The sequence below is a fragment of the Lonchura striata genome, chromosome 7 (assembly GCF_050655825.1).
Source record: "Lonchura striata isolate lonStrDom1 chromosome 7, ASM5065582v1, whole genome shotgun sequence".
NCBI lineage: Eukaryota > Metazoa > Chordata > Aves > Passeriformes > Estrildidae > Lonchura > Lonchura striata.
Window position 1 is genome coordinate 39,219,297 of NC_140709.1, and position 144,179 is coordinate 39,363,475.

The window sequence follows — 144,179 nt, forward strand, 5'->3', positions numbered from 1 at the left end:
TCGGCATTTTTTCCTTTTGCATAATTTCTTTCTTAATTTGATTTTTATTGATTTTTCAAATTTCATTATGTAATTAGTCATATGCCACAGAAGAACAAATTTCATGCCTAGAACAGCTGCACTGATTTCCACAGCCTTCTAATGGAGATATTAATGGTATTTGTTGAATTTATGAGATATATCTCTACTCTGACTTATAATGCTTCTTTTTTTCTATAAGCAACATAAAAATTTTCTCAAAATATGAAAATAAACTGTAATTTCTAAAATATATCAGCATTAGTATGACTCAGCCTTTGAAGATGAAGAGTTTTCTTTGAAGCACATGCAGATGTCTACATGAAAAATAAACTTTAAAGAAGTTGCTTAATGATTCAAATCAGCTACTAGATGACCTGTACTAACATAACTCTTAAACTTTTACTTTTCATAGTACAAATACCTAACAGTTCCATTTTAAGCAGCTCTTTGGCTTTCTCCAAGTTGTCTTGGAAAGTGACCTTCACAAAATAGTGAAGAGATTTTAAACGTATGAAGTCTGTCGGATTAAGTCATAGGGCTTTATCATGTGACCCAAAGTTGCATATCAATGCAATGAAAGACAGAGCAATAGCTCCACCTGTAAAAGAGAAAAAAAAACTTTGAACTTTAATTAAATGTGTTATTAATTAAATTTATTAAGTTAATGTTAAAAAATAGGACACTAAAGGAACTGAAAATCTTATTTTTTTTCAAGAAAATTATAGGCAGAGCTAAAATAGTATGAAATGAAGAAGACCAGAGTTTTTAAAAGAGTACAATAAACACATGAAAGGAGCTAAAAATGGTCTCAAGATTTATGTAAAGGATTACAAAAATTTATTATGTATATAAAAAATGTAAGGATGTGTTCTATTTAATCCCTTTGTTGAGTGCTTTTCTTCAACAGCATTAGTTTTAGTGTCCTCATTTGACTTGATGTTGTTTTACAGTGGTATTCCATGCAGATTTAAGTAGATTTATTCTGTTTCATACCATAGTAAATTAAGTCAAAATCTATCTCATTAAGGTTCTTCATTGCAAGTAAGGCTACTAAAGAAGCAATGCCCTTTTGCAAGTTATTTTAAAACTTTATCTAGCTTCTATTATGTATGTCAGTAACTTTTTTTCTGTAAAAATAAATTAGGCATGTTGTGTACATTATTTTCTCATAGAATTATTGAACTGGTTGCATAAGATCAATATTGGCATCTGTATCATGTTGCAGCTTAGATTTTAGCTAAATATTTTTTCTTCATGTTTCCCTAAAGGATCTTTCTGTACTAAGGAAATAAATAGTTTTATTAAGCATTTGTTTGGTAGATACCAAGAGGAAAACCCAAATTATTTATTTGATTCGAGTCCTATTAATTACATGTTTTTCTTTTCTGACTATGTTATGTACCATTGCCACTTTTGATTTTAGATCCAGTAGTAATAGTGAAAGAAGTAAATATTTGCATCTTCTAGTAACAACCATAAATTACATTCTAATTATATTCTGCATTTATAAAACTTGAGAAGAATGCTAATGCATGCAGTTACATCAGACCTGTTTCAACAGAAAGTTTTCACTACACAAATAAATCATAAAATTTTGTTTATTTTGCTTTGTAGGATTTATCTTTTTCTAATTATGATGAAACTGAAATAAATGAAAAATCCAGTTGGGGGTGCATAGAATGATTCCACAACAATAGAAAATAATATTAAGAGACAAATCTTCACAGAAAAGGTGGTTAAGCGTTGGAACAAGCTTCCCTGGGAAGTGGTAAAATCACTATCCCTGGAAGTGTTCAAAAAACCTGTGGATGTGGCACTCAGGGTTGTGGTTCAGTAGTGAATATGGTGGCTAATGGTTGGACTCAGCAATCTCAGGGGTCTTTTCCAACTTTAATTATTCTATGATTTTATGAAATGTACATCCAAAAGACCTGGCAAATATCTAAAATTTGTATCATTTTGTCTGTAGACAGAATGATTTGAGATTGGTTTAGACTAGAGTTTGGCAGTTAATAAACACAAAAAACTTTGCTATCTGCCTTCATTTAAGAGGCCTATCATGAGGTGTTCCCTCTGATTCTTTGATTCAAAATTAATCTTAAATTACTAGTGAAACAAAGCTCACAGTATTCATAACAGAACAACTGAACCTATTGCAGCTTATTTGGGTTTTTAACTAGCTTTTTGCTTGTTTACTTGGTTGACTTTTGACTACATTTAGAGATTAGAGCATATAATTTTTTTTTCATTTTCTCTTTATAGTCTTTGTAACATTATCCTTTGAAGCATAGTTGTAAGTAGCTTTCATGTAAGCCTCTTAGAAATGGTGCCACAGTCATAATGGCCTGAATTAATATGAAGGTAATCCTTATTAAACTGGAAAGAAATCCCGAGTCCTTGATGTAAAATGATTTGAAATAGAAGGAATGAACAAGATTTCCAAGGGCTTCTTCCAGTTAATTGTTGTGTCATATTAAATGTATAATTTTGTTTTCCATTTCAAACAAAATGTTGGGTTTTGAGTTTTTAATAGTTACTAAAGAAGTATTATTTTTTTCGCCATGTGTTGCCTTCATGGGAAGGCAAGGCGACCTGGTTTCAAGGAACAGCACGGCAGCTCAGTCTCCCCTGGGCCACTTGGGCTAACAACACACGCTGGACACCAATGTGGTGGATGGTCGAAAGCGTTTATTATCTTATCTCATGGGTTTAAATAGTCTTGGGGGACTCTGCTACGTCAGGGGGGGTTGGTAGGGTCTCTAGGGTTAGTCAGGAGTGGAAAACTACTGGGTTAGGTGTGGTTACATTCTTTGGGGTAATGGATAACATGTTGCAGGGTGAGAGGGGGATGGGGGTCTTTCTTTCCGTCACATCCCGAAATCTTCCGTTCGCCTGTCCCTATCTACTACATCTCCCCCCTCCTTTTCATAAATAAAATGAGGTAGTCGTAGATATAGGCACTGGAGTGAGGCACAAACTTGTAACTTGGTAAGGAAAAAAGGGTTTTGGTAAACCTGAGTAATTCTCGCAAGGTGAGTTTTGAAGGCTTTTGCAGCTGACTGTGTTCGCAGTTTTTGGTTTACAGCATTTGTTGCTGGCCCACGAACAGAATGTTCGCCCGTTCTAGACGGGCTTGAACAAACGAGACTAGCTTGTTCAGCAGGCATGGTCCTATGTTAACAGCTAAAAGCAGTATTGCCAGTGGACCTACCAGGGCGGAAATTAAAGTGGTGAGCCAAGGTGATTGATTGAACCAGGATTCGAACCAGCTCTGCTGGGTTTCCCTGTCTCTCTTTCTCTGAGCCAGTCTATCTCGGAGTTCTGCCATGGAGTCTTTAACGACTCCTGTATGATCTGCATAAAAGCAGCATTCCTCTTTCAAAGCTGCACACAGTCCTCCTTGTTGCATGAACAAGAGGTCCAGTCCTCGCCTATTCTGTAAAACTACTTCTGAAAGCGAAGAGACTGATTTTTCTAGATAGGAGATGGATTTCTCGATCCTCTGCAGGTCTTCATCGATGGTCATTTGCAGCTGAGAGAGTCCGTGCTGTTGGGTTGCGATGGCTGAGACACCCGTGTCTGTGCCAGCTGCTCCTAGGCCGAGCAGCATTGCGATAGTTATACCTGTGATTATTTCTCTTTTGTGGAGTCTGTCAGGTTCTTTGAAAAGGTGGTACACTTCTTCATCTGAGTGGTACAGGACCCTAGGAACAATCAGAACTTGGACACAGAAGTCAATAGAGTCATTAAATTTGGCAAGGAACACACAAGGACTCACTCCGGATCGCTGGCAAACCCACATCCCAGATGCGGATGGGACCACTCAGTTATTGGTCTTTCTGTTGGGCTTGACAACTTTAGTGCAGAAGTTGCCTTTCTGCTTTGCTAAAGTTGCATTGCCAAAACATTTGCCTTGTCCTGTGATTTGACTCAGGGTGATTCCTCTGCGGGGAGTGTCCCATCTGTACTGGTGGGGGGCACTGGCTGTGGAGTAACTGAAGGGGGTGTCTAAAGCAATGCCTTCGTAGAAAGGGGGTTTAACATCATAACAAAGCCAACAGGAGTTAGTCAGGTTTGGTTTGGTTTCGTTTAGGGTTAGAAAGGTAGCTTCTAGCATATAAACACAGGGGTGTTCCACAGGCTGGTGGAGGGTTCTATGTGACCCTTTTGCAGCTCGCGGTTGACTAGTTCTAGCAAGGCTGCCGTTCGAGGCTTTGACAGGGGCCACTGCTCGATCCATACGGGGTCTGGTGATTTCCAAGTCAGTTTGATTGGCAGCAGTGGGTGTACGGCAGTGGCCCTTATTATAAATTTGTAATCCTGACTCCTAACATAGCAAGGATGTCCCTTCCTCCCGCAGCCCCAAACAGGCTCCTCTCGGGCGTGTTTGGGGTGGAGGCGCCGCGGCGGGCTGCCGTGCCGGCTGGGGACAGCTCACCGCGATGTGACCTGCCTCACCACACTTGAAACACGCCATGGCACTGGTCAGGGTGTGGACGGCTGCCTGAATGGGTGTCAGGTGTTCTTCCCTCACTACATGTCTGATCATGTCAGCCAGGCTGGCTCCGGCTGGCAGGGAACATAAGATATCTTTGGTGACAGAGTTGCACTGCTGGCGCAAGCAGTCAGATACCACGGGGTCCTTTGCCTCTGCCGGCAGGGTAGAGGAGTCTATTGCTGCCTGCAGGCGATCTACGAACTGCGTGAAGCTTTCGCTCTCTGCCTGCCTCACAGTGGACCACGGCGACGGCTTGGCTACGACCCGGGAGGCTGCACGAATAGCCTCCCTAGCAGCCCGAGTGGTCGCCCTGACCTCCTCAGCCCGCATCTGTGTGGCTTGTTGCTGAGGCGTGATCATATCATCGTGCTTTCCCATAAGCCTGGATAAAGTCGATCTGTTTAGTGGCTGCCTCGCGCCAGATGCTTGGGCTAATAGCTTTGTACAATTATCCTCCCATTCCTGTCTAAACACAATCATTCCGGCACCATCAAGTATCATGCGACCTATTCGCTCGATATCAAAGGGAAGCAGGTCGTCATTACTAAAAAGACCATAAATTAATGTGGAGACCATGGCCAAATTGATTCCTTTTTCTGCAATGGCTTTGACAATTGACTGTACATCTTTTGGGTTTACCGGGGCATATACCCTCTGCTGGTTCCCTTCCGGGCCGGTGATCCTCACCGGGAAGGCTTGTACGGCAGCCGCTGAGGACCATTCGGCACAGGCTATTTTTATTTCTCCCGAGTCGGTAAACTGGGCTGGTTCGTATTGTGGCTGCTTTTCGGTGCAGCTTAAAGCTTCGTTTTTGATTTAAATTGCGTTGGCTCCGTTCCCTTCGTCTTAGAGTCCCAGCCGGCCCCCGGCAGCTCTTCCGAGCTGCCGGAGCTGCTGCTGGATTCAGAGTCGGAAGTCGAATGCCAGCGAACTTCCGGGCCTCGGTGCCGTTTTGTGTGGCTCCGACCCCGCTCCTCCCCCCGGGGGTGGCGCCGCTGCCGACCCCAGGCTCGCCCTGCCTCCTGCAGGGGGGGGTTTCTCCCTTACATGGTAGCGGCGTCAGGCGCGGCTGCCGATTGGCTCCGAGCCCTCTGCCGCTGTCCTCCTCTTTCTCCCGCACACGCGCATTAGCAAAACTCCGCGCCTCTGGGCTCTTCGCGCCGAGACTGCCCACGCCCCGCCCCTCCCCTTGGCTGCCGGCGCCATTTTCAAAGGGATACGGGGGCGGCATGGGTAGGATCTCCTCTCGAGCCGCGGCTCCCGCGCCTCTGGCTTCCCCCGCCAGTCCCCGACGACAGAGCTCTGCGCGCCGCTGCACCTCCGGTAGCGGGTCACCGATCGGCGGTGGTGGGGCGGATGGGGAAGCCGTGGATTTTTGGGAGGTTTCCGCGGGGGGTCCCGGGCCCCGGCCCGGGGAGGGGGGCGACGCGCCGAGCCCCCCCGGATCCCCGCTCCCGGGCGGATTGCCCTCAGGGGCAGTTTGCGTTGCCGCTCCTACGCCTAGCTTGGGTGTAACTAATAAACACGTACGCGCTGCGCTCCATGTCTCCTGCTCTTCTATTGCTTTGCGTAGGGCTTTCTCTACTTTTCCCCACACCTTAAGGCATTTGCCGCTTCCTGAGGATTTCGTGTCCTCGGCCAGCACGGCTGTGCATTTTTCCCATATCTCCGGATGCAAAACATCCACAGGGCGTTCAATTGCCCCAAGCTCAAGCAGCCTTGCTATAGCAAGATAAAAGTCTTTGAGCTTACACTCAATTCCCCATTGCTTATGAACCTCACTTACGACCCTGGCGATGGCGTCCATGACGACTGTGGGTCCTGGGACGTCTCCCTCACCGAGAACACGGTTTCACCGGTCTGGCCGCTGCCCTTGTCCAGGCGACACCCGCTGCCCGAGCTAATTATTCCCCGGCTTCGGCACCAGTTATGTTGCCTTCATGGGAAGGCAAGGCGACCTGGTTTCAAGGAACAGCACGGCAGCCCAGTCTCCCCTGGGCCACTCGGGCTAACGACACACGCTGGACACCAATGTGGTGGATGGTCAAAAGCGTTTATTATCTTATCTCATGGGTTTAAATAGTCTTGGGGGACTCTGCTACGTCAGGGGGGGTTGGTAGGGTCTCTAGGGTTAGTCAGGAGTGGAAAACTACTGGGTTAGGTGTGGTTACATTCTTTGGGGTAATGGATAACATGTTGCAGGGTGAGAGGGGGATGGGGGTCTTTCTTTCCGTCACATCCCGAAATTTTCCGTTCGCCTGTCCCTGTCTACTACAGCCATGCACAAATGAGTAGTTAGGCTTTGATTCTCCCCCAGAAAAATATTCCGTGGCTTCTAACTTTTTTTTTTTTTTCATTTGGAAGCACTGGTTTTTGGAGACGCCTAGAGAAGCAAACAAAATAGATCTAGGTTCAGATATAAGGCAAGTTAAAACTCACATGGACTTTTGCTATTTTTGTTGTCCAGAGATGTTAGTAACACAAAACCTACATACTTTTTATGCTTTTCTTGATTTTTTTTTCTGGCCATCTGAACCAGCAACAGCTCATTGGACTTCATGTTTAATCCGACTAGGTGTCTGACCCTTTCTTGTGGCTTAACCCCAGCCAGCTGCCAAGCCTCAAGTCGCTCGCTCACTCTCCCACCAGTGGGATCAGGGAGAGAACTGGAAGGGTAGAAAATGTAAAATGTAGAAAACTTGTGGATTGAGATAAAAAACAGTTTAATAAGGAAAGCAAACAGTGCACAAAAGCAAAGTAAAACAAGGAATTAATTCACTGATTCCCATGTTCAGCCATCTCCAGAAGAGCAGGGCACCATCAGGTGTAACTGTGACTTGGGAAGAAAAATACCAGCAATCTTGATATTCCCCCCTTCCTCCTTCCCTCCAATTTATATATTTAGCATGATGTTGCATGGTCTGGAATATACCTGTGGTCAGTTTGGGTCACCTGTCCCAACTGTGTTTCCTCCCAACCTCCCAAGCACCCACAATTTCCTTGACAATGTGGCAGTATGGAAAGCAAAAAAGACCTTGGCTCTATGTAAGCCCTGCTCAGCAATAACACAAACATCTCTGCTTCTATTCTGATCCCTGTTCAAATCAAAAGCACAGCCCCATACCAGCCACTGTGAAAAAAATTAACTCTACCCCAGCCAGAATTAAAACACCTGTACAATATACTTAGAGGTAACTTCAGTATTTGAGGATTTACTTAGACATATGGTACATGCAATAATCCATTTTACAGTATATTTAGATGAAATTTGTATGTACAGTAAAATTCTATGGAAAAACAGATCTGTGGGTAACTGTCATATGTAGAGAGAATAATGAGAGTACCAAGGTAGTGCTAGACACCTTGGTTCTATCTAGGAAGAATCTTAGTCTGGATTTTCTCAACTGATCTGATAGAGTCAGAGGACTTGTGACCTCTCTATAACATGGGATTGAGAAGACAGTCTTATAGTATAAATACCCTTTGACTCAGATTTATTAAATGTATGAAGTTGTGTAAGTTTTGTTTGATAAAATAATTGAAAAAGAACAAATCCATGCTTAACAAATACCTTCAGACTACATTTTCTCCCATTTATGATAATGAAAAAAGTGACAACTTCGTTCTTTTCATCTCAAACCTGAAGTATTAATAAGCAAAAGGATTACAGCTTTGTAATTTTTATGATGCTAAAATAGCTTTATAAATATTGAAAAATAATGAGGAAAAATCCCTATGATTATATAAAATTCCTGATCTATTGAAAAAAGTATGAGCATTTCCTGATATGCTTGATGTCAGCATTTTGTGAAAACAAACAAATGTGTACATATGCAAGAGCTAAGTCTGAAAAGTAGGTGACATTTCTGAATTTACCAAAAACAGCAAGTACTAGTAGTTTGAAATTTTTTTTCTTTATTTTCATTGGCATTACAGACAGTTTAGCTGTTTTCAATAAATAATTATGGTGCTTGACTCATAAAACATAGAGAAATTGAAATATTTTTAAAAATCTTCGGCAAAATATTTGTATGCCAGACAGTAACACAATTACTTATATTAAAAATAACAGCACTTCTACTGCATAGTGGAGAGAAGTGGATCACTTCGATAATGTAGACATAAGATAAGCATTGTTTATTGAAGGAAACTACCTGCTGAGAAATTTGTTTTCACTCTAGTATTTGTGTACAGATTTAAGCTCACTGTAATGATAGTGCCATTGAGAGATCTTCATATGGCAAAAATAATTAGATTTGTGTGGCCTTGAGATCATCAAATAATAGTAAGATTCTCTAATTTTCAGTGTCAATTTTCAGGTTGTTGACTTTTCCAAGATCAACTGCAACATTATCAAATTATAATAGAAGTACAGAAAGAATAGTAAAATACCCAAAATTTAATATACATTACATTGTAGAGCATAAGTAAAAATACCTTCTTTTGTGAGAACCCTGGGCTTGCTCTGGGGTCTCATGTGGTGGTGAAATTTCTCCTCCAACCCATGCTTCCAAAGAAAAACTGCGCAGGCTCTTGCTGTTCAGTCTCAAGGCAGTTTATTGTGAGTTATCTAAAAGATTGTCTTCTTGGGCTGTGGCTGCTTGGTCAGCAGCTCTGACAGAGACACACACACACCCTGACATCCTCTCTATCTGCTGTCTTCTTCTTCTCTCCCCCCACCCAGGGCTGCTGCTATCTTTTATATGATATATTACTTATTACATGTTTATAGTTTTCTCCAATACCCACTACCTATATTACAAAGTGCTTTTCCACTCTAAACCAATCTGTGAGTGCCAACATCACCAAGAACATGGAGGCAAGGAAGAAGAAGGAGGAAGAACAGGATCAGCCCACTTTCCTCCATCTTAGAATTTCTGACCCCCATGTACAAAGTAAAACCCTCCCTGTACATGTGCTAAAACCCCCTTGTACAATAATAATTTTTTTTTTCTCTACTTTGTAACTACTTTTACTATACTATCTAACCCTTTGTGACTGCTTGTTCCACCTCCAAAGTTGGTAACTCATTCCATGGCTCAAATTCAAAATCACAGCTGTTTCCAGCTGCCTGCCAGGGTCTAAAATGCTTCTGACCAAGGCCTGGAACCTCTAAAAATGTCTGAGAGACATTTTGAGTTTTAACATTCTTTTACCCATGCAAACTTGAAATACTGGCTGGATGAAGTACTTAGATGTAGAGTGTAATTACGGACTATGTATATAATATAGAAAAAAATCTAACTTCTCCACAAGAATTTCCAAGTGAAGATTTTTTTTGAACATAAATACAATTTAGTAGATTTAATTGCAACTCAACTCATTTCTTATGAATCATACTTTCAGGTGCTCAGTTGGTCTCCCACCTTTGCCACTACCTTTATGAGCTAGAAGCGAATGCAGTCTCTTGGATCTTTCCATCATGACAATTGGATATATCTGATTTAACTCGTGATGTTAATCACATGACCTCTTCCTAAGTTTTTGCATGATTATGTAGACTGCAACACAAAATAGTAGATTAATTTTCAAAAATTGGAAATTACCACCTGCTTTGCACTCTGTAAACATGTAGAATGAATATTAATTTTGCATACATGACTTTGTTTATCTATTTTTTCTTGATCCTTCTGTTCTCTTTTTAATCCATTTAATGATCATATGAATTCAGCTCTATGAATTGGGAAATCCTACTGAATTCTTTCAAAAGGAGAAAATAAATACAAACGGATTGCTGCTGCATTCAGACAATGTTTTTTTCTTTTTTAATTTATCCAGTCTTAGAGGAAAATGAGTTGTTTGAATGAATTGCTGAGTATTTCAGGTGACGATTTTATATTTTCCCACTTTTATTCTGTGGTCTGTTTTTTATAGACTTGCAGCACTAGCAGTTCTCTTGGTGGTGTTATCAAATTTACACTGTGTGTTACATTAATAAATATTTTACTTATTTTCCTTAATTGCTGATTAGGTGTTAAAATAACAATACCTCACTTAAGATTTGGTACAACCACTAAACAGAATATTGAAGCATCATATCTAATTTAAACAAATAAAATCAAGCATCTATATGTTGGGACAATCACAGCTTGAACAAACACATGTCCTATCTAAATCAGACAACCTGAAACATATGCCTTGAAACTGATTATGGAGCACTTCTTTATTCCCCATTAATTTGCAAAATTTCTTCATAGAGTAACATTAGAATAAAAAACATGGAAGATTTCTCTACAAATTTCTGTTTACTTCCAAATGAGGTTCAGTGAAGTCAGTGCTTTTCTGTTTTGTTTACATCTTATTTGTGAATAAATCATGCTGTGATCCAGCAGTTACTGCCACCGGTGCTGATCTCCAGTAGCCTATGACAGTTACCAGATAACCATCATTAATTTTTTGTTGTCCTTCTTGTGGAAAATGAACTTTTCTATAAGATGCTTAGTTCTTTTCTTCCCAAGCTATAATGCTACCATTCTGAAACACAATCAGTCACATCAGTGCAATTATGTAGTTCATACTTAATTTAGATTTTAAGTGCTGCATAACAAAATGTGATACATGCTTAATCTCTGTTGTATCTATTTGTTCCATAAAGTGATTTGTACAATGTTTGTAATGCACTTGGTCTCTTGTTCCTACATATGTCACAGGAATGAAAGAAAGAATATTTGAATGTCACATGAAAAAAAGCAGCACCAACCAACCAACCCACTCCTCAAACTCTCCTCCTTTGCCCTGCTATTATAGCTAGTGAGAGTGAAAACTTTTTTTCAGCATCAGAAGGATCAAAAAGAGTGAATATCCCTTACTGCAGAGGGAATTATAGGAATTGCACGGCTTTGTGGCTATCTTGTGCATGGGGAAGAATAGAAAAGTGCAGAATCAAGGTATTGTATTGATGTATAATAATGTATATGCTTTATAGTGTATTGACGTTGGAGGTTTTTTGATCTTAGCATTAACTTTCAAGATTTTTTTTCTAACAGTTTTCTCATTGAAAGTCCCAAGAGCAAAGTCTTCCTATCCTCTTGCCTCCTTCAAAACTACTACACTATGCTTGTATTATTTTAAAGTATGTAACAGAACTGCATAGCATAACCGAAACTATTTTAGAAAAGATCCTACCATTGGGGATCAAATTCAGCAGTGTTTTTCTGTTAGTAATTTATACATTTTGCAACAGGCCATTGTTTGTGAAGTTCATTTGCATACCAGAAAGACCAACATTCCTTAAAGCTATTCCATTTTTGATGTCTTTCATTTTTGTATTGCTACTATTTCACCTTGAGCGCAACTGGTAATCTGTCATGATTATAATGACTAGGTAAAAAATATAGCTATTTTTAAATAATATAGGTATTTTTTATTAAACAAAGGGGAAAGAATGAAGGAATATAAAATAATAACTTGAAATTAACAAACTTATTTTTTACTCTGAAAAGAGTAAGCTCAAGGTGCACATTTTTGATGTATGGAATTCGTTGAGGCAGGAAAGACATACAACATGATTTCTCTCCTGACACCACATAATTTTCAGGCTCTATATCTCTTCAAACTACAGCTGCAAGGTTACCAGTGTTCATATGCCCCAGGCTTGGAAATATCTCAGTAAGTTGGGCATACTCTAGAGATGAGCTTGCACATCAACTGTGAGGTTTCATTATTTGTGCCTGACTTGTCTTTGCTCAACTGCTTCCCATGCCTGCAGCCTTTGCTTCAGAAGCTGACATACTTATCTATGGCTTTTTAAAATACACATATTTTAACCAGAAGCAGGGAAAAGTAATTTAGGAATCCATCCCTGATTTCTAATATTCTTAAAAAGCAAGTGTATGAAAAGTTGTAGAGATGCTATAGTGTGTTTTTTCTGCCTTCAAGTAGGGAGGAGAAGGATAAGAATAGTGTCCCATCCCACAACATTCTCTCTTCTGTGTTTGATGTACAGAAAGATTTGATCTGTTGCCCTTTGTCAATAGCAGTGACCATTCTGTAGAACTTCACAGAAGGCTTAGCAGTTCAGTATTTAAAGATAACAAATAAAAATGCTGTGGACATGGCAGAAATTTAGGTTCCAATTGAAGCTTTGCTACGTGCCAAATCATGGGAAAATAAAATCACATGCATACTCTTTTCCAGTAAAATAAACTGGGTTTTCATCTGCAGTCTCAGGATCCAGCTTACTGATGTGCTCAGCACCCTTAAACATCCCTTTGATTAGGTCGCTCATCAGATCCACATGGCTAAAGCATGTCAGCTTCTGTAACCAGCAGCGTGCCATCAATATTTTCAGCATCAGGTATTTTTGCTGTCTGATAGATGAAGAAATTTATAAAATTACATCAGCAGCAGAATGAATATGAGGAACGGTAGAGTTTAAAAAAGCAGAATTCCCTACTCTATTATAGTCTTACTGCCTGTTTACTCAAATAAATGAGGAATAGCTTCCCATCTTGACCTTATGACACAGCACAAAAACCCATAGGAAGGAGATAGAAAAGGAAAGAAAGGAATGGGAAATCACTCAGAAGGCATTACTGTCCTAAGTCTTAAGAGATGCCTTTAAAATGCTGTTCACAATATATCACATTTGTATCCCCAAGTAGACACATTTAATTCATTTTGGAAAGAGCAGAAACTGGGAATATTGCTTTTTTCCACAAAGCTGCTTTATTTTAATTCCTTTACTCATAATTAATTCTTTAGCGTATGTCCTAGTTTTTTCTGGCTTTTGAGGAACAAACCTATAACAATTTTTTTAAGTGGAACTGTTTTTTTCCAGTTTTATTTTTTTCTATAAGTTAATTTTTTTTAATTTTTTCTCTTTGCTATCCATGCTTGATTTATAAATGTATCCAACTTAATAACTGAGCTGTTATAAGTATATGTTTACTGTCCAGTTCTGATAAGAAACTCTGGCCTGGTAAACTGTAGGACCTACTATAGAAATACAAAGATTAAATAAGAAATAGAGACACACAGTCTGTGCACCAATGATACATTAGGAAAAACTATTACAAAAGTCCATAAAATACCAAAAAAAAAAAAATTGAAACACATGTCCTAACTAAATCAAACAACCTGAAAAATATACCTTGAGACTGATTATGGAGCACTTCCTTATTCCCCATTAGTTTGAAAAATTTCTTTAAAGAGTAACATTAGAATAAAAAACATGGAAGATTTCTCTACAAAATTCCATTTACTCAAGAACATTCAAACTCAAGAGCATTCAAAGATACACAGTTGAAGAGTTTAACCCTTTTTTCCCTGATTGCTGTGAACCTTCTCTTGTAGTTGGCCAGATCCTGTTGAAGCAGAGAATGCTATGCCTGGAGAGTAGTATGTTTCGTCTTTGCTTTGGAGTCCAGTACAATATCTGAGGTTCTAAAACTGAGATCAAGACCAGGAATCACGTTCTCCTTCAGACTTAGATTTGAAATGCTCAGATCTCAGCAGACATGTTTCAGACAGTGTGGCTGCATAATTCTCCAACAGCATCATCCCAATAGTTGTCTTCTAGCGAACTGATTAGCTATTGTCTTGTGGAAACCTAGGCTTTTGACTCTGCAGCCAATTCCTTTCTTGCTGATTTCCCTAACTGGTATTGGAAGATCTGTGCAAGCCTTTTGGTTAGATGGATCTGTTTCTTTACACAGAAATTCTGTGTGATCATCATGTGCTTGCAGAAATAGCATATCTTCCGATCTTATGCCAGCTTTTCTAGCTGAGAAATGTCACTTTGCAGCATATGCTAGCAAAGGAGAGTTATAGGAATCCAAAGCAGTGGAAACTTACTATACATGTTTTTGTTTCCATAGCAGGAAGCCTGACAGTCGTGACTGCAATGCTGTTGCATATATTAACTTTCCTTTGACATCCATCCCAAAAGTTCTGAAGGTACCAAAACCTCTTCTGCTGTATTCCCAGTTCCCTCATGATGCCAAGACGATTCCATAAATTTGAAAGGACTCATGGCTTGTGACTGGAATTTTAGATGACAGAGAAGTGTCAAGTACAAACTCACTCATATGAACCTTTCACCTTCATAATGTGTATAGCCACACTCGGGAAACAGGACTTCAACCTGGACACATTTGACAAGGGCTACATCATGGTCTAGAAATAGGGAAAGAGAAACATCTGAGTTTGGGATTACTTCAAGTGAGTTTGTGTCCATACTAAATAATTTTTTTGTGTGTTATAACAGCTAGGTATACTTCTATCCTTTTTGCAATGCCAGCATGAATTGGAGGAATGGAAGACTTGAGATGTGCAAAAATTTTCCTGAAGAAAAATATATACACATATAACAAAGCATACGACCCAAAATGTTATAAAATTAAATAATTTTTAAAAAATCATTACTGAGCATAAGTAAGCTTCCTCCTCCATACACAGCATCCTTTTAAATCTTAACCTTTTTACAAATAATTTTGAAGTAGGTGTATGTAGGAAGAAGTAAAATACGTTTGCATTTGTCTGCATATGCCTAGCAGAAACGGGAAATTATTTACTTTAACTGATCTACTAATTATCTGCAAAAATAATAAAACTCATGTTTTATACAAATAAAACATACCCATACAAATTCCCCAAAGTAATTTTCTAGGGCTTAGGCCAATTATAAGCTCATTAGCATTTGTCTTCAGTCTCATAAAGCTAAGGTGATAGGTAAGAAGAAGAAGAAAAAAAAAGACAAAGAAATCAGTAAAGACAAAAATTTTCTTAGATGTGTGTTGGACTTGTTCTGTCAAATTATTAATAATGCTGTGCCTTCTTGTTCCCTTCCTCCCTGTCTCTCCAGTAATTGTCATAACTGTTGATCATTTCTGTGGGAAGTCTAATGATGACAGAAATTATCTACAAAATCCTTTAGACCTGATGCATGAGAAGCAAAATGAATACTCTGTAATAAAACTTGTTTTTCAGAGAATTAATAAAAAAAATTTAAAGGTTTTAATATTTATTTTCCAGTATATATGCAACTAGGAGGAGAAGGTTAGCATTTGGTAAAAACCACAGAATATAAAAAGTTACCAAAAAAATCAAAAGTTTAACTTAATAATATATTTACACTAGTTTTTATTTTACTTTAATAGATTTGTCAGTTTGCAGCAATCATGTGCCAGTTTGGAAGTACCTGTCTTACTTGCTTAGGCTAACTGACTAGCTGTCTCTAGATAGTGCCTAGCAGGAGTGAATAATTTTCACATTGTTTGATTTCAGTCTCTTAATACAACATAACATGTTATTTCCCTTTGCAAATGAAACACATTTAAAATTTAGGCCTAATCACAGAACATTCAACTCTGAGGAATTTTTGATGCCCCAAAATGTTTTTATCTGCATAGCAGTTCTCTCTATAATTCTGTGGTATAAAATACCATGTTAGTAAGGAGATAAACCCCAATGGATTTGCTAAACCAAACAGCAAAACCTTATCTTTGCCTGAGTACAGTATATGGGGGGAAAAAGAGGGGGGGGGGGGGGCAGGAGGGGAACATAAACATAGTTTAAAAAATTGAAAATAAATCTCATTGTGTGTCACAGAATATTGCAGGTGGCATCTTAGTAGCTGACAACACAGCATGCAAAATGAGTGATTTGCTTTACAAAGGTCTGCAAAAAAGAAATATACCTCATCTGAAGTTTGGAAGCTTCCCACATTTTTATATTTAGAAACCCAAAAAGAGTCATATTTTGCTTATTAGCTGGAAGTAAATACCATTAAAAGCACAATTTCATAGCTTTCTCCATTTAGAATCAGAGGTAAAAGGTTTTGCAACATAACACGTTCTTTAACCTGAAAAAAAAGAGCAAAGTATAGCTGCCAATGAGGTTCAAAATGCCGAGTGACTTTAACACTTCCCAATCAGAATTTGTTGAGACCGAGGCCAGTATATGATTTTCTCTTCTCAGATATTTAGTTGACTGAATAATTTATTCTTAAATCTCTCTACCTGATAAGTGAGAATTGTTTTTAAGATTTCTGAGAGAGACGGGACATGTTTTTTATTTAGAGTGAAGGGTTGAGCTATCCTCATGACAAGGCCCCTGATAAACAGCCTTAGTGGGGCCTGGAAGTCTTGATGCAGCAAGAAGATAGTGTGGCACAGTTAGAAATTATGTTAAGCTGATGTCCTAGTTTAGGGCAAATTTGGGGGAAACCCTCTGGAAGGAGCCCCCAGAAAATAGACCCCCATGGCCCCTCCCCCACCCACCTGGTTCGGGAAAAAAAAATTTCTCCTGTTCATTTAACAAACAAAGCACTCCCCAGAACCAAAGAAAATAACAACACCAGATGACAAAACTCTTTCACCACTCTGAAGAGATGACAAATCCAGAAAGTCTTTCCTGGGAGTGGTCGCCCAGGTCTGGGCACTGGGGATTGCTCTGGGCACTGGGGATGGCTGCTGCAGATCACAGAGCGCAGGCTCTGGGTGTTCCTCGGTGTTTCCAGGTCCCAGTCTGGAGCAGGTTGGATGGTATTCAGGAAAAGGAAAGGAAAAGAAACAGTCCAGGGAAAGATAGGACTGCTTAGCTAAACTAACTAGGAAGCAAAGGCAAAAGCAGAAGCAAGCAAAGCAAGCCAAGCAAGCAAACAAGCCAGCACCAGCCTTTTCTAGACAGCAGACCATGGGGGGACGTGAGCTGGCTGATAACAAGGCAAAACAAACCTTCACTTTCAGAGTCAGTTCTGAAAGCACAGAACAGAATATCAAACATAAACAGAACACACGATTGGAGATACAAACACCATAACGTCACCCTAGGACAGGTGACCACAAAGTAATGAGCTGAGTATGAATTAGAGCAGAGCTGCAGTGTGAAAAGCCTGACCACCTTAAGGCAAAAGTAAACAATGTTTGCTAACCAATTATATGGTACTCACAATGTGTAACCTATGTTGAAGTGTATATAAACTGCCATCTTTTAGAGAATAAACGGAGAACGTAGCTTTAACCATATTAGCTTGATCTGTGTTTGTCCAGTCCAGCTCCCCTCAGATTATAAGAAGTCCCTAGCTTCTGAGAATTATTGTGCTTCTGTTGGTCTTCCCAAGTCTGTAGAATTCAAGTAATGACCGACAGAGTCCATAGGGATATCTATGCATTTATCAAGAGATAGACAATGGGTAAATTACTGTGGACAGAACAAGATCTCCCCAATCTGTGGCCATTCTTAAATGAACTAAAATTCAGTCATTTAAAGGAAACAAATGCTTGCATATATTTAATATATTTTCCTTTCCAGACATGGAAGAATTTAAATGCTGTAAAGGAACCTCTCCTTCTTTCTAAGTGAGCACTTCTCTTTCCTGCACACTTGGGAAAGTCAAGCAGAATGGCACACCTGGTTAGTTTAACAGTGTCAATCCCTTATTCCGGAACTTACAGAGTTAATAAAGATAAATCATATCTACATCCACACAAAAATTTAGTGCAGGTAAACAATGAGTTTTAAATTCACCCTCCAATTAATTCAGGTTGATTTTACCAAGTGTCCCTGAAGATAGTGGAATTGTTGTAAATCCCAGTTAAGAACCTGATCGTCTGATGTTTTCAGCTTATAGTGAAAAATATGTTTAGGCAAAAATGTCATTGCTTGTTATTTTGATTGAGGGCTGAGTGTTAAACTTTTGAGGGTTAAAAAAAAAAAAAAAAAAAAAAACCCAAACAAAAAACACCAACAAAAAGAAAGGCAAATCAAATCTATCTAAGACTACGAGACAATTTGAGAACATCTGAACATTACCCTTACTTTATTTCTGTTTGCTTTTCCTTGTTTTTTAAATCAGAATTTTCTTTAATCTCATGGAAAATAAATACTGGTCTATTTAAGAGAGGTCTTGAGTGTTTGCCACTCACTTGAGCTCTATAGACTACACACTAGAAATGAAAGATAGGAGTATTAGGAAAATTTAAATTCTAGAGTTCAATTGTTGTACAAATATTCCTTTGCTTATGTCAATTATTTGAATTAGAAGAAACAATACTCATTTTGATTTCTTATGTACCCTTTCCCTCCTGTTGAAAAATCAATATTTCTGTCAGATACCATCATGTAAAAATAAATATTAAATACTGTTTTCATATAGGATTCAATATTTTACTTACTAACTTGGGAACATGAAGACATATAAGGGTAAACTCCCAACTTACTTGCAGATGAAACTGAAAAAGAGGTTTCTTTGCTAATTTTGTAGGTATGCTGTAATTTAATTATTTAAATATGTAGGGGAAGATGGAGTTGTACATATATCTAGCTCACATTTAAATACAGAGGGTATAATTCTAAATTCACCCAGGATTAATAATCCAGTTGTCACTTTGTTTCATCCGCAATATAGAAGCAGATTTCTGTTTGAGAGAGAAAAAGAATAATTGCATCTGTATAGCACAGGTGATGCTAGAAGACAAGCAAGGGGTTGGATAAGCAAGAGGCTGGAAGAAAAGTAATGAGGCTGTGATATCACAAAAGAGTTTCCCATCCAAGGGATAGGGTTAGGATTAGGGTTAGGGCTAGGGTTTTGGATTAGGGTTAGGGTTACCATTAGGGTTAGGTTTAGGTTTAGGGTTAGGAAAAGGGTTAGGCTTAAGGTTAGGTTTAGGTTGAGGGTTAGGTATAGGGTTTCGGTTCAGGTTTAGGGTTACGGTTAGGTTTAGGGTATGGGATAAGTGTAGGGTTGGCTTTACAGTTAGGGTTAGGGTTAGGATTAGGTTTAATTTTAGTTTTTGAGTAAGGAATAGAGTTAGGCTTAGTGTTAGGCTTAGGGTAAATCTCAGGTTTAAGGTAAGAGTGAGGTTCCGGTTTGGCTCAGGTTTAGTGTTACGGTTCGTTTTAGTCATTAGCTTTAGGGTTAGGTGTATGAATCGGGTAAGGGGTAGTCTTAACATCAGTGTTGGGTTTAGGATTAGGGTTAGATTTAGGATTAGGGGTAGGTTTAGTTTTAGGTTTAGGGTAAGGGTTAGAATTAGCGTTGAGGTTAGACTTTGGGTTAGTGGTAGGGTGAAGTTTAAATTTAGGGTTGGGATTAGGATTAGGTTTAGTTTTATGGTTAGTTTTAGGCTGTAGTTAGGGTTAGGGTTAGAGTTACCGTTAGGGTTAAGATTACAGTTAGGGTTTAATTTAGGTTTAGAGTTATGGTTAGGTTTATGGTTAGGGTTAATGCTAGGTTTAGGGTTAGGTTTAGGGTCAGGGTTAGGTTTAGGTTTTAGTTTTGTGATAGGATTATTGTTGTGCTTACCTTTATGGTCGGAGTTTGGTTTATGTTTAGTTTCAGGTTTAGGGTTCGTTTTAGGCTTAGCCTTAAATTTAGGCTTAGGCATAAGCTCTGCGTTCAGTTTAGGGTTGGGATTATGGTTTGGGTTCAGGTTATGTTTGGGTTTAATTTAGCGATATGTTTATGTTAGGTTATGTTTAGGGTTAGAGTTAGGGTTAGGGTTAGGGTTAGGTTTAGGGTTAGGTTTTTGATTAAGAAGAGGGTTAGGTTTAGCGTTTGGGTTAGCGTTAGCGTTAAATTTAGGGTTATGGGTTATGGGTTAGGGTTAGGGTTAGGGCTATGGTTAGGGTTAGGGTTAGGGTTAGTGTTAAGGGTTAGGGTTAGTGTTAAGAGTTAGGGTTAGTCTTAGGTTTTTGGTTTTGTTTAGGAATAGGGTTTGGCTTCTGTTTAGGACGAGTGTTTGGTTTACGTTTAGGTCCAGATTTAGGTATAGGTTTAGTCTTAGTCTTCTGCCTATGCTTTGGGTTCAACTTAATGTTTTGATTAGGATTACTTATAGGTTTAGGGTTGGGGTTAGGGTTGTGGTTTAGAATTATGGTTAGGGTTGGTGTTAAGGTTAGGGCTAGGGTTAGGTTTGGGTTAGCATTAGGGTTAGGTTTTGGTTTAGGGTTAGGCTTAGGGTTAGTTTTGGCGTTAGGGTTGGGATTAGGGTTTTTGATAGACTTTGGTTTAGGATTAGTTTTAATTTTAATATTAGTGTTAGGGTGAGGATTAGGGTTTGTTTTAGTTTTAGTGTTAGGCTTAGTCTCAGGTCTAGTTTTAGGCTTATATTCAGGTTCAGTCTTAGGTTTAGGCTTAGGGTTAGGTTTTCGTTTTGGGTGAGGAATAGGATTGGGTTTAGATTTAGGGTTATTGTTTGCCTTAGGCTTCAGTTCCAGTTTAGGGTTAGGTTTAGGCTTAGGCGTACGCTTATGCCTAGGCTTAGGGTTCATTTAGGGTTAGGAACAGGCTTTGTCTTCAGTTTAGGGTTAGGTTTAGGTTTGTGGTTAAGGTTAGGGTTTGGGTTAGTTTTAGAGTTAGGTTTAGGGTTAGGGTTGGGATTAGGTTTAGGCCAGGGTTATGGTTAGGGTTAGGGTCAGGATTAGGCTTACGTTTAGACTTCGGTTTAGGCTTAGATTTAGGCAGAGGCTTAGGTTTAGGGTTAGGCTGAAATTTAGGCATATGTTTTGGTTATATTGTGTTTGATAGTTCTCTGAAGGTGTCCTTCCCTATGATGGAAGTCATAACAGTCTGTTTTCAAGCTAGTGGCCCTATATAACGTAAAAATTCAGTTCCTTTGGGTATCAATTGCTCATACAATTCATATTTGATGTCAATTCCTAGTTGTACAGTGTACCTGGAATGTTAATTATAACAGTAATTAACATAGTCTGTTTGTTCCTCTGGAACCTACAGGCTGAGAACATCTGAGGTGGGTTTATGTATGAAGTGTTTGACAACCAGGATCTGAATCATTAACAAATGAAAAAAATTAGCCTTTGCCCCTTTTAGCATAAAATTAATAATAAATTCCTAGCTCCTGAATAAAGTGCATTTTTATCTTTTGTTCAGTTGCTGAAACTGATGACAATTACTTTTTTTATGTATTCCTTGATAGTGTGATGTGCTTACTTAGATGGGCTGTAGGCCGTGCATCTGAATTCTGTGAACTGGGTGCAACAAAAAGAAACTGCAGAAAACCTGCTTAACGTAATACTAGATAATCTGTTAGTCTTTAAACATATCTTTTTAACTGACAGCAGTATTGTGCTCAGGATTGTAAAAATAAAATGGACAATACTTCTTAAAATAGAACCAGACTTTTTTGTTGTTTTTTAAATAAGGTTTCATTTGCCTGTTTCTTCCATGATGTACTTAACAATTCTGCTCCATTGGTAGATAAAAGAGTAGTTGCAAAAAAGGCCTCCAGGCCTTAGGGTTCTTCTTTCTGTACCTATCATCCTCACATATACTTTAAATATGATGCCATTACAACTGTTTTCTGGTTTTCAACTTTCAGAGAAAGAGTCTAAGAAACATGGTTGGTGGACTTAATTGGCACAAGCTGCTTCACTGGCTTTGGATTACACAACTTAAAATTTATGGGAAAAAAAAATTGTAATCTTAACCAGAGATTATTATAGCTCCAGGAATAGGTTCTGTCTGTCATTTAATACCTACATTTTACAGAGCAAAGAACACTTCCTCCTTGAGTTTGTCTCATTAGATAAAAATAATGTCTATGAAGGATATTCTGTTTCAAAATTCATCTTTGAAGCCATCAGATCCAGAAGTTTCTCCTTTTCCACTCAATTTTTTTCTGCTAATGTAAATATTTTCATGCTGTTGTAATTAAAAATCTACACTAAGTAAACAGATAGCTTTGCCAAATATTTTTTTAAGTGCAAATTGTAATTGGGATTTCCAGGGCCAAGCTTAAATACATAGACAAGAAAACTGCATTTCTCAGGAAGAGTTCCACTTCATTAGACAACTAGGTTGTTTCTTGCTGGAAGCAATTAAAAAATGTAGCTTCACACCTGCCTCTGCTAAAAAAAAAAAAAGAACAAAAAAAAAAAAAAAAAAAACACCACAAAAAAAACCCAAAAACAAAGCAAACAATTGTACCAGCAATGTGTTTCCTTTTCTTGCCTTTTTTCCCTGGTAATCACGTGTGCTGAAGAGTCTTAACTTCACAAACCATTTCAGACTGTGCAGTAGAAAATGAACCATGAATGATGTTTTGAACATCAGTTTTTGAACACCCTGGGTTCACTGATGATAATTGCTTTAGTTTTGGCTACGTTAAAAGCAGTAGCATTAAAATACCTAAATTAAACTATATTAAATTAATACTGGACTTTAAAAAACAGATCCCATTGTGACTGATAATGGATGTTAATTTAATATATCTTTGGAAACCAGGAGTAGGAAACTATTCAGAGATCTCTCAAGAAGTATACGCTTTCTGAATGCAGCACTAAAGCAAAGCCTACATGCACATAAAGCTTATATAGAAATTAACCATTTACAGCTGTCCTGCTGAAAATAAGACTCTGCCCCACACTCCTCCTCTAATTTTTGCATGTCTGATACTAGCCAAAGGCACTTTGAGAGTGTTTAGCTGTGAAAATTTGACAATGGTGAATCACTTTTGTACAGTTTTTATTTTAAAATGCTAGTGTATTGCTGATAGCAGAGTGCTTTGGACACTGCCAGTCCCTCCTTTCCCAAAGGAGTTATCCTGTATAACTGTTGTTGGAGAAGCTATCTGAGAAACCACACTTGAGATACTCATTAGGTATCTTTTACAGAAAGTGAGGGTTATTATTTTATGGACAGTTCTGAACTATACCAAAATCCAGATTGCACATTTTAAGACAGACATGAACTGCAAACACTGACTTCTGTAGCTGTTAAATAATGCAAAAGAGAAATTTGCTTTCTAATTTGTAGATCTGAATTCAGAAGAGTGCCTTTTGAGCTCATCAGTGCATTCAAAATTTGGGACTAAAACAATAATTTTTTAAAAAGAGTTAAAGAGACGGACAAAAAAAGTTATTGAATTTTCTTTTAAATTACTTATCAATATTTGATTGCTTTCCAAAAGTTTGTCATATAATTAGTGATGAATAATTAGAAATCTTTGCAAATTACCTGTAAGAACAGTGTCTATCAAAAAGTTGCAGTTGAGGAAGATCTTCATTAGAGAAATAAATAATTTAAAATTCTGGGAAATCAGTTTACTGTGGCACATACTTAACTTTGCTAATAGAGAAGGAAACACACATGGCATCAGTTTTACTTCAGAGGGAGGAATGGTACAGATATTTACCAAATCCAGTCAATATGATGCAAAAATAATTTCACATAGTTTTGTATTTGACTCTACCACAACAATTATTTAAATGATTTTCACATGTCAAATAATGACCTAATTTGTGTAGAACTGTTTCAAAGAATGTGGAAAATAGTCTTGACTAAATTTGCAATAGTGACATGGTCCTTAGTTCTTTAGAGACATTGAGCACTCATAGTACTTGAAACATTACTGAGGAGTGTAAGAGTACTGAAAGTAAATTACAATCCTGTTACTTTGTGAAGCTGCACTTCAAAGGAAGATGTGCATTCAAGAGTATCATCATGGAAACAATCTAAAACGACTGTAACGAGCAGCAGCAGAAGTTGTCAAGCGCTGGGAATAAGGTTCTCCACTACCCTCCCTCCTTCCTGTCCATTGGTCCTCTCTCCCAGTCATCCCCACTACAATTCCTGCCTGCCTTCTGCTTGCCATTCCTATCTGCACACCTCTGTCTTTGCTGCTCCTGATGTCACTGACTCCAGCCATGCACTGGACGTGGCAGACATCCTCTAGTTTAACACTAGAGGATGCTCTGGGCACCTGGGGGTTCTGAACATGTGGAGAAGCCTGAGGGACTCCCCAGGGATTCCCCAGGGACTCCCCAGAGCCCAGAGCAGATCTTTGTTCAGTGCACACCCACCCTGACCACAGCGTTTCAGCAGGAACTGATCATGTCTGTGTACCCAACTGCATCACACATGGTTTGCTCCTCAGAAGAAGCTGCCAAATTACAAAAACAGGCACTCATGGTAAATCCATCTACAGAATACATATTAGCAGTTACCTGACTTGCTGTAAGCTAGTGTTTGCTAAGGTACTAAGTTGTATTATTTGTTATAATAGCCAATCCTATTTGTTTGCTTATTTAAAGTTAAATTCTACCATGGAACAAACATTAAATACATTGTTAGGCCAGGTGCTGTTAGTTGCTACTCACATTTGAACTTTTTCTTGTTTTACTAGGACTGCCTATCAAGATACTTTATCTTAGAATTTGAACTAAAAGGAAAAGAGAGGAAGTGGTACATCAAATATGTCTGAATCTGTAGCAAAAGCCTTAGAAAAAAGCAAAGATATACTCAAACCATACCACTGAAGCATGGTCACCTTTTACATTTACAAGAGGAATGTCAATAATACAAGATACTTGTATAAACTGACATTGGAAATCATTGCTGGATTTATTTTTACTTATCTCTTATTACTATCATATATACACGTATGCATTTCATGAACAAAAAAACAAAATGTTTTTAATTCTTTCCTATTTTAGTAAAACATGAGACTTCTTCCAGGGCAATACAGCCTAATAATGGGAAGACAGTTAATGAAGGAGAAGCAATTTAAAAAGGAAGTGGTCTGTAATGTCTGAAACAAATACAGACATCAATCTAGCAGGGCACTTAAACTTAGAAGTACTTCACTGAATCAGGGGTTTAGGATGATAATTTAAATTATTGCAATTCAGAGTAGTGTAATTCATAATTAGTAAGTACCTACTTACAAAGACAGTGATAAAATTAAGAACATTCAGTGGCAATTTTTATTAATAATTTCTTGGTTTTCGCATTGTAATACAAATCAAATTTCAACTTGGGTCAATTCTTTAAGGATGACATGCTAAATGCTTTAAGGGACTGCGATCTGAAAAAGACACAGCTCTATTGCCTTGGGTGCATGAATTAATTTTTGTGATGCTCATTACTTATCTGTTCCATGGCTTTATATCGCATAGGGAGAGTTTTAAAAATATAAACATATGCACATATGCTCCCTCATTAATCAGATAGATTGTAAAATACTTTGAAAACATAAGAAATGTAAGTAAGATATGATAAAGGAGATATGATCTACCAATTCACTGGAATGTTAAGGAAAAAGCTGCCTTTTTCCCATTTTCTCTTCCTCTCCCACTTAATCCCCAGAGGTCCAGTTCAGACCAGAGCCATTGACAGTAATAAGTACCAGAATTTAAGAAATAGTTTATTGATGTCTATTATGTAAAATCAAAATCAAACAATCCCTCCCTATTTATTTCGCATATATCTGCAGAATTATTCATTCAGAGAAATAATTATTTTGATGGACACGAACTGCAGTTTTCCTTGATGCCCTTTAGAAATCTAATAGCCTGCAGCTTACATCCTTCAGGTGAACTGCTCCAAGAAGCTTGTAGTGTTCAGATCTATATGGAGAGCAGACTTCCCTGAAATCTTCAGTAAGCCACACAGAAAATAAAGTTTAGTGGGATGGGAAGGGAGTGGCAGGGGAAAAGGTAAAAGTCCAGTAACGTGAAAGTAGCTAGCAGCCAGGATTTTATCCCAAACATTCATGCTGTGCCAACAGGAAGACTACCCATTTCATTTATCAGAAAGAGTAACAGCTTCATAAACCAGCCACAACAGCAATGCTAACATTAAATCTGTTATGTTTCCAGTATTAAAGCAATTAGAAATGAAATATCACCTGTTCTTGCCCAAACCTAGCAGCCTCTCTCTGATCAAACAGTGTCCTGGGTTACAACATGGGGTGTAACTGAGGTTTATATTCTACCACCACCTACATTACCTTCTGATGAACTGTTAAGGTGGGTGGAGCATTGTTTCTCTATCTTTGCCATGACTCAAGCATGGTAACTCCTTCTGGGGAAACAGCAGCCACCCTGAGGGGTCGGTCATCTCTGCTAATGGGACATCAAGGACTCCCCAGCATGACTCACAGAATCACATCAGCCCACTGGGAAATTCTCCCACCCTAAGGGACGTACTGAACACTCCTTCCTCTACATAACCTGGGGTTTGGGACAGATACACTGCTGCATCCCCAAGAACCACAAGAACTCTCCACCACCACCACCACCACTGGACCTCAGAGAAGGACCAGACCTTCCCATAGGCTCACTGCTTCGACAAGACCACATCCAATGGGACTGCTACCACCATTTGGACTGCTATCACCACGCTGACCAACAGGGTATCAGGTCATGTTCTGACTTTGTCAGTTTAAACCAGTGTTTCTGTACTATTGCCATTATTGTAATTTTCCTATTAAACTGTAGCCCTGACTTGAAATCTTTCACATAGCACTCACAGAGCACTTGTGTGGGGTTCATTCTCTCCACTGTTTACCTTCCACTCAGCACAAGCAGATACTTAAAAAACTTTCCAGACTATATGTCTTAGGTTGACTGTATGATGCTGTCCTGGGTTGTAAGATAAGCTTGTATTCTATTTGCCATCTGTTGAAGGTTGGGCAGATTTGTTATCTCTCAAGAACAATGGTTTGCTCGAAGAGGTAATGGTTTGTTAATGGGCCATTGACTGATTCAATGCAGGGCTGGTAACGTAACACCATCCCATTGTGAGGTGCTCCACCCAGAGGGGGAAGCCAAGCACTCTTTTATTGGATAAAAGGGGTACCTTTTGGGGGACAGAGCAGCTCTCTCTTTACGGGATTCCCAGAGAAGCAGCTCTCTCTCTCTTCGCAGGATTCCCCGAGAAGCAGCTCCTTCGGCGGGATTCCCAGAGAAGCGGCTGGAGCGCAGTGAGGCAGTGGCGGCGGAGCTCGGAGGCAACCCCGGCGCAGAGGAAGACCGGCCCAACTGCCACCAAATCTTCAGAGAAAACTATACCCTTCTAAAGATCACCACTTCAGCTGCAATTCATCAGCCACTGCAAGAGGAGCAGCTATCATTCCAACCGGACTGCTACCAACACCCCGAATCCTCAGGTTGTGGACTTTATCACTAGTTTTGTTTGTACTGATTGCATTTGCCTTTTTTTAAATTGTTATCTAGTTTTCTCCTAGTAAAGAATTGTTACTCCCATTCCCATATCTTTGCCTGAGAGCCTTTTAATTTAAAAATCCGGGTAATTCAGAGGGAGGGGGGTTTACCTTCTCCATTGCACAGGAGGCTTTGCCCTCTTTCACAGACTCCTGTCTTGTCAAACCAAGACAGATGCCTTTATCCCCAATCGTCTGCCCTGTTTATGCTGAATAATAAGTTCTACACCTTTAAGACTTGTTCCAGGAGTGAAGGTGGGCGGGGGGGAGAAGCGTGGAGTTTGTTTTCAAGAACTGCACTCCCTCCTCCACATTCCTGCTCCTGGACTTGAAATGAACAGGTTTTATGTCTTTATTAGTGTTCAGCTCTTTATTAAAAAGTCAGCTTGGCAGGGGGGTGTTTGTAGCTTCTTCCGGTAGCTGAAGGGCGTGAAGTCGTGCAGAGTCTGTCCCTGGAGTCTCTGTGGCACGCTGGTAGCCGGAGATGAAGAGGTGTCCAGTCTGTATCTGCAGTCCCAACCAGCAGACCATCCTCTCTCCTTTCCTCCTGGCACACTGGTAGCCGAATGGTGGGGGGATGTGCAGAGCCTGCTGCCGAGATCCAGCAGCAGATATCCCTCTCCTGCCCTCCTGGTAACACCAGGTAGAGTGTCTGATTCCTTGTGCCCGCTTCCCACAGCCCAGTCCAATCTGGTCCTCTGCAGGTTATAGTGACAGGTTAAACACAGACTAGGGATGGGGTTCCCTTTTCCCCAACCAACACACCCATCCAGCCCCTTCTACTGTGCCCCTCTTTTTCATTTTGGGGTGTTTTTCATCCCCAAAACCCCCTCCCATGATTCCACTGGCTTATTTTGCATCCTAGTCCTAGTTTGGGTGGGGGTGTAGGTGATTCCCAGGAGCGATTAGCTAATTAACATTTCAATGTCAGTACTTAGGTCGAGCCAAGTGTCCCAGCCAGGCTGTTTTGTTCATAACAGACTGAGTTGTCTGCGGACGGACAGACAAGACAGAGCTCTCCTTTGTTTTTTTTCCGAGTTAGTTTTAGCTAGCTGAGGCAAAGAAGTTCCCTGGACTGTGGTTTTTTCCCTTTCTCTGGACCTGCTCTGGGCTGAACACCAGCAGAGCAGCAGCAGCAGCACCTGTGGCCCAGCGGGCCAGGCCTGGGCCACGGCATTTCCAGCGCTGGAGGGACTGAGCAGAGACTGAGTGAGCCCAGCTGCAACCTGGGGGATTTTTCTGAGTTTGTCTCTCTCTTGGAGTGGCAAGAAGTTTTATTGTTTAATATTGTTTAAGTTTGCTTGTTTAATAAACAGGTTTTTTCCACTTTTTCTCCAAAGAGGCATCTTTCCTGAACTGGTTGGGGGGAGGGGCCAATTGAATCTGCTTTCCTGAAGGAACCCTTTTGGGGTTCTTTCCCCAAATTTGCCCTGAACCAGGACAATTACATTTAATGGCGCCCAATGTGAGGCTCGAAAAAAAAAAAAACAAAAGTGGAAAAAAACTTTATTCCTTGACTGATTGGATGTTGGTTGTGCTTATTTTGTAGTGGATTAAAGCAGTCAGTAGCCATGTTGCTTACATTCATAATGTCTCTTGGGGTGGAAGCCTTCATGTGGTTCTGGTCTCTAGGCTTTTTTGAGGTTCTAGTACTTTTCTGGTCACTAGGATTCTTGTCCCTTACACGTAGTTTTTACAGTAGAAGAGCACGGATTAAAATAGCTATTGGGCTGGGCTTGGTGATAGTGATTTATAAGGCGCTTGTAAAGATACTGGAGTCTCTTCAAGATATGTATAGTTTCTGGTTTTTTCATCCTACCCTGCATCCTAGTTCCAGTTGTATGTTCTGGGGGTTTATTAGTAATTGCACCTGGTTTGTTAGATGAGGAGCAGGGCATGAGGTTTTCCAGACTCTCCTTTCCTTCTTTTTTGAATCTGTTATGTCACATTTTGAGAATGTTCCATTTCCCCTGAATGTTAAAGAGACCATCTTTCTAGTATTTATTCTGGTAAACTTCCTTTATACAGCCTGCAGTTTCTCTAGAGTGAAGGCTGAGATGTCCAGAGGAGCTGATGAAACCCCTCACCCAGGTGTGGAAAATTCTGAGTGGTGTGGAGAATGGGAAAATATGGGCCAGACCCTGAAGGAATTTTCTGACCCTGCAGAGTGGGATTTTCCATGTGAACAAATTCAGAACCCAGCTGAGGTGGGGAAATACCTGAAAGAGAAGTGCCATGATGACTCTAATGAGAAAAGGATCATTGCAATAAGCTGGGCCTTGGCTTATGCTTATCGCACACTGCTAGATATTGTAGGCTGGCAGACAGAGGCAGGGGAGCAGGGAGATAAACCAGCAGCTATCCCAGTCACTCAGGCTGCAGACAACACCCCAGTTACTCAGGCTGTAGCTAAACCAGACAGTGAATCTAAACCACTGGCAGTCTCTGTGGGAAAGAAGAAAACCAAAACTGACCAGCCAGGGACTGACGATGATGATCCAGGAGAAGGACCCTCAAAGCTAATTACTGACACAAAAGCCGGAGTTAGGACAACTGAGGCAGGATCAGAAGCCACTACTGAGTCCTATTCCCTGAAGGACCTTCGTGGACTAAGAAAGGATTACACTGGACAACCTGATGAGTCTATAATTAGTTGGTTGATCCGTCTTTGGGATGCTGCAGGGGAGGCTAAAATTCCGGATGGTAGTGAAGCGAGACATTTGGGATCCCTGTCACATGATCCTGTCATTGATCAAGGAATGATGAGTGGGGCTAACCCTCACAGCCTCTGGGCATGGGTTCTGGAAAGTGTAGCACAAAGATACCTGTGTGCAGATGATCTTTATATGCAGCAAACCCAGTGGAAGACTACAGAACAAGGAATTCAACGCTTGAGGGAAACGGCAGTGGCAGAGATTGTCTTCTCGTAGATACTGTAAATCCAGACTTGATACTGTGTACATCTGTGATGTGGCGAAAACTTGTAAGACTTGGGCCACATGAATACGCTTCTGCTGTAGCAATAATAAGCGAGATGACGCTGAGGAGACTGTGCTCGATATGGCAAAGAAGCTCCAAGCATATGCAGATGCTGTACATGGCCCAACCCATGCCAGAATTGCAGCAGTGGAAACATGTCTGCAGAAACTAGGAGAGAAACTAGAAAACAAGATAGAGGAGACTCATAAGAAACTCAGGGAGGAGATGAAAGAGGGTTTTCTCCAAGTCTCAGCAATACAGATCAGAGGTCCTGGTACCCAACACAGATGTTCCCCAGATGGGGAAAGAAGGTACATCTCACGAGCTGAGCTGTGGTTCTTCCTGCACGATTGTGGAGAAAATATGAGGAAATGGGATGGGAAACCTACTGGTGCTCTGGCATAACGGGTGGGTGAATTGAAGGGAGGCAAGACTCCAAAAGGAAGTTTCACCAAAAGGGAAGCAGCTCCAGTGACCCATAATCAAACTGCCGTATATGATGATGATGACGATATTTTCGATCCCCTTGAAGGAACCTCCAAGACATATGCCCCAGGAAAAAAGGATAACCAGGCTTAGAGGGGCCCTGCCTCTAGCCAGGTAGAGGCTAGGGAAAACCGTATTTTTTGGACTGTGTGGATTCATTGGCCTGGCACATCAGAACCACAAGTATATAAAGCTTTGGTTGACACTGGTGCACAGTGCACATTAATCCCATCAAAATATGTGGGGGCAGAACATGTTTCTATTGCTGGTGTGAGAGGGGGATCACAGGACTTTACTTCAGTGGAAGCTGAGGTCAGCCTGACTGGAAACGAGTGGGAGAAACAGTCCATTGTGACTGGCACAGAAGCCCCATGTATTTTAGGCATAGACTTCCTCCAAAGTGGGTATTTCAAAGACCCAAAGGGACTCAGGTGGGTATTTGGGATAGCAGCTGTAGAGACAGAGGGCATCAAGCAATTGAACAGTTTACCTGGACTATCAGAAAACCCATCTTCAGTAGGACTCTTGAAGGTAGAAGAGCAACGAGTACTAATTGCCACCTCAACAGTGCACCGCCAGCAGTATCAAACGAATCGAGATGCCGTGATCCCCATCCACAAAATGATTCGTGAGCTGGAGAGCCAAGGGGTGGTCAGCAAAACCCACTCACCTTTCAACAGCCCCATCTGGCCTGTGAGTAAATTTGAAGGAGAATGGAGGCTGACAGTGGACTACCGTGCATTGAATGAAGTGACTCCACCACTGAGCGCTGCTGTGCCGGATATGCTGGAACTCCAGTACAAGCTGGAATCCAAGGCAGTGAAGTGGTACACCACTATTGACATTGCTAATGCATTTTTCTCCATTCCTCTGGCAGCAGAATGCAGGCCTCAGTTTGCTTTCACCTGGAGGGGCATGCAGTACATCTGGAACCAACTGCCCCAGGGGTGGAAACACAGCCCCACTATCTGCCATGGACTAACCCAGGCTGCACCAGAAAAGGGTGAAGCTCCAGAACATCTACAGGATATTGATGATATCATTGTCTGGGGGAAGACAGCAGCAGAGGTGTTTGAGAAAGGAGAGAAAATCATCCAGATTCTCCTGAAAGATGGTTTTGCTATCAAGAAGAGCAAAGTCAAGGGACCTGCTCAAGAGATCCAGTTCCTGGGAGTGAAGTGGCAAGATGGACGGCATCAGATTCCTACAGATATCATCAACAAGATCACAGCGATGTCTCCACCAACCAGCAAGAAGGAAATACAAGCTTTCCTAGGTGCCATAGGTTTTTGGAGACTGCACATTCCCGAGTATAGCCAGATTGTGAGCCTTCTCTACTTGGTCACCTGCAAGAACACTTTCCACTGGGGCCCTGAACAGCAGCAAGCCTTCACCCAGATCAAGCAGGAGATCACCCATGTGGTAGCCCTTGGCCCAGTCAGGACAGGACCAGATGTGAGGAATGTGCTGTATTCTGCAGCCGGGAGCCATGGTTTGTCCTGGAGCCTTTGGCAGAAGGTGCCTGATGAGACTCAAGGCCGACCACTGGGATTTTGGAGTTGGAGCTATAGAGGGTCTGAAGCCAACTATACTCCAACAGAGAAGGAAATTTTAGCAGCCTATGAAGGAGTCCAAGCCACCTCAGAGACGATCAGTACAGAAGCACAACTCCTCCTGGCACCCCGACTACCGGTGCTGGGGTGGATGTTCAAAGCAAAGGTTCCCTATACCCACCATGCCACCAATGCCACGTGGAGCAAATGGATTGCCCTTATCACACAGCGTGCCCGGACTGAAAAACTGAATCACCGTGGGATTTTGGAGATAATTACAAACTGGTCTGAAGGTGAAAACTTTGGTCTACTGATGAAGAGGAAGAAGAAGTGACACATGCTGAAGAAGCGCCACCATATAACCAACTGCCAGCAGAAGAAACACATTATGCTCTTTTCACTGATGGATCTTGCCGCATTGTGGGAATGAAACGGAAATGGAAAGCAGCTGTATGGAGTCCCACACAATGGGTTGCAGAAGCTACTGAAGGGGAGGGTGGATCAAGTCAACTCGCTGAACTCAAAGCCGTTCAACTGGCCCTGGACATTGCTGAAAGGGAGAAATGGCCGAAGCTCTACCTCTACACTGATTCATGGATGGTAGCCAGTGCTCTGTGGGGGTGGCTGGAGAGGTGGAAAAAAGCTAATTGGCAGCATAGAGGAAAACCAATTTGGGCTGCTGATGAGTGGAAAGACATTGCTACCAGGGTAGAGAAGCTACCTGGGAAAGTTCACCATGTAGATGCCCATGTTCCCAAGAGCAGAGCCAATAAGGAGCACCAAAACCACCAGCAGGTAGATCAGGCTGCAAAGATAGGGGTATCAAAGATAGACTTGGATTGGCAACACAAGGGGGAATTGTTCTTAGCATGATGGGTCCATGATGCCTCTGGCCATCAGGGTAGAGATGCCACTTTTAAGTGGGCACGAGACCGAGGGGTGGATTTAACCATGGACAGTATTTCTCAGGTTATCCATGACTGTGAGACGTGTGCTACCATAAAACAGGCCAAGAGAGTGAAGATTCTATGGTATGGTTGTCGATGGTCCAAGTACAGCTATGGGGAGGCCTGGCAGATTGACTACATCACACTGCCCCAGACACGCCACGGCAAGCGTTATGTGCTCATCATGGTAGAAGCCACCACAGGATGGTTGGAAACCTATCCCATGCCTCATGCTACGGCCCGTAACACCATTCTGGGCATTGAGAAGCAGATCCTTTGGAGGAATGGTACCCCTGAGAGGATTGAGTCAGACAATGGGACTCATTTCAAGAATAGTCTTATCAACACCTGGGCTAGGGAACATGGTATTGAGTGGGTGTACCATATTCCCTACCATGCACCAGCTGCAGGAAAAGTAGAGAGGTACAATAGACTGTTAAAAACCACCTTGAAAGCATTGGGTGGGGGATCTTTCAATAATTGGGAGCAGAATCTGGCAAAAGCCATTTGGTTAGTTAACACCCGAGGCTCTACCAGTCAATTGGGCCCTGCCCAATCTCAGCTTTTGCATATAGTAGATGGAGACAAAGTCCCAGTAGTGCATGTCAGAGGTTTGTTAGGGAAGACAGTGTGGATCAATTCTGCCTCAAGCACAGACAAACCCATTCGTGGGATTGTCTTTGTTCAGGGACCAGGTTGTACTTGGTGGATAATGCAGAAAGATGGAAGAATACAATGTGTACCTCAGGGAGATCTGATTGTTGGGGGAGAACTGTGTGTAAATATCACTGTTTGCTGAATATTACTGCCATTGTCTGTGTATAGCTGTATACTGGATGTATAATGCATGTGTTTGTAGGGTTTGAATATATATATATATTAGTTTTAGTAGTAAGCTGACGATATGGGGATAAGGGGTGGAATGTCCTAGGTTGACTGTATGATGCCTTTATCCCCAATCGTCTGCCCTGTTTATGTTGAATAATAAGTTCTACACATTTAAGACTTGTTCCAGGAGTGAAGGTGGGCGGGGGGGAGAAGCGTGGAGTTTGTTTTCAAGAACTGCACTCCCTCCTCCACATTCCTGCTCCTGGACTGAGTTGTCTGCGGACGGACAGACAACAAGACAGAGCTCTCCTTTGTTTTTTTTCCTAGTTAGTTTTAGCTAGCTGAGGCAAAGAAGTTCCCTGGACTGTGGTTTTTTTCCCTTTCTCTGGACCTGCTCTGGGCTGAACACCAGCAGAGCAGCAGCAGCAGCACCTGTGGCCCAGCAGGCCAGGCCTGGGCCACGGCATTTCCAGCGCCGGAGGGACTGAGCAGAGACTGAGTGAGCCCAGCTGCAACCTGGGGGATTTTTCTGAGTTTGTCTCTCTCTTGGAGTGGCAAGAAGTTTTATTGTTTAATATTGTTTAAGTTTGCTTGTTTAATAAACAGGTTTTTTCCACTTTTTCTCCAAAGAGGCATCTTTCCTGAACTGGTTGGGGGGAGGAGCCAATTGAATCTGCTTTCCTGAAGGAACCCTTTTGGGGTTCTTTCCCCAAATTTGCCCTGAACCAGGACACTATACTAAATGGCTTCTACTCAGCTTAGTGTGTGTGTCTTCAGACATGAAACACACATGAACCAGCACACTGAACTTACCCTCCCCCCATCTCATATGATTTAAGAGAACAGCATAAGGTTGCTGCTCCCTCTGCTTCACAAATCAAATTTTCTTGGACAGGAAAAGTATTTATGAATAAACCTGCAAAAAATATTTCTGGTTACATATAAAGGATATACCAATATTAGCAAAGCAGGCATTCAGTTTCATACAGAATTGCACACTGTCAAGAGATGTTTCAATTATTTACATATAAATATATAATTCACAATTCATCAACATTCTCCATCTAAAGTTCTTAGAGTTTTTTAAATTACATATGATCATAGCTTACCTAGAAAGCAAGTAACTATCCTTATTTTGCAATAAAAGCACTCAGAGGAGAACCCACACTACCATTACCTACATCTCAGCTGGTGGCTCTAGTGTTCATTCATAATCAAGAACAGTGGAAAATGGATTTGTAGAAAGTTCTCAGGGCCTGACAGAAGGTCCACACGGCATGCATACATATGTAAACTTTGAGACAAGACTTACTCACTTAGAAATGCCATGGAATAGGACAGATATTGTTGAGAGAGAAATGGAACTAGAAACAAGTTTCAAAAGATGGCCTTGCAAATAAGACTAGATACTTTGGACAAACAGAACTATGAAATATGTATTGTAGTGGGACCCACGAGGGGTAATTTTAGATGTTTAGATTTAAGGCATCTACAACATGGCATGGCAAAAAGCTAGGCCAAGAAACACTTATAGTATATTTTAATTAGGAAATATCTGGCTTCTGATTGTGATGGTGTGAATTATAAACGTCTGTATTGTGTAACCCTTCTCATGAGACTGAAAATGGAATAAAAGTTTTTAAAACACCTCTCAGTTGCCCCGTCTCTGGGTCAGGAAAAGGGTATTGTCCTATAAAGAACCATGTATATTAAAAAAAAAATCAAAGACTTTTAAGGTGTAATTCATGTGGTCAAATGTAGACATAGTCTTCAGAAGATAACCCTCCACGGATTTGAAGTGGAGACTATGATGGAGAATGCCATATCCAGTCAGATGAACCCATTCCCATTCACACGAGACACATTCCTGCCTTTAGTGCAGTTCCCCACATGTGTGCCTTAACTCCTACACTGCCACAGTTCACTGAAGCAGTCTTAGGAGAGGGTGGATTTCACTGCACGTATGTCAGTGGCTTGCTGGACAGCCTTTCTGCATATTCACTTGTTTATGTGCCCGTTTTCTTTTTCATCTTCTATAAGCTTTTTTCAGGTGGGCAGTACTTGGCAGGAGTTCCCTTGCTAAGCATTAGTAAACACCCTACCATAACTCAGATCCTTTTTTGGGATCACTGTGTATTAGCGTAATGAAAACAGCAGGAAGATAATAGTGCTGAGCAATCCTACTGCTTCAGCCAAAGAAAACAAACTTTCACAGCAAGGCAAGATTAGAATTTTTGATCTTTACCTCTCCTCGAGCTCTCCATGATACTGAATTTGAAAAAAGATGTGTTGCTTTTATTAATACTAGATGCCTTTAAAAGTTAAATGCCTAGATCTATAATATACCTAATTTTTGTCTCTAAATCTGTTTCCCTGGTTTTGGTCTTATGGAGACCAGAAATAAATGTCCCTGAAGAATCTTGGAATAAACCTATACATAAAAAAAAAACAAACAAACAAACCAAAACCAAAACCCAAGGGAAAAAAAAAAAAAAAACACCAAAAAAAACCCGCACAGAAATCACACTGTCTTTTTAATGGCCCACTATATTTATTACTCTGTATTTCTCTGTATTTACATATTCACAGGCACTGTATATACAATAGAGAAACAGCAGAGAGAGTTAAATGCTTCCAGAAGACAATCTGGAACTCATATTGTCATGAATGACTTGTAAGTAATTCTAGGTCTAGTAACTTGGAAGATGACTACTTAATGTCCATCCTTTGTGCTGGGAATATATAAAAGGACTACTCCACTAAAAGTCATCAGTCAGATGACCCACATCTCTCTCCTCTTCCTTTTAACAGGGATTAGCTTCTCCCTGTGTTAACAAGGACTAGATGTCCTTCATCAATGTCTTTATGCCCTCCTTTAGTTTAAAAACTTTTATTATTTTTTAAAATGTGCTAGCTAGAGCAGACTATTGATTTGGATTATTTTAGCAGCAGATGTTTCTTTTTTCTTAAATCTTCAGACTTATGGAACACTACATTGCTCAAGCTTATCATGAACACAGAGATTTACTTTAAATGTTAACAATAGTTGACTTTGCCATGGAAGAGTGCTAATTAAAGGAAAAACAAGAAGCAGCTGTAAAATATTATATCATTCAGTTAAAAAGATGAAAGATGTTACAGAATGTATGGAATAGGGCAACAGGTTTTATTCATCAGCAGTAACCTAGAATTTTGCTTTTTGCAAGCACAAGTCTTGATGCTTTGAGTTCTTTTCAGAACAAACTTATTCCTGAAAACTGCAATAATAAAGGCAGCTATCATATTCCTACTTCACTACAATGCTGTATAAATGCTAATACTTTAGCTAACTATAGTGAAATAAAACTTACCTTAAAATCAAATCCTTTTTCCCATAACGAAGCTCTTTCAGCTGGGCTTGGATCTTTTTTGACTGAAAATGAGGATAATCAAATCAGCTTTTGGGTTTTTAAAATTTTAAATATTAAAAAAAAATTGTGAATTCTGAGAACAGCAGAATCTAGATCAGATTTAAAATGTAGAATGCCCCCTCCAAATAATTGTCGATTGCTTTTCCAGTTCACAAGTCAAACCAACCAAAAGTACTGAGGAAAATGCAAAATGGCACACAACTAAAGCACATACCTGAGTTAGTACTGTAAAGAACAGCAGCTGGGCTTACACATTTTGGACATGAGCTGTTATTAATACGTGCCATGAAGCATAACTGAAGGCATCAACTTCAAAGTAAACAATCTTATTCTTAGAAGCAAAAAGGCTCCATAGGCTTATAAAAGTCTTCGTAAAGATCAGGGTGTTCCAGGTGGTATCCAAAGGAACTAGTTTGGAGCTACCTTCTCAGTTTGTAACCATGCCCTTGAAAGTACAGGTATAGTTATGCTTATTTATATTAGTTTAAGCTGATATTAACTTTATATATTGCTAAATATATCCTTAAAATAATTCTAAGTAGTAGTCTATATATTATTTTAATAATTTAAACAAAAGAAATAGAAATTGCTTTTTTGTACTAAACTTAACTATTCAAGGAACATTATTTCACCATTTATCCAAGAATCCTCTCAAAGGAATAATTTGTTTTTAATAAAATCCACAATCCCAACTGATACACAATACATTTTCTTGTATTAATTAATGCCAAGTGTTTTGAAGTCCTTGGAATGGATTAGAAGTCTGTTTCACATTTATTGAAAGAGCATTCCATAAACATAATATATTACAAAAGTAGTATATCTTAAGTTGGAATTTTTAAAAAGATTTTATTTCTTACCAATTGATGCAGTCAAATTCAGTGACAGACTTTTGGGAAGGCTGAATGAATCTAAGGAATCTAAAATTTTAGAACCTGCTTTATATGTTTAAATAGTAAGGCCAAAATGGTTATGGTATTCTGTAAAATCTGAAACTAATAAACAAGATCAGTCCAGCAAAATTCTTTGAAACAATTTTGATTTTGAAAGACTTAAGAAAAATATTTCTAATCCTATTATTTCCTACCTTTGAGAATTTACCAGAAACTTGACTTTCTAAGTACTGATCTCAAAAGGCAGAGACTCTAATAAAGAAAATGCTTTCAATCATCATTAGGAAAATTTTAGTACAGAGGAAATTTTTTATGCTTTGGTTTCTTTCTGGCAAGGTGCAATAACCTTAAGAGAAATTATATATGCAAAAAACCCAGAGTAAAGTAATGTGAGTAAATCAGATTCACATGTAATAATTTTTTTTTAAACTAAAAGAAAAATAAAGGGAATGCTTATATGAGTGCAGGTACTTCTACATTGAGGAATTTGCCAAAAATAGGATCTTTTTTCCCTTGAAATAAGGAAACAGAATCAGTAGTAATAGGTTGTTCCTGTCTCAGTGTTAATTTCAAAACAGACCTTTGGCAATTCCTGGCTTAGTGTAGACATGGAGTTCATATAAATCAAATCAGTTTTATATATGTTATAGATATATATATATACATATATAGAGTTATATCATAGGCACGCCTAGATGATTTTATTAGTCTAAAACTTGAGTTTGCAACTTGCTTTCTAATACATTTGAGCCGCTTCTTGTGAAGTCACAAAAATAAGTTGGGATGACAGCACTTCAGGAATACTCACCATATAAGCATAATATATATTCTGTACTCATATATATTCTTGTGTATATATATAATACACCAGAACCTCAGTACAAAATACTTTGATGCAAATTTTTTGGGTACATAGATTTAGAACAGAGAAGAATCTTCCTTACCTCTTCTGCGTGCATACCACAAAGCTTGTTTCCTGACAAGAGCTTGTTTTTGAGGCTTTTGTTGTGAGAGTGGGACAAAAAAAGCCAAAATAATTTATTAGTAAGTGTTACAAAGTATTAAGAGACCCTTTAACTATTTGATCAATACTGGCATTATTTCTAAAATGGATAACATCTTCAATTCACCAACAAAGATACAAATAAACAAGAGAGGTTAATCAAGGCACAGTATCCTCTTACAGAATTCTTAAAGGCATTTGCATTACAATTTGCTTCAGCAGGAACAGGACTGCCCATAGAGACCTTCCCAGAACACTGGCAACTGAAAGCAACGTAGATTTAATACACTGAGGTGCAGCATATTAGGGCAGAAAAAACCTCTCTAATCCTTTCTTGGTATCAACTCCATAGCTCAGTATCATTTTCTGTAAATTATTTTAACATCTGAGTAAAAGGGCCAAGGTCTCATCACTTGACCTTGATGATGAAATCAAGGGGTGTTTCTGCTAAATTTTATAATTTAAAACTGCAAATAATAAAACCAGTACGAAGTTAGTTACCTGAAAGCATTCTGCCAACTCAATATGGTTTTTCATGTAGGAGTTTTAAATGTTTTTCTTCTCATTTTCAGAGAAAATAACAAACCCTGACAAAATTAATTCTTCATAGTAATTATTTCTCCATTCCTTACTCATATTATCCCATAACTGACAGTCAAACATGAAGATTTCTCTGCAGTGTGAACATCTTTTAAAACTGGTCAAAACCGTACCGTAAGTATTCAATACACAGATCTACAACTGCTGAACATAACACCCTTAACATGAAAAAAAAAAAAGAATACAAAACTCAACTATTCCTGAGTTAATGAATTGTAAATATACAAACAGAAACAGAACCCACCACATTTCAGTATGTTTCTTACTGAACAGAAATAGCTTTCCTGTACATTGTGCACAAGAACAAGCTGTCATTAGAGAAAAAAACATAATTCCATCCAGTTCAAATATGGGTCTGCATCCCACTGAAACACTGGAAGTTTTAAAACCAGAATTGGAAGCTTTGAGTTTCTCTTGAAAATTAAAAAAAAAAAAAAAAAACCAACAACTTTTTTTTAAAAGCAAATGCAAAGAAACTAAAATTTTATTTGAAAACTCATTTTCATGATTCCAAAATAAGGAGATCTGACGCAATTTCACATTTCACTGCAGAAACAATAAATTTTTCCCAGCTGTTTGACATGGATGCCCATAGTTCTCTGATTCAGAATTCAGAAAGGAATTAGGATGTTATATTGAATGAGACAATCCAACAATCCGGATTCTATCTTTGAAAACATGATTTGCAAAGAGCTGGATGTGTTCTAGTAAGTTGCACAGTCAATTACCTATTTTAGTTCTTTGTTTGAAAATTTATGTTGAAACTCGCCAAAGAGAAACTGCCTATTGTACTAACCACTATAAAAATATTGAATTAGACAACTGGCTCTGAAAAAATGGAGCTGTATAGCAGATACAAGATGAACAAAGGTAAACAAAATGAAAATCAAAGACATGAAGCACATCTGACTCATCTATTGCTCACCAGGGGTACACGCTGTACTTGTGAACACAAAGTGAATGTGTTTTACACACATCTTAATCGTTTGACATAAAGATCAGCATCACCTTTTGGGATGATGTTAAAACAGATGTGCCAAAGGCACTGTTTCATTGGGGACTTGCACTTAACCCAGGATAGCAAGTCATCCTTTTCGTTTCACTAACTCATTATCCTCCAGTCCTTCTGTAGGCTGGTGATGGTTGGCTCAGTAGCACTCTGTCCAGATTTCAGAAGCAAAGAAAGAAGGAATTGTAATCACTACATTTTGATTCATTTATCTTCCTTTTGCCAGTATTAAACTATTATAAGAAATAATGTCTACTAATACATTAATCTTTTCTAAGTAATTTCTACATAGGCTATTTTGAGAATACCATGCAGTAACCCAGAATGTGAAAAACTGTGTGGCAACAGGACACACAATGTACTAGACGAAAAGCCAGGGAAATCTCAGGAAAACGGGAAGCTGGACAAGACAAACACAGATCTGAACCAATGTGGTTAATCAAACATTCTCCCCTTATTTGAGATAAGATGGTAGTTTATATAAGCTTCTATATAGTTTACAGTTACAAAGACACTCTGGCACACTAACATTGTTTACCTTTTCCTTAAGGTGGTCAAACTTTTCACACTGCAGCTCTACTCTAATTCATGCTCAGATAGCTGATTACTTTATAGTTACCTTAACACAATTTATATCTGCGCCACAACTGAATTCTCACTGCATCAAAGGCTTTGAGGCCCCATCAAGGCCACTTATCAGGGCCTAGTCTGACTGGGTAGTTCAACCTTTATTCCAAACATAAATCACGACCTCTGTCTCTCAGAAATTCTGCAATTTCCACATTTTGTGCCAAATAAACCAAATAAATCCAAAAGTATATAGTTTTATATATATATATATATATATATATATATATAGTTATATATATATATATATATAGTTATATATATATATATATACACACAGAGAATTTGTCTGTTGGAATCCTGGATGCTGAGAACGTTAAACTTTCTGTGCTTAAAGGTACAGACCCACAAGAGAACATTGCATTTGACCTGAGGTTGTGGAACAGGCTTTTAAAATTGATTAATAGCACTGGGATTACGGGTGTGTAGTTGGTTAGAAGTGTGTAGTACCACAAGGTGGAAAATGTAAGAGTTTGGGATTTTACAATATAGAAATAAATATGAAGCAAGGTGGAGGTTTTAGGGCAGAGGCAGGTTGTTCTTCTTTACCTTCTTTTTCATGGGTTTGGGTGATGTTTCGCAACTGGACAGAAAAGTCCGCATTGCAGGTTTTGGGGGATCAGTTACTGGGTTAAAAGGGAAAATAATCTAGGTGTCTTTTCTTAATTGGATAGTTCAGTTTTAACAGACCTTGTAACAAGAGTTAGTTAGCCATTCTGTGGGAAACCACAGACTGAGGTATTGTTTATTAAGATATATATATATAAAGCTAGGAAACGGATTTGTGAGAAATCACAGACTGAGGATAGGAAACCAAGTGTGAGAAAATACAGACGGCTTACAGACTAAGGTATTGTTTAGGAAACAAGGATACGCAAATAGCCTGCGGACACAACATTTGCAAAATAAGGAAACCAAACACTTACACCTGGGGACTGACGATACAAGATAAAGATAACCCCCATTACTCACAGACTGCTTACGTAAACAAAAGGAAACTGCAAGTTTAAACAAAGGAGACCCCTCGGGAATTCATGGAAAGAAAATGGGATAAAAGAGGGCCGTTTAGACAAATCGGCGCGGCAAAGAGGGAGCAGAAGTCCCTCCACCGCCCAGCGCTGTTTGCTCGTATCCTACTTGCTGTAATTAATAAAATTCTAATTGGATTATGACCCGTTATGGCGTAAATTTATAACAATTCTGTGCCTTGCTAATGAAAAAGCTGCCGAGCTCACAGTGGTGAGACTAATTCAGGTAAGAAATGAACACCTGAGTCTGAATGCGAAATACCGTCCCCAGCGCCTTCAACCCCGACTCGAGAAACCCATAACTGCTGCCTCTGTGTAAAAGTGGCAGCTCACTAAGGAGAAACTGTGCCAGGAACCCTTGAGGAAAACCAGAACTCTGGAAAACTCCTCCTCAGATGAACATCCCGGTGTTTGGAACTCGGAGACCCAGGTGGAAGGAGCCGATTCCAAGGTCGCAGCATAGACCAGACCCAAGAACTGCAGACACGGAGGGTCGGGTAAGCTGTGAAAGAACCAGGATGGGGGCTAACCTCTCAAAAGCTGAGGACAGGGGACGTTTTATCCCTGCGGAAGCGCTCCCCACAGACAGGGACCGGCCGAGAGCGGGCGCATCACTCTGCGGCGCCCCCAGCCAAGACCGCAGAAAGCCGCAAGGTACGCAACCTGCGCAGCCAGGAGCTGCACGGGCACATCGGCTACGCAAAGTGCGCAGCCAGCACAAACAGCGGAAATAAGGAAACAGCGCAGCCCGGTGCTGGTGGGACGGTGCCCAGTGCCAGCGGGGCGGGCTCAGCGGCTCCGCGGCAATTTTTAAACGCAACAAACACAACTTTGCCTTTAGCAAGTTCGAAGAGCCCGGCGGGGATGAGCCAGGAGCAGACGGAGCTTGCCGGAGAACAGGGAACGAGCGAACGGGAACACAGTTCGGGTTCCGGACCGGGTGTTGCAAACGCAAACCCAGAAATCACAACCGGTGATTCACTATAGCACCAGCGCCAACTCTTCCTTCGCTGCCTGCTTTCTCTCAAACGCCGACAGACCGCGCAGCAGCAGCCACGGTCTGCCCAGGTCCTTAGATGTCCTCAGGCATCTCGGCAGCACCGACAGCCTTTCCCTTCGCACAGTCCGCGGTACCGCAGGAATTCCTCACAGACTTCTTTTAGCGCAGAGATTGAACGTAGGAGCTGTCCGTACAACAAAATGGCAGCGCCTAGCAGACGTGTTCCGTACGGAAAAATGGCGCTCCCGTGAGCAATGCCACCTATTTCCGCCGCCGCCATTTTGCAAGCAGCAAGGTGGTCATTCATATTTAATGATCTCCTAAAAGTCATTTAACAAGATGAGGCGAAGTCAGGAGTAGGACCTAATTCAGAGGATCCAACCGACTTTTTTTGAGCCATTAACACTATGTCTTCATGAATCATTGACCTATCCATGATACTAAACTTACATTTTATGCCAGAATCCCTTGTCTTGGGAAAAGGGTAGGAAAGCAGAATATTCTAATTTAAAATTAGCTATTTTTTCCTTGCTTTTGAAAAGTCTTTCCCCGTATTTAAGCTCAGCACAGAAATATCAGGTAAGATACTTCGTATCAGGCTTCTTTCTAAGCATTAAGAAAAAATAAAAAGAAGGCTCTGAGTACGTATTAAACTTCTCTGGTTTTTGAGAGTAAATAGCATGTATTTGCAAACTAAACATTTTCAGGAAAAAACCCTCAAAGCAAGCACACTAAATAATATTTCAGCAGAAAACTGAGGAAGTTAAGGACTAGCATAAAAGAGAGCTGGAGATGACATTTCTTACTACTTATAAACCAGCCTAATCTATGAAGGGACACCTAGCTGCTAAGAACACCTAGAACACAAGGTGATCTGTCTGATCATCTTCTGATCAGTTCCTAGTTGTGACATGGATATCACCTTTTCATTCATCCTACCATGAATATGGACCTGAGTGAAAACCATAAAGTCAAGGAAGCGTTTCAGGGAGATTGGGGTCATGCCTGAAAATGGTAACAATTGCATATTTAGAAATAAGCATTTTCTTAGTAATTTTTAGATGTATTTCATGTGATGTGATAATCCAAAGCTCTTTAAAATCATTCCCACAAAACCCTTCCTGTTGATGTCTTGATTCACTACTTATGCTCAGCAAAGAAAAAGGTAATTTGTTGATCTTTACCTCAGACAATGTATTATTTTAAAAAAGAGGCTGTACTATGTAACACTGAAATTAGACAGATCACCATGCTGAATTATATTAAAAAGGACAAAGCCCCAAATAGGCAAAGAAAATATGTTGGTTTCTATTCTGAATTTCCACCCCAACACACTATAATATTTGAAAAATATATACCTCCACAGTTTGACAGTGAACTGTGCCTAGAAAAGAAAAGCATATGCTTCTGTTTTCAGAAAAATGCATTACTAATATTCTCCTATATCTTTTAGTATACAGGGAACTGTCAAAGAAGTCTTTTCCTCTCTAACCAGACTATTAGTCTTTATTGTTATCTCCTGGCATCTTGCTTTTTGTGCACATTCCAAATGTCACCTATTATAGATAATATTCTCTGAACAGCTACGTTGATGCAAAAGCTACAAAAAGAAATTTACTGGAGCTATTTACTGTAGCTGAATGTAAAAAAACCAACTCTATAATTACTGAAGTGATGTTCCCCCCGTCGCACAGCCCCCTGAATATCAGGCTAGCCCAGAGGTCCGAGGCTGTGAGGGGAGGATTATCAGGAGATGGCAAAGATTTCCAAAAGAGGCTCTTACCCCGAAATATGTTGGTTCAGCTCTCTTTATTCTGTGGTGTCCAAGGGGAGAGCGAGGCAAAAGAGGATGAACAGGAAATGTCAGGGGTCTATATAGACTTTGGACAGGGTGGGCTTCTCTTGCTCTGTGCCTACCCCATTGGGGCAGGAAGGAGGGGTCCAGGGTTATCTTGATCAGAGTCACAGGGTCCCAGGGAAGGGGAAATAGAGTGCCCATGAGCTCACTGCAACACCTCCCCATTATTTGTTAAACAAGATTACAGGAATTCACTGGGCTCGATTCAACCCTGAGTATGGGTTTCCCACCACCTACAGTGGCGTAGTCAGGCCTCCTCAGGTTAGCCAGCCCTATGTGGTTGACTTCTGAGGCAGAAGGTATGAGACCCTTGATAGCCTTGAAAATGAAGTGACGCAGGATCCCGAACGCTAAGGTTACAAGGAACAAAATAACAAGGAGTAACAAAATTGATTTCTCTAAAAGGGGAAAACAAACATTTTAGAAACATTAAAGTTTCTGTTTCTGCCGGAAGGAATTCACACTTTGGAACATTCTTCTTCTTCCATCTGGCGGCGTCTTCTCTTAGAAGCATCAGCTACTTGCTTCCTGTCCCCTTTTGTCTGACCTGGATTCTTGGGGACAAAAGGTTTCACCCACTTCTGGGGAATCCACTGAGGGCCTGAGGGAGTAGCTACACATGCATAGCCACGACCCCAGGTTACAAGTTCATGGGGACCCTTGGTTTCCCAAGTTTCTGGATCCCTAATCAAGACCGGGGGATGCTGAGACAATTTGAACTGCTTGCCACGTGTAAAGTGATGTACAACAGGTGGACTCATGTTTTCAAATGAGCAGTTCAGAAAATTGATGGCAAACATGGCTTTACAGAGCCTCTCTCGTGGAGACATCCACAGAGCTGAGCTGTTTTGTTTTTTCAATACCTGTTTGAGCATCTGGTGTGCACACTCGACTACAGCTTGACCTGTGCGGGAGTGGGCAATGCCAGTTTTATGTTCCACTCCCCACTGTTGGAGAAATTCCAGAAACTCCTTGGATATATATGCTGGGCCATTATCTGTTTTGATAATTTTTGGAACCCCTAATACTGAAAATGCTTGCACTAGGTGTTGTTTGACATGTGCAGCCCTTTGTCCTATATGAGCAGGGGCATACACTGCACCTGAGAATGTGTCCACGCTTATATGAACGCATTCAAGGTACCCAAAACTCTGAATGTGTGTGATGTCTGTCTGCCATACCTCTGGGGTTTACCCCCATGCCCAATGATGGCATGGCCTGGAGCTGGCAATTAGGACAGTTGGTCACAATGGCTCGAGCCTGACTCCGTGTTGTCTGGAACTGTTGAATCAAACCTGGCACATTCTGATGGTAGTGCTGGTGACTCAGCTTTGCCTGTTGGAAGACATCAGGGAGATGTGCTTTTTTGACTGGAGCAGCAAGGGAGTCTGCTTTGCGATTCCCCTCTGCAATCTCACCTGGAAAATCAATGTGTGACCTTACATGCATCACAAAGAATGGATGCTCTCGGTGAGAGATTAAATAAATCAGCCTCAAGAGCAATCTGAAGAGATGTTCATTTTCTATTTCTTTGAGCACGGCCTGCTCCGCCCTGGACACTACTCCTGCTACATAGGCAGAGTCTGTCACCAAGATGATTGGCTCACAAAACTTCTCAAAAGCTCTCACCACTGCAGCCAGTTCAGCCACCTGGGGGATCCCTCCACACTGAGGACTCAAAATTTTTTCCTGTATTTTTTTTCCTGCAAAAAGCAAGATTCAGACTGCTTGATACCAACATTTCCTCTAAATCTATTTTCATAAATTAGATTATAAACTCTTCAGTTCAAGTTACTGAATTTATGTCAGCATGTTACACTTTATATGTTAGAAGCTCAGCCATGAGTCCATCTAGTTTGTAATGCTTGGCATGTTGAATTACCACCTCTAAACCAGCATCTTCCCTTTTTTGACATACTTTCATCTTCCCAAAGCAGAGGAGAAATGACAAAATAAATTTCATTCTACTCTGTTTTGACTTTCCTGTGATCACCTTTGGCAAGCATTGCTAAGATCAAAAAAACTTTCATTTTTAGTGAAATTTTCAAAATAAAAATACAGCATTTCAGCCAGTCTACTAGATTAGCTTCAGCATATCTAGTGTAAATATCCACACTGCATTTTGTATATAGCAGTGTGTAATTTTACTGCAAACAATATAATAAAGACAAATTATTAATTAGAAGAATGAGCTTTTTATATAAATGATAAATGTGTTCAACTCCATACACACACAGAAGGAGAGGCTAGACTGGAAGAGCACTGCTCACCTCACAGACCATGTGTGTCATCTGACAGATGTAAAGGTCTGTATAGACAGATCAAAATGCTTGAAGATAACATGTGTTTTAAAATAGAAAATAACTATTGCCATGACAAGCTATAATTTCAACATTTTTGACATTCTGGATGGGAGCCACCAGTTAGTCAAAACAGACTGCTGAACATTTCCATTACTTTATCTACCAACAATGGCCCATTTGTTCAGCTCCTCATGAGGCCCATTAAAAGGAGTCTAGATTTTCCTTTGAGGCTACAGCACTTCTCCTGGCTACAAATATCTAAGCCAAAGCCACGTGGAAAGCTTGGCAAGATCTAATAACAGAGAACAGAGCTGCCAGGATCTGCAAAGCAGGGCAAGAACTACTCTTTCTACATTAGGTAGCAATGAAAAGACTTTGCTTTCAAGGTTTGAGTTTGAATGCTGTGTTGCAAAGTATTTAAAACCTTCCCTGAAGAAGTTTAAAAGGAACTGCATGATTTTATATCCATTCTTGAATGGTTATAGTTTAGAATATTAAGCAGGCAAAGCAGATTGTGGTAAACAGCATACTAAGTAAAATGCTGCTATGCTCTTAATTTCCAAGTTATTTTGCTCTGTCTTTTAAGCACAGGAGAGTGGTTTGCAGGTAGAAACTTTCTAGAAGTCCTTCTTTCCTTACTTTAATATTTGCAAAACATCAACTCTCACTATGTGATGACTCAAAACTGTATTTAACTCAGTATTTTTTTCAAATGGTATTAACAAAATCTGCTTGACTATGTTTTCTCTAGATTAAGAGCAGTCTATATATATTGGCAAGGCATTTTTAGGTCTGTAAACATGCTTTATGAAAAACAGGAGCTTGCTGTTGCTTATTTTGCTGAATAGAATATAGGCTTATTAATTGTAACAGCAATTGTTCTGACTTTTGATTCAACCTTCATGGGACCTTTTATACTAAAAATAGAACCAAAAATATCTGGTGAATGAGAGAAATAATTCTTCACTTCTACCTCAACTCAAAGCCACTAAAATATTCAGAGGCCTATGAATGTGCATAAAGAATACTTATATTCCTCCTTGAGATTATCATCAGAATGCAAAATAATCTGCTGAGTGTGGTAATTGATCCATAAAATTATATCGGAATTAACCAGTTGTGCTTTCTTGAAATACCTTCTGGATTACAAAAAACACTACATGCTGATGGATTGGAAAAATTGAATAAAGTTTATGAACCTGGAGGACTATCATGGATACTTAAAAAACCTCATCTAGTTAAGACAAAAGTGTTGCATACCCCAAAAGAAAGAGAAAGACAAATCTCTCCTAAGAAAGGCCAGGAAATGACAAGAGTCGAATGCCATACGGTCTGTCCTCTGGGGACTGCATCAGTGTGTGCTGTGTCTGCCAGGAGCTGCACTCACCGTCTGCCCAAGCACCAGTCAGCAGTGCAGCTCACTGCTGCGAGGACACACGGACATCATCAGTGATGACAAAATAGCTTCGAAGCAAACCCAAACTGTCAGACCAAAAGGAGGCCAGGGAAGTGATTAATTAGTCTCTCTGGTTACTTAAGATGACTATGCACCAGGTCCATCGTTCCTGTGTAGGGCCTTGAATTAAACACTGAAATTTTAGTGCAGACAGGTTGGAACTAGATGCTATTTAAGGTCCCTTCCAACCCAAACAATTCTATGTATCTAAGAAATACAAATACATTAAGAAAACCCATATGCACATAGATGTGAGTGATGCCTCATCTACAAAGGCATGGGGAGGTAAATTATGTAGAAACTGGTTCTGTTAGAGGAAAAGGCTTACACAGAAAAAAGACCAAGCATGTCAACTATGCTATTTAGGTGCAGGTTCTGGAGCGTCATGAAAATGGTAAAATTAGCTAGTAAGGACTGAGAAACAATAAGCAAACGAACAAACAAACAAAACCCCAAAACAGTGCAAAAAAAAAAATCTTCAATATTGATCTGAATAATTGTTGTACAGTCAGGTAGCTTAGCTGAAAATAGATAAATGAATTTCAGTGATTTAAGGCTAAGCAAGTGTTGGACAGCAGGTCTTACTGGGCTTCTGTTTTTCAATATTATATAAAATCCAAACAAGTTACACCTAAAAAGTTGTAACCACTCTCAGAGATGCTTTAAATACATACATTCTAGTTCATCTTCTCTCTCCCTCTCTCTCTGTTCTCTAGTCCTTCAATTCACAGTATTTAAACCTCAAATTACTAACACTAGTTACTAGTGTTAGTAACACTAACACTAATTACTAGTGCCTCTGGGCAGGTCATGCCTCACCAGCATTCAGCAACTCAGCAGTTCACCTTTACCTCACAGACTCACAGAAGGAGAGCTGACACCTGGCATGACAATGAGCTTGTGGAAGATCTAAGCTTGGCTTCTTAATGAGTGCAGATTCAATGCTCTAGTCCTGAATTTTTTTGTATTTCAGAGTCGAAAGAAAAAGCACAGAGATTTTAATCCCCTCTTTGAAAGTTTTTCCGTATCGCCAAAAAAACTAAAAAAAATCATTGAAGACAATTAGTCTAACATAATACCCACAAAAATCTGTGGATTAGTTTTTCACCTTTTTTTAATTCAACCAAATTATCTATTTCAATAGGTACATTTCAATACATACTAGATTTTTTACTTGAAATTAATCATTAATAGCTTTGGACAAGAAAGAAAATTTGACTGCCAGTAGACTTCACATTAATACTTCTTTGGAAAAGAAGGGATATAAAACTACAATTTATCCAGTTCAATTATATCAAATTGAATATTGATCTGTCAGTCATAGGCAGACAATCCAAGTAATGCATCTAGCCAGGAAATTTCCTAACTTTCATGCTTATATTCTTTTCAGAACTATTGTAAAGATCTGGGTCTAGGTCATAGCAAGTGTACTTCTCATGAATGTTTCGTAACAGCTGACTATGCATATTATTTAAAAGTGGTACATTTTTATCTGCAAAGTAAATGTTAAGATTTCTGAAGGCAGCTGAATTTTTAGAGAAGCAATCTTTTAATGAAATTACTGCTCAAAAGCTGCATGTCTCATTACCCATAACTATTCCTCAAAGTCCAAAACTTGATGATAAAGCTGTGTCATTCCAAATTTCCAGCAGTTCAGGATTTAAATAGAAACATTTACAGGCTTATATTCCTGGCAAATATGAGTAACTATCAGACACAATACAGGCACAATTTCCCACAAACCATATTATATGCTAAAAGTGAGCTGCTCACTCTGTAACAGGCCATCTACAAAGGAGAAAATTTTAAAATAATCTCTTTTTATACATGTTCTATTTTATTCTACATTTTTGCAAGCGTCTTACTTCTACTGGTGCTTCTGCATTTCCAAACTTCTAGGTTTCTCTGTCAGTAACAGAAAGTGCTTGAAATAAGATCAAATCTGTTTACATGCCAATCCTTTAAGACTAAATTAACACAATCCACTTGATGTTACAGCTAGAAGTCTGACAGATACTTTGTGGTATTTGCAGGAAGCACTTAAAGCCTTCTAAAGCGCAGATGATTTTGAGACACCTAATCCTTTGTGCTCTACCTGGCACATTTTTTCCTCAATACCACAGACAATTTTTTGTGTTAATTTTTTCCCCAAAGCCTTGAGTCGGCTAAAAATTGCCTTTCTGTACAATGTCCTCTCCTCACACACTACATGACACCTGCTACTGCCATCTATTTGTATCTCCAAATGGCAAAGCTGAATGGCACTAGGGCATGTGCTGAAAGAGCAGAACTAAACAGGAAATTATTTTTACAGTCACAGAAGAGCCTAAGATTGCAAAATTCACAATTTGGCAATATAAAATGAGGGTGAATGCAATATTTGAAAGAACGAGAGCAGCTATGAAGGAAGCATTTTCATTATCTGTTTCTATACAGCTTTATGCAGATTATTGTTTCAAAACCTACACATCAATTGCTATCAATTATTTAAATATATAGCACATCCAAATTTATGAGATTTTTAAAAGCAATGTGTTGTCAATGTTTGGAGGCAGGACCTAAATAACATAATATCTTCTCAAAATCAAATAATTTAAATTCAGTCAAATTTCCAAAAAAATGAGAGAAGTGGTTACTTTCAAGGAACTAATAAACATGGTATAAAAAAATTAATAGAAAGCCATTAGATAGGTATAGCCTTTGGTTCCTTTTCCACAGAGTAGCTGATATTTAAAGCCAATAGAAAGATTCCTTTCAAAGTATTTTTTCTAAAATTTGCTATAAATACAGTAAATACAAGAGAAGTCTACTGACCTACCTAAGCAAATCATTAACAGTCAGACAGTTTGACTATGTGTATTCAGTAAGAGAAAATATTTTTTTAATGACTGCTCAATAGGATGAGACTGATACGATTTATTAGAGTTTAAAGCCTCAATTGCAAAGCATCCAATGAAAACAGATGAGAATAAAAAGCAAGGCACTTTTGACTGTCAATAAAGGCAACTGAGAGCATGACCTAAATAACATGAGCAACTGAAAGAGACATTTCCTGTTGCTGTGGTTTGGGAATAATACTCCTCAATCCAGCACCCCAGTGAGACTCTCCCAAACCAGCTTGCTCGCTCACCTCCTTCCCATTCCAGGACTGGATCTGGGGATTGGAGGCACAAAGGTGAAAATTACAGGTTAAGATAGGAACAATTTACTAGAAATAGCAATAAGGTAAGAAAATGAACAGTAACAGCAACAATATTAATAACAAAGGGTGTAAGAAAAACCAATTATATGGCAAGTAAAAGAGTACCAGACCATTTCAGTCACCATGCTCTTCCCTCTCAAACAGACCCAGAAATGAGAGAGTCTCCTCTTCCTGCCCCAGGGAAGTGATGAAAGATGGGATCAAATAACATTATGGTTCATCCATGCCCCCTTCCTGACTAATGTAAAAAATTAATCCAAAATTAGGATACATTTATGAGTTAAAAACCAATGTACATATTTTTCAGATTGACCATATATAGCTACAATCTCATAGACCAAAGCTGTTTATATGACAGCTTCAAAGAGATCAAGTTTTCATACACATAGACTCAGAATAGTTTAGAAAAGCAAAATAATTGAACAAAGCAGATAAAGACAAGAAGCCTGGTTGGCAAGAGAACAAGGCATCATATGAATAAAATATTTTCAAGTGCAACATCCTTTGCAAAAATGAAGGAATGGAAAGAGAAAACTGCATCCTGATTTAGGCAAATTGTGTGGAAGGAAAGGGATAAGGGGGAAAAGAAATATAATGCTGCTCAAATATTTCATATTTTTATTCAAAGACCAAATTTCAAAATGAATTCAGTTTAATACCAATAAACATTATTTAAAACATGTTTTATATTTTATTTGGAATTTTGGAATCAATTTGGGATTGATATTCATGGCACACAAAGCTTAAAAAAAACGTTTTAGGAGTTTGAGGTTTGTCGTAGTTTGACACGGAAAGAGAATTTTTTCCGGAAGGAAGAGGTCAATTAAGATATTGACCAATTGAAGGTGGACACGCCTCTGAGAACACAGAGGGGTTGAAAGCAGAATTCCCAGGGGAACTCGCTCTCTTTGGTTCCGGTCAGCGTGCAGTGCAAACCTCCCCTGCCCAGCCATGAGCTGGGTGGGGGAGGGGAAGCCCCATGGCCTGAGAAAGGTAGGCCGAAAGCCCCAAGGGTGGTGAAAGGACTGGAACCGGGCAGGCCCCTGCAGATGGAAGGGTGGAAGAAATCTGGGATGTCTCCATTCCCCCCCGCAGAGTTCCTCTCCCAAGAGGGAGAGAGAAAGCCGCAAGGAAGGAGGAGCGGGGGGAGCTGCTGCAAGGTGCCCAGTTGTGTGGGAGTTGCTGGATGTCCGGGCATCGAGCCATCCTGGGAGTTCGAACTTTTAACCCTTCCTTGAGAAATGAAAGCTTGTGAATTTTTTTCCTTCCCCTCCTCGGTTTGAAAGAGAGGAAGAGGGACACCTTGGACCCTGGGATGTTAGAAGGAGGAATTCTAGATGGGAGGGGGACAAGGAGTGGCTTTTGGCTGGACTTTTCCGTGTTAGCCACAACCTGAACCAATCTTCTCCTCTGAGAGAGACTATGTTTTGGGAGGATGCCAGTGAGTCAAGAGACCTGCTTCAGCTGGGAAAAGACAAAAGTTGAGTGAACAGAGAAAAGGTTAGGGGGTTCGTGGTGGCGCCCCTGTCCTGGAAAGGAAAGAGAAGAGAAGAAGATCTCTGTTCTTGAGCCCTCGGCCCCAGGGCAAAATGGGGGGGACTGTGGTCCCAAACAATGAAAAACTGAACTGTTGTTTTCTCCCCTCTTGGCAGGGCATCCTTGAAAGGAAAAATCCTAAAAGCAGTCTGTCCATCCATGCATTGGTGGTGAGAGCACTGTGTATGGAAAGGAGAAGGGTCACCATGGCAAACTTTTCTCCGGGCGGTGCCATGTGTGACATGGAAGCACAGGATGTGGAGCTGTGTTTCCTTGGGGGGTCTGTGGCACAGAAGAGACTCCTGTTCCCTCGATGGACTGAGTATTGATTGTCTGGAGGGTGGAAACCTGATTGGGGTCCAGATTGTATCTCACTGTGGTTTGTTGAAGTTGGGTGGTGGGGGGGAGGAATGCTTTGCAAGGTTCTCATTTGATCCTTGTATGGTTTTTCTTTTTTTTTTCCCTTTTTTTTCCTTTCTCTTTTCCCTTCGTAGTAGTAGCTTAATAAAGGGGTTTTTTTCTGTTATTAAGCTTGGGCCTGCTTTGCTCTGTTCTAGATTCCACTTCACAGCATTCAAGGGAGGGATCACATTTTCATAGGGGTACTCACATTGTGCCAGTGTCAAGGTTTTTTTCAATTTTAGGTCAATCTCAGTTCCAATATTGCATTTCCTTTTTCCTCCTCTTGCTGTTTATTTCTAAAGTAAGCAATAACAATAAGAACAAAGTTTCACTGTGTGTCAATAACTGACAGAACTTCCTTTCTGAAAAAGCAGCTAAAGTTACAGAAGTGTGCTATCAAACTAAGCACCACTAGCATGGAGTCAACCACTGCATTCAATGAAACACTATTTCTATTTGCACACAGTCATTTTTGTTTGCATTTCTGTTCAGAGAATTTCACTGGTGCCTTTTTTGCCTACTACAATAAAGTGCTTTACTTTTGAAGCCAAACCACACTCTCTTCCAATATGAAATCTGAATTGAGATGACAATCAAATATTCCTCTTACCTTGTTTTGGAGGTCTCGTATAATTTTGCTCTTCCTTTCCATTTCAGTCTTCAAAAACTTAATCTACAATTTTAAAGAAATGTTGAGTCGGAGTTGTTGAGATGTAATAGTTAACACTAATTATTTTTTGATGCTTTTAAACGCTTTGGAAAAAAACCAACTTCCAAATCAAAATCTTTGCTTACACACCAAATTGGTACAGGCCACAGTCAAGTATTTGATAAATCTAAGCATTCAGCATATTTACTAAAAAGCTTATAATAAAAAGAAGAAAATTGCTGTATGTAAATAGGCTTACTTTTGTTTTGTACCAGTAGACATAGTGTTTATTTTTCACAAGCTAGTTCAATGTTATCTTCAAAGAACTAATATTTAAAACAATATTAACTGATTTTCTAACAAAAATTTTTTTCCCCTCTAAGAACATATCTATCAGAGCAGGTTTCTAACACAGTTATGTTATTTGAATGCTACAGTGTTGGTCCTAATTAGATAAAGACCTTGCTTCTAGTCAGACCCACCTGTGGAATTAAGTGTGTTATATATGAAAGCATTCAAATATGGTCTTTAGATCCTGCTTAAGTCAATGACTTGACTTGGAAAGTAGAAATTCCAGTCACAATGCTTGAGATTGAATTTAATCAAACACAGTTTAAAAAATTATTCTTACAAAAGAGTTCTTTCAGGACTGAGCTTTAATCACATCTTATGGAATACAATGGGAGGAAGGAGGACATAATTATAAACTAGGATTAAAAGAACACATTTCTGTTACTTTGAAGGAAGATGCTTTTGGATTGTTCAATTAGCGAAATCCCTATTTACCCTATGTTCCATGCTGTTGATACAAAACTCTACACATGGTCAAGGGAAACTACAGTTGTTCTGACATTGCAACAGAAAAACAAAACTCCTGTAAGAAAACAGATTCAGATTTTAGAGACATTGACCCAAAGGTTAATGGTTTGGATGTCATGTACATAAAAAAATGAACACTGAATCTACATGATATGACAGCTGTTCTTATAATCATGTCCCCACTCAAGTAGACATGTCAGTAATTTAAAAAACATCACTGAAATGACAGCACTCTCACCTGTATCAAAAGCGAAGTCACAGAATGCTATCATCACTTAAGACAGAAATGTAGGTAGGGGGTCCATGAAAATAGTGCCACCTGACATACATAAGTAGAATTTCTTTTAAAAAATCTTCCAAAGTTCTGTTGCTTCTCTTTCGACCGCCACTTTGCTCTCGGGGGTTTCTCGCCGCTGTCCCCCGTCCCTCCCCGGCCCCCCGGGACCCTCCGGCTAGCTGTCCCCTCCGGGGCCGGGGTTTTCCGCGGTCCCGCTGCCCTGGGCTTACCAGGCAGCGTCTGGGTTAGCACGGTCCGAGCTGCGGCGCTGCCTCAGTCGCCGCAAGGGTTCGAGATAAAGAGACCAAGAGAGACCAATGGTATGCTTGTCCAGAGAGATTGTATTGCCTGAAGCATTGCAGTGACCAAAGGCCCTGGGCTATTGCCCAGATACAGTTTTATACAGCAAAATTAAGAGATAAGGTCTTAAACAATAGAGACAGTGTTCAGCTAAGGCACATCAGAACCACCCCAGGGGCCAGGTCCAATGGGAACTGCTCAGGGGTGGGGAGAAGGGGGTCTACAGAGGAATGCTGAAGCGGGACTTTCCCGAAACAGTGGAGCATACATAAATGTATCTTTTCCCTCAGTTTCTCATTCCCAAAGCCTTTCTAAAACAATGGGGCATACATGAATGTATCCTTTTCCTCAGTTTACCATTCCCAAGGCCTTTCTAAAACAATCCTCCATGCTACCATGCCAGCATGACTGCAACAATTCCCCGCTTTTCAATTACTAAGATGAACGATGCCTTGGGAGAAGGTAAACTGTGGCTCTTAAACTGCAGTGTCTTTCTGCTTGTCGTCTTCCCACCAATCGCTTTCCGTGGCGGCAGCAGCGATGAAAACCGGCGCAGAAGCCTTCGGCTTCGAGGTGATGACCTTGGAGACGATCCGCTTCAGAATTCCAAATGCTAACAGAACTAAAAACAATGCAACTAGAAAGTAAAAGATGTCTTTTAAAAGAGACACTGCCCACCCAGAAAGGTCCCAGTCTTTGAACAGATTTTTAAACCAATCCTCATTTTCTTGCTTCACATTCCCAATGAGGTTTCTCATTTCCTGAATGGACGAGTGGACACTCTGTCCTTTAGATGACAGATCAAAACAACACAACCCATCAAATTCTTTACATCCATGACCATGTGCCAACAGCAGGAAATCAATAGCTGCCCTATTTTGGAGGGTAGCCTTTCTGGTTATTTCCTCATCTTCTAGGAGGTCACTCAGGGCTGCTGATGTTAAATTTGCCTGCTTGGTCACCCAGCATTCTAGATTGCCTAATTCACTCAATGCTTTGGCTGCTGCAACCCATGGTAAAAACACAGAGACAGCAACTCTTTTGGATTTTGCCCAATGATAAATTTCTGCATCACAATGTTCATCAAATTGGCTTGCACTCCGCTTAGTAATTTTTTTCCCACTTTTTGCTTGCCCAATTGGAATTTGGGTCATGTTGGGGGAAGCAAGGGTCAGATGCCCAAAAGTACATGGACCTCCAATAAGACGAGATGGGATTCCTGGGTACGCTCTGTCCCCACAGATAAGAAACATTCCCTTGTCCAGCTTGCGTGGACGGAAATCAGTGGTGGATGCAAATTTCAGCTTGTAGACAGCTGTGCACCATTGACCTGCTCTGAATTCTACCTTGTACTGTTTGACATGCTCATATAATTTTACTTCTTTGGTTGGGGAAAAATCAAATTGAATGCAAAATTCAGCTTTTGCAGAGCCTAGGAGTTCTAATTCCTGGGGCTCCCCCTCAGCAGTGGGCAAATGTGAAACCCACCCTTGCCACAAAATGAGGGGATTTCGCACTTGTGCTTCAACTTGTCCTGCACCTTTAGGTATTTTATTTTCGTTCACCTGCTTTTGCAAACGGACCAGACTAATTGGAAACTCATCCTCCTTACTTGGAACCCCTATTAAACATGTGGACATCGGATTTTCTGCTGAGGCAGTGGACAAACACATATGATCCTGTTGCAAGGCTTGGGCTAGCGTGACCCACACATTTTTCTTGGGCTGTGGAACAATCCATGCATCCACCGTGGAAGGGTAGATGACCATTCCCTGGAACCAAACGATGAGCAGGAATGTGGAAATTGACATTCTGCTAGTCTGAAAGAAAGATAAAATCATACAACAAAGTGAACTAACTCTGAAAAAGATACATTTTGCTCTGCCAGTATAAAGGAAAATGATTCTCCCCCCTCCCGCCTTCCCCCCTTGTCGAGGAGGCCCTTCAGATCCTGGAGTCCTGGGGGTTGCTGCTCCTGAAGCAACCACCCTTTCCCGTGGTTTTATCACTGAGTCCTCTGTCATCAGCATAGCTTTCCTGGTGCACTCCTCGATGAGCTGATCGAGTGTGGGGGGAGGCGATGATGGAAGGGATAGGATGACTCGCTGACAGGCTTCATTTGCATTTGTGGTGACAAGTTCTAATATAAGTTGGTCTTGGAGCTCTGGATTTTGCACCCTCTTTTCCACAGAGGCTCGCACTCGATCCACAAAATCCATGAATGGTTCTGAAACAGACTGCTTTAAAGCGGTATATGAGACAATAGGGTCTTTAGAAGGCATATTAAAAAATGCACGTTCTGCTGCATCCCTGGACAGGTCCAACACTGCTCTGGGAATGCCTGCTGCTTGCTTTTCAGCTTGGCTCCAATCACCTTCACCCACTAGATGTTCTAAAGTGATTTCTTCATCCTCTATATCTGTGGAAAGGCTTGGACTTTGCAGAATCTCTGGGAGGAGATCTGCTGCAAGTCTTTTCCACGTTCTTTCCCACAATCTAAACTCAGACTGAGGGAGCAAGCAACTGAAAAGACGTTTCAAATCAGCGGGGACAAATGTCTTGAAGCATAGCGTAGCTTTCAAAATGCTCTTAAAAAATTCACTTCTTTCCCCAAACTCACGCTTCGTTTTGCAAAGTTCCCTAATACTATCATACGAAAGGGGCTCCCATTTGGCGTTCTGTCCCCTGGCATTATAAATCACAGGGGCTAAGAACGCAGGCTCGGTCTCTCTGAGCACTTCCCGGCTGACAGCCTGGGCGCTGCCGTTGCCAGGGAAACCGGGAGAGGGAGAGGGAGGAGGAGGAGGGCCGGCTTGTGAGGGAGTGGCCGCAGCCGGCTGGGCTGCGTGGAGCGGGGCAGGAACAGGGACAGGGGGTGGTGATGGAACTGCGAGAGGAGGAGCTGAGGGCTGGACCGGGGGCTGGAATGTGGGCTGGATCACCGCAAGGGAGGAGGGGTTGGGGTCAGGGACAGGCGGGGGGGGGAATGCGAGGGCTGGGGGCATGTTCTGGGCTGGCACAGGGAGCAGGAAATGCGGGGATGGAGAAGGGAAAACCGCGTGGCCACCTCCATCTTGTGGGGGCTGCACGGGAGGGGGAATGGGGGGTGCAAAGCATGGATTTTCAGCTGCGGGAGCGAAAGCAGGAGGAGGAGAAGGGTTAGAAACTAAATCTACATCTGCACAGTTAGTTTTCTCACCGCAGGGGGTGCGGGGGGGCACCGGGGACGCGACAGGGCACTTTTCTGCTCCCTGGGCGCCCTGAGTGTCCGCACTCTCTTTCACAACATCGTAAACGACCAAAAACATTCTCATAAAACCTTCTTTCACTGAGGGATCTCCTGCCTTTGTCCTTTCACTCAGCACTGCACCAACACGCTTCCAAAATCGTCTTTCTCTCACTACTTGCTCTGTTATCTCTGGAATACTTACTGATAACCATCTGACAAACTCTTTTACAAGGCTCTTAGGAAATTTGACACCTGCACTCAGCAGGGGCTCCTGAACTTGTTTATAAATCTCTTTCTGCTGTGTAGTCAGCCTAACACCCATGGCTGGCTTCACAGCAAATCTCAACCAATTACTGCAGCAAACCCAAAGTTCTAAAGCTACGACGGAGACTCCCGTCACGCCTGCGCGCCGGCGTGTCCCCCCATGGGCACACAGGAGCCGATGTCTCCTGGCCGGGCCCCTGCCCCCCAGTACGAGACTCACCCACCGCCGTCCTTTAGACACCACTGCAGCAACGGTTCCCGAACCCCGGGCGGTCTCCCGGGTGTGGAGAGGTGCCGTCCGACCCGTGACGACCTCGCCGGACAGAAATCGGCGTCTGTCTCCACGGCAACAGTCCTGCTGGGCTGTGTGGAGAGGCAAGTGCCTCACACCACCAGCGTGATCCCAGAGCTTCTCCCCGCAGAGCCGACAGCCTGCGTAGCGATTTATTCACACCGCTCTCCGCTCTGCAGCTCGCGGTGACACTGCGGTGTCTGGAAAAGCTCCTAGCCAGTGCACTGTCCACGACGGCTGCGGCAGGCTTGCTCAGACCAGTGCAAAGCCCAACGTTGGTGCGCCACTTGTTGCTTCTCTTTCGACCGCCACTTTGCTCTCGGGGGTTTCTCGCCGCTGTCCCCCGTCCCTCCCCGGCCCCCCGGGACCCTCCGGCTAGCTGTCCCCTCCGGGGCCGGGGTTTTCCGCAGTCCCGCTGCCCTGGGCTTACCAGGCAGCGTCTGGGTTAGCACGGTCCGAGCTGCGGCGCTGCCTCAGTCGCCGCAAGGGTTCGAGATAAAGAGACCAAGAGAGACCAATGGTATGCTTGTCCAGAGAGATTGTATTGCCTGAAGCATTGCAGTGACCAAAGGCCCTGGGCTATTGCCCAGATACAGTTTTATACAGCAAAATTAAGAGATAAGGTCTTAAACAATAGAGACAGTGTTCAGCTAAGGCACATCAGAACCACCCCAGGGGCCAGGTCCAATGGGAACTGCTCAGGGGTGGGGAGAAGGGGGTCTACAGAGGAATGCTGAAGCGGGACTTTCCCGAAACAGTGGAGCATACATAAATGTATCTTTTCCCTCAGTTTGTCATTCCCAAAGCCTTTCTAAAACAATGGGGCATACATGAATGTATCCTTTTCCTCAGTTTACCATTCCCAAGGCCTTTCTAAAACAATCCTCCATGCTACCATGCCAGCATGACTGCAACAAGTTCTAAGTGCTTTGACTGTGGAAATACTGATTTCACATCCACCTACTGGAAGAGAATGATGCTTTATTCAGCACTTACCTAGTAGTGACATCCACAAATACGGAAATTTAGAACATGTATAGATAATAAATATGAAGATTTTGCACAACAAAAAGTAAAGATCATAATCAAAATAACAGATCAAGATGAATGGGGAGAAGCACAATACAGCTATTTATTGTGGTTACTTTGCTTTTTCAGCTGTTCAAAGGAATTGCCAGCTACCTACCATTAAATACTGAAAAAAATATACTGATCTCCACTAAAGAGTGCTCCCTATCTTAGATCTATCTCTCAGGAGTATTAATACTCCTTCAAGGCACTTCACTTCTACTTATGAATATATATGAAATAATTAAAGAGATGTGATACCAAAATTATTATCTCTACATAGCTTGGCTCTTTTAGGGAAGAGACATTTAAGACAGTCTAGTACTATAAATTTATCCAGTAATATATGTTAGTTAAATTTTGTTAATTACTATTTACATACACATGCTTCTTATATCACTGATATGGACACCTTACATAGAGCAAGCATACCATTTTAGGTTAGCTGAAAGAAACCCAAAAATTAAAATTAACAAATTAAAAAATTAAGAATATTTTTACATTGCTTCCTTTTTCAAAAATAATAGAAGAATTATTTAAGAACTGATTATTTTTGCCTTTAAATTATAACAGCATTTTAAGGGTCTTCTACTAAATCTCTAACACATGAAGAACCACTTAGTCACAAAGTATAGGTATGGAGAGTTACATAGGAGGGATTTATATGACTTGTTTACTAGAGCCATTAAAGGGATAACTTTATCCATTTAAGTGTACCCATATGTATAGCTTCATGTTCTAAGGCAGATCAATCTGTATTGGACCATTTGCATGATGCTTTCAGTAAGTCTCAAGGACAAGACAATTTTCCAGAAGAGATGTAAAAATAATCCTTTCAGTCATCAAATCCTGAGAGTATAATAAGCAAGAACTGACATTTATACCCAGCTCTAAATTACCAGTGAAAAAACAACATTCACCTCTTTCCACATGTTGTTTGTCTTTAATTGCTCTCTGGCTGCAATTATGACAGTACATAATGAAAATCTATTGTCTTAAGGCTGAACTTTTCAGTACTAAGCAAGAACACTGCTTCCATACCCTGGAGAGAGTCATCCAAGATACTCAGAGTTTTGTGTGTTTCAGAGCTCATTATGTTTATTAAAGACAACAGTTTCCATCCAGTGGCCTTTACTCACAGCAGTTGGTGACCTTGGAATGTTTAAATTAAATTTTCCCCCATCAAAATAGAGAATGCTTTAGCAGATGGTAGTGACCTAATTCTAAGAGTCAGACAATCGTAGTTATCCATGACAGGATGGTAAAATCCCAATATAACATCATTACTGCACAGCTAAGGCTCAGCTGCAATGATATTCGGTTACCTCCAAACTCCTTGGATCTTGCTGAGGACTAAAATGAGCAGTTAAGGTTTGACTGAAATTCATTCATTAACACCTGACTATTTTGGCCAAATCTGGAAACCCTAACATACTCAGTGTTCATTTTCCTGGTCTACTTTTCAAGATATACTGTAAAAATTGACTTCAAAATACAGTGTAAAAATTTACTTCAGAGGAAACTGTCTAGGGTATTATGTAAAACATAGAAAATATTCTTTCCTTTGGGCAAAAAGTGTTCTACAGAGTGCTAAATACTTCTAAAAGCAAAGCTAAATAGATTTCACCTATTAGTCTTTCTTAGAAGAATGTAACTTTTAAGCTGCAAGTTATAGTTTGATTAGTAAATGAAACTTCCATCAAAGGAACATTTAAGACTTTATGAATAGTCATAAAAGCTTTTACTAGAAAAAACAAATATTTTTTAAGGGAAAAGAACTTCAGAACTTTTTATTAAAATCTTCAAGTATGGGGATAATACTGAATCAAATTCCTCACATTCTGTTAACCTTTTATTACATAAACCTTTATTCTAACCTTTTATTACTAGAAAACCTTTTATTTGTATAAAATAAAAGAAAATCTTTTATTTGCATAAACTTTTATTACTAGAAAAACCTACTGATTTAAAAATACCCATATTGTTTATGGTTCCTTTAAATAAGTAATATATAGTGTAACTTAATTCTTATTTCTCATAATGAACACTGAGAAAAAAAGGAAATTTCACAGACAAATTTTCTCCTTTATTCTGACAGACAATACTGTAACTGCACTACCAAATAATTCATTAGCATATCTTCTTTAAAATTGCTAGCATGAGATAAAATACCAACAGAATAGAATAGAAAAGGTAGATTAAACTTACTCTATTTAGCCAAACTATTTTTGAATGTTTCCATATTTCTTTTTCTCCCTCATCCAGAACCAGCCAGCTCTTTATATAAACTTTATCTGCAGTTAATGGGAAATAAGTTTTCAAACTTGCTAAAAATGTAACTATTTCTTAACATGCAAACATTAACATGAAGTACAGCCAAGCAAAGAGTCAGTCTCCCAAAAGCTCTAAGAGCCTTTTAACCTAATGAAGACATACAGAATCAATACTTACTCTATTTATTCAAATTAATTGAAAAACCTCAAACAATCAAAACAAGACACTTTCAAGTTACATGTGCCACTTGCTCTGTGCCTTTTTGTTAACAAAAGTGAAAATCAGTCCATGATCTCCAACTCTGCTTCTGGATGAAATGGCTCCACTTCACATTTAGAGATAACAGCTTGACTTTATTAATATTTTTTAAATATTTTTCACTGCATGAAAACTTAATACAAATTGCTTAGGTATTTGATGCTAAATACAGAACAAAGAACTTTTTCAACCTTCAATGATTGTTAAAGAGGACATCAGGTTATTTAGAATGATGTCTTACATATTTTATATGCATATTGTACACCTAAACCCAGTATGGTCCTTCCGAAATGTTTTTAGATATATAAATAATCTACAGTTCTAGTGTGAGACCATCTGTAGAGAAGCTCCTTCATAACCAAAGTCTTTCTGGAAGACTGTATTTGACCTTGAAGTTTGCAATGTAGAACAAATCTAAGATTTAAACCATCCTTACAGTTTTTCTAGTGTTTCTCTGCACATTTTATTATCCCAGACACAACTACTGAAACAACAGGCATAAATGTATCTGAGATCTGCCATAAGTTTTCTAGGAAAGGCCTGTCCCAAGACAAACTGCTGCTGCTCTTTGTTAGTGCTAGAGATGCAGGACACAACCCAGAAAGACAGCGCTCACTGCTGTTAAGATCCCTCAGTGTGATCAGTGCTCTGGAGGACAGGAATGTCTTTCCATGTCCTTTTATGTTCCACATGCCTCAGCTGCTGCTTCCATCCTCAGGAGGTCGTTTCCTACCCAGCAGCAGCTGCACCAGCTGCCCTCTGCCTGTACCTCTGCCGGTACCTCTGCCTGTCCCCACCATCACTTGAGCAGCTGCTCAGAACAGCAACCTTTTTGCTGCTTGCAGTTCTTGATTTGTCTAGGCTTAAAAGGGTGAAAAGAATGGATATGCAAGCATAACAACATTGATACCTCTGCTTCTGATGAACCATTCATGCAACACTAGTGAAAAGCCTTGCCACACATTGCACCAGAAGGCATGAATGTAAAGTCTAATGTATAGCTGATGTGACTCCCTTTTTCTTCTGTTTTGGTCAGAGTCCTTGAGTAATTTCCCAGTTATTTTTTATTTAATTAGACTTAATTCCTGTGAATTCTTACTTACACTTTTACATTGACCTAATAAAGAACACCTTCAGGCAGGTGTTACATATTGAATTACATACACGCAGTAAGCATTGTATTATGTCTCCTGCGCAAATGCAGAAAAATGTATTTCCACTCTTCCCCCTTCCACCAGTGCTTCATTAGTCTTTATGAAATGTAATTCTACTTTCATTTACTCTGATGAAAATCAAGATTTCTTTCATCAAGTCCTATAATATAAAATGTGCTTAAATTGGACTAGAAACAAGTTTCGCGATTAATTAAGTTAGAATTAAATTCAAGCTCTCATTCTCTCACTAGTCTTGCATTACTTAGACCTTCTTTCATAGATTTCACATTGTTTTCAGAAAAACGTGGAACACGTAGAGAAACCAGGTATAAAATAACCTTGTGTGTCAGTAATAATATCTATCTCCATTTCTATTGCAATTTTAATCTGAGGATCCTGAGGTACTTTTTGAATATTCATTCAGTCTCACTGTACTGCTGAGCTTCACTATGTACATTGTGCCCCAAGGAATAAAGAAGTAAATCATAAACCAAGGACACAGTTCTGACTTCCTTAGAATTATTAGCAAGTTTAATATACAAGTAGTGTCAAGTATTGGAATACAGCTCAAGAATTCAGATTCTTTAAGCATCTGGCACCCCTCCAAGCTCCCAGAGGAGCTTTCCCTGGTTTCTACACCAGGTGGTATTTTGCTACCAGTTAATGGCAGATATTGTTTTATGTAGAACAAATCTTGTGCTTTTCGAAGTGCTAGACTGGGACTGAATGTACACAAGGCACTGTTGCTCAAACAAGAAAAGCAATAACACCAACAAATCCATTCACTGTATTTGAGATTTATGCAATCCACACCTGAATTAGTCTTGAGAATCAAAATCTAATAAAAAGATTCAATAATTAAATGTTTTCCACCCTCCATTTGTAGGACTAGAATTCATTGTGCTGATAAAGTCAAGAGGAATGCATTCAATACTCCTGAAAATTGTCAACGTTCAACTAGTGAAGAAATGTTATTTTTCTTGTTTAAATCAAGCAGCTTTATTCATCTGAAAGTATGAAAAAAACTCCATCCCTGAACTGCTTCTGGCTGTTGTGAACTTGCTGAGAGGCTCAGTTGTTATAAGAGAGCTACAGGGATACCACATGTAAGAGTATGTAGTGACTACTTACACAAGAGAGGTACAGGGAAACTACAAAACCATTTTAAAGGAAAGAGGATAAAAATGGTTTCTCCACACATTTCTCATTGCACATATTTTGTGAACTTTACAACAGTGCCTTTTAAATATTTTCTCTCCCACATACAAGATTCATGAAGTGGAGAAAAATATACTGATAAAACTCCAGACTCTGCTTGTACTGTGAACAAATGCTGAGCTTCAAACTATCATCACCAAATTCTCAAACCTCACTAGTTTACACTGTAATCTAACAAAATGTTACATGATAGTTTTATCCTCTTATTTTTTTTCCTCCAAAACAAAAAAAATTGCCTCTTAACCACTGATGATCAAAACTCATGGTCAATATTCAAGTAGAAGTTTATTTGAATGGTTGCATTTACTCCATTCAAAGTCATGTTACAAAGTAAATGAAATTTCCTCTTTAAAAAGACTGCAGGATTTAGCTTATATTATTTATATTCAGCACAACTGGGAGCACTGTAAGTTTAGCTTTCCCAAGAAGCCTGCAACAGAAAGGAACTAAATCAACAACACATGCAGAAAATTGCATTTTCCAAAGAAGTTTAAAATGTTCAAGACATGAGCTCATAAATAATTTTTCTTTAAAATGTTTCTGAAAACTACTTTGTGTATTTAATTATCCTTCAGGCTATGCTGAAGTTCTCAATACAAGTTCAACAGGCTACCTTCACTATTCTGAATGTATCGGCTGTCACTTACCAGCTCTGTCATTTCTCTGCCACTAATTCTTAATGGTAGAGAGACAAAAGAAATAAAGAGTGCTCTGAAATAAATTTTAGTGAGATTGATATATTTTTTCCTGACAAACTCTTCTTTTGAAGGAAAACAGCTCCATCAGTTTGTCCCTTCACCCTTCCAAAATACCTTTTTTTTTTCCTTTTGGCACTGAAGTGTGCACTGTTTCTATTACATGTTCTTGGAAAACAGCTGAGAAGCTAATGACTCTTACCCCATTCTTAGTGCTAACTAGAAAAAAAATAACAAAATAAGTCCACAATATAAACACTGAAATTTAGTTATGTCTAATAATAAATAATAAAATCTAAACCAAAATCTGATTTTATTTTAGAACAACAAAAACAAAGAAGATGTAAGTTCAGTATCAGACAGCTTTATGTTGATGAATATGAAATGAAACAGGAATAAGGCTTCTGCATTCACACTGCAGTTATTAAGTTATTCTGAGAAGCTGTCTGCATTATTATTATTAGGCAAATCTGGCTTAGTAATAAACCTACTGTGGATTAGGAACTATTAGGCTCAGTTCCACTGCACATATGTGTACAACTGAAATTATTACAGGCATATAGGAGGTGATAAACAGGCTTCTCAATGAAAGTATTTCCACTTAGCTGACTTGAAAACTGATCAGCTCAAACTGATAACTGGAAAAGAAAAGGTGGAGAGGTGTTCAGTGTGCATTCCTCCTGAATTCTTCCGTGGAAGTCATGCACACACCCTTTTGAATGAGAAAATTTCATGCAGGCCATTTCCCCCTATGAAAAAGCAGCCCCTTCCTCCTGTGAAGCATAACCAAATTGCTCAAAGCCTCTCTTATCAGACCCAAGAATTGGTCTCCCACATTTACTGAACTAATTTATATAATCTTATATACTTCAAACGAAGCTTTTGTGCAACACTTCTCTACGGTTTTGTTTTGTTTGTTTATTTCTTTGTTTTCTTTTTTGTTTTTTCTTTTTCTTTTTTAGGAGGGGAGATTCTGGTGTGTAAATAAGCAGAAAGGTAACAGATGGTTGCTGGAGTCATGCCACAGAAAAAGCAGTGGCTGACAGGATGTTATCCCTTCACAGCTGCAGATAAAACCTTGACAGTTTAGGATAAAATTTCATTTTAAAAAATGTAGCTGCTGACAAATTAAAAAATATCCACTGGAGAAGACTGTGCAAAGAAGATTTCATCCTGCAGAGATGATTTCATGCATTTAAAAGAATTTCTAAATATATGAGAGAGGAAATGCCTTGCTGAAACAGAGATTCTGCAATTTGGCCAACCATGGCAAACTCAGGTAAAGGCACAGGAGAAATCAAATTCCTTTCTCCCATTTTTTTCTGAAAAAGCTAACAGCAAAACATCTAAAAGATCCCCGTGTGCCCACTTCTGTGCAGCCAGAGCTTTCCAAGACATTTGACAGCTATTCTCATGCAGAAAAATGTCAAGCTTTCTCTATAAAAAGGTATTGTATGGAATCAGAACTATACAGAAACCTAAAAAGCCATAAAAAGGGTAAGCCCTTAAAGGCCAATTTCTTGCAGGATAAAAACAAATTCCTTGTAAGGCCATAAATAGCTATGGTGTAATGTAATACATACTAGGTATGTAATTACCAGATCATTTCACCAAAAAAGAGAGGCTGCCTCTCTCTGTGAACCGTTGGACATGAATTACAACTGACAAGAACAGTTCAAATATTTGGTGTCTTCAGCTTCAGTAAACTTCACTGGCAGCAAAGCCCCTGTTGTGAGCAGGCTCTCTGCAAGCAGAGAACTCCTGCTTCAGATCTGCAGCTCCAAGTTCTGAACCAGAACTGGCACAGCAGCAATATCACACAGCTAACAGGAAAGTACCAATACCTCTGAAAAACAAACACCTCTAGGTTGCTCCAGGCTCACCCTTTGCCTACTCCTAGCAGCCATCTCCTGGTCAAGAAAAAGGACCACTTTTCACACTAGCAACAAGAGCTGGAGTAAGTGAGCTGATGGATCAGCACAGATTCCAAGTGAGAGTCACAATGAAATGTTATGCAGCCCTGGATAACAGGAGTTGCTTTTACTAAGAAACCTGTTACACCTGTGTTGTCTGTACTCATTCCTCTCACCAACACACACACACACACACACACACACACACACACACACACACACACACGACCACTCTTCTTAAGCTGCAGCTATTAGGCCCAAACTTTCAAACCAAGTTTTTACACTCAAGATGTCCAAATTCAGGTAGGTAGAAAGAAAAACATAGCATCAAACAGAGTAAAATCAAAAATCAGCCCTCCTCTTCAAAAAGAAATCTATGAAATAAATACATCATGTCCTCACATGGAATGAAAAGATTATCAAGTTAACTTCAAACAATTTCTAAAGAGTAAAAAACTGCATTAAAATACTTCCCTTAAACCTGTGAAGCTTTTGGTCATTTCCTAACAAAAATTATTTATCTTGGGACAGAATTTACATACCTGTTCCTTTCTCCACATGTGCCTCGCTTCTCCACACTTTCACTTTTGGTATGCTCAGGAAACCTAGATATGTTCACTCTTAGCCCTCCTTTGGGCTAAGAAAACCTGTCCATTTCATTCCAGGTCTTCAGCTATCCAGATCCTTCCATTTCATCAAACAGTGAAGACAAACATGACCACCAAATTATTAATGGTAAATGGCAAGCTAAGCAGCAAGTGGTCCCACTGATGCTGCAATGTCTTAAAGAAACTGACCAAAATCAAACAAGTAAAAACCCCAAATATTTCACAGTAAGTTTAGAGACTAGGAGTTTCCCTGGCAACAATAGCTGCAGTTTTCTATTGGATCAGTGGTATCTTTTGCTTCCTAGGAAACCACTTGCCTAATGCTAAGAACTGAGGTGAATCTGTGAACCTCACTTGTTCATTGTGCTCCTGGAATAGGCTGAGAAAGAACAATCTAAATGAAGGGTGGTGGAGATTGCCAAAGAAACAGCGATGCACCAGAAAAAATAAAAGCTGGAGGCTGGACTTCTCATCAGGCTCTGATCCCGAAAGAGGGCTATGAAGATGGTGAAGGGCTTTAAGGGGAAACCATATGAGCCATGGCTGAGGTCACTTGGTCTGTTCAGCCTAAAGAAGAAGAGACTGAGCTGAGACCTCATTGCAGTTACAAATTCTTCATGACAGGCAGAAGAGGGGCAGACTCTGCTCTGTGGTGACCAGGGACAGAACCTGAGGCAATGGCCTGAGTTGCGTCAGAGAAGGATTAGTTTAGGTATCAGGAAAAGGTTCTTCATCCAGAGGTTGGGCACTGGAACAGGCTCCACAGGGACCTCCACAGGACACAGCACCAAGCCTGAGAGAGTTCAAGAAGCATTTGGACAATGCTTATAGGCAGAGTGTGACTTCTGGTGTATCCTGTGCAGGGACCATTCTACTTCAGTGATCCGTATGGGCCCCTTCTGGCTCAGAATATTCTGAGTTTTTGTGATCTTGAGTGAGCTGGCAGAGATACGTCTATTACCATCCAACAATTTAAATCTACATAGAGCTGAAGTTCTTAAATTCAAGTTTTTAATTTATAAAAGCTAAAAAGTTCTGCTAGAAACTAATAAAATTTGTCGACCATTCTTTCCTTTCAAACATTTTAGTTCTGCTCTACACTAGAGATATTTTTCTAGCAAATGCTTGATGTTACTATCTTGCAGAGTGGTATGCACTCTCAATGTTAGCTCTTGTTTCCTGCTTATGAAATACCTATGGTATATGACACTGAGGTCCAGCTTCTGAAATTAACAATATCTGCATGGCAATTTATTTCATAATTGAGGATGACTTTCAGTTGCTTCTTTTCATGAAAAAAATTGAGACTATACGTCCTGATGTTATATCACTTCCTTAAATTCTCCCCCATTCATCTTCTCCCTCTATTTCCCTCTTCTCGCTCCTATCCTATTTCCAATGAAAGTAAAAGCAATGCACCTTAAAAATTTAACTTATTCTCAATGTCTCTGTAAAAAGTGAGATCATGATTATCCATTTGACTGATGAGATGTCCAAGAGCTACTAATGAGAAGCTTCTTAGGTCTTTTATCTTGTCAGAAGATCATAACAGCTTACATGAGCCCAGTAAATCGTGAAAATATAATTCTTCTCCTTGTTTTTAATGTCTGGTTGGAAAATACAACATTTCCTGGCTCTTACAGTCTGTCATCACAGAAAGGCACCACACAGATTTTGCATCTGTCAAAGTTTGCAAATGAGCCACACGATGCTGAGCAAAACGTGTGGCAAACAAAGGCAAAAACTGCACTGAAACGTATTTGCTATTAGAAGCTCAGTAGTGCCATGCAAAAACCAGAAACGAGCTATGAACAGTATGAAGTACACTGTCCACTTGTTTCTTCTTGGATGAATGAGGCCATTAAAATACACAACACATGAAGAGAGAAAGAGAGGGAAGTGCTTTGTTGCTGTTCTTCAAGTGGCAGACCAGCACTGGGGAGGAAGGGAGGTTAGAAATAACAAATCTTCAAAAAGGAAACATCAGTCTCATCTCCCTTGAGCTATCAGAAGTGCATTTACCACACTATGTGGCTCTCCTGCCAGCATCCTCCTGAACACCCTGTTGCACTCAGAAGTACCTAAGGAGCCTTTCACTTCCCTCCCTTCAGCATAATGGAAAGTAATTACTTTCTGGTAGAGGAAGAGGATTGGAAGAGCTAAACTTGCAGATCAAAACAAGAGACAAGGTATAATCTCTCTCAAAATTATACCCTGCATACTGTTAAATAACCTGACAAATAAAATGACTACACATAATCTCTTCTACTCTGCTCATAGGTTAGGAACTGTAAGCTCTCCTGGACAATACTCCTCAATCAAACTGCATGGACCAGCACCATCCATGTTACTGTAATATCCTGAAAGTGTGATGTTCCGTGAGCACAACAGAGCAGATTTTCTAATGATAGGATTGGATTTCTTGAAAGACAGGATGGAAACATTACAGAGTGGCCTTCTGCACTGTCACTAAAATGGCACCAGTCAAAAGGGAGAGAAAGAGAGTAGTAAGGACTTCATGAGCTAAAAGCAGAGTCATTTCATTCCTGCAGACTACAGTTCTAAAAGGATTTGCTTCAAATTTTCTGTTTCTTTGGTTCAGTTTGGTTGTGGTTTTTTTTTACTACCAAGCATTTATTCTAGAGAAAGAAGGTTGCTAAACAATATAGGGCAAATCCCAGTGAGAAGAAATAGCAAATACAGGTGGATAATTCTGCACATACAGAATTGCATTTGCTGTGCTGTGAGATGGCTCCACCTGTGCCCAATGCCTCCCCAGCCATTTATAAACCACCTTGTTATAAACGAGAGTTTATTTTAGCCAGATTAAAAAATAAAAATAATTTTATTAGCGGTCAAATTCTATCTAGCCAGCCACACAGAAAGGACAGAGCCGAGCCCGGGGTCGACCCTGGGTGTGCAACAAGGAGTCAGCCTCAGCAGAGGTTTTCCCCTATGCCCACACACCTCCATCCTGGCACAGGCGGTTTTTATAGGGAAAATTCTGCCTGAGGCCAAGGTTTTAGCAATCAGTCCTTTCTTCTATTCGGAGTCCATATGTTAATAAGGAATTCTTTTTGGTGATGAGGAGAAAAATTCAATGTTAGGCGTTTACGGGAAGGCTTCTTTCATATGGATCTGTCTGAGTATTTCCATGATATCCATCTTGGACGATCAGCACAGACGATCAGCAGACAATGGCCCATCTCCCGGCCGGGCCACATCTGTTTACTTGTAAATCAGTTTCCAGTATGCACTCAAGTCTCACCTACAAAAGGGGGGGAAGGGGGGGGAGGAACTAATACAACGGGCATGATTTAACAAGCATCCAATATTACATATTTCATACAAGGAATGGCGCGAATTATATTTACTATACATAACAACCTCAATGTAAACAGTGGAAAGACAGGAACTGTTGCCACATAACGCAATGTGCTCAAATACACACAAAAATAAGTTTTACAAGTTCTGTGTATCAATTCTTTACCTCACTGTAAGTTGACACATGCAAGGACCTGTTAGATGCTTGTTTATTTTGCCATGCTCAAGCTGGAATGTAATACTCTCTGGGAAAATCTTTTCTAGACAAGGTTTCCAGCTAGGTCCCAAAATCCCAAATGAACAGACTGTAGGATAGTCTATGGATTCCATCCTCACCTATTTTAAGGAAGCAAGATTCAACCTTAATTATCTTCATCAGGAAAGGAAAACAGATTGCTGTTTGTTTTATCATAGCTGCTATGTTTTTTAAAAACTAACTTGTGCACAAAGTAAAAATTTCCACCTTCCGTGTAGAAGACATCTGTATGAAGAATTGCAATGTGCTTTGGACTTGCAATTTTTGAATTGAGTGTATTTTTGTGCTATTTAGACTCCTCAAATTTATTTTTCTGGGGTCAGTTTTTCACACTGAGGAGGAGTATAGATTAAATCCTGAGAGACTGTATGATTTCTGTGTAGGGAAGGTAAACCTGGTATTTCCTTTCTGTATGAAAGAAATACTTAAACACAGACCATTGGTTCTGCCAAAACAAGGGGCCTGGCTTGAGTAAATCTGATGAAAAAAAAAAAAAAAAACCCAAACAAAAAAAATCCAAAAACCCCAAAAACTTCAGGTTTTCACAGGACATAGAAAGTTGAACCATTTACTTCTGGAGATAAGCCCACACTGCCAAAATTTGTATTCTTTAATTCACTAAAAGTGCATTTCCCATGGCTATCCTTAGTACCACCACCTCTGGAGAAACCTTCCCCTTTACCCTTAATTTCAGGTATGGGTAAGAGGGACCAATTAAGAGAAAAGGAGAGCTGCCAATCATGCCTTGTGTCACATAAAACCTGTAAGCTCTGTTCTGTTTCATCCAGACTGGGAATGTCAACTTCAATCTTCTACACCTTGCATTAGAGAGTTAGGCCAGAAACCCATGGATGCCACCACCAGTCCCTCGGGATTCTGAAAATCCCAGCCCGTGTCTCAGGCTTGAAAACAGCAGTATTGCACAGTGCTGTCACTAGCTATACCACAGTCACAGTAATGCCTTCCATTTTACCAGAAGTTTCTTTCTGAAGGTGACAACCCTTCCCAAAGAACTACCAGAAACATTCCCAGCAATGTCCCACCCATGCAGGATTACACTGTTATGTTCTTAATTCTTTAGACTCTAAGAGTGCCTGGCTGCTATTCAGACTTACAGCAGACTAACACTATTAATACCGAGACAATCCTTTAACAAAGTGAGATTAAGTATTTGGAGAAGACTCCTGCAGAAACATTGAATAGGCCATGTTCCAAACTCTGTCTGCTAATCTCATAAGCAGTTTTACATGAGCACAGAAATTAAACTAGAGTTTATTTTACTTCTATCAAAAGAGAAAAAAGGTGAGTTTTGAAACTTACAGTTCATACAAAATGTTCTGATCTAATTTATATCCTCTCATAAGTGAAAAAAAAAGCCAGTTTAAAAGTTTAGAAGACAGACAGCACTACTGTTTTCTGCTTAGGAGGAAATTAAGGTCAGCAGAGGTAATGAAATGAGAACTTGATTCTGAAAATGCAAAACTGACCAGAAACGTTTCAGGACATTGCAGTTAAATCATGCATTTCCTGGAAAACTTTTGTCCCTGTGCTGACTTACACCGAGACAGTTCCAAAGGTGAGAACTGGTACAAGATAACCGGGTTTTATTTATTTTTTTCTTATGAAGTTGCAACATGACTCTCTAATGATAATGTTTTTTTCTTTTTAAACAAGAGCCAAATTAATACTGCAGTCTGTTCTACAATGAATAATGGCCCTTTACAGTTTCATTCACCAAATTATCCCACTTTTTCTGAATAAATAGTTCTAAAGGTTCTGAAACACATGGAAAGTAAAGCCATAATAGAAAGTTTTCAGCACAGATCAATATAATTGAAGGCAATATGAAAATGGACAGTGAGCTCTGAACATCACTTTGGTACCCATGGTGGAGTGTATTCCACATAATTCTTCTTGTTATCTCATCTTTTTGCCAGCTTCTTTGCAGGAGATGACCTGTGTATACGTGTGTAAATAAACACAGGTGGGAAGTCACACAACAATGAAGAACACCTGGTGATTGGACATATCAAACCACATAGTTTGAGTTCATAAACCAGCAAAAACACTGCAACCACAAAACCTCATCAGTATGTATTTAAATGGAGGATATGAAAATGTTCTATTTTGCATCTGTTGTGTAGCAAATGTAACTTAGCTGGAGCAGTACATGTACAGGGTTTCCTACTAGGTTAAAACTTCAAAAAGTAAGTAATTTATACACATTTGGCAAGTTCAGAATTTGGAAGAAAATCTGGAAGGCACACACACTGACAACTGGAGCCCAACATTTCTATTTCTAGGATCCCCCAGTTCTCCTAAAATTTAGAAACAGACAAAATAAAACTGAAGAAAAAAATAGTAACAAAACAATAACAATAATAATAAATATACACAAGCCACAGATAATTTGCTGGTGCCAACAGACACATTAATCTTCCTTCATGAAAATAGGCTGGAAAATATTACATTAACATGTATTTCTGATACTTCAAAATACTCAAGACTTCTCCCATTCACAGTTCAGAAGAAACCAAATAATTTAAAAATAAATATTATGCTCTTTCCCTCCTTATACCACACCTTCATATAAGAGATTATGGCATGAAACAGTTGATATCACAGCCCTAGTGCAGATTTATTTTCTTTTTTTTTTTTTTAATGGAGTAAACATAAAAGAATGCTCTGAAAAATCAGTCTGTAATGATATGAACTTTTCCATTTCCCATACGCAGAACAGATGTTGAGCTAAAATTTCATTTGTCAAATGTCAGCTCAGAACACATATTTAAAGTTAAGAGCATCAGTAAGACAAACTACACAGTGAAAACAATGGAAAAAAAAAGTCAATTACATCAGTGCCTGCCAACCATTTTTCTGGGCCTCCAGACAGAAATTGTCTGAATTGAAGATTCCAGAATATTATGTTCAATTTTAGGAATGCCAATTGCTTATTAGGGTGAGTAAAATCTCTTCTGGATAGCTACTTTTTCATCTTGAGCTGAATGACATATATAGGAAGTACTACTCAAAAGCCTGCAAATAGTGTGCTGTTGTCTTGCTGATTTTCCTCTGCCACTGAGTAATTTTTGGACCTCCGGTTAGGCAGGTAGGTTTGGTGTCTGAAAATGATGCCTACTATTGCCCTCTACAATTTGTGACAGTCATAAAACACTCCAACCAACCAGCCAACAAAAGCAGCAATATGTCTGTAAGGACACTTGTGACTTCTCAGTTGACAAAATGTAGCTGCTGTCAAACCTGTGTACTTTTTTCTTGCTGTCTAAGATATAACTGGTAACCCTCTGAGGCATACAGCACAACTCAATACAGCCACTGAAAGTCTACATTGCATTTGGCTTGTTTTCCTTTTCCTGGTTGCATCTCCCACATTCTACCCAAAGTAATTTCTATCCTTCCATATTATTTTTTGAAGTATCTGGAAAGTCTTTAATTTTATCACTTCCACACTTGTAATATATTGGCATTTTTGTAATCTATTCATATAAATCGACATGTTAAAAGCATTCTGATTGCTTTTGTTACTTTTCTCCAAACTCTTCTCAAATGTTTAATGTCTTTCCAACAGCTGAATGATCAGTAACTGCTGTAGGCCACAGATGGTTTTACAAGTCAGTCTGCCTCGGTGGAGTATGGTTTCTGGGGATTAAGGCATAACATAATCAAGTGTGTTTCTGACATTTCTTTATCAGAAATATTCAAACCAAAATGCAAGGGTGGAAATACTAATATATACCACACACAGCCTATGGATCAAATAAATGAAATCAAGAGTAATGCAAATCTATTTACAAAAGTTTTGTACAAATTTCCAATCCTTTGGACAGTAATCAGTAGTAATATTTAATGAACCCCTCTAAAGAGTTTACAAAGTTCATTTTATATTTAGATGTCTCCTCGATCCTATTTTACCTACAGAAATCAATACTCATGAATGTACAAATGGCACTACAAAGAAAGAACAAAAAAGAAGCAAATGCAAAATAATAACATATATCCTATACATTAACAGTAGCAAAGTGATAGCAAAGGAATTGAACAGGAATAACATTTTCTTAAAAAGATATTATGTCTAAGACCTGTAGAGATACTGTAAATGTATTTCCTGTTTATAGGGAATAGCATTTTCAACACCATCATGCTTCTTCTACAAACATTTCATATAGATTACAGTCATTTCTCAGCTGATCTAGTGCACTCCTAATGTAATTTTCTATAACTTTCAATGTAACACAATTACAGAGCAAAGCTCTTTTTTCCACATGGGCTCTTATATTCTGGAATAGAAATGTAATACCACCGTTCCAGAAAAATACTTTTCCCCTCTCGTTACTAATATTTGCTTTGGCACAGGGGGAAGAAGGGGACCAATGAAATAGAATTTTTTTTCAAATTTCTGCAGTTAAAGCTAACGGGAACAAAAAAAAAGCTTGAAGATCAAAGTGTTCTCAACAAGTGAAACCCTGAAAGCAGTGATGTTTCTGATGTCCTGTTAAATGTTATCTGCTGTTCTATTCCTGGGTGAAGAGAGAGAAAGAACTGCTATAATGCTAAACAAGTCACGAATCAGTTTATGAATTAAATTTTCTTGTTAACTTTAGGAATGAAGTTTCTTCAAATTGTTACTTAAAGACCTCAAGCATTTTTGTTGCAGGCAAAGTTTTGGACTCTCCTATCATGAAATTACACATTACAACTAACAAATAAATAAATCACACCATCTGCCAAAGAAAAACATTGGTATCACCTAACACTTTCAACAAGTTTAAACTCAAGTTACCAAAGAGAATTGATTCCTTTTCCCTCAGAAAACTGAACAGAATCACAAAGCTCGTTGAGCATTCCAGCTAGCATTTCTGTTGCTGTTATCATAGAAGTCAAATAATTTCCCAGAAAATTCTCTCTCTAATCTATGTGCCTGCTTAGTCTGTAAAGTTTCCTCCTTGCACCTTCCCTAAGTAGATCAGGATGATCACTAGCAATCTTGAAAATTGTGCTAAATATTTGAAAAGCATGCACAGAAATAACCATTTCTGCAAAGCTGTAATCACATAGTCTGTTACCACATACGGGCACTGCAAGCCTATACAACACATAGGATGAAACACAACCCTGGTTACATGTTGCTTTCACATTGCTCAGTCTCACTGCACAACACTGAAATATCCTTTTTCTGCAGCATTTATAAACATTGCATGTAGACAAACCAAGAACTGCAACAACTTCTGCCCAAAAAGCAACATGAAAATTCAATGCACAATGGCTAGAGAGTCAACAGTCACTCCGCTCTTCCCATTTCCAGAGAAAATTGCCATTCTTAAGCTTTTGAGAGGTGGCACTACCAAAAGCAGGCTAAACATACACACAATCAAGGCCACACCTATGATTTCATTGCACAGAAAAGCTCATGAGAGCTTTCCAAGGTGAGGCATTAGAACAATGCTGTCATGCAAACAAAGTCTTCCATGTACCACCAGAGGTGTTTTTTTTTTTTAATATCCAACAGCAGAAACACGCAAAGAAAAACCTCAATTACAAACCTCAGTGCAAGCAGGAAATAAAAGACAATGAAGAAGGTTTCACCCACCTGGGGTCTTTCTGAATGCTATCAATGGAAGGTGACCTAGCCAAGGTCCCTTCGGGTGGGATGGCTGGCCCAGATTTGCCGTATGGTGATTCAACAGAAGGACAATACTGCAGCTGTTGGTAGGGGTCTGCGTAATTGGAGGTGGGGCCAGCCGCATAGCTGGCCCTCTGGAAGGTCGCGGTTGCGTTCTGTGTGCCGTGTTGACTGCCTGTGCGCTGTAAGGGTACGGAGTCGACACCAGGGGAAGATGGGGCTACAACAGCAAAGTAGGGACAAAGTAAAAAATTGAGGACCTGTTCACAGAAATGGTTAACCAGGTCTATGAAGAGGAAAAAATAAAACACACACATATAAAACGAGGGTTCAAAAAGAATGAGACAAAAAAAAAAAAAAAAAAACAACCAAAAAAGAAACAGGCAACATTGTCATTTTCCAAACCTTAGAAGGAAATAACCATCAAACAAATTTCTAAATGACATGCCAGTTCCAGACTAGAAGATCTGAATTCCAATTAATGGAGAAATATTTTCACCTGGGGTTCTAACTGCACTAACACAGAAAATGAAGTGCAGAAGCAGCATGGGAATATTCAAGCTAAGGTTCACAGCCACCACTAAGTGAGGCTTTTGCAGTTCTTACAGCACTGGAAGTCAGTCATATCCACCAACAGAAGGAGGATCAAAGCAGGCTCAAGAGTCCAAACTGAGACAGGTGGGTCTCCAGTGTCATAAACGAGCACAATAGGCTGTCAAATCCAATTAAAAGGATTTATTAATAGTGGAAAGCGAAAGCAAACCAGCGCGCGCTGGGCGGCAGTCGTTTCAACTACCGCGCTTAGTTCCCCGTTTCCCCCCCACTTATTGGGTCGTCTCTTCCGGATGTGTGACGTTCTGGTGACGTTCTGGTGTCTTTTCTGCGCAGGCGCACCCTGTTGTTAGGTGGTCGTTTTCTGCCTCTTGGTGGCGCCAGTGGTCTTCCTCAAGGTTGTCTCTGCGACCTGGAAATTTTCTCAAAACAAGAAATGTTATCTCTAGGCACGTTTACATGTTTTGCTAAGTCTGTAACGGAACTGTCCTTGAAAGATATCGACTCGCTTAGGTGTTTGGGTGCCTAGCAGCAACTTTCTCAAAACAGTTACAACTCCCTAAAAAGTTTGTAACGGAATTGTCCTTGAGAGATATTTACTGGAATGCCTGGCAAAATGAGAACATGTTCAGACAAGTGAAAACTCTAAGTAAAAACTCTATTCTGTGAATGTGAGAAACTCTATATTATGAACAAAAAGGCCTTATTTTCCTAACAATATCCCCCCTTTTTATTTTTAACCCCCTTTTTGTTCATTAAAGCGCTCTAATTCCCTTTTGCTCAATTCTAAATACTCTTCAGTCTCTACTCCGCTAAGTGGCTCATACTTTGGCCTTACTATCATTAAATGTGCAGCTTCTAACCTATTTTTCACTAGTGTAATAAGCTTGCTAAGAATACATGGCCCAAAAGTAAGTATTAGAATTAGTAAAATTACTGGTCCTGCAAGGGTGGATAATAGAGTGGTTAGCCAGGGAGAATAGGTGAACCAGGATTCATACCAACTCTGCTGGGATTCTCTTTCTCTTTTTCGTTGTTCTATTTGTTTGCGTAACTCAGCCATCGTGTCTTTTACAATACCTGTGTGATCTACATAAGCACAACATTCTTCTTGCAAAGCAACACACAGTCCCCCTTGCTGTAAGAATAACAAATCTAATCCCCTTCGGTTTTGGAGGACTACCTCAGAAAGGGATTTTATTGATTTAACTAGTTCACTTATGGCTTTATCTATTCTACTCAGATCTTCATCTACAGATGTGCGCAGAGCTTTCATACCCTGGGTTTGACTTACTAAGGAAGCGACCCCTGTTCCTACTCCTGCTCCTCCTATGCTGAGCAAGATTGCTACTGTTAGTGCTGTAAGTGGTTCCCTTTTAACCAGGTAGTGTTCAGGGGTCATCTGATGTTCTAATACGTATTCTTTTGGGTGGTATACGATTCTGGGGATTATTAGAACTTGAATGCAGAAGTCTGAATTATCAAAGGCTCTTACCGATAGGCAGGGTGTGACTCCAAGTTGTTGACATACCCACTTAGTATTGACTGCTGGCATAAGCCAATCAGAAGGCTTGTCTGTTCTGCTAATGTTCATTGTTGTGTTGCAGAGGTGTCGCATATCTGCTGGAACTTTCCCTACACACCTTCCTTGTCCACTAACCTGGGACAGGGTAATGCCTGAAACATTATCTCCTTCTTTTTTCCAGAGACACTCTTTTGGATTTGTACCATTTATTTCCCTTGCCTCAGATGTAATCCCAATAGCTTCATAAAAGGGTGGATTTATCATATAGCAAAGCCAACATCCTTTAGTTAGGTTAGGATAGGTATGATTCAAAACTCCAAAAGTAGCTTGCATAATTTTCCATAAGGTTGTATACTTCTGCACTAATAGCTGAGGTTCTTGATTACCTTTGTTTGATTTTATAACATTATCTCTGGTTTTATTACTCTCCTTTAAGTCATTGCTTATTACTGGATTTGGGCCTATAGGGCTAGGGTCATGTGGCGCTACCTCCTTTTTTATTTGTATCAGATTCCCTGGATCATGTCCTTCTATCCAATGCCTAACCCCCCATGTTTTGCCTATTAACCATCCAGAATCGCTTGGTTGAGTGACATTTAGGTAAAGAAAGGTGCAGTTCCCAAGTAAGTTTTTCCCAGTCCAAGGCCACTCTCGTGGTCGTTTACACCCTGCTGGTCCATGTCCTACTTTTAAATATTTGTCTAATCCTCCACCCGGAGCCCACGCTGATGCTATTGTTTCACAGCCCCAATAGGCGCAGTAATAATGTTCGGGGTAAATACAGTATTGCTTCCCTGGGTTCGAAGCAGGGCACATATAGAAGCTTGTTAAATTTAACAGTCGCCCGCATTTTAAATTTCGAGTTAGATCACAGATCCCAACCTTGAAGCTTGGTGCTCCAGGTCCCGTTATTGTCTGTAAAATATGACGGGTATCATGATCCTCCCATCTGCTTAAGGTCCATTTAAAGGGTTCATGTATATTAACTGTGGCACTCTGAAGGGGAAGCCATACAAACATAAAAACCCGTAGGATTGAGTGATACGCACTGCAGGGGAGGGTGTTACTTATCATGCTTAGTTTTACATTCCCATTCTCCCTCCTTCCGTTGTCACCATTCTCATACTCATGATGATTTACGTTCTTTTTCAAGGTTTGGGAGGGCCCCTCATCCCCACTACCTACCTCTCTGTCTCGCCTGTCAACTTGGTTGCTACAAGTTACAGGGCAAGCCATCTTCTCGACAGCAGAGATATTCTTCAGGGGTGGGATCGTTCCCTCTCTCCCACTTTGATCTCCGGGAGTTCCAATTTTTCGTATTCAACTGTGGAGTGTCGCACCTGAGCCTTTTGACTAATTTGCGACACTTGACCTGGACTATATCCGTGAGGAACAGACCCAGGGGTTCATTGGAATGGTAACAGTGGAATTCAGGGTTTATTCCTTTTATGAAAACCTCCCACCACTCAGGGGATCCTTTAGTCAATTCCCGAGTGGCAACCTTGTAATTTAGTACTTCAGATGTCAATTTGCGCTGCTCCAGCCAGCAGCGTTGACATACACTTCTTGGAGCTCTCCCCTTTCTGCAGTGAGTCCACCACAATCCTTTACAGATTTTGCAGGAAAAACAGGCAAAAGGGTAACAATGACAATCTAACCAGCTACACCTTACTCTAATACTTTGATGTTCAGCATGGCCCTCCCCTTCCCAAGGTCTCTGTTCTTTTTCAAGTCGGATGAACCTATAAAAGGGCTGCTGGGCTGAATCCTCTAGACGTTTACAGTATCCTGGGGGCTTTGTTTCTCCAACTAGTTGTACTTGCAGTCCCCAGTTATCTCCAACCCAAATGTCCCTAGAGCTGATAGAGTTCATGAAAATTATTTGTAAGTCCTTTTTACTGTTAGCTTTAAATCCCCCGGCTTCCCGTCAATTTTCCAGCTCGTTTCTCTGGAAGCTGTATGAAATCGAGTTGGATCCACCGGCCCCTTTATTCTGCTAGAATGAGTCCATCCCTTCTCTGCTGTGCGGACTGCAGAGTCAGTGGTGATTAAAACCAGGTATGGTCCGTCCCACTTTGGGGTGATTCAATCTTCTTTCCAGCTCCAGATGAGGACCCAGTCGCCGGGTTGTACCTGGTGTAACACAAGATCTAGGGGTGGTCTTTGGGCCCACATCCCTTTTTCCCATAACTGTTTTTTATATTTCATTAAAATGGTTAAGTATTTATTAATACTTTGATCAGTAATGTTAGGATTGGTTTGAACTTTTTCTAGGGAATAGGGCATCCCATATAGCATTTCAAATGGGGACAGTCCTATATCAGCTCGTGGCTGAGTTTGAACATTTAATAATGCCAACGGCAGACATTTTATCCAGGATAATTTTGTTTCTAGTACTAATTTGGTGAGTTGTTTCTTAATTTCCCCATTCATTCTTTCTACCCTCCCCGAACTCTGTGGATGCCAGGGAGTATGTTGTTCCCACCTTATGCCCAGAGCTTCTGCTAGCATCTGTGTTATTTTTGAAGTGAAATGGGGGCCTTTATCAGAGTCTATCGTCTCTGGGACCCCATATCTAGGTATTATTTCTTCCAGCAAGGCTTTTGTTACTGTCTGAGCTGTCTCTCTGGCAGTGGGGATTACTTCCACATAATGTGTTAAATGATCCACTATAACCAAAAGATATTTTAGTCTCCCTATCTTGGGGAGCTCAGTAAAGTCTACTTGCAGATTTGAAAAGGGCCTCTTTGCCACTGGCCTCCCACCCAGGGGTAGTTTCCTTAGGTTTTTCCTGTTTACCCGTAGACAGGTTGGACAACTCCTAGTAATCCCTTTCGCTAAGTCATGTAGGCCCACCGTCATATAATGGGTGGCAAAGTGATCCACCAGTCCTTGAGCGCCCCAGTGTGTTCTCTGGTGTAATTTACTGAGCATCCGCTGGGCTATGGCTCTAGGTAGAACTTCCCTCCCATCCTTTAACAGCCATTTCCCTGATTCCTCTTTTATTCCTAATTTTGTAAGCTTCTCCTGTTCTTCTATTGTAAATATAAGCTTATCCTGGGTAGTCGACTCAGGGTCCTTTGGGGTATCCACAAGGTCCTTCCTAATTCCCTCACTTAAAGTTAGTGTTTTAATAATTGCAGCCTTCTTTGCCTCATAATCTGCCGCATTGTTACCCCTACTCCGGTAATCCATTCCCCGTTGATGACCTTTTAAATGGACCACTGCTATCCTGGTAGGGCCTCTCAAAGCCCTCAGGAGGGCTATTATTAGTTTCTGATGGATTAAGTCCCTTCCCTGTGAGTTCACGAGGCCCTTCTCTTCCCATAACTTCCCAAAAGTGTGCACCACCCCGTATCCATATTTAGAATCTGTATAAATGGTCCCCTCTTTTCCTTCTAATAGTTCCAAGGCTCTTAGGATAGCGTATATCTCGCAGGCTTGGGCTGACCATGTTTTGTCTAGGGCTCCAGATTCGATTACTTTTAAGTCAGGCCCCCCCACTATGGCATATCCTGATCTTCTTTGACCCTCAACTACTCTGGATGATCCATCAACAAACAATTTTTCCCCAGTCTCTAATTCCTCTTCCTCTAGGTCAGGTCTAATTTTGGTTTGTTCTTCTATAGTGATTACACAGTCATGTATCAGTGATTCAGTTTCGGGCTCTCCGAAGAGGAAGGAGGCTGGATTTTGCAATGAGGTGGTTTCTAAAGTGAAATTAGGGGTTTCTAATAGAATCCCCTCATACTTTAGGAGCCTGGCATCAGAGATCCATTTGTCTGCTTTTTGCTGCATCACACTCCGTATGTTATGTGGAGTTAACACCTTCAGAGTGGCATTAAAGGTGATCTTCCTTGCTTCTTCTACTAACTCCGCACAGCCTGCAATTATTTGTAAACAGCCCGGCCATCCCCTACTTACAGGGTCTAAAATTTTAGACAGATATGCAATAGGTTTCTTTTTCCCCGCCCAGTCCTGGGTAAGTACTCCATAAGTTACCCCATCTGTGATATTGACAAATAAAAAGAAGGGCCTCTTTAAATCTGGGAGGCTTAGGACTGGAGCATGGACCAGAGTTTCTTTTAATTCTTGGAATTTAGATTTTTCCTCTTCTGTCCACTTAAGGTGCCCATCTTGGGTAAGTTTTTGATACAGAAATCTTGCCTTCCCGCTATAGTTCTCAATCCACTGCCTACAATACCCTGTAAGTCCTAATATCTGACGAATTTGTCGTTTATTTTGCGGTAGAGGCAGGGATAGGATTGCTTGTACTCTATCTGGATCAATTCTCTTTTCTCCCTTTTTCAAATAATGTCCCAGGTACCTAACTTCCTCTTCTACAAATTGTAGTTTTGCTTTAGAAACTTTTAATCCTTTCAGTCCCAAGAAATTCAATAGTTTGATACTTTCTTTCCGGACTTTGTCTTCTTCTTTACCTGCTATTAACAAATCATCCACATACTGAACTAGCTTTACCTCTGGGTCTGTTTTATAATCTTGCAAAATTTGTTCCAGGGCTTCTCCGAATAAATTGGGCGATTCCATAAAGCCTTGAGGTAGTACCGCCCACCTGAGTTGCTGTCGCCTCCCTGTGTCAGGGTCCTCCCATTCAAAGGCAAAATAATCTCGACTGGATTCGTCCAGAGGGCAGGCCCAAAAGGCATCTTTCAGGTCTATGACACTATACCACTCATTCTCAGGTCCCAGTTTGCTTAAAAGAGTATAGGGATTTGCCACTACTGGGAATCGGGCCACGGTTCGCTTATTAATTTCCCTAAGGTCGTGCACCAGCCGATAGGATCCGTCTGCCTTTTTTACCGGGAGTATAGGGGTGTTAAAAGGCGACATACATGGTTCTAGCAGTCCTTGGTTTAACAGCCTTTCAACCTCAGGTTTTAACCCTCTCCTCCCTTCTAGTGAAATTGGATACTGTTTTATTCTTACCGGGATCTCAGGATTTCTGATTTTTACTGTAAATGGGGTTATATTTAATTTGCCCACGGTCCCTGGATTATACCACACTTCGGGGTTTATTTTCTCTTCATCTTCTAAACGGAGGGAACAGAGTCTGACCTTTAACTCCTTCTCTACCACCTCAATTTGAACTCCTAATTCAACAATCAAGTCTCTCCCTAACAAATTGTAGTCTGCTTCAGGAACTAATAGGAAGTCACCCATCCCCATTTTAGTTCCCGATTCTACCACCACCCCTTTAATAATTTGTACTTCAAATGGTTCCCCCTTAGCCCCTATTACCGTGGCTGTCTGTTTCGATAAATTACAGCCCTGAGGCAGAAATTGAATAGTAGATCTTTCTGCCCCCGTATCGACCAAGAAATCTATTTCCTGGCCCTGGGGACCCACCTTCAATTTTATCAAGGGCTCTTTTTGATGTTTCCTGGTCCCCATAAAGTAGAGCCCCTGACTCCCCTATTCGATTTTGAACTCCTCCTCGTCCCTTAGCCTCCTTCAGCACTCCCTCTTGAAATGTCCCTTCTTACCGCAATAATAACACACCCTTTCTCCTACCTTTCCCTTGTCACCCTCCCTGTTCCGAGTGACTCTCTTCTGTCCTTCCTCCGCCCGCCTGCTTTCCCTCACTGCAGCAACCATCATTTTCACCTGTCTCTTCTGACTTTCATCCTCTCTTCGGACATAAACCTTCTGCGCCTCTCGCAATAATTCTGCTAAATCCCTGTCCTGCCAATCATCCATTTTCTGTATCTTTCTCCTAATATCATCCCAGGATTTAGAGACAAACTGGACTTTAAGAATTGCCTGTCCCATTGGGTTATTTGGGTCTAACCCCGAGTACAGCTGAAAACTTTTCCTTAACCTCTCTAACCATTCAGTGGGGGTTTCATCCTTCTTTTGTCTGTCATTAAATGCTTTATTTATATTCTGGCCCCTAGGAACGGACTCTCTTATGCCATCAATTAATATGGTCCGAAAGTCCCGCATGTTAGCTCTATGGGCCGCATCCTGGTTATTCCAATTAGGATTCTGGAGAGGCCATTTAGTATCGGCCGGGTGCTGGGCATGTGTGGGTTGGGCATCCCAGGCCCGCATTCCAGCAGTTCTTATCATGTTCTTTTCCTTGGCCGTGAATAAAATGTTAAGTATAGATTGTAATTCCTCCCAAGTGTATATATTAGGACCTAAAAATTGATCCACCCGCTCTGCCACGCCCAGGGGGTCTTCTAGCAAATTTCCCATCTCCTTCTTAAAGTCTCTAACATCCCCCGAACTCAAGGGCACCGAAATAAACCCAATCCCTGGCTGTGGTCCCCCCATCGGCATTTCCCTTAAAGGAAATAGTTTGCCTTGCGTCTTACTTCGGATAAGAGGACCACGCGAGCCTGAGGGTTGATCAGAGTCTGAGTCTGATTCTTCCTCATCCGATTGTGGAGGAGGAGGGGGTGCATTTGGCGCAGGGGGAATGTAGGGCGGGGGTGCAATAATTACTTCTTCCGCTCGCCCCTTTTTTCTTTCCTCCTGAAACCCCCGAGAGTTTAAACACGAGCACCTCCGGCTTTTCTGTCCAGACTCGGGCATAGGCACTCTCCTCAGGGTTAGAAGGTTGTTTAGCGTGTATCCAACCATTCAACAGTTGCTTTACCCAGTCCTCTGAGGACCCAAAGATGGGCCAAAACACACCTTTAGAAATCTCTTGTCCTCCCCATACTTCTATGCAATAGTGTATCATCTTTGCCTTATCCTTCCCAGGTGCCCCTGGAAAGTGCTCCCAGTTTGTCAGCATAAACCCTAAGGGACTATCCTTAGGAACTGGGGGAAGTTTTACCCCCACCGGGGAGGGGGATTTACTCTTGCTCTTCCCCTGCCCCATGTCCTCCGGAGTACCTTCAATCACTCACGACAGCACAATCGCTTCCCCTGGTTCGTGGCCCAGGCCCTCGCGGGCTCTGGAAAACGCACTACTAAGGATCCACACTCGCTTGGAGAATCCGGCTGCCGGTTCTCCTCTCATACACACACACACTTGCCGTACTCCGGGATCCCGAACCCCGCCCGGACGGATCCCCTTTATACTTACGCGTCCTGCGTCTTCGTCCGGACTTTTGTGCACAAAAATTAAGGGGTACCCTGGGCCCGCTTCCCTTTCTTTGCTTTCGCTCTCTATGCTTTTAGGTTCGTCGGTCGGGATGAGGGTAAAAACCCCGGTCTGAGTCCGCTCAAAGGAGCGGAATCGTGGCGCCCCTCTCAGAGAGAGGTTCCCCAGATCCCGATCCGAGTCACGGCACCAAATTGTTATAAACAAGCACAATAGGCTGTCAAATCCAATTAAAAGGATTTATTAATAGTGGAAAGCGAAAGCAAACCAGCACGCGCTGGGCGGCAGTCGTTTCAACTACCGCGCTTAGTTCCCCGTTTCCCCCCCACTTATTGGGTCGTCTCTTCCGGATGTGTGACGTTCTGGTGACGTTCTGGTGTCTTTTCTGCGCAGGCGCACCCTGTTGTTAGGTGGTCGTTTTCTGCCTCTTGGTGGCGCCAGTGGTCTTCCTCAAGGTTGTCTCTGCGACCTGGAAATTTTCTCAAAACAAGAAATGTTATCTCTAGGCACGTTTACATGTTTTGCTAAGTCTGTAACGGAACTGTCCTTGAAAGATATCGACTCGCTTAGGTGTTTGGGTGCCTAGCAGCAACTTTCTCAAAACAGTTACAACTCCCTAAAAAGTTTGTAACGGAATTGTCCTTGAGAGATATTTACTGGAATGCCTGGCAAAATGAGAACATGTTCAGACAAGTGAAAACTCTAAGTAAAAACTCTATTCTGTGAATGTGAGAAACTCTATATTATGAACAAAAAGGCCTTATTTTCCTAACATCCAGCAGAAGAAATACCCAGCCATCCCAGATTTGTAGTTCTGGTATCCATAAAGCAGGTAAAACCAGACACCTGCTACTGAGAATCACTGCATATGCTTTGTCAACCCCTCTCCTGGAAATTCACTTTATGACTTAGGAGAGTGTTATTGCTAACTCAGTCTGAAAAAGAGCTAAGCACAAGGTGACCGTGTAGATGTCTTAATGCATGTCAGCAGTGGCTGCGCTCATACACCACAGCTCAAGATTAATACATTACCAGTTCTGAGCAGCTTAACCAATAGCTTTAAACTGGCTTAATGCTTTTGCGACTCAAAAATCTTATTAATCTCGCTTTTAGCCCATTATCTTTCTGTTACAGCACTGGGTAGTGGAGATCCAGTCCACTGGATTAAATATGCAGTATTTTTGAACCAAAGTCCAGTTAATGGCAAATGGATTATCACTGTAAGGGCAAGAGGACCAATACCCACACGATCTTTGGTCTGGAGACAGATACAAATTAAATGCTGGCTCTACTCAGAAGAAAATATGGACTGTTTGAAATGGCACATGAACTCATGGTGATTGCCATTTCCTCCTGTCTCAAGACACAAGAATACTTTTGCCAAAAGTAGTGGCCCAAATCCAGGGCTATTTTTGGCTGGGTGAAATTCATATGCTAAAGTGCAGACAAAACCACATACTGAAGAGACAGGTTTTTATAACAGATTTTTCAAGCATTTTTCATTGGCATGCACATTTAAAATAAATATTTAATGCATTATACGTCCATGAAAGGGATTTTAAGCATTTTATCTCAAAGTGTCAGCAAATGAAATACAATAAGCTTTAAATACAATTACCATGGTTTTGTATGACCTTGTACTTGTCAAAACTACAACACCTGAAAATTTTTAATTTTTATTGAATTTTTTTACTTATTTTAATTTTTTTTCTTATGGTTCTAAAGTATTTAACTTTACAATAGCAAATATCATAACTTCATTCCAAACATAAGAAAGTGGGATCACCCACTTATCTATTATGCCATCCCTGGAAGTGCTCAAGGTCAGGTTGGATGGAGTTTGAGCAATCTGATCTAGTTGAAAGGGTCCCTGCTCACTGCAGGAGGATGAAACTGGATGACCCTAAAGGTCCCTTCCAACCCAAACCACTCTGATTTTGCAATCAAATTTACTCATATATATAGCAACATTTTACATGTATTGTTTTGGTTTAATTACTACTGTGTATATATATATATTTTTTTTTAAGAAATAATTAAGACACACAAACCTTTTCATAAAACTGCATCAGTTCAAATACATTTAACAGTATCAGAATATTTATATATCCCATTGTCCAAGTTTTTTTTAAAAAAAAACGTTTTCCAATTCCCATCTGAGTAGGAGTTGCCTTAGAGCAGTTTTCCTTATCTGCTCTTAATGGCCCCATCAATGCCTGGCCACATGACTCAGAGATAACACTGTCCAGGAGGAGGAGGTGATTAAGGACACACCTTGTGACTCATGACCCATTGTGAGATGCTCTGCCAAAGGGGAGGAGCTAGGCATTCCCACCTGGATAAAACTGGAGATTTCTACACAGAGGGGAGCCTTTCCACAGGTTCTCTGAGAAGACACATCAACTACATCTGCCATCCCAAGAGGACTGCAGCTACTCCAATTCGGACTGCTACCAGCATGCTGGCCAGGTTGTATTCTGACTTTGTCAGTAGCCTTTCCCTTTGTATTATTGCATGTATTTTTGTCCTTTTCCCCTTTTCCCAATAAATTGTATTTCTGACTTGGAGTCTCTCACTGGTTTTGCTTTCAAACCAGAACATATTTTTGGCGCCCAACGTGAGGCAAGAAATTCCTGAGAGAAGTCAGAATTACAATCTTGTATTGTAGAGGGTACCTCTTCACTATGATGCTTAACATGCTTTTTTGGGTCTTATACCTAGCTCTCTATATTTTCCCGAATGTGGGGAATTATTTGGCAATTGTAATGCTCATGTGTAGACCAGGGTATGGTAAGAGAATTGCTTTATTGGTCTACTATGTCTATTGCATTATGACCTCTGAGGCAATGAACATAATTTGGAATATGTACTCAATTCTGTTTGCTTGTCCTAATCTAGGCTGCTACATCTGGGGCCTCGGCAACCTCACCCAGCCCCTGGGGGGAGGGGTAAAGATTGATTCTTTCAAACCTATCAGGCTTGACACAGCAGTTTTTGAAAATGTTAACTTCCCTCTGGATGCCAAGGACAGCATAATGTTGTTGTTAGTTCTTCTTTGTCTTCTGTGCACAATCTGCAACATGCTTAGAAACAAAACACTACATAGTGTGGTGCAGCAAAACATACATAGTGTAGTGCAGCGTCTTCTTGAGGAAGAGGAAACAAGAAGGAAAGCAGCAGTGTCCGTGCCTGTACAGAATACCACAACAGCATGCATGTCAACACAGGCTGCCATAGAGAAAGAAGAAACAAAAAGGAAAACAACAGTGTCCGTGTCCACGCAGACTGTAATAGAGGAAGAAACAAAAAGCAAAGCAAAACTGTCTATGTCTACACAGACCGGCACAGAGGAGGAAGGAACCGAAAGCCCCATCAGCATCTCCACACAAACCATCACCAAACCAGAACTGCCTGAACCCATAGTAGTTGCCCCCGTTCAGAAGAAGAAATCGAGGAGCAAATCAGTCCGTATAGTGACTGATGAGGACACTGCAGGGCCCTCGCCTCCAGCAGAAGAGACGGAACCAGAGATCATCACTCGCTCTTTATCCCTGGGTGAGCTACGTGACCTGCGGAGAGAATTCACCCGCCAGAGAAATGAGTCCATCCTGACCTGGCTTCTCCGCATCTGGGACGCTGCAGCCAATGACACCATTCTAAATGGAAGTGAGGCCAGACAACTGGGATCACTATCCCGGGATGTGGTCATTGACCAGGGGATTGAGAGAACCCAGGAAACTCTCAGCCTCTGGCGGCGACTGCTCGCAAGTGTGAGGAACAGATACCTTTATAAAGAAAACCTCCAGGTGCTCCAAAGGAAATGGAATACCATGGAACAAGGTATCCGATGCCTGAGGGAATTGGCTGTGTTAGAGATAATTTTTGCAGAAGATGAGAGATTTCCTAAGAGTCCAGACTGTGTCCAGTGCACATCACAAATGTGTTTGCGATTTGCACGGCTTAGACCAGAGATGTACTCTCGTTACCTGGCAACACTGCAGTAGAGAGAAGGTGAGGACAGGGTGGGCGTCTTAGCCAATAAATTAAAAATTCACTAGGATACGGTCACCGCCCCATTTCATACCCATGTCTCGTCCGTAGAAACAAGGTTGGCTGAGCAAGTCCGGGACTTGATTGAAGAGAGTCATAAGAAACTAAAAAAGGAACTTAAAGAAGAAGGCTACCATATTTCACCAGAACCAAGAAGAATCTCTGTCATTAGGAGCCAGCGCTCCCAAGCCAAAGAGAGAGGATACACTCCATGAGGAAACCTCTGTTTTTTTCTTCAGGAGCATGGAGAAGACATGAGGAAGTGGGATGGAAAACCCACCTCTTCCTTAGCAGCCCGAGTACGTGAACTAAAAAGAACACCTAACACAAAAAGAGTCAATGCTGCTCCAGTCTTTCAAACACAGAGTTCCAGACAATATAAGAATAATGATATAACTGATCCTCTTGAAAAAACCTCAAGAACCTATTTACCAGAAGAGAGCAACGTGTACCATGACCAGGAATAGAGGGGCCCTGCCTCTAGCCAGGTAGAGGACAGGGACAATCGGATCTATTGGACCATGTGGATTCGATGGCCTGGCACATCTGAACCACAAAAATATACAGCTTCGGTTGACACCGGTGCCCAATGTACCCTGATGCCATCAAGATATGTAGGAGAAGAATCCATTTCTATTTCTGGGGCAACAGGAGGATCCCAACAGCTTACTGTATTAGAGGCTGAAGTGAGTTTAACTGGGAACGGGTGGCAGAAACACCCTATCGTGACTGGTCCAGAGGCCCCATGCATCCTTGGCATAGATTATCTCAGAAATGGATATTTCCAAGACCCAAAAGGACATCGCTGGGCTTTTGGGATAGCTGCTGTAGAGACAGAAGACATCTGGAAACTGAATACCTTGCCTGGTCTCTCAGATGACCCTTCTGCTGTGGGAGTGCTGAGAGTTGAAGAACAGCAGGTACCAATTGCCATGACAACAGTGCACCGTCGGCAATATCGTACCAGCAGAGACTCTGTGATCCCCATCCATGAGATAATTCGTAAATTGGAGAGCCAAGGGGTGGTCAGCAAGGCCCATTCAGCTTTCAACAGCCCTATATGGCCAGTACGCAAGTCCAGTGGGGAATGGAGACTGACGGTGGACTACCGCAGCCTGAATGAGGTTACACCACCACTGAGCACTGCTGTGCCAGACATGTTGGAGCTTCAGTACAAGCTGGAGTCCAAGGCAGCAAAGTGGTATGCAACCACTGATATTGCAAATGCCTTCTTCTCCATTCCTTTGGCAACGGAATGCAGACCTCAGTTTGCCTTCACCTGGAAGGGAGTGCAGTACACCTGGAACCGACTGCCCCAGGGGTGGAAACACAGTCCCACCATCTGCCATGGACTGATCCAGGCTGCACTGGAAAAGAACGAGGCTCCCGAACATCTACAGTATATCGATGACATCATTGTGTGGGGGAACACAGCAGGGGAAGTCTTCGAAAAGGGAGAAAAAATTATCCAGATTTTACTGAAAGCTAGTTTTGCCATTAAACGAAGCAAGGTTAAAGGACCAGCTCAAGAAATTCAATTTCTAGGAGTCAAGTGGCAAGATGGACATCGTCAAATCCCGACAGAAATAATCGACAAGATCACCGCTATGTCTCCACCTACCAACAAGAAGGAGACACAAGCTTTCCTAGGTGCCATAGGCTTTTGGAGGATGCACATTCCCGAGTACAGCCAGATTGTGAACCCTCTCTACCTAGTCACCCGAAAAAAGAATGATTTCCACTGGGGCCCTGAGCAGCAACAAGCCTTCACTCAGATCAAGCAAGAAATCACTCATGCTGTAGCCCTTGGCCCAGTTAAGACAGGACCAGAGGTTATGAGCGTACTCTACTCTGCAGCTGAGAACCATGGTTTGTCCTGGAGCCTTTAGCAGAAAGTGCCTGGAAAGACTCGGAGTCGACCACTGGGATTTTGGAGCCGGAGCTACAAAGGCTCTGAAGCAAACTACACTCCCACAGAGAAAGAAATCTTAGCTGCCTATAAAAGAGTTCAAGCTACCTCAGAAGTAATTGGCACTGAAACACAGCTGCTTCTGGCACCCCGACTACCAGTGCTGGGGTAGATGTTTAAAGGAAAAGTTCCTTCTACACATCATGCCACTGATGCCACATAGAGTAAATAGATTGCCCTCATCACTCAACGTGCCCGTATTAGAAATCCGAATCGCCCTGAAATTCTAGAAATTATAACAAACTGGCCTGAGGGGGAGACTTTTAGATTGTCTTCTAAAGAAGAAGAGCAAGTGGCACGTGCTGAGGAGGCCCCACCATATAATGAGCTACCAGAAACTGAAAGACAATATGCCCTTTTTACGGATGGTTCCTGCCGAATCATAGGCACTAGCCAGAAATAAAAAGCTGCAGTGTAAAGCCCCACGCGACAAATGGCACAAGCTACTAAGAAACAAAGTAGATCAAGTCAGCTTACAGAGCTTAAAGCTGTCCAGCTGGCTTTAGATATTGCTGAGCGAGAGAAGTAGTCGAGGCTCTATCTCTACACCGACTCATAGATAGTAGCTAATGCTCTCTAGAAATGGCTAAGTCACTGGAAAAAGGCTAACTGGCAGCGCAGAGGGAAACCCATCTGGGCCGCCGAGATCTGGCAGGACATTGCCTCCCGAGTAGAGAAGCTGACCGTGAAAATTCGACACGTGGATGCACACATACCCAAGAGTCGGGCTACTGAGGAGCATCACAACAACAAACAGGTAGACCGAGCTGCCAAAGTGAAAATATCACAAGTAGACCTAGATTGGCAGCATAAAGGAGAGCTATTCCTAGCTCGTTGGGCCCATGACGCTTCTGGTCATCAGGGAAGAGATGCAACATACCGATAGGCACGAGACCGAGGGGTGAATCTTACTATAAACAGCATCTCACAGGTCATGCACGACTGCGAGACCTGCACTGCAATCAAACAGGCCAAACGGATGAAGCCTCTGTAGTACGGTGGGCGATGGTTAAAATACAGGTATGGGGAAGCTTGGCAAATTGACTACATCACGCTTCCCCAGACCCGACAAGGCAAGCACTATGTACTGACCATAGTAGAAGCAACCACAAAATAGCTAGAAACCTACCCTGTGCCTCATGCCACTGCCCAGAACACCATCTTAAGCCTAAAAAAACAGGTCTTATAGAGACACGGCACCCCTGAGAGAATTGAGTCACACAATGGAACACATTTCAAGAATAGCCTCATCAACACCTGAGCCAGAGAACATAGGATTGAGTGGATATATCATATCCCATATCATGCTCCAGCTGCCGGGAAAGTTGAACAATGTAATAGACTGCTTAAGACCACCCTAAAGGCACTTAGTGGAAGAACTTTCAGGAATTGAGAACTGAACTTGGCAAAAGCTACCTGAATAGTCAACACCCGAGGGTCCATCAATCGAGCTAGTCCTGCCCAATCTGAACCCTTGCAGACAGTGGATGGAGATAAAGTCCCTGTGGTACATATAAAAGGTATTTTAGGAAAGACTGTTTAGATTAATCCCACCCCAGGCAAAGACAAACCCATCCGTAGAATTGTTTTTGCTCAAGGACCCGGTTATACTTAGTGGGTAATGCAGAAAGATGGGCAAACCCGTTGTGTACCACAGGGAAACTTAGTCTTAAGTGAGAACTATATGTAAGGTTTCATCACGAAGAAGATGGAAATAGGAAAAAGGGGTGGATAATGTCCAAGTTTTAAAAAAAAAACGTTTTCCAATTCTCATCTGAGTAGAAGTTGCCTTGGGGCAGTTTTCCTTATCTGTTGTTAATGGCCCCATCAATGCCTGAGAGATAACACCGTCCAGGAGGAGGAGGTGATTAAGGACACACCTTGTGACTCATAATGACCCATTGTGAGATGCTCTGCCAAAGGGGAGGAGCTAGGCATTCCCACCTGGATAAAACTGGAGATTTCTACACAGAGGAGAGCCTTTCCACAGGTTCTCTAAGAAGACACAACAACTACATCTGCCATCCCAAGAAGACTGCAGCTACTCCAATTCGGACTGCTACCAGCACGCTGGCCAGGTTGTATTCTGACTTTGTCAGTAGCCTTTCCCTTTGTATTATTGCATGTATTTTTTGTCCTTTTCCCCTTTTCCCAATAAATTGTATTTCTGACTTAGAGTCTCTCACTGGTTTTGCTTTCAAACCAGGACAGTTCCCAATGAGATATCTTTTCAGTGCAAAGTATGTCCACCATCCCTTCATGAGTTCATGAACTATATAAATATAGTGCATTCTGTTGGTACCATATTTATAGAAAGATTTATAAAGAAGATCCTTTTCCAACCTAATATACTATAAAAATAAAACAATGCATTCTCTGTCAATTGGGAAAAAAAAATTCATCAAGCTTGGGACATACAAACACTTTAACTCAAAATGCTGAAATGAGTGTTTTAAGGCATGTACCAGCCTTTTTGCCTTCTTAAATTTCTATGAAATTTAAGAAAATAGGTGTTAATCAAGCTAGTAGTAAACTGGCAATCCAAAGGAACAAGCATAAACAGTCAATTTTGATACTGTTCAAGATGCATAGTATTACATATGAAAATAATAAATACTACTAACAATAATTTGCTTTGATATTACTTTTAGAAGCATTTTTCCACATGGGAAGTATAAAATTTTAAAGAAATACATGGTTGAGGAAAACTGAAAATATTTACTGAAAGAGGAGAAAAATCTCTCCCCGTAATTGGTATTAGCAACTACTTCTAATGCAGTCAAGATTTGATAAAGGCACTATCATATCTTCTGCTCAAAATACACATTCTCAAGGAATTTTGTACTTCAGACATGCAAAGTGATAATCAAACAAATCAAAAAAAAAATAAAGCAAACACTACAGGATTTCAAGGTTCAAAGCTTCCATTTAGACTTAAAATATTTAGGACCTTCTACAAATACCAATACCACAGGAGTTCTGCGGAGGTTGACATCTCTGCTATGTGACTTCTCATACTCAAACCAGAAAAAAACACCATGAAAACTACTACAACTTTCTGTTTCTCTTGTTTTCCATTTGCTCTCCCTCACTTTTCTGCACTCTTTATTTTGTTCTATCTAGTTTTTCTTGCAATCCAGTCTCCCGATTCTTAGCCAGAGACAAATGAAAAGGACTTTTCAGCAAATCTTCCTTTGCATCTTCATGAGATGGGCTCTTCACCAGCCAGCCAGCCAGCTAGTCTTTGATTTCAAACACATCAACCCTTCAGGGCTTCCAGGATTGTTCTGCCTAATTCTTTCTGCGGGCTCCAGTTTTCTCCAGACGCTCCTATTTTGTGTAAATCGGGGGAAATACAACCTCCTTCCCTCCAGTCAGCTTCCCCATGCTCTGCTCTGTTCTTTAAGCAGCTGGTCAAGGCAAAAGGTCTCCCTGCTGTACAAGGTATATCTTTTAAGGGAACACAGCACAATGTAAGGGGAAATGCAAGCAAACTAAAGAAACTGATACAAAACAGGATGGTGCATCGCAAAAAAGGCCTCTTTTCCACCCACAAACATCTTAGTCACAATTTCCTCAAGTACTGGTTATACCTAGCTGTCACACCTACTTATAATTACTATGTCTACAAGATGGTGCAAGGAGGTATTCAGTAATATTTTAATCATCAGATGTTTTCATGACATGGTGAGCAGAAAGCCTTTTTATCAAGGCAACATCCCTGTCTACCAGACACCATCACAGGAGATTTATATTTTTCTCACTTTTCCATCCCATCTTCAAAACCACAGCTGGCTGTTTAGCTGCTATGCTCCTAAGGCTATGGGAAATACTCAGGGCCTCTCAGAATTATTTAATAGGTTCATTGCCATTGCTGGTAGCTGTAAAGTACTAATCCTAATGAAGGTCACAAACATATTTAACGTGCATGTACACTCCAAGCAATCATCTCCTTACCACTGCAATATCTACACGCCATTCTTTTGCGGAAGAATTCCTTGTTTCAGAGAAACCAAGGAAGCATCACTTGTGGTCTGTATATTGTGTTCAATGAGTCTTTCAATACAAAAACTGACAATCTTTGAAGACCGAAGAACTGAACTTGTTACTGCACTGAGGTGTCCTTTCAGTTCCATTTTCTAAGAGTGCTCTTTAGACCTAACACTAATTGTAACACTAAGGCTGAACATTCCTTTGTTTCAAAACTGATGCTTTTTCTATAATGCAGAGTCAGTAAAAAAAATACTGCTTCCTTGGTATCTGAGCTATTCCTCTATTTATATTACAGCTATTACCTGGTCACTTTGAAGGCCTTTGTCTATCTTGTTCCACTTCAATTTGCCCACTCTGACATTGTCTCTTAGTTCCTTTTTTTTTTTTTCCTATCAGGGGAAGTTGTATAACTGCCACTGCCTAACCCTCAGCATGGAACATCATGGAATGGATTTCTTCATCACCGATTTATACTTCGCATTTCTTTACTACTTATGGGTTTGTTAGGTGATTAGCTTGTGTCAATTTGAAATCACCTGGTGCCACCAGGGTTGGCAATGGTAGCAAATGACTTTATGAATGATCTATTAAGATTTTTGTACTTCAAAGCAAATGTTAATGCAGAAACAGGTAGATGAAGTGAGCACCAGTGGTGATAGAATTTGTATTTTAGAAAACTCTATTTCAGTTCAACAGATATAGTGGCTGAGATGAGTGAGTTCCTGCCCAAGCTAATTTTTTAACAGTGCTTAATCAGTCTTCAGGGAAGCCTAAAGTCCAAACCTGAATGCAGGCTCTTCCACAACCAGGTTTGTCACAGACGTCACTGCTGTGCCCCATCTCACCTCCCCAGCCACATCCATAACCTTCTCCAATTCTACATCCTTCCCTCCAGTCATTTACCACCATGAGGTTCCAGAGTTAGTGTCCAACACAGCCTGCATCTTAAAGGCTGTATCTCAAAAGCACATACAGTTAAAGAATAATTTTAAAATCCACCTAGTCCAAGTGGACACCAGGGTTTTATGCAGATATTAGAATTTCAACTATATATTTTCATTGATTGCAGATCTCCAACTCGAGATTGGAATGACTTTCTTCCTTGTTTACAACCAAACAGAGAAGAAGTCTCATTTTTCAAGTTGTCAATATTAAGAAATATAACACTCCTTTCTACTTCCAGGAACTGACTTCATTTTAAATCTGCCAGATTTTAATCTCACTAATATATGCAACTTTCATTCTCAGGCTCAGCTTCTACCATGTTTTAGTGATGCTGCTCTGCAAGTAAAAAATGGTGCGTACACACAATGTGATAATCAGATGCCAACTTTGGCTGCTGAAGACGTTATTGCCAAAATCTTTTCTCAGATTGCGTCTTCTCTCTCTGAGCTGCGTCACTCGGTTTAGGAAGAACATGCAGTTTAATTAATTTGTTACATGAGCATTTGAACAGTGAAACCAGCAACTGCCCTTCCAGAATTTGACATACTAAAATTCATTGTGGGAATTTCCTCGCTAGAGATAAAATTCAACCCTGAGCAATGGCACAATATAGGAGATATATATATGTCGTGGTTTGACACGGAAAGATAATTTTTCCCGGAAGGAAGAGGTCAATTTAGATATTGACCAATTGAAAGTAGACACGCCTCTGAGAACACAGAGGGGTTGAAAGCAGAATTCTCAGGGGAACTCGCTCTCTTTGGTTCCGGTCAGCGTGCAGTGCAGACCTTCCCCCGCCCAGCCATGAGCTGGGTGGGGGAGGGGAAGCCCCCATGGCCTGAAAGGTAGGCCGAAAGCCCCAAGGGTGGTGAAAGGACTGGAACCGGGCTGGCCCCTGCAGATGGAAGGGTGGAAGAAATCTGGGATGTCTCCATTTCCCCCCCCAGAGTTCCTCTCCCGAGAGGGAGAGAGAAAGCCGCAAGGAAGGAGGAGCGGGGGGAGCTGCTGCAAGGTGCCCAGTTGTGTGGGAGTTGCTGGATGTCCGGGCATCGAGCCATCCTGGGAGTTCGGACTTTTAACCCTTTCTTGAGAAATGAAAGCTTTGTGAATTTTCCTTTCCCCTCCTCGGTTTGAAAGAGAGGAAGAGGGACACCTTGGACCCTGGGATGGGATGTTGGAAGGAGGAATTCTGGATGGGAGGGGGACAAGGAGTGGCTTTTGGCTGGACTTTTCCGTGTTAGCCACAACCTGAACCAAATCTTCTCCGTCAAGAGGGACTGTGTTTTGGGAGGATGCCAGTGAGTCGAGAGACCTGCTTCAGCTGGGAAAAAAGACAAAAGTGGAGTGAACAGAGAAAAGGTTAGGGGGTTTGTGGTGGCGCCCCCTTGCCCTGGAAAGGAAAAGAGAAGAGAAGAGAAGAGAAGAGAAGAGAAGAGAAGAGAAGAGAAGAGAAGAGAAGAGAAGAGAAGAGAAGAGAAGAGAAGAGAAGAGAAGAGAAGAGAAGAGAAGAGAAGAAGATCTCTGTTCTTGAGCCCTCGGCCCCAGGGGAAATTGGGGGGGACTGTGGTCCCAAACAATGAAAAACTGAACTGTTGTTTTCTCCCCTCTTGGCAGGGCATCCTTGAAAGGAAAAATCCTAAAGGCAGTGACCATCCATGCATTGGTGGTGAGAGCACTGTGCATGGAAAGGAGAAGGGTCACCATGGCAAACTTTTTTCTCTGGGCGGTGCCATGTGTGACATGGAAACACAGGATGTGGAGCTGTGTTTCTTGGGGGGTCTGTGGCACAGGAGAGACTCTGTTTCCCTCGATGGACTGAGTATCGATTGCTTGGAGGGTGGAAACCTGATTGGGGTCCAGATTGTTCTCACTGTGGTTTGTTGGAGTTGGGTGGTGGGGGGAGGAATGTTTTGCAAGGTTTTCATTTGGATCTTTGTGTGTTTTTTTTTTCCCCCTTCTTTAGTTTTCTCTTTTCTTTAGTAGTAGTAGTTTAATAAAGTTTTTTTCCTGTTATTAAGCTTGGGCCTGCTTTGCTCTATTCTAGATTCCACTTCACAGCATTCCAGGTAGGGATCACATTTTCATGGGGGCACTGGCATTGTGCCAGTGTCAAACCATGACAATATATCGCTTCGCTTCTCTTTGCAGTAATACATGATTTCACATTCTGTGCGCGGGACAAAATGACCCAATCACAGCAAATCCACACAGACCACACTGCTGCACTTAAATGAGCCTACTGCAACTAAATCTCTGCTTTCACTCCTAAAACAACCTTCTCTTGAAATTTCTGAAGTTTCCTGTGCATCTGGCCAGCATAAAGCTGAACACACAGACAAAAGTCACAGTTAATATATAAAATTATATATAAATAGTATGAGACAATAACAGATTAACAGACTGTTCTGCATCATGCTACAGCCATCAAGCACACGGACATCTTCTCCTTCATATTTTGACTTTTCCTTATTTAGGGCACTATAATCATAAGTAGTAAAGTGGATACTAAATGCTATTTCTTAGAACACCCTAAAAAACTTCAGCTATTTTAATTAGTAGTTTCCACTCTGGAATAGACAGCTGTTTTGTTATTAAGGTAATCACCTCATCCGGCACTGGTGCTCCAGTGCCAGACCACATGATCAGGTGGTAACCTTAAACATTAACCTAACCTCTGCAAATGATAGTTTAAAAGTTGTTGAACACATTTAAGTAAAAACTACTCTATTTGTATACTTGTACTCATAAAAAACTACATGTGAACTGCTGAAATTACAACTAAGGGATGGTTCTAAAAGTAGCCAGTCTTCTATTAAGAAAAAAGAAAGTGTAGAGCTTGAGAAAAAAAAATAATGGGCCAGTGATTTTTAAGAGCGCCTTTAAATGCAATATTACAGAAGGAATGATCCTCTAACAAAAGATTTAGTCACCTTAAAGACATGAACCGGGTAGTTACTTGAGGCACAGCAGTGTTTTTGTTCAGCGAAGATTTACAAGAACGAGATTTATGAAAGGTGTTTGAATTGAATTTTTATTTTGTGAATGACAACCTTGCATTTCTATGCAACACTGAAGCATATAAATGAAAATGGATGTCCTGCATCACTAAAATCTAATGTGATGAATCTTTAAACAGAAAATACACCTGTACAGTAAATAGGTGACAAATACACCTACAGTTTCTGGCATACTGTATTGTCTCAGTAGTGGCAGAGTGGGTGACATTTACAGTTATATACTGCCCTGAGCAAGATTTTATAATCACAGCTCTCCCTCAATAGGTGGCAAAAGTCAAGGTGCATTTGAGAAATGCTAAGACATGTTACAAGTCATTCTTCTATTAAAAAAGGAGGACAGAAGAATTAGAAAATATATAGAACAAAACACAACCCTCTGGAGGTATCCTGCTCACAGGACACAGGAAAGAGGTCACGGATATTAACCATTCTAAAAGGTTTCTAAATTTCTAAAATCTTGACTGTATTCATATGGGTGCAATTCCTCAATGGAACCCAATCATGGGCTCAGTACTTTGAAACTACAACTATTTTATTTTGAGAAATGCTTCTGCACTATAAGGGAGGTTATTGCTTTCAGATTACAAAGTGGATTCTGAAGTGTTTTAACCTCCAGCCACCTGCCCCTCCATTCCTGTCCACAGGATACTACTGAAGTTGAAAACAATGTATTTTGTTATTCCTCTGACAATTTTTTAATAGAAAGGAAATAAAATAGAAAATTCTTTCTCACAGAAGAAAAAAAAAATCACCTAAAAGCATATATGCAAGACTACAACACAGATAAGACTATATGAGTGAACTTGGATCTGACAAATGAAATGGGATTATGACTTTGTATTGCTTTGAGGTGATTTGTTATTCCTTATGCGGATTACTAAGGTATTTTCTGCTCAATTTACTTTGTACTGAAGATTTGTTCCCTGCTTGCTTCCTATAATTCTCTCTCCCAAAACAATGTTATCAAGTGGATGTCAGTTAGAAGTACAGGTCTATTATCACAACATGTCCTGGGTTGTAAAATAAGCTTGTATTCTATTTGCCATCTGTTGAAGGCAAACCTGTCGGACAGGTTTTGTTATCTCTCTCAGAGACAATGGTTTGCCCCGTAGAGGCAATGGTTTGTTTATACACTATTGACTGACTCACTGCCGGGCTGGTAAATGTAACACCGTGAGGGGTCCCACCCAGAGGGGGAAGCCAAGCACTCTATTATTGGATAAAGGGGTAGCTTTTGGGGAGAGAAGCAGCTCGCGCGCTCTCTTCGCGGGATTCCCGGAGAAGCAGCTCTCTTCGGCGGCACTCGCAGTGAAGCAGCTGGCGCGCGCTGAGGCGACGGCGGCGGAGCTCAGAGGCAACCCCGGCACAGAGGAAGACCGGCCCCACTGCCACCAGATCTTCAGAGGAAAACTATACCCTTCTAAAGATCACCACTGCAGCTGCAATTCATCAGCCACTGCAAGGGAAGCAATTGTCCCAGCAGAACTGATACTGGCACCCCGACTCCTCAGGTTCTGGACTTTTTTCACTGGTTTTGTTTGTACCGATTGCATTTGCCTTTTTAAATTGTTGTCTAGTTTTCTCCTAGTAAAGAATTGTTACTCCCATTCCCATATCTTTGCCTGAGAGCCTTTTAATTTAAAGATCCTGGTAATTCAGAGGGAGGGGGGTTTGCCGTTCTCCATTGCACAGGAGGCTTTGCCCTCTTTCACAGACTCCTGTCTTGTCGAACCAAGACACAACATTACCAAACTGAAAGAGATGCAGTCATAGGAACAATTTTTCTTTTTAATTTCTCTAAAAACATTATGTCCTATAGCCAGAACTCCATGCTGTGTGATTTATCAGCATGAGCCTCTATTAATCTGCAGCTGTGCCATCACAGCACATCCATGTACAGCAGCTTGTGACACAACAAAACAACCTGTCCCCCAGCCAGAAAAAAATATACTACCTAAGCAGAAAGAAGCAATATTTGGTATTTATAATCTAGCTCTTGTAGACCAGGAAGAATAAAAAAAATAAACAGAGATTTGAGATGCAGCATAAAGGATGAAGGGTTTACTAAATGGGGCAAGTGAAAGTTGATATTTCTGTTGCTCCTCCTTTTCCCCCAAATCGATAATTTTAGAGACAAATAAAGAAAAATATATATTTGAAAACAAAGTTCCCTTTTTACTTTAAATCAAATATTTGTAATACAGGAAAGAGCATGTAACAGGTAACTTTTCATTAACAGCTAGATGACATTCTGAAATTAATTACTATACCAATGTACTCATTGGTGCTCCCTGTAAGAGCCTGAAAATATCTAACTCCATGTATAACTGACTTTTTTTCTCCTCTAAGCCCCTTTAGGTTCCTTTTACTCATTAATCTGAGGTCTATGGAATTAGAAGTGATACATCTGGTTAACTAAATTCCAGTTCCCTGCTGGAAAGCAATACTTAACCTGAGAAAGGGTAACTGTCCATTAAGTGGGATATAAAGTGCTCTTTGGAAACTGCCACTGGTGATACGCATGGATCAGACTTCTGATTCCCAAAGCTGAAGTTATGTTTGCACACCTTACAGGTGCACAAAACTATGAACTAAGCTCTCTGTATGTGATTCATCATGACATTAAAATTGCAGTCCCTCGATGTAATTTTACATAGTCTCATTTTATTTCATGATGTGTTAATTTTCTTCAGCATGTTTAAATTATAAGATGGCTTTGGTGATTTGAAACAGCTAATAACAAACAAGTTACTAAGGGACCATCAAAAAGACGTATTTCCAAATAAAGTTCAAAACACCCCACTTGTAATTGTTTCAGATATCATCTGAATGTTGCGTGTCAAATGCAAGGTGCAGAAAACCTGTGGTACCAATACAGGTTGGGAGATGAAGGGGTTAAGAGCAGCCCTGACAAGAAGGACTTGGGGATGGGTAAGAGGCTAGACATGACCCAGCCATGGGCACTCACAGCCCAGAAACCAAACATATCCCGGGTTGCATCCAAGGCAGCGTGGGCATCAGGGTGAGGGAGGGGATTCTGCCCATCTACAGTGCTCTGGTGAGACCCCCACCTGGAGTGCTGCCGCCAGCTCAGCACAAGAAAGACATAGACATGTTAGAGCTGGTCCATAGCGATGGTAAGAGGGCTGGAGCAGCTCTCCTATGATGGAAGGCTGAGAGAGTTGGGGTTGTTCAGCCTGGAAAAGAGAAAGCTTCAAGGAGACTTGAAAGGGTACCTGAAGGGGGACTGAAATGAAGCTGGAGAGGAACCTTTTAGCAGGGTTGCAATAGGACAAGAGACAATGGTGTTAAACAGAGAGGCTAGAAAGAAGGAAGGTTTTTTTTTTACAATGAAGGTGGTAAGGAGCAACTGGAACAGGCTGCCCAGAGAGGTGGTAGATGCCCCATTCCTGGAGGCATTCCAGATCAGGTTGGAGAGGACTCTCAGAAACCTGGTCTGGTTGAAGATGTCCCTGCCTACTGCAGAAGGTTTGGACCACAGAATCTTTGCAGGCCCCTTGCAACTCAATCTATTCTATGACTATCATTCTGTTTTAAACTATTTCATAACCATTTAAAAATCCAAACAAATTTCAAAGGTCAAAAGAGTAAGGTTTAAAACCTTAAAAATTATTCAAAAACAGTTTATCTGTAAAAGCATACAGAAGAACACAATCTGTTTGTGATAAAACACAACTACAATAAAGTACCTTAATTGTTCTTGAAAGAAGAGTAAAACACTCTAAAGGATTCAGACATCTAAATTTTTCATATGTCAAATTTTTGAGTATCAGAGAATTGCTCCACAATATGTAAAAAATGTACATTGAAATAATGACTTCTAAAAATTTCAAAGATATTCACTACTTTATTACATACCAAGACAAATATTTACAGTCTTGTGAAGATTGTGCTTTGGCTCATTTCATGCATCCTTTGTATCCTCATTCTCCTTTTGCATGGGACAACAAAGGAGGTAAAAGATATGACAAAATGTTGAGAAGCAAAGAAAGGCTAAGCTGGACCAGCATAAAAAACATGCAGCAAATCAAGCCCTTGGGTATTGTAAAGCAGCATTAAAAGCCCAGGTGACACCCTCCTCCATGCTTGCTGTAAAAATCTGTTTAAAAAATTCCTTGGACCTACTCAGCAATTACTGTTCCCACAGACCTCTGGTTCTCTTGCTGGCAAGGCAGGGCCATCAGGCACCAGAGCAGCACTCCCTTCCAGGAGAAGGCAAGGTCTCTGCTCCACCGTGCCAGCTGCAAAGGGAGGGCAGGACAGAGGCAAAGAGATGGTGGCCAGTGCAGCTTTCCAGAAGCCATTCCACAATGCCAGACTTCTGTCTATCAGGTCAGTGAGATGGAAGTTTGAAGAGATCAGGCCTTTCATACAGGGAGGGAGCCCCCAGGGAACAGGGGCAAATGACATATGAACCTGGCTCTGAGAGCCTGGACTGCCCCGTTTCACTTGTGCAAAGCAAATGAGAAGAGGAGGAACCATTTGAACACCCCGCCCCCAAGAACCGAAACTAGTGATGTCCCTGCTCCACAAAAAAAAAACACACCCAAACAAAGAGTACAATTCATTTTGTATGGGCTGTTCCTGCCTGGGGCAAAAGAAAAATGGGCATTTGGCTTCTCCCTCCTACTTCTCCTTTAGGTCATGGATAGAGATATGATCCTCACCACGGACACCTCATCAGACAGAACAAGAAGACAGCTCAGTCACACTGTGAGAAAGCCATCAGCCCAATGACAAAAGAAGGACTAGGTTTTCTTGTACACCTCCTTGGACACTGCTTAAACTCCAGGCCAGCAAAAGCCCAGGCCAAGCGCAGCAGGCACGAAGCAGCAAATGCTGCCACTACCACCTGGCTCCTCTTCCCATCCCTCCAGCAGTGTCTAGTCCATGAACAAAGACTGCGCTCCAAAAACAAACACTGCTTCTACCCTACTGAAGCAAACCACACGTCACAGGAGAAATGCAACTGAATACGAGGAAGGAGTGGGATGGAAGGTGGCGAAGAGGACAGGAGCATCTGTCCAGATACACAATGACAAGTCTCACCTTTGGCAGCTTTTCCTGAGCTACGTCACAGGACAATGAAATATTGTGCTTTTCCCTGCCGCTGGCAAATGGCCAGGAGCAACAGATAACTCCTTCCTTTGAAAAGCAGCTGCCTTGGCTGTTAACTGCTCTCCAGTCAGCATTCTTCCTCCACACAGAAACCCAGCTTGCAAATAGACACATTTCTGCTTTGCATCTGCCATCACAAATTCCACAGGCCTCTTCTCTTGGATTGGTACTCAGTGCCATGGTGCCCAGGATGTGGTGCAGCCTATGGCAGCACAGCTTTTGGGAACAGATATCTTCAGAGGTGCTGGTGTACTGGTGGAAGCATTCAAGCATCAGTGGCAGGAATCTCAGGGAGATGGACCTGACCTGAAGGAATAGAGGCCATCAGAGAAGCCTAAGGGCAGCCTGGCAACTGCCTGCACACACAGGGGCACTGGGCAGCTCTGAGGGTAGCAAAGGAAGCGCTGCAGGTGTGCACCTGCCACAAATACATTCCCTGATAGGTAACCCATTGCAAGAGCATGCCGGATAAGCCCTGCATATCCCACCCCAAGCAACTCTTTGGAGACAATACAAACTTTTACTGCTTAGCCTTCTACTATCCAACCTCCTTTCAATAAATCCTTCCTTTCAGGGCTCTCTTTAACTTCAGCAGATCAATCACAGATTCCCCATTCTCCTAATGCTCTCAGAATGGTCTTTGCAGTACCTTGCAAGCCCAGTCTTCATCAAGGAGGCAGCTCACTCCATGCACCCAGCATTCCAACGAGCACCAAGTGGTTGTGTAACCACACGAAGCTGATGGACTTTGAAGTCCATTCAACTACGACTGAAATGCACCATAACACCTTCCCCATGGTGACTTTCTGGAGACTGAGACAGAGATGATTCTCAGGCTGTGCATTCTGAGACCATTCCTAAGCTTTTATCCAGGCTGCCAAGAAGGTTCCCCTGACACCAGCAAGATGCATGTACCCTTCACAGAGCTGAGGAGGACAGGTTCACTCCTCTAGTGCATCCTTGTCACTTTTGTAAGGTTGGGGTCAAAAGTATTTGCCCGCAGCCCCTGAAACCAGTGAGTGCTCTTAAAGCACAAGTACTCTGCAGGTTTTAAGATCTAAATTCTCACAGTTCACCAGCAGCTCTTACACAGCAACAATTTCTTCATCTGCTTGCTCTTTGCAGAGAGTTCAGAACAAGCACAGCTCTCCCATTTCTGATCCCTGCTGCCCAGACCACTGTGGACAGTACTCTTTCAAGACTTTTACAAACTTTATCTGGAAATTACATCCTTTTTACAGAAGAGGGCTCATCTTTTTCTCTGAGGGACCACAACAGAAGCATGAGCTTCCAGACAGTGATGCCAGCCTCCGGACGGTGATGACAATTGTTCACACAGACCCCAGAGCTGCCAAAACTGTGCTCCTGAGCTGCAGCTCAGCACTGGCAGCCCACAACCAGAACAGTGAGGATGCTTTGTCCTCAAGGCAGCTACAGAAATCCAGGCTTGAAAAATAGTGTGAGTTTGCCTGTTTTGCCTGGTTTCATGTTTGACGTGGATTAAATGTCAATAACTGTAGACTAGACCTCTAGTTCAAAATTCTAATTCTGCAAATAAGCAAACAATCATTGATTCCATGTGCCACTCTGGCTGAAAGGCAACCCTTCCTCCCTCTTAATTAATAGCCCTCTTCAAATTCCATCAGTGTTCATGTAAACATCCCATCAAATAAGCTTATCTCTACTATATGAATAATTCAAAACCTTTAAGTTTATGAGAAAAATCAGTAACAAACCTGCCTGAACAAAAATTATTAGTGTTATTTAGTTGGGTTACAAATACAAGCTATAAATTGCTATTCAGTAAATAAATTAATCTGCTTTTTGTATTGTGTCTGAGTACTCCCTCCAAGCACATCCTTTGAGGCTTCCCATTTCAAAAGGAAAATTTCACACTTAGTGCTTTTAGTGCAAAAGTTTGGGCTGGTACTTTTTATACGAGAGAAGGCATTACCCTTTGAAGAGCAAAAGGGATTGTTAAGTAAAAGCTTAACAACCAAAAGAGCTTTTACAGCTACTGCTGTCAAATTTGAAACAATATTTTCAGCTTAGATAGCATGATGGTAACACACCCAGTTATAATTTACATCACAGGTACAGGTTGGCTGGAGAATGGAACAAGACTAGATGTGGGGAGACAGACTTGGGAGTGTTTGTGGTTGAAAAGCTCAACATGACCTGGCAATTTGTGCAGTCCAGAAACCCAACCATGTCCTGGGCTGCATCCAAAGCAGCTTGTCCAGGAGGGCCAGGGAGGGGATTCTGTCCCTCTGCTCTGGTGAGACCCCACTTGCAGTGCTGCATCCAGCTTTGGGGTCCTCTGCACAGGAAGGACAGGGAACTGTTGGAGCAAGTCCAGAGGAGGCTACCAAAATGACCAGAGGGCTGGAGCACCTCTCCTGCGAGGCCAGGCTGAGAGTTGCGGCTCTTCAGCCTGGAGAAGGCTCCAGGGAGACCTTAGAGCAGCCTTACAGTACCTGAAGAGGACCTACAAGAGCTGGAGAATGACTTTTCACAAGAGCACTAAGTGATAGGAAATAGACTTACACTAAAGAAGGACAGGTTTAGATAAGACATCAGAAAGAATTTCTTTACTGTGAAGGTGGTGAGGCAGTAGAACAGGTTGCCCAGAGAAGCTGTGCACTCCCCATCCATGGGAATGCTCAAGACCAGGTTGGATGGGGCTGTGAGCAACCCGGTCTAGTGAAAGGTTTGCTGCCAGTGACAGGGAAGAAGGAATGTGATGATCTTTAAGGTCCCTTCCTACACAAACCATTCTGTCATTCTATGAAGAATTCATCTTATCTAAAGCTACCAGGGGAAATGTTCAGACACGTTTTTTACCTTCAGCAGTATGTAGTGCATAACTATCACCATGCCTTTCATTCTCAAGTGAAATACAAAGAAAATACTAAAGATAAGAACAAAAACATCACCCAAAAAACACTGAGTATATAGAGCAAACTTAATTTAGTTCACCCCATTGAGAAATTTAAAGTTATTGAATTTTGCTTAGGGAAGATTCATTTACCTAGAAGATGAAAAACTCTTGCGAGGGCTTTAGCCTCAGTTGTGTAAACATACTTGAATGTAATATGTATTTAAGGGCTCATAAAAGAGAAAGGGTGATGCCTATAGTAAGTAACCATTCTTGGTTACTTTTTCAAAGCAAGTGAAATTTTCAAATTTGGGAATAATGTTCTTTAAAACCAAACAAAAACCTCATCAAAATCCCCTCAAACCCCACAAAGTACAACAAAACTAAAAAAAAAAAAAAACAAAACAAAACAAAAACACCAAAAAAAAGGGCAAACAAAACAAAAACCAAACAACCCACTATAAATTTTTAAATGGTTTGCAAGTAGAACTAACTTAAGTTTTATTTCCAATGGGCAGTGTTAACTGCAGACAAAAAAATTCAGGTTTTGGACAACATCTTTAAGTTTGCATTCCCTTTTCTTTTTGTCAGATGTTGAAATGCATGCATCATCTTCAGGATTAAAGCTATTTTTGTCGTACATAAAGGGTGTGAACTATGGTGTACAAAGGAGTGCACTCAAGTCTTAAAGCCCCTCACTCTGCCATGACTCATGCACATAGAATATACAGGCCGTGAATCCTAGGCACGTTATCTTCATGGAGTACACAGTAATCTACATCCCTCCTATCTTACACCGAATAGAAATCTAGTAAAAAACCACAACCAATCAACACTTAAGAAAACCCAATAAGGAAAAAGAAGATTTATGTGCAAAGGTGAAGTCCTTTCCCTCTTTTCTGCTAATTTGAAAAAAACTGTATGGTCTCCATCAGAAAGGATATGTTCCTATTGGTATCTGTGCTAGAGGCAAGAGTCTGAGAGCTGATCCAATCCAGCTCAAAATTCCCTCTGAGCACTGACAGCTCTTCAGCCTGGCTGTGTGAAAGGCTGACAGCATCTGTGGCTGATAGCTAACAACAGAGCAACAGAGTGATTGAACTAGCACACATCCATCTACTTTCATTTCCCCTGACCCTGATGATAGGGGTGCAGGGTGGAAGGCATGGGAGGATCAACTCAACACAAAGCTGGACTGACAGGGTCTTTCTTCAGAGTGAGCCTGCACCAACGTTCAAATCCACATCCCAAGTGGGAAAATAAAACTCACCTTCACAAGGCATGTTTCTACTACCCATATGACTGTGGGTTTGGTTTTTTTTTTTCCCTCTTTCCTTTTGAAAACCCATCTCCATGTGTAACCAACTAACATCCCTTGACCCAGTTTAATTCACGTTAATTGTTATCTGTGTTGATTAGGTTTCCTTCCTTACTGAGGTGCTTTGAACAGTACAGTCATAAGATAGTCTGCTACTTCAGCACAGAGAACCAAAGGGATATTCTGCAAGCAAAACGAGAAACCCTATTCAGGGCATGTCTGGGAAAGAGAGCATCATATAGGCAATATGATGCAGCCACAGGTGGAACAGAAGGTTTAAAGTTCAATAGAAACAGTAGTTTCACTCACTGATTAAGCAGAGATTTTTCTCCCTTTCATGCAAAGAATAGTAATTTTTCCTCATATCCATGTGTGACTCTATACAAAACATGAGACTGTGATCGTTTCTTTAACAGGAGGGCAATGGTGCAATGGTGCTCTTCAAAAAAGCATAAAGCTGTTACAGGTATTTTGCTAGATAATTCTCTGGGTAAATTTCCTTAAGACCTCCTCTTGTACTCCGAACTCCCAAACTTGCATAACATGGTAGGACACGCAAAAACTGCCAGATTTTCCCTTGGGGAAATAGATTTTTTAAAGAAGTTTAAAAAAAAAATAGTTTTAAAAGAAAGCAAAGTATTTTGCTCTGAAAAGTGCACTTAACTTTTCCTTAATGAAAATAGGCATGATCTGAAAATGGACATAATCTTCCCTCTTTGATCAACACAGCAAAGATGAAACACCAGAAATACTTGTAATTCCTAAGGCAAGTACATCTACATCTGCTTTAGGCTATTTTGGCTGTAGCATTTATATACTCTAATTATTTTGTGCATTAAATACCATAAATATCCCTGTTGATTTTTGATCTATTTGTGGGCTCTAACATACAGCTGTATTTCATTTCTCCAAGTAGGACTCTTCATTCTGCAAGTAGGACTTGTACACCAATGCATTTCAGGGACAATCATTATTATGCTACCAGCTTTTTCCTATGTTATCATTCAATTTTATGTCTGTGTACCTACACCAAAGCATACCTCTGTGGAACAGAGGAAGAAAATTTACTTATGATTTACTCTGAAAGCAAGTGAACAATCACTTAGCTTTATGTAGCAGGAACTTTGCAGTCCACTTGCAACACAAAAAGTACCTAAGCAAAAAAAATCCTAGCAATTTCTTCAAAGACAACAGATCTTTCTCCAAGACAATACACTTGATTAATAGAAGTATTTTCTCTCTATGAGTAAGTTCCCTCCCCAAATTAGCTTAATCTACTGTACATGTAGCACAACATTAAATATTTCTCCCTTCTATGCATGTATCTGGGGCCCTATTGATAGCTGCCATCTGCAAAAAGTACTTTATTTGACTGGCATGCACAGAATACATTTGGTTAAGCACATAAGGAAGAGAAGAAGAGTTAGTAGCAGAAAGTAAGTTACATATCTCATAGAAAGACAATAGTGCAGGTTACATCCACCCACCTGTACTAGTGCGATATGTGCCTGTGTGTGCTGGTTGCAGAGGGTCCCCCTGACTCTGGCTGAGACTCCTCATAGGGGGCTTCTGATAAACTCTGTCTTTGTAAATAGATCTATATGGTGTTCTGGAGACTGCAGTGTCCTTAACTTGGAACCCAGGTGGCTGTGCTGGCTGCTGTAAGATGCCCCAGACCCAGCTGCAAACAGATTTACAAGAGACGTTTAAGAGGGAGAAAACAAGAGACAAATACAGGATCTGACTATTAAAATTTTACCTGAAAGTAGCATTTAAACAACCAAAAAAAAAATCCTCAAAGCTAAGTAGTAAGTGTTTTCAACAAGCAAATAGAAGTAGCAAACAAGGGCAGCTACAGCTTCACTTAATCTCTTTTAGCTGCATCATTCAGCTGCCTGTATCTACACAAATTATCCCATTTCTTCCAAGGAAACTATTTTGGTGAGATAGGTATGGGCTTAATTCATACTCTGCCAACAGTTCTGCACTTGCAAGTGATGATATATTAGTCTAAACAGAAGCTTAATATTAGTTTATTATGCTAATATTGAACAGAGATTTATTTGCAAATTATACACCTAATTAAGACTTTAACACTACTGTACTAAACAGTAAGTACATGCATAATCAGATAAACTTCTTGACCAAAAGATTTAACTAACCTGATTTGACTGAAAACAGTTAAGTGGCAATCTAAAAACAACTTCAACGTAGCTGAGTAACAACATTATGACTGAGCATCCCCCTCCCAGGATTTTCAAGAATTAAAACCCTATCAGGGAGTAACTGTCACTATCCCTCTAACACTTCAGAAAAATGAAGATTTCTACAGGTAACTAAAATATTTTCATTTTAGAAAAAAATTAAACCACTCTCAAATCTCAGAAATTAAGGCCATTTTAAAATCATGTCTCTTAAACACTTTAAGTTTTCAGGAAAAATGATACTTTTCTGTATGCAATTTTACTACACTATTTCCAAATTATCAGATATCAATATTTAAGCACAAAAACTACCACCCTTTAAGGTTCCTAAATCCAATTAAAAAGACAATAAATAAGAAGATTTATAAAAAGATTTAACACCATCATACTTTTTAATGTTTCTATTAAGTTGATATTTAAAAAACTAGAACAGCAAGTTGATTTAAAATTTCTTTTCAGTTGCTCCTAGAAGTTTTTCCACGTATTAATTTATTCAAGTCTCAGCTGAGGAGCAACACATTTTTATTGCATATTTTATTTAAATATTAAAATCAACTAGTACCTGTCATACCAAGAGTTCTATCCAGGAAAGGTCACACAGTTAACTTGGGGTTTTCAGACAACTGAATCCCACCTCATCTACACAATCAGCCCTCCACCCTATTCTGCTCCTTAGGAAGGCACTGGACAGACAGTTGAGATAACTGATCAAAACAGAGACCATGAACTCAAAGAACTGATGTTACTGAGAAGGAGAGGTGTAACAGGTCTCCTGCCCATATCCCGGGTTAGCAGCCAACAGCTACATCCTTTCCTACTCAAAGCCGCATGCCAATCTGTATCACTGCCTTCAAAAACTCTTGCATTAAAGCAATTTGAAGCTCAGAGTGGCCGGAAAAGCAACCAGGTCAGAGTGGAAAAGCAGCAACCAATATACTACCAGGATGCAATAGAAGACAATATCGGCAAGGCCCACAAGCAGTCTCGCATTAAGGAGGCTCACTGCCCTCAGAAGTGGTTTCCCCAAACCTAGAGGTTTGAATGTGGGCTCCCCCCAAACTGTACTCACCAAGGCCAGTTCTTATCCAGCTGCCAGCCCTTCACCCCACTAATAGCACTGCACCTCTCCAGGTTTCCTGAAATCAAACCAGTGCTATGCATCAAGGACACGCACCTTTCTCCTACATATTCTGAAATGGACTCAGCCCTACTCCCTGACCAGCCCACCCTGACAGCAGCACTGTTTTCCTTTCAGAGACCTAATCAGGCATCAAGCCCATTCGCAGGCAGGTCTGTGCTCAAGTTCAAAGAGAAGTCATTATTAAACTCTCAGTCCTGCTAGTCGTTATTTACAGATGATGTATTCAGCACCAGAGCATAGCTAGAACTCTCGTGATCATGGTGGTCAAAATGTGGGGTAGTAGATTAATTTAAAAAGCCCAAACAAACCAAACCAAACCACCAAGAACTAAACAATTATTTAGAGGTTCAAGAAACCATCCATTAAACAATTATTCCAACAGTCCAATCTTGTTTGACAAAAGACTAAGAAATTATTTGATTGCAATGCCAGAGATGCATCACAGCAGAAGGTATATAGACTATACAGCTCTAAAATAACTGTAAGAGGCACCAAATTAAGAAAAAAAAAAAAGTTAAATAATTTTTTTAACAGAAACTGATTAACTATATGAACAACAGCATATAGTAAGGAGAGTCTTCTTTGTCTTCTGAAACCTCCAAGACTGAAACCTGAAAGCAAGTGGAACGTCCTATTTTCTGCATCACTGTGGAGCTTTTCACAAGAAATCCCAAAGAGAAACGTGTCCAAAACCTCACAGAGAAAGTTTTCAAGGCACTCCAGTGCACAGACAGTTGCTCATGCCTTGTCAGGCCACACCAGTTCTGTCACATCCACCTGAGCTGCGCAGCTGAGGCAAAGGCTGCCCTTCCTCCCAGGGAACACTGTCTGAGATGACAGATAGCCATCCTGGGTGAAATGAATGAAATGAAAATGTTTTCTGGCAGAAAATGAGTGTCTGTAATCAGAACTTCTGAACAGATTTAGTACCACCACTTTCATATGATAAATACAGGCCATGCCCATTCTTCCAGCCCAGGTGAAAACAGGAAGGAGAACTACAGGAAAAGCAGGAAGACAGAGTCCCTTATTTGGATATATATAGAATGCCCCTGGTTTGGTGGTTTGCCTTTGCTCCTAAGCTTTGGCTTCACCCCCTCTCCAGAGCAGCAGTGAATTCCTCCAGGGTGAGGGGGAGTCTGGTCCCACTCCAGGATGTGTCCAGTAAAGGAGGGAAGATGTTTAGAGTAACTGACCAGTGTTTTTGTTACACACAAAAATCAAACCAAACAAACACTGAATAGGACTACACTGAGCTGCAACACAAAGTGTTCACAGCAGGCAGAGGCCAGAGGAGCACACAGGACCCAGAAGTACCATTTCACTTGGTTCTTCTGCTCACATGCATTTTAATTCTGCTTCGCTTCACAGCTGCTACTCTGCCAAGGCCATTTCCATTTTCAGAAGCCTGTGTCACATGTAGCCGAGGCTGGACATCCTCACTTAGGATTTCCATGTCACGCCTGAATTTGCCAGGAAGCACGTGCACACATGTATGCCCATTTCTGTGATATGTCAGTCAGAAGTCATGCAACCTAGCAACTTGATCCTCTGCACCACTTAGAAATACATTAAAAAGCCAGGAAAAAAAACCCAACCAAGCAACAACCCACAAAGAGAGAGCTTAGTGCAGCACCATATTAATGTTCTGCTCAGTGGTGGAGAGAAAGAAGGAGGAAAGCTGTTCTTCCAGCACTCCCAGTTCTGGACCAAGAAATGCCAATATTGCCCTCACCTGCAGCTTCCCTCCTTGCTTCAGCTGTGCCCTGACTGCTGAGGGACCACACAACCCAAAACTGCCAGCACCCACACCCACCACTGGTACGGACATCTTCATGTTCCACCTCTGGCCAAACAAACCCCAGGATGTTTCTGCTTTCCTGACAGACTTGGCAAATTTCATTGACACTTACCAAGGCAACAGAAGCCCTGTGTGGCTCTGGGGTCAGATCCCCTTTGGCACAAAAACCCGAGAGAAGATGGAGGGAAGACTCCAGCAGGAAACTGAACTCCCAGACAGGCAGTGAAGGCTGCTTCTGGCAGGCTCCTTCTGGCTTTTGGGGCACAGGAAAGGCTTTGAGACCGTCTGCATCCACGTGAAAAGCCCACACTGAGCACTTGGTTTTAAAGATGTTACACTTAATGTTACAGACACAGAATTGCTCTGGCGTTTGGCATTTCCTGCACCCACACAAACACATTAAAAGAATTAAGTGCAGAGTCCTGAAGTTCAGTTATTCCAATTCTGTTTTAGTAGGGTCACTTGGCATACCAAAACCCACAGCAACACTTAAAAAATGAAAAGCAACTTCCTCCCCACCCTTAAACTTTCAGTTTTCCAGTTCAGGGGTCCTCTTAAGAGCAGGTTAAAGAAAAGAAGAAGAAAAGTCCAAGACCTAACATCACCTAGTGCACCAACCACCTCTTCTCCACAGATTTTCATTACCCCAATGGCTTTTCTAAGAAAATAAATTTGTACGTGTAAAAATCCATCCAGTAGGCAGATGTTTCTGAGCCAACACCTTGCAGGTAAAAGATCAGAGGAGAAGTGGCACAGAGGGATCCAAAAGTGCCCAAGAGAGGTTCAAGCTGATGTATTTGGGCAGGATTATTTGAACCTAAAGTGCTCTGCAGCTGCCCCAAGCCTGGAGTTTGCAGAAACAAAATGAGCTTCCCCTCCTGCCTCATTTTCTGCCCTCTCTGCTCAAGGGAGAATCACACCATGCAAATGATGGCAGAGGAATGGTGAGACCTGTCCAGTGCCCCCAGGAGGGCTGGCACCAGGGCTCATTCCCTCCTCTGGCTGATGGAACTTAAACTCAGCTGTTCTGGGATTTAGAGAGCAAAACCTAACTTTGCCACTTGCTGTTCCACTCCCTGTCACATCTGCATAGCAGGAACATCACTGTGTTCTGTGTCACACCCCAAATCAACAGCCCTGGGAGTTCTGCTGGAACCCAGACACCCTCCCCTTCTCAGACACCAACCTGACTAGTCAGCCCCACACTCCTCCAAGGTCACAAAAACCACAAACCACTAAAAATGGGTATTTTATACCAAACAGGACCCATTTCAGAGGTCAAACATCCCACGCTGTGTCCCTGGGCATTCCCAAGGCTTTCTGACACAAAAGTAGAACTTTGCAAATGAAGGACCATTTACCTTATAACAATATCCTCCATAAAACTTCCCACGGAAAAGCCCAGGCACTTGTCACACCCTCGGGAACACATTCCACATAAAGTATCCTCTCCTGCCACATTCCAGCCCAGCTTTCCTCCAGGATTCCAAGGTCAGCACAACTCTTATCTGTAACTTAGGGAACCCATGGCCGCAGCAGCCCCGGGAAGAAAAACGGCATTTGGTGGAGCCAAGGAATGGAGGAGCTGCCCTGTCCCAGCTCTGCCTCCTCTGCCAGCAGCAGGGGAGATGCAGCTCTCAACCATAAGATCACTTCAGTTCAACCTTACAGTAATTACCTGGCAACGTTATTAGCCCCAAAGTCCAGTGCATCATCTGTGTGCTATTTCAGGAAGTTCAGTGGATCTTTGTGGGACAAAACCTGTTTTGGGCCCAAGAGCTGACTCTAATCCCTGTTAGCTGAACTATCCAGCTGTAGGATCAGTGTTCAAAATAAACATTGGATCCTGAAGGGCAGAATTTGTAATGCTCTGTAAAACCCCAGGGGAGAGCCAGGCTCCAAGGGCAGCCCTTGGTGCCTCCAGCAGCTGCTGCTGGAAACACTGGCAGGACTGGTACAGACGGGACTGAACCTTCACACAGCTCTGTCCCGTGGGACTGAGGGTGCCAGACCAGAGAGACTTAAATCAAGCTTGTGTCATATTTCCATCAATGGACACTGATGGGACTGAAAGCCCTGCCCCGGAATGTGGGAAATGGATTTGTAGAGAATTCTCAAAGCTTGACAGAAGGCTCACATAGTGTGCATCTGTATGCAGAATTTGAGATAAGAAATGCTGACTTAGAAATGCTATAGAATAGGACATTGAGAGAGATAAATCTTCCTCACACAACGCACCAATTTATCAGATTATGCCCTTTTCTGACACAGAAATAAGGCAACTAAGAAGTGTTTTTAAAAACTTTTATTCCATTTTCAGTCTCACATGAAGGGTGAGACAATACAGATGTTATAATTGACGCCATCACAATCAGAAGCCAACTATTTCCTAACTACATTATAAGCGTTTCTTGGCCTTTTAGCTTTTGCTACACTATGCTGTCAATGCCTTGAAACCAATCATCTAAAATTACCCCTCATTAATCTTATTACAATGCATCTTTCATAGTTCTATTTCTCTAAAGCATCTAGTCTTATTTACAAACTCATCCTTTAACACTTGTTTCTAGTTCCATTTCTCTCCCAAAAATGTCTGTCCCATTCCATGCCATTTCTAAGTCAGTATTTCTTATCTCAAATTTTCCATTCAGATACATACTATGTAAACCTCCTGTCAAACTCTGACAATTTCCTGCAAGTCCATTTCCCACAGCAGAACTGCTCCCAGCCCAGCACAGAGCTGCAAGTGCTGTTGCAGGGCACAATGACTGAAGGAACACTGGAGCTGTGACATTAAAACCAGCAAAAGCACTTACTAGTAAAAAGAGCTCCTCACCTGGTCCAAGAACTGAACCTCTGTGGCTCATCCTCACGGGGTGACCCTGCTCCAGGGAGGAATCTCCATGCAGCCCCCGAGGCCTGGGGTCAGACGCTGCCCTAGCTAAGAAGAACAAGGGGTTAGTGAAGCTTTTTGGACACATTCTGTCCTCAGAGTGGTTTGACAAAACATCCATCAGTGTGGATCTTTAATAAAGGCAGCTTGTACCTATGCTTGCAACAGACTTTCGTGTGTTATTTCCTCAAAGTCTCTGTTTGAATGCATTTTGGAATTAAAAGTGTTTAAACAAGATTTAACATGAGCTCTGCACCCTGTCATGCCCCAAGCCCTAAGGAAGAGCTGGACATCCTCACACTCGCCCAAGCTGAGGCAGCTCTCATGCAGGGAGGGAGCTGCTGCAGCATTTAACACTTAAAAATCACCCCTGCCTTGAGGGTGTCCAGACCTGGGAGAAAGCCCTTCCCACCACCCTCTTGGATTTCCCTCCCTGCCACTGGCTTTGCTTCCAGCTTGGGAAGATTTGTCCTGGGGCCATTTCAGCACCACAAAGGGCTTTTCCAACCTCAGGCGTTCCACGGGAGCCCAGTGACTGACCCAGCTGCGCACCCAGGCACAGGGGAAGCTCTATCCTGCCATGAGCCAGAGCACTCCAGGGCATCCTTGGAACAGCTGCGGAGAGCAGGAAAAAGACACAGCTGCAGCACTGATCCTGCTCCCTGCTTTCCCAGAGGGCTCCAAGGGAAATCCCTGTTAGGGTGGCACTTTTCTGGCACCCTTGCCTTAGAACCACGGCCCAGCAGGTTTCTGTGGGAGTGGGGATTATTGCTGCAGTTCAGAAGCTGCACATCCCTAAAGCATTTCCTTAGGAGCATGAAGCTTCCCACGTGCATTTTGTAGTCCAGTTTGTAATTTCAGCGTCTTTCAAGAGAGTTTAAATCGCAATGAGGCGACTCGGTGCCAGCACAGCATTAGCTACGGGACATCGGGAGACTCACCAGACGACATTCTCGGCAGAGCCTCCATTCTCAGCACTCCAGCTGCAGCGTTCGCATCTCTCACGGACTCCGAGCTCCGTTTCCAGGGCTCCCATCGGGAAACCGGCGGCCGCTCCCAGATGCAAATGCCCAGGGCACCGCCGATCCCAGCCCCTGCTCCCTCTCCCCCCCGGACCCCCCTTCCTCCAGCCTTTACCCCTTTTAGAGCCACGGCCCCGCCCAAGACACAAAAGGAGGCTCCCAGGTGCCTCCTGAGACCCAAATCATTCCAGGTGCATCAGGAAATAAATAGAAATAAGCTCGTCCCTTCTGGGGTAATGAATTATCTTTTTCTCTATTCCCCCTTCTGTCTCCTGTTCCCTAAGGCAAAACACCTGGACCAGGTGGGGGTCAGGGGGAACATGTCAAGTCCAAAACCGAGCCAAACTTGTTTTTCCATCGGTTTCCATCAGGACTGTTCAGGTTTTCCCCCTGACCCTCGGCCGTACCACGGGAGCAGCTTCTCCGTGCGACCCCCGGGGGTGGCACTGAATCAAAGACGGAAGCAATCCGGGCAGCAGATATTCTTTATTGCAGCGCTGGGCACATGGGGGATCTCTCCTCCTAACATGTGCATCGTGCAGCTGAGAAAGCTGTGATTTATCTTACTAAAACATACATATTTATTACAAGTCTTGAAAATTATTTACATATTCATGATTATTCCGAGATAAGGATGCGCAAGCGTAGTTGCATTTTTGGGTGGTCTTCGGTGGTCGTCAGGGGTCCTCTGGTGGTCGTCCATAGTCTTCATCACTCTGTCCGCTAGTTGAACTTTTATTTCGAGCATGCGTGGTAGTTTTTCTGTGCTCTGGGCCCCATCTTTTCCTCCTTTCATGATATATGGCCTATTCAACTGACCACAGTCCATCTGCTGAGTATGCATTCTTTACATATAATCAGGAAGCTTATCAGAGTAAAGGAAGCTTATCAGAGTAAAGTATATAGCCAAGGACAAAGTTTCTACATCTGTTTGCTAATGTCTAGAATAACAGGATACTGGTGCATATACATAGCACATAACGTTTTCTTCACTTAATTCTTTTCTAGTCATTTAACCCTTAAGTAGTTCTGAACAGGTCAGGTCCCTGTATCAAGTCCCCCCTTTTCTATAACCATTGCAAATTCTTTTGCAATCATATTACGCTTCCATATCTATATTTTCCAACATTAGTTGCTTCTTTGTTACAAAGTAAGACACACTTAATTAAAATCTAGACTATGATAATTAACAATATTACAAGTATTACGGAAATAAAAAGTTGTTTTAACTAATTTAAATTAGGTAACCAGGATGTTAGGACTTTCCACAATTCTTCAAATCTCCACGAGGTGTCATCCTTGGTTACCTCATGGAGTATCTTAGTCTGTTTTCAGATTTCACTTAAATCTGTAGTAATTCGATTATTCTGATTTACGTATACACAACAACTTGTATTTACAATGGTACAAACCCCCCCTCGTGAAGCTAATAATAAATCTAAAGCTATTCTATTTTGCTGTACTACTTGTGCAAGGCTATTTATTTCAATCTGCTGTGCTTGAATTGCATCTATTGTTTTATTTTCAATGTCTTTTACTACTGCTGAAATATTTATTATAGCTTTTTCTAATTCGCTTATCTCTAGCCAAGGGAGAAACTATTTAGCAAAGGAATGAAATGCATTCTGTCTTTTTATTAGGGGATTTTCTACTTCTCGTCTAATTCTTCGAATATGTGTTTGAAGCCAACCTTCGGATAAACGATTATGTATAGTTATGTTTGGGACTACGGCTCCCAGGGTGCATGTTCTTACTCAATTTTCAGGTAATATTTTCTATGCAGTATCATTGCACAGCCAATACCATCCTTTTCCTTCTGGAACTGGCCAGAGGGTATTATTAATAGAGGTGGGGGACTCAATATATTTTATTTTATTATAACCCGTTTGATTTCCTATATATAGGGCGTTATTACAACTCTTAACTTTATTTAATCCTTTAGGTGGGTTACACCTCTGCACACATTTATAGTAAGATTTTTTAATTGGAGGGTTATGAATTTTTAATGGCTGAGCTCTATATGTATAATTTACCCAGGTGGTATTCTCCCAATATCTCGTCCACGGATTATTACCAGGTATGGGGATGCCTATTAACAAGATCTGTTTTCCACTGTATTCAGGCATATGTGTACATATCTAACAATTAGTTCTATTCAGAGTTCGAGATATACTTTTTGTCAGTGAAAGATGAAGATTCAAATTCCACCGTGCCCAGGCTCTCCCATAGGTCAAGATAATCTGGAAAATCGCAATCTGGTAGGTCCTACGGGAGTAGCAGTCCATGGTTTCGTAGGGGCCTTCTTTATTTTCGAGTAGTGAATCTAAGCTGGGTGTTCTTTAATCTTTACCGCAGTGAATGTTGTCAACAGCACTTGATATGGATCTTTCTACTTTTCCTCTAAGGGTTGTCTTGAAAAATTCTTAACATATACATAATTACTAGGTTCAAAGGCATGGAGGGGGTGATCTAATCCCCTTACTCTAGTACCCAAAACATTTTTATGTATTTCTGATAATTGTTTCTGCAATGCTTTCATGTATTCTAATAAATATCCTTCCCCAATTTGTGCCAATTTTTTACTCTTAAATTGAAGTTGATAGGGTCGCCCATATAATATCTCAAAAGGGCTTAAATTTTCCTTTGTCTGAGGTTTAACTCTTATTTTTAATAATGTCAATGGTAAAGCTTGGGGCCAAGTTAAATTTGCCTCCTGACTAATCTTTGCTATCTGTTGTTTGAGCATATGATTCATCTTTTCAACTTGGCCACTTGCTTGAGGTCTGTACGGGGTATGTAACTGCCAGTCTATTCCTAATGCTTTTCCCACTTGTTGAACAATTTTAGCATTAAAATGTGGTCCTCGATCGGAGGATATCGTCGATGGAACTCCGAAACGAGGAATTATTTCATTTAATAGCGCTTTAGTCACTTTTCGCGCTTTGTTAGTCGTGCAGGGATATGCTTCTGGCCATCCTGTGAAAGTGTCTGTCAGGACTAAAAGATATCTATACCCCCCTTTTCTGGGGAGCTCAGAAAAATCAATTTGCCATTGTTGCCCAGGGCAGTTTCCTTTACCTATCATTCCCAATTTTATTTTGCTAGTTGTGTCTGGATTATTTCGTTGACATATTTCACATTGTTGCGTTACCTGTTTTACTGTGGTATATAAATTTCGCCCTACTATTCTTTTGGTCACTTCTTTGTATAATGCATCTGCTCCCCAATGGGTTTTTCTATGTTTTGCTTGTATTAGGGGCCACAAAATATTAGAAGGAACTAATATGTGACCTTCTTTCAACTGTATCCAGCCCTTTGTTCCGGGCTCACCTCCTAGATCATTAGCCAATTTCAAGTCTTCCTTTGAGTATCTAGGTGACTGTTCTAAATTAATTGGTTTACTGTCTGGTATCAAAGCACATACCTTAACTTCTTCTGCCACTCGCTTGGCCTCACTATCAGCCAATCGATTTCCTATTTCTTGGTCAGAGTTACCTTTTTGGTGTCCTCGGCAATGCATTATAGCTACTTTTTCCGGTAGTTGAATCACTTCTAATAATTTCAATATTTCTTCTGCATGTTTGATCTGTTTCTTCTGGGTGTTCAACAGTCTTCGTTCTTTCCAAATTGCTCCATGCGCATGCACCACCCCGAAAGCATATTTTGAATCAGTCCAAATATTTATCTTCTTTTCTTTTGCAAGTTCTAGTGCCCTTATAAGGGCCACTATTTCTGCTTTCTGGGCCGAGGTTCCTGCAGGAAGAGGGTTGGCTTCGATTACCTTTTGAGTAGTGGTTATCGCATATCCCGCTCTCCGCTGTCTCAGTTTCACGAAGCTGCTTCCATCTGTGTACCAGGAGTCTTCAGCGTCTTCCAGAGGGGTGTCCTGGAGATCTGGACGGCTCGAATAGGTGGCTTCGATGGTCTCTATGCAGTCGTGGGATAGTGGTTCTCTTTGGGCACCGCTGAGAAAAGAAGCTGGATTTATAATGTTAGTAACAATTATTTCTATATCATCTTGTTTTACTATGATGGCTTGGTATTTCAGAAATCTCTGTGGGGAGAGCCAATGGTTCCCTTTTTGTTCTAACACAGCTGAGACAGTATGGGAAACCATTACCGTTATCTTCTGCCTTAATGTGAATTTGCGTGCTTCTTGAATGTTTATTACAACCGCCGCCACTGCACGTAGGCATCCTGGCCATTCTTTGCTTACCTCGTCCAGCTGCTTGGAGAAGTACGCCACTGCCCGCTTGTAAGGGCCAAGTTCTTGGGCTAATATTCTAAGTGCCATCCCCTGTCTTTCATGTGAGAATAATAAAAAGGGTTTAGAGATATCTGGTAAGCCGAGGGCCGGAGCCTTTATCAGTTCCTTTTTAAGTTTCTTGAAGGCGGCTCGAGCCTCCGCCGTCTATTCTATTTTAAGTCGGGTTTTCTTTAGCAGTTCATATAGAGGTTTAACTATTACACCATAGTTGTATATTCATAAGCGGCACCAACCTGCCATTCCCAAGAACGTTCGCAATTCCTTGGCCGTTTGGGGCTCCGGGGTGCGACAAATTGCCTCTTTTCGCTCAGTTCCTAATTCTCTTTGTCCTCTGGAAATTTCTAATCTTAAATAAGTTACTCGCTGTTGCACTATTTGAGCCTTTTGTTGGGATACTCTGTATCCATTCATTCCTAGGAAATTGAGAAGTTCTATAGTCCATGAGAGACACTCTTCCCTGTTTTCAGTGGCTATTAAAAGATCATTAACATATTGCACGAGGACTCCTTTATCATCTGGGGGAGTCCAATTTTTCAAATCTTTAGCTAACTGGTTTTCAAAAATCGTGGGGCTGTTCTTAAATCCTTGTGGTAATACTGCCCAAGTTAATTGTGTTTTTCTTCTTGAATCCGGATTTTCCCATTCAAAAGCAAATAGCTTCTGATTTTCTGAGGCCAGCGGCAAACAGAAGAAGGCATCTTTGAGATCCAGTACAGTAAACCAATGTAAGGTATCTCTCAATTTAGTTAATAGTGTATATGGGTTGGCTACAACCGGGTGGATGTCTTCAACTATTTTATTAATTGCCCTTAGGTCTTGTACTAATCTATAACTTTTTCCATCTGCCTTTTTAACGGGTAAAATAGGAGTGTTGTATTCTGATTTGCATTCCGTTAGTAAATTGTATTGCAGAAATCGATTAATAATATTTTTGATTCCTTCCCTATCTTCTAGCCTTAAGGGATATTGTTTAATTCTTACCGGCTTTACTCCTGGTTTCAACTTGATTACGACAGGGCTTGCATTTTTGGCTTTCCCCGGAACTTCACTAGCCCAAACCCCTGGATATACCGGGTCCAGAACCTCTCTAGGTATTTCAGAATGGCTTTGAGTTTGTATTAAGGCTAGACTCAAAACTTCCACTAATTGTTTTTCTTGAATTTGAAATTCAATTTTCCCTTTCTGAAAAACAATTTTCGCCTCAAGTTGTTCTAGCAAATCTCGCCCTAGCAAGGGCTTTGGGGAATTTGGTAAATATAGAAACCTGTGAATTTCAATTTGTTTTCCAAGCCGATAATTAAGTGGTTTAAGGAAATAAGCTTTTTCCTTTTGTCCTGTAGCTCCAATTACAGTGATAAAATCTTTGTCTTTCGGCATTAATTGTTGGTTCAATACCGAATAAGAAGCCCCGGTATCAACAAGGAAATCTATTTTTTTCTTCTCTTTCCCTAGCTCAATTTTAACCAGGGGATCCGCTAGGGTGGTTTCCCCCGGTCCCCTTCACTGGTCTGAGCCCATCTGGGCTAACAAAGGGGGCTTTTTTGCCAACTTAGGACATTCCCCCTTCCAGTGCCCTATCTCCTTACAGTATGCACACTGATTTGACTGTAAGGTTGGGCGCTGCCTCCTTTCTTTATTATTTTGAGTTCCACTTTTCTGCTTTTCCAATGCGGCCACCGTGGCTTCTGCAATTACCTGTCCCATCTTATACTTGCCCTGCTCCTCTCGGTTTCTATATATTTTCTAGGCTTCTTTTAGCAGCTTTTCTAAATCCCTAATATCAGGTTCTTTCAGCTTTTGGAGTTTTCTCCTTATGTCTTCTGATGACTGCCTCAAAAATAAGGAAACTAGCTGTTGTCTGCCTGTATCAGAAGCGGGATCTAGGGTGGTATATTTTCTCATAGCAGTCCGTAATTTGTCAAGAAACTCCGTAGGAGTTTCTGCCGAGTTTTGCTTGATTTCATATAAATTTGACCAATTTACTGCCTTCGGTACGGCCGTCCCGATACCAATCTTAATCCATTCTTGGTATCTTTTAAGTAGCCTGTAATCTTGGTCATCGTTTGGGTCCCAATTAGGGTCATCTCTAGGGACGTGGGTTTCGACCATACCCTGAAGGGTTCCTGCCGTGATTTGAATTTGTACTTGTGTACGAGCACTTTTAATTATTAATTGTTTTTCTGTTTCAGTTAAGGCATCCAACATCAAATCTATATCTTTCCAATCTGGATCCTGATTTTTAACTATTAATTCAAATCGTTTTGCCACCCCTTCCGGATCATCCCGGTATCCCTTTACTACTTCTCGCCAAACATCTAAGTCATTCATAGAAAAGGGAATCTTAATTCTGGTGGGTCCTGTTGCTCCCATCGCTTGCCTTAACGGGGCTTGAATTATCGGCCCCATTTTACTCCGAGTTCGAGCTGTGATGGGAGAAAAGCTTATTTTTCCAGGGACAGCCTCACCAGATTTTTCTATGCGATTACTTTTATCTGATTCATCTGATGAGGTAGAAGGTCGGGATCTAGGGGGGGAGGGGTTTCCGGGGGAGAAGGGGGTTGGGGTGGAGAACTATAATCTTCCATTCTTTCCTCTGTTTCTTTAAGTTTTACACACCTTTGCCCTATACTGCAAGCCGAACAACACCGTTTTAACCTAGTCCCATTCTTTCTCTGTTCCTTTTCCATAGCTAACACCAAAGGATCTTGGGGTGCTACGTTTATCCCACATTCCTTCTGCCATTCAGGGTGATTCCGCAAAGTGAAAAACATATCCGCATATCCCACTTCATCCCACTTTCCTTCTCGCCTTAAAAACAACATTAACTGCAACAAAGTATTATACTGCAAAGTTCCATTGAACGGCCACTTCTCACCATCTTCCAACTTATACAAAGGCCACCACTGGTTACAATATTTAATTAATGTTTTCTTATTCACCGTCCCTCCAGGAGTCCCACCTATTTCCTTCCAATGCATTAAAATACAACCCAAAGGGCTCTTCTTCACGATTCCCCCGCTCTGTCGTCCACCTATTATACTATACACCAAATAGGACACTTTTTACAGCAACACAAAATTCCAACAACAATCAGAATAATTCCAAAAATAAGCAACCAAACCCAGTACGTGTTAAACAGTTCCCAAACCATTAACTCAGAAGTGTATATCTTAATATACCAAAGTAGTAGACCAAAACCAAATACGATCGTATAACAAACGCTACCCCCTGCGGGGAGCTTATTCAAAACCAAATACGATCGTATAACAAACGCTACCCCCTGCGGGGAGCTTATTCAAAACCAAATACGATCGTATAACAAACGCTACCCCCTGCGGGGAGCTTAACCAAATGACCGGTCCCAAACAAATAATAATAAAGAATACCTGTGCCGCCGGGGCGAACGGAGTTCTTGTCTGCTCCCGCGGTGATCCGAATGAGGCGAGGAGCCCCTCCGGGAAGATCCCGGGGGTACCCTAGGGAGTCCTGTTCCCAGCGGGTCCCGCGGCCGAGCAGAGAGTCCTCCTGCCTGGCTCGCCAAATTGAATCAAAGACGGAAGCAATCCGGGCAGCAGATATTCTTTATTGCAGCGCTGGGCACATGGGGGATCTCTCCTCCTAACATGTGCATCGTGCAGCTGAGAAAGCTGTGATTTATCTTACTAAAACATACATATTCATTACAAGTCTTGAAAATTATTTACATATTCATGATTATTCCGAGATAAGGATGCGCAAGCGTAGTTGCATTTTTGGGTGGTCTTCGGTGGTCGTCAGGGGTCCTCTGGTGGTCGTCCATAGTCTTCATCACTCTGTCCGCTAGTTGAACTTTTATTTCGAGCATGCGTGGTAGTTTTTCTGTGCTCTGGGCCCCATCTTTTCCTCCTTTCATGATATATGGCCTATTCAACTGACCACAGTCCATCTGCTGAGTATGCATTCTTTACATATAATCAGGAAGCTTATCAGAGTAAAGGAAGCTTATCAGAGTAAAGTATATAGCCAAGGACAAAGTTTCTACATCTGTTTGCTAATGTCTAGAATAACAGGATACTGGTGCATATACATAGCACATAACGTTTTCTTCACTTAATTCTTTTCTAGTCATTTAACCCTTAAGTAGTTCTGAACAGGTCAGGTCCCTGTATCAGCACAGGCACCCCATCCCGCTGCTTCCGGGAAACAGAGGCCAGCCCGGCCCACAGAACCGCGGCACCGCAGCTGGGAGCGCGGCGCGGGCTTCATTCCCTGGCACACGGTCCCGGGGAGCCAGGACAAACTCGTCCCGCAGCAGCGGAGCATTTGCTGCAGGAGATGTTTCTGAGGGGATCGCGCCCACGCTGTTCCGCCCTGCCCTGCCCGCGGCCCTGAGGCGAGCGGCAGCCCCGGCTGTGGCTGCGGCGGTGCTGCCGCCGTGTGGGAAGAGCGCGGCACTGCAGCCCCGCCGAGGGGCTCGGGACGCGCTCGAGCTTCCCAAGATGGCGGCAAAAAGGGCGGGAAAATCGAGGCGCCGAGTCCGTCCATGGCAAAGACAAGGGAGCGGCAGGAAGGGAAGGACACGGAGGTGTCAGTAAGGAAAGGCAAGGCTGGGAAGGGAAAAGGCAAAGGAAGGGTAGACAAAGCTAAGCAAGGCCAGGGACAAAAATTGTAAGCAAGGCAAGGCAGGAGATGAGCATGCAGGGCAATGAAGTAAGTGCCAGGGAGTGGTAAGAGTCCAAGGCAAGTCTAGGGTTGGCTTTGTCAGGAAAGCCAAGAAAATTGTGAGAAAGGAAGAAAAGGGGTGTTCCTCTGGGAAGGTGACATGGCTGACAGGCAGGCTGAGGTGCCTTCAAATCAACACAGCACGGACAAGAAACAGGAGGAGCTGGAAGCCACTGTGCTGCAGGAAAGTTATGGCCTTTTGCATTTCTGGAATTTGGTGGGATGAATCCCATGACTGGAGTGTCACTACTGAGAGCTACAGCCTGGTCAGAAGATACAGGGGAGGAAGGAGAGATGGAGGGATTGCCCTCTACATCAAGAAGTGGATTCCACGTGAGGAGCTGTGTTTGAAGAACAGCAATGAGCAAGTCAAAAGCCTGTAGGTAAGAACCAGTGACCAAGGCAGCCAAGGAGCCCTGTGGTTAGTATCTACTACAGGCTGCCTGATAAAGGGGATCCTACTGACAAAGGCTTCTTTCTAAAGCTACAGGAAGCATTGCGCTCATAGGCTTTTGTCCTGCTGGAAGGCTTCAACCACTGTGCAGTGCAGATCCTTTCTTGACAGATGACTGAAACAGAGTTTCAGTGACCTTTTCAGTTAAGGTCTGTCACATGCAAAGAAATGTTGCTTTTGGCATCAGTAGAAATTAATGCCAGCTGTAGATATGACAAGATCACAAGTCTCTTGCCCACTGAAAATTTTGAAAGAAAGCTGATTGTCTTTAGCAAGATTTAGGGTCAAATGCCAGAGCATCTTACCTGATTAATTTCGTATCCACGATTTCATGTCTTTTGACTCTTAACATGGATAGTCTTAAGCTGTACTTTGTCATCATTTGGTCAGGTCATGAGGTTTTTTAGTTTTTAAAATTGTATTTTCTCAAGGCAGAGAAACTGTAACTATCTATCTTTGAGTAGAGGAGCCCATACAAAATGTCAGGGTGAAAGATTACTATACCAGTGTGAAAAACGCTAATCAGTTGGTTTTTAAAATTTTAAAAGTTTAATAATAATAAAATGGTTATAAAAATAATAATATCACTAGAGTACTAAAGTTTAGAGTTAGGCAATTACAAGACAATAAAAAGTAAAGAATTACGGACGTCCGGATGTTCTCGGACACTAATTACGAAAAGCATGCCTTGTGAATAAAGGAATCACCCTTAACCAATACACTTGTTGCATATTTATATATCCTTTATGGTTATGCATACATTCTATTTTAAACAAGAAACTCTGTTTGTTGTATGTTAATTGTTTCCTTTAATCCCTTGGCGTCTTCGAGTCTGAGTAAGGCTTGAAGAAATCAGCTTCTGATAAGAAGCCATAAATTCCTCTCCTTTGGAAGATTTAGGTGTTCTTTGAAGTAAGTATCTCATTCCTAAAAAAACAACTTCCCCACATACATAGTCTCTATTTTAACATTATGTCAGAACCTAAAACTATATTTAACACACTACTTAAGAGAATTAATACAGCATAACTTTCTAATATTACACATATAATATTCATTATAACCTTCGTGAAAAGCCAATCATAAAATATGCATTTTTCACACCAGCAAGGACAAAGAGGTATTGAAGGAGACTGTTGAAGGAGAGGTAAAGTCTTAAATGCTAAAACTGAAGACAGAGCATCACTAAGTCAAATAAAAGATTTGTCTATTTGCTTTTAAACTGATACAAAGCAAGACAAAGGAAATTATTATAACTACTTCAAATCTAGTAAAAAATGTGCTGAGGTGTGCATTAAGACAAAGGTGGAAGTTTACAAGTTACAAATGCTTAAGACACTTCTTGCTAGGGATACATAGCATTGCATCAGGCAGTTTACTATTCCAACCATTCTTGAAAGATTTGCATCTCAAAAAGATATGGCATATGAATTCTTAAATTAGACCAATAATGACATACACCCAAAAAAGAAAAACATTCTCTCTTCTCCCTTTCTTTTCTGCTTTCTTGTCATAGAGTGTGACTAAGGAGAAACTGAAAGAATCTTTGAGTGACAGAGCTGACTCAAATCAATCCTCCCCGATGGAGTGATCAAAGGCCAACTGTAGTGGACAAAACAGGGCTTTACCCTTTGAAGTATATTTCATCCTGTTGAGATCAGCACAAACACAAGGGATGAAACCGACTTCCCACGGCTGCCATCCAAGCTATGAAACTGTAACTCAGTACCACCTGCACAATTTTTTGCTTGAATCCTTAAAGTAATGATTCTCTCCATCTCCATCCCTTAAAATCCAATTCTGTCAGCTTTCCAATGTTCAAAAATGAACTAGTTAAGATAGCACTGAGGAAAAAAAGAACAAAATAAACATATTTTATTGTGTAAGTAAGTAGATTTGAGATGGAATTACTGAAAGGTAAGTATATATGGACCCCCCCCCCCACAGTTCTCTTTTTACAGTTGCACTTAAGGATTGTACTTCAAATACGGTTACACAGATATCTTCCCCCCCTCCACATTGACTGCCTCTTAATATTAGAACCTAATCTGTCACAAAATTACATGAAATAAAACAGTGAGAAATATACTTGAGAATGACTGTTGTTTACAAAAAAAGGTTAATTTATGGTATACAATTACTGATAAGGTATAACAAGAGTTCAAAAACTGGACTGCATTACAAAGCACTTCTTCAAACATCAATTTTGGATTATTGCTGCAAGGTACTAACTGGTCTGTTATAGACTAATTTACAGACATTCCTAAAATAATGAAAAATGCATGCTTTAGAAACCTGGAACATTTCGTGCCTTTGTGCTAGCAGAACATGAAAACGGAAGTGATTGGCATTTTTCAATGTAGGTTAGTAGCATTTAGAGTTTTTATTCTGGTGTACTAACTGATTCTTTGTATTTTTTCTCTTTTTTTTCAGGTGATTTTTCATCTTCAAGTTTAGTTCATGGAGGGCTGTGAAACTTATGTAAAGGTAAAAACATGGTGTATAGAATACATATTTACATAAACAGAAATAAAAAAGTCTGTTAAAATTCCATGGCAATGGAATTGTCCCTAGAAAAGGGTCCTGATCTCTATTAAAGAAAGCATAATTAACAACCTTCACAGTGCAAAACCATACAAGTCTGATGCTACATACAGCTTCATATCACTGCATATTTTATATATATATATAAAAACAACCATATATGTATTTAATATTTACTTATTTTGGAAAACTCTCCTTATTCCTGCTTCCAGGGCTATACACATCACACTGTCAAATTAAGTAATTTGACTACTAATTCATTTGACTACCAGCTTTCTAAATATTTAACAGTTTGCAAATTGTCACCAGCCAGAAAACATTTTTAACAGATCAGTTACAATCAGACACAGTCAAAGTCTGAATTAAGTAGTCTTCTCTTTTGAGACAGAATTTGGTGAAGAATGTGTAAGTATACTTTAAATAACTGAATCTCACAAGACCTTTTAGTAAAACCCCAAAAATTACTCTGGAAGAGAATACCTGAAAGCTTGTCTCTGTTTCTGCTGCTTTCAAACGAGATGTTGAATCATTATGATTTCACAAACATGTCTTGGCAACCTGTCAATAGAAATGTCAGAGATAACTACTTCATATTTTTTCCAAAAATATTTAGTTTAAAAAAAAAAAAAAAAAAAACCCAAAAACCCAAAAAACCCATTTTGGGTCTTCTTTTAAGCCTACTTGATGAAATGGAACAAAGTTTTCATAGCTAAACTTATCCCAGACTCCCATCATCCTTGTAACAGTCTTCAACAATATAGTCCTGTGACAGCAAGTTTAACAACTTGATACTTAACCAGTTTTTTTTCTTTATGTTTAAATCTCATCACCAATAGTGAAGTTTACTTCTACAGGTGGTCCTAGGGAACAGAAAATTAATTACAAGTGTCTTTTATGGGTGAGGAAATAGTTACAAACAGTAGAAAATCAGCACTACAGTTAGACCTTCTCTATCACTATTCTCTTGGCTATACTCTAGATCTCTTAGGTCTAATAATCCCTGAATAGGAATATAAAGTCACTGAATGGAGAAGTCAGGTGACTCTCAAGGCAGAAAATCTTGTTGCATTACTTGCTGTCATTTTATTCAAGAAATAATGTTGTATTCTTTGTCAATATGCTTTTTAATATCTGGGAAAAGCAGAGTTGCACAGCATAAATAAAATTAATTACAAAGTGGATTTTTGAACTAAGGAGATCTTCAGATATTAAACCAGAGATTTACTCAACACTGAAAATTCTACTGTACTTAAATCCAAGTCCCTTCAGGAGTAGGATTAAGGATGCCATAAGAAAAGGAGTTGAAAGATTAAATACAGTCAAATATTCATAATACTTGGTCATTGCTCTAAAATGAGTTCACACTGGAATTTCTCTACTTGTTTTGCTATTAAAAGTGACACATTTAAATGGAGTGAAAATGACAAGATTTTTTTAAAGCTTTAAGTCATCAAGACTCTTTCCAGTGTAACAGTGGGAGGGCTTTAGCCATGTTTAAGCTACTGAAGGTAGCCTCTGACATGATGCAGATGGATTTGATGTGGGGAACTCTTTTTCATGTTTTCCCACTCTAGACAGTAGAAATAAAAATTGGATTCATGTAGGGAATAATCAAGGCAGTATTGATTAAAACAAAGTCTATTGATAAAGCACCTACTCCTTTTATGACAGAAAATCAAACAAAACATCAAACAAACGTGGTTGATGTCTTAGATAAGACTAAAAAGTCAGATGACAGAGTAGCAATTTTTTTTTGTAGCATTGTAATACTTCAAAACCTTATACATGTGATCCTGTCAAAACTTCCATTTAAATTATTTACTCTTAATCTAGATTTAAAAAAAATATTTCAATCTGAATTATCTTCAGAAAAAAATGAAGATTTAGGTGACTTCTAGGTGTGTGGCTTGAGGACAAAAGATACTATAGGTCCAACAAACAATAGTATTGCAAAATGTGTAATGAAGAGGATAGAAATAATGCTAATTAAATATGATAATTTACATATCCAGAATTTTCTCTGACTACCTACTAGAACATGAAATCAGGTGACCTATTTCACCAACATAATTTATAGGAGATAGGAAGCAAAAACTATTAATTGCATTAATAAAGCTAAAGGTCAACTTCTTAAACATATGCAAAGGAAAAAAAAAACAGGTCTGCTTTAGAGAAAATAAAAGTGAACAATAAAACAATGTTGTATGAGTGAGTAGTCTTGCATACTCTTTTCATAGGCCAGATAACAAAGGCTATCTTGATAGGAAAAGAGCAATAAAGAATTATGTCTGTATTATTTCACATTTGTTCACTCAGAGATCTTTTAGTAGCACACCATATGGATCACTGTTGGAGAAAGATAGGGACTTTTTCTTACGGATATCTTTATGATGTTAAAGCATAACATATTCATTATTGACTCCTTGTCACTATGAAACATTGTATATCATTACCAAATAAATTACAGCTTGAACAACAACAGTTCAATAGCCAGGACTGTAACCAGCTCCTATGGATGAGCTGTAAACACACACACACACACACACACACAGAGAGGGCTGGGTTTAACAGAACACAAACTGAATCCCATACACATATGACCTCAGGCACATATATATATATATATATATATATATATACATATACATACACCCCCACGTGTGTATTTGTGTTTTTATATGTCTATATCTATATGCATATATAAACACATAAATATGTAAACATACATAACACATATATCTTTGTGTCCCTCAGCTAAAGATCAGTGGCAGAATATAAACTCAATGAACTAGAATACCTTTCACAACCTTAGGTGACAGACAAAGAAAGCAAAATATTAAACTTCTGTTATTGTTGTTAGTTCCCTCTATGCTAAATAGTGGATTGTTTTGTATGTTTGTCTGTGTGACTCTCTTTCTGTCTGACAGATCCCCTCCCATGAGAGGTACACTCATTACAAAAGGACAGAATGAGAGCTTGACGTGGCAGAAACTATCAAAAAAGCAAAAACTATTTGCTGTGTTGCTTTCCTCAGCTTAGCATGCAGCCCAATTAACAAATTATCTGTGTGTGAAATTATGGTTATAAAATCTGCATATTGATTGGTAATGTATACAAAATTCGGGAAGTTATGGTATTCAATTGTCCTAGTAAATAACATTGCAAAGCTGGAGAGCTTCACAGCTGGATGTATAAATGACAAAGGTGGATAAACAAAGGGTGCATCTTTATTAAAAAAACTTTAACAAGCCAGTCAGAACTCAGCATGTCCATTGGCTATTAAATCATGCAACTTTATCTGCGAACAGCTGAACAATGTAAATATAAGTATTTTCTACTGCATCAACTCAGAAAATCAGAACTGGCTTTATGGTCAAAAAAATCATAACAATTTAAGGTCAAATAATCAATTCACAAGTGAACAGGAAATCAAGTTTAAATAAACGGTATTATAACAGTTTTTGCAGTTAGAAAATAATTCTGGTGCTCCTAAAGAGCATCATCCAGATTTAGTTGACCAGACATTGGAGTTTCAGTGTTCCTGTGCATCACTACTCCTCTTGGCTTCATAGGGCACAAAAAGCAGATATGGAGGTTGTTTGTAAAGCACGATGGGGGAGAAAGTACCGAGTTAATTCTGAAGAAAATAAACCAGATACAGGAGAAAAGAATGGTGTGGTTAGATCAACTGACAAACTAGTTATCTTAGTTGTCAGGTTAGGTTCACAGTTTACTCAAAGACATGTTTTATCAGATTTGCTCATGAATTTGCTACAGATCTGTACTGGGAGCTGCTTTAATCACTGTTTAGAAGAAAGATACAGAACAAGAAGTATGTGAAATGTGCATATACCTTCTCAGAAGACACCTCTGCAGTTTTTCATACACTTTTCCTGTTTTAGATCAGTGTGCTAAGGGGATGGTTAAACTCAGATGATGTAACTTCTTATGATCTTCCTCTTCCTAGTCCTCATTTACAGAATCAAATTTACTTTAAGGATTTTATTCGCTTGAAATTTCGTTATAAAAATGGGGTTTTTTTCCTCTTATTACGCCCTTTGGAAAACAATTGGAGAGTGCAATTTGACCAAAGCCCCGAAACTGAAACCGATTTAAGAAAATAAAGCAAAATGTTGTAGTTGTTTAGAAATGTATACAATTTTGGCTCCAATACTGAATATCCTTTGTTATTGAATGATTAATGAACATATAGTGGTTTTTTACTGCAGGAAATTAAGGCAGTAAATAAAAAGCACTACCACTTCTATTTATCAGAGAGGATTCTGTAAAGACAAAGCAAAAAATCTAATATGACAACAGAGAACACAGAATAATTTTATAAATTGTTTGATGTGTCAGCAATACCAAGTAGTTGGTTTAAAATTATATGTTATATGCATAAGAATTGTGACATGAAAATGCAATTAAGTAAATTATGGTGTAAAAGCCAAAATCCCAAAAGCTTTTGGGAAGACAGAAAAAGGAAGGGATACAGGGGAAAAAGCTCTGCAGAACTCTGGTTCTGCACAGAGACTTTCAGGAGTCAGACATAGGAAAGCATCTCCGGATAAGACTAAGAAAAAGTAGTATTGACAAGATGCCTTTAATAAAGTACAAATAATCAAAAGAATGGGAACTTTTACAACAATACTGAAGATAATTTTTTTTGCGGGGGTGGGGAGGGGGGTATGAATTTCAGATGCTGTATCACAGGATATTCTACCTACTTCTGGCTATTACTGGTCCTACGACAAATTTCATTACAGATAAATATCAGCAGTGTCTGATTTCCAAATTTGCTACTCTGTATCCCATTTGCCAATAAATTTTCATTCTTTGTATTTCAGTATTTGTTCTAATGTAAACAACACTCATTACTCTGAACAGGCATAAACCCCATAAATACAAAATTGCAGAAAGATCACAAATTTAAGACAGAGATGCTTAGCCATACAGACTTAACAATACCAGTTGGAACCAGCAACTAACCATTTTGCTTTATTTTTTGCCTCAGTATCTGCAAGGTTGCATGTTCTTCTCTAGCTAGTCTTCACCACCTTAATTCTTTCTAAATGGAAATCACATTTTATTTATCAGAGACACAATAAAAGGATCTTTGTAAAGTTCTGAGAAATGATTACTGAAATATTAGGTTTCTAAGCAATGCAGTTTTTAGTACATCTTCACTAATTTTTCTTTAAAATGCTGCATTACAACCTTAACCATCCAACCTTAATCTTCCTTCATTTGAATGTAAGAAGCTGTAAAAACTTCAGAAAAAATTACACACAGTCAAGTAATGAAAAAAACAATTAAAACTCTTCCTAAGTGTTGCATTTTCTCCAAGTGATAGTGATCACAGGTACAAATGGCAGCTTTGAATTACCAAAGAACTACAATCCTTTGAGTATAAATTCCGTCCAGTTCTTTCAGAACTTAAAGTGTTATTTCTAATGCCAATATATGAAGGCTAATTGTGGAAAGAAGATTTTTATTTCAGTCCTCAAAACTAATAATTTGAATTCTTCCTTGTGTCTTTCTTTCTCTCTATGTTAATGTGAGATGATGATGATGATGATGAAGAAGAAAAGGTTGCTAGATCAATGTCATCACCTGCACTATTTTTATGGCCATTTTAGCCTATGTTAAGATGGACAGTGTGTCTGTCTACTGACGAACTAAACAGTTGCTGACTGACTAAACAGTTAAAAATATGAGCTGTTAGAAGGACAAAAAACAACCACCTAAATAACTAAACCACCATCTCAATAACTAAAACCTTGATTTTATGGAAAGGTGAATCTTTTAGGTGTCTTTCATTGCAGAACTTGGTACAGAAGTTAAATACTGGTTTGACTTTTGAAATATATTACCAGTTATTTTCTTTTTCTTTCTCTTTTAATGTATCCACTTCTGTATAAAAGAGCTGTTTAAAATTTCTGACGCAAGTATTTAGCCTAAATTGTTCCAGTCTCAACTGAAAGTATTCTACTATTTCATCAAGCTTTACACAACTTTTCCAAACAATAACTAACCTCTAATCATAATCTAAATGGAGTTCACTCCAACTTCACAGTTTTACAAGATTTTCTTCCCTTTCTTTAAATGTCATTAATAACTGAAGTTTCCTTTACCTTTAGGTATTAAGAAATGTGCAACAGCAAAGTTGCCCCTGAGGGGGCTGCCTGCAAAAAATCCGAATGGTGAAGGATGTGTCCCAGACCCAAGCTGCCCCCACCTCAAACTTGTGCTGCCCTGACAGTCCCAAGGGAGTCCTACAAACTGACATCAGGAACCTGGGCTGCTGAATTTGCTTTCACAAGGTAGATATCCCTCATTCATGGCCAGGGCCCTGTACTCCCCCTGGGGTGTCAGGCTCTGAGTGGCCTTTTGCCTCCTCAGTGTCCAAACGGCACAGGATTTCTCCCAGACAGATCTGCCACCCCCAAGTATTCTCCCATAATACTCTGCATTTTCAGCGGGCATCCTGTCTGACCCTCATCCTGACCCTAAAAATGCACCAAGGAATTCTAAAATAGCCTCAGGAAGGTGTAACAATACTCTAAAAGACACCAGAAAAGTCCTAAAAAGCCTTCAGAAATCCCCTAAATATTCCTAATAGTCCTGCAAAAAAAAACCTCAAGGAAGCCTGCTCAGCTTCCAAGCCCCTTCCTGTTGCTCTCTAGCCCACAGATGTCATCCCTACCTTTTTGCAGCAGGTTCTGTTGTCCTCTGAGGGTTCTGGCATTGTCCTGGTGTGAGGGTCGTTGCCCTGTCCCAGCGGGAGGCTTCCGGTGTGGTCTCGCTGTGCTGTGCTGCTGTTGTTAGGTGTGAAAAGGGAAAAGGCTGCTTAGGGTGAGGTTAGGGTTAGGGTGAGGAGTGCTGCACCTGTACCCTAACTTGCCTCCTAAGCTGTACCCTGTAGCCCTGATCTCCACTGGACTGTCCAGCCCTCAGACCCTCTCCCTTCACCCCTGACCCCTCCCTCTGCCCCCCAGCCCTCAGGCTCTGGCTGTCACCCTCGAGCCCCCCTTTGCCCCTCAAGCCCCCTCTCAGCTGCCCCTCAGCTCCTGTGTGCCACCCTTAATCCCTCTCCTCTGCCCCTCAGCCCCCAGCTTCTCTGTGTCACCCTCCAGCTGCCCCTGCCCCCCTCAGCATCTCTCTGTGTCACCCACTGTCCCCTCCCCTGTTCCCCCCTCAGGCCCAGCCTCTGTCACCCTCAAGCCCCCACAGTGCCCCTCAAGCTGCCCCTCAGCCTCTATGCCATGAAAAGGCCCTAAAAACCCATAAAAATGCCCTAAAAAACCCTCCTCTTCAAAATGTCTTAAAACCCCCACAAAAACATGAAAATAGCCTCAGAATACCTAAGAATACCCTACTTAAAAAAACCCCTAAAACATCCCCAAAGAACCTTTAAAAAAATCCCTAAATATTCCTAAAAGAGCTCTAAAATAGCCCCAAAATCCTTAAAAAACACTGATAAGACCCTAAAAAACATAAAACTTCCCTCAAAAAATCTAAAAATACCCTAGTCCTAAGAGTCCTCCACATACCCCCAGTAGTCCTAAAAAAGCCCTAAAAATTTTAAATAGTCCTAAAAAAGCCCCAAGAACAACTAATAAAAATCCCTAAAAATTCTAATTAGTACTAAGAAAGCCCTTAAAATAACTTTAAAAAATCTTTTAAAAGCCCTGTAAAAGCCCTAAAAGTATCCTAAATGTTCCCAGAAAGTTCCTAAAAAGGTCCTGTGAGAAAGCCCCTCAAATATCCTTTAAAAACACTAAAAAATAAAAACAAAAAAAAGTGCTCAGTCCCCAGCATCTACCAGTCACTCTCTAGCCAGCAAACATCACCCCTACCTTTTAATTAGGGTCACTGCCTGCAGCTCCTGGGAGGGTTCTGGGGCTGTCCCAGCATTAGGGTCACTGCCTGCAGCTGCTGTTGGGGAAAGCTGGTGTTCTAGGGGTGCTGTTTAGGGTAAGCTTAGGGCTGGGGTGAGGGCTGCTGCTGTACCCTAAGCCTTCCTGGTACCCTGTGTCCGGTCCTTTGCACCCCTAAACCTCAGTGTCAGCTCTCCACCTGTCAAGTCCCCCATCTTTGCCCCTCAGCCCGCCTTGTCTGTGTGTCACCCCAACCCCTGAAACTGTCCCTCGGCCCCCTAACCTCCACCATGCACTCCCCACCCGGGGAGGGGTGGTTTTTAGGGTGAGGTTAAGGGTGGTATGAGGGCTGGTTCACCTGTCACCCTCAGGCACCCCCCACCTTGTCCCTCAAGGCATCCCCTGCCCCTCACCCTCCTTGTGTCCCCCTCCATTCCCCCACCGCAGCCTCTCAGTGTCTCTGTGCCCCGCTTTTTACTCCTAAAGACTCCTTCTGCCTCTCAGGTGTCCCCACCCTCTGTGTCACCCTCCAGTTCCCTGTGTGACACCGTGCAGCCCACAGATGTTGTCCCTGCCTGTTTTATTTTGGTGGTGTCCTTCTGCCAGGGCTGCACTGTTATAAATTGTGACACAACAATTTGAAGTGTCTTAATTCAATAAAGCAATTTTATTTAAAATAGCAAGCGAGTAAGGCAGGCAAAGCACAGCGCTGGGTGGCCGGGAGTCTCCTGCTCCACCAACGGCGCGCGAAAATGTTCTGTCCCAACCTTCCTTTTATCCCCCCTCCTTCTCCTTGCAGACGTGACTCTCCAGATGTAGTCTGAGTCTGGTCGTTGTGATAGCTTCTAAGTCTCTTCTTTTGAGATACAGCAAGCAGACCAGATACACACACCCAGGACTTTAATCTCAACCTCCTTATCACCTTGTAAGCAAATAAGCATTTCAAAGACACACCAGTACATTCTTATGCAAACCAAGGTAAGCAAGCATACCACAGTCTTGCTTCAGTGAACAAATGATCTTCCACTTATCTCAATTCCCCCCTTTTTCTTGTTCATCTTTATTTTGTTCACTGAATCTTTGTAACTCTTGGTGACTTAGTATTAGGGTCTCATCTACATCGTGTATGGGTTCATATTTTGCCCTAATGAGCATTAAATGTGCTGCCTCTAAGTGTCCCTTCACTATTTCTATTGCCTTATTGAAGATGCATGGCCCAAAGGTCAGTCCCAATATTATCAGTATCAGAGGTCCTGCAAGGGTGGATAACAAGGTAGTTAACCAAGGAGATTGATTGAACCATGATTCATACCAACTTTGCTGTGCCTCTCTTTCCCTCTTTCTCTGCTCTAATCTTCTCCTTAATTCTGCCATGGTGTCTGTAACAACTCCAGTATGATCAGCGTATGCACAGCATTCCTCCTTCAGGGCTACACACAATCCCCCTTGTTGTAATAATAGCAAGTCTAAACCCCTTCTGTTCTGCAACACCACCTCAGATAGGGACCTTAATGATTTTACCAATCCATCGATGGCCTGCTCAATTTTACTCAGATCTTCATCTACTGAAATTCTTAATGCTTTAAATTCCTTTTGTTGATTTACTAGGGATGCCACCCCAGTTCCAGCTCCTATTCCCCCGATGGTAAGGAGAGTTGCAATAGTTAAGGCAGTGAGGGGTTCCCTTTTCATTAGATGGTGTTCTGGCACAGTTTGTTGTTCATATATGTAGTCACTTGTATGGTAGGTAATTCTGGGCATAATCGTTACCTGGATGCAGTAGTCTTGGCTTGGATTAAACAGTTTCAGTGAGATGCACGGTGTGACACCCAGAGTGTTACATACCCACTTAGTGTTAGCTGCTGGCAATAGCCAGTCAGCCGGTTTCTTTCCACCTGTTTCTATTACTCCACAAAGGTATTCTCTTTGTGTTGGGATTTTTCCTATGCATCTCCCTTTCCCTGTTACCTGAGCCAAGGTAAGCCCTGGTGTTGTCTCTTTACCCTTTTTCCACAAACACTGATTCGGATTAGTTCCATTCACTCTTCTGGGCTTTGCAGTGACCCCTATGGCTTCATAAAATGGGGGTCTTAAATTATAGCACAGCCAACAGTCTTCCGTCAGTTTTGGGTTGGTTCTATTTAGGACACCATAACTCGCTTTCATAACCTTCCAGAGTATATTACCCTCCTGGGTTTTTTCCTGTTCGTCTCCTGAAGTGTTTTCATTCTGAATTTTATTCTGGGTCTGATCCCTTTCTTTTGTTTGGTTGGCTAAAACAACCTCCTTTTCTAATAACACTGGGTTTGGCCCTACAGGTTCAGGATCAGGGGGCACAATTTCCTTCTTTATAAATATTAAGCTACCAAAATTGCCAAAATCAGCCGAATATAAACAAACGCCCCAAGTTTTTCCAATTAACCATATACTATCCTCTGGCCTTAATGCAGTAATTTCTATATTCCTGCAAATATTTTCTGGGGGTTTATGACGTGTCCAGTAGCCGGGAGGAATACAACCATCTGGCTTCCAGACCACCTTAATGTATGGATCAGGAGTGGGGGGGTCCCATGTACCAGCTATTGTTTCACAACCCCAGTATGCACAGTAATATTGTCCAGGACTATTGCAATACCCTTTACCAGGATTCGAAGCAGGACACATATAAAACGATGAACCCCAATGGGAACCCCAACGAGTACCTAAGGATGCCACAGGTAACTGGAAAGTGGGAGCGCCAGCTGTAGTATTGCTCCTTATAACTCGTGAATCCTCCCATCTTCCTAAAGTCCACTTGAAAGGTTCATGAGTTGTTATTTCCGCAGTATTACAAGATATACAAAGGAAAATTGCAAGCAGTAAGCAAATGGCATGTGGGGTCTGGTTTCTCACACTGCAACAATTATACCCTTGTGACTTCTTTCCCTCTATTAGCTGGTTATCACCAAAATACCCTTGAGCTCAAAAACTATTTCTGCCTTTGTTACTCCCAGTCCCGGGGTAGTTCCACAAATATTGCTTGCGTATTCCATCCTGAGGGCTCCTTCCTCCACAGCTGTTTACTCCTCTGCCTCGCCCGTCGACTCGGGTGCTTCGAGCCACAGGGTGTACCATCTTCTCGGCAGCAAGAGTATTCTTCAGGAGGGGATTTATGCCCTCTAGTGCCTTGCCGCATGCAATAAGAACGCCAATTCTGATCTTTTACCTCCGGTGCGGTACAACTGACCCCTTTTAGGTCTTTCCTACAAAGGCCTTCTATGATCTCTGCCACAAATGGGCTCGGCTCGTTTGTATGGTAGCAGTAATAGTCTGGGTGAATGCCCTTTGAGAAATTTTCCCACCACTCTTTAGATTCCAATCGGATTTCCCCTCTAGTCACTTTACAGGTCAGTACCCAAGCTGTAATCTCTCTTTGTACGTTCCAACAGGAATTGCAAGTTCCTCGTGGAGGATACCCTCTGTTGCAATGTGACCACCACCGTTCCCCACACACCTTACAGATATAGCATACAAAAGGATAGCAATTACAATTTTGATTTTTACACTTTACTCTAACACTTGAATTACTAATTAGTCCACTATCTAAGTAATATAAGTCTGATGTGTATTCAATCTGATAAGAGTCCATTAGTTTCTCTGTAACTTCAATTTCAGGTTCCCGGGAGGACTGGTTACTTGCCACACAGTGTTGTTAACTGGTCCTTTTACTCGACTGGCATGTGTCCATCCTCTTTCTGCAGTCCGAATTGCAGTTTCTGTAGTGAGTAACACAAGATAAGGACCTTCCCATTGTGGGGTTAGTGTAGATTCTTTCCAGGATTTTATTAACACATAGTCTCCTGGGTGTATTTTATGTATTTTTAAATCTAAAGGGGGTCTTTGCGTAATGATTCCTTTTTCCCAAAGTTCATTGCGGCGTTTCATTAAGGCAATAATATATGAGGTTATTTTATAGTCCTTCAACCGGGGGTGGTCTCGGGGTTCCTCCAAATCATATGGCATCCCGTATAGCATTTCAAAAGAGGA

At 40.9% G+C, this 144,179-nt stretch overlaps 4 protein-coding genes and 1 long non-coding RNA gene across 9 annotated transcripts; 2 read left to right on the forward strand and 3 right to left on the reverse strand.

Annotated features, from left to right (window-relative positions):
- Positions 1-6,551: 6,551 nt before the first annotated feature.
- On the reverse strand, positions 6,552-72,199 carry LOC144246714 (uncharacterized). 5 transcript variants are annotated; one of them, XR_014956841.1, is made up of 7 exons: positions 69,499-72,192; positions 55,157-55,219; positions 54,755-54,842; positions 39,467-39,521; positions 37,570-37,631; positions 35,033-35,135; positions 6,552-16,322 (listed from the first exon to the last, which is right to left on the reverse strand). XR_014956841.1 is itself a non-coding variant. In XM_085585613.1 (7 exons), the coding sequence occupies exons 4-7, from the start codon at positions 39,479-39,481 to the stop codon at positions 6,815-6,817; spliced, it is 336 nt and encodes a 111-aa protein (XP_085441739.1). In that variant the 5' UTR covers positions 39,482-39,521; positions 54,755-54,842; positions 55,157-55,219; positions 69,499-72,199; the 3' UTR covers positions 6,552-6,814. The 5 variants fall into 5 exon arrangements, 3 of the variants coding, with proteins under 3 accessions (XP_085441739.1, XP_077641341.1, XP_085441741.1); XM_085585613.1 differs by lacking the exon at positions 35,033-35,135 and having other exon boundaries at positions 6,552-6,902; positions 7,015-7,185; positions 69,499-72,199; XM_077785215.2 differs by lacking the exons at positions 35,033-35,135; positions 54,755-54,842 and having other exon boundaries at positions 6,552-6,902; positions 7,015-7,185; positions 69,499-72,199.
- Positions 29,326-31,201, forward strand: LOC146766982 (uncharacterized). Its single transcript, XM_085585611.1, has one exon. It carries the CDS (start codon positions 29,367-29,369, stop codon positions 30,354-30,356), a length of 990 nt encoding a protein of 329 aa, XP_085441737.1. The 5' UTR covers positions 29,326-29,366; the 3' UTR covers positions 30,357-31,201.
- LOC144246715 (uncharacterized) lies at positions 47,751-54,674 on the forward strand. The gene is made up of 2 exons (XR_013340395.2): positions 47,751-53,601; positions 54,261-54,674. It is a non-coding gene; the product is annotated as an uncharacterized LOC144246715 (long non-coding RNA).
- Positions 56,613-61,293, reverse strand: LOC144246713 (uncharacterized). Its single transcript, XM_085585610.1, has one exon. It carries the CDS (start codon positions 60,140-60,142, stop codon positions 57,068-57,070), a length of 3,075 nt encoding a protein of 1,024 aa, XP_085441736.1. The 5' UTR covers positions 60,143-61,293; the 3' UTR covers positions 56,613-57,067.
- A 6,657-nt stretch (positions 72,200-78,856) lies between the features above and the next one.
- Positions 78,857-120,442, reverse strand: LOC146766983 (uncharacterized). Its single transcript, XM_085585612.1, has 5 exons — positions 120,227-120,442; positions 119,229-119,333; positions 116,505-116,645; positions 112,734-112,927; positions 78,857-79,005 (listed from the first exon to the last, which is right to left on the reverse strand). The coding sequence occupies exons 1-4, from the start codon at positions 120,252-120,254 to the stop codon at positions 112,803-112,805; spliced, it is 399 nt and encodes a 132-aa protein (XP_085441738.1). The 5' UTR covers positions 120,255-120,442; the 3' UTR covers positions 78,857-79,005; positions 112,734-112,802.
- Positions 120,443-144,179: the final 23,737 nt, after the last annotated feature.

What these genes read in the sequence shown, in the direction of transcription:
- LOC146766982 (XM_085585611.1), top strand. Translation starts at nt 29,367, where the DNA reads ATGTCACATTTTGAGAATGTTCCATTTCCCCTGAATGTTAAAGAGACC.
- LOC144246714 (XM_077785215.2), bottom strand. An exon ending in AAAAAGGATTTGATTTTAAG is followed by an intron (nt 7,186 to 37,569) that starts GTAAGTTTTATT and finishes CTACCCTTCCAG; the next exon opens with TTCTCTCCCTGATCCCACTG. An exon ending in AATCAAGAAAAGCATAAAAA is followed by an intron (nt 6,903 to 7,014) that starts GTATGTAGGTTT and finishes TTGCTTCTCTAG; the next exon opens with GCGTCTCCAAAAACCAGTGC.
- LOC144246713 (XM_085585610.1), bottom strand. Translation starts at nt 60,142, where the DNA reads ATGGGTGTTAGGCTGACTACACAGCAGAAAGAGATTTATAAACAAGTT.
- LOC146766983 (XM_085585612.1), bottom strand. Translation starts at nt 120,254, where the DNA reads ATGGAGGCTCTGCCGAGAATGTCGTCTG. An exon ending in TCTGCCGAGAATGTCGTCTG is followed by an intron (nt 119,334 to 120,226) that starts GTGAGTCTCCCG and finishes TGTTCTTCTTAG; the next exon opens with CTAGGGCAGCGTCTGACCCC. An exon ending in AGGTTCAGTTCTTGGACCAG is followed by an intron (nt 116,646 to 119,228) that starts GTGAGGAGCTCT and finishes GTGCCCCAAAAG; the next exon opens with CCAGAAGGAGCCTGCCAGAA.